The 125,273-nt window shown below is 42.6% G+C and overlaps 8 protein-coding genes across 8 annotated transcripts; 2 read left to right on the top strand and 6 right to left on the bottom strand.

Annotated features, from left to right (window-relative positions):
- Nucleotides 1-931: 931 nt before the first annotated feature.
- Nucleotides 932-1,790, bottom strand: LOC128302856 (uncharacterized). The gene is made up of 2 exons (XM_053039703.1): nt 1,626-1,790; nt 932-1,549 (listed from the first exon to the last, which is right to left on the bottom strand). The coding sequence occupies exons 1-2, from the start codon at nt 1,788-1,790 to the stop codon at nt 932-934; spliced, it is 783 nt and encodes a 260-aa protein (XP_052895663.1).
- Nucleotides 1,791-11,119: 9,329 nt separating this feature from the next.
- Nucleotides 11,120-30,069, bottom strand: LOC128302192 (neurotrophin 1). Its single transcript, XM_053038951.1, has 5 exons — nt 29,539-30,069; nt 16,843-17,741; nt 13,102-13,242; nt 12,710-12,865; nt 11,120-12,633 (listed from the first exon to the last, which is right to left on the bottom strand). Exons 1-5 carry the CDS (start codon nt 30,067-30,069, stop codon nt 11,487-11,489), a joined length of 2,874 nt encoding a protein of 957 aa, XP_052894911.1. The 3' UTR covers nt 11,120-11,486.
- On the top strand, nt 20,435-21,362 carry LOC128302195 (anionic trypsin-2-like). Its single transcript, XM_053038954.1, has 2 exons — nt 20,435-20,471; nt 20,548-21,362. Exons 1-2 carry the CDS (start codon nt 20,435-20,437, stop codon nt 21,360-21,362), a joined length of 852 nt encoding a protein of 283 aa, XP_052894914.1.
- On the bottom strand, nt 22,109-23,044 carry LOC128302194 (trypsin-like). Its single transcript, XM_053038953.1, has 2 exons — nt 23,011-23,044; nt 22,109-22,935 (listed from the first exon to the last, which is right to left on the bottom strand). Exons 1-2 carry the CDS (start codon nt 23,042-23,044, stop codon nt 22,109-22,111), a joined length of 861 nt encoding a protein of 286 aa, XP_052894913.1.
- LOC128302193 (serine protease 1-like) lies at nt 23,374-24,216 on the top strand. Its single transcript, XM_053038952.1, has one exon. It carries the CDS (start codon nt 23,374-23,376, stop codon nt 24,214-24,216), a length of 843 nt encoding a protein of 280 aa, XP_052894912.1.
- LOC128302198 (coagulation factor X-like) lies at nt 25,705-26,555 on the bottom strand. Its single transcript, XM_053038956.1, has 2 exons — nt 26,187-26,555; nt 25,705-26,124 (listed from the first exon to the last, which is right to left on the bottom strand). Exons 1-2 carry the CDS (start codon nt 26,553-26,555, stop codon nt 25,705-25,707), a joined length of 789 nt encoding a protein of 262 aa, XP_052894916.1.
- LOC128302196 (coagulation factor X-like) lies at nt 27,052-27,963 on the bottom strand. Its single transcript, XM_053038955.1, has 2 exons — nt 27,595-27,963; nt 27,052-27,510 (listed from the first exon to the last, which is right to left on the bottom strand). The coding sequence occupies exons 1-2, from the start codon at nt 27,961-27,963 to the stop codon at nt 27,052-27,054; spliced, it is 828 nt and encodes a 275-aa protein (XP_052894915.1).
- A 13,068-nt stretch (nt 30,070-43,137) lies between the features above and the next one.
- Nucleotides 43,138-105,970, bottom strand: LOC128302597 (mucin-5AC). Its single transcript, XM_053039451.1, has 5 exons — nt 105,691-105,970; nt 45,070-47,826; nt 44,800-44,996; nt 44,296-44,713; nt 43,138-44,216 (listed from the first exon to the last, which is right to left on the bottom strand). Exons 1-5 carry the CDS (start codon nt 105,968-105,970, stop codon nt 43,897-43,899), a joined length of 3,972 nt encoding a protein of 1,323 aa, XP_052895411.1. The 3' UTR covers nt 43,138-43,896.
- Nucleotides 105,971-125,273: the final 19,303 nt, after the last annotated feature.

Genomic DNA, 125,273 nt, shown 5'->3' with positions numbered 1-125,273 from the left:
GGTACGTATGTGTGAGTGTTTTCTTCGTCGTTGGATTCGCTTTCTTTGAAATTTCCTTTAATTTACGTTCGATTATTGTTGTTGGTTATTGGGTATTGGAATTTTTCCCGCATGGATCGGTTTTCATTTAGACCGACAATTTTCACTGCTGCTGCTGCTGCTGCTGCTTCGGGCAGTAGGCCATGCACTGGTTGGCATTTTCTTCCGTTTTGGGGCGATTTTCCTCTCGATCTCGATCGCGCTTCGGCTGGCGTAGGGGTGATGAGTTTTAGCCACCAGTCACTATTTTACTGTTTCGGGCTTAATTTGTTCACACATCTCCCCGGCCAATCGGAAGTGGGGTGTGCATCGAAATGAATGTGTGGTGCGAGGCCTTTTTATTTAAAGCTTTCGTCGTTTCGGGTGGACTCGTCGTTGCGATGGCGAACTGCTGCCCCCTTGTTTGAGACGTGTGCTCTCGTACGAAGAGATTTGCGCGAACGGACAAGCAGCGAACCCGTCGAAGGCGTGTGCGGGAAGCTGTTAACCGACCGTTTGCCGATTATGAGCCATTTCACACGCTTTCAAATGCGGTAATAAATGGCGGTGGGTTGTTTTAGCTGATGAGGACCACTGTTTAGGGTAAGCGGGGCAAAAAAGCGATTGTTTTTTTTTTGTTTTCAATTGCATTAATAAGTATTAATTAGGGATATATTTTTTCTATATTTTTCCATTCAATTCACTTCGTCAGTAAGAAGAGTAATCTTACCTCAGAATGAGAGATTGTGAAAGTAATCTTCATGTATAAAGAGAATAACGTTCATTGTCTTCTAATGTTTACGAGAGTTTTTTGGATAAATGATTTTGAACTATTTATTTTTTGTGTATTTTCTACCATTGTCAGAAAAGAAAATAATGAAATAGGTGATATGAAGTTTTTTTACGCTTAATTTTACCTTCCACACACTTGAGTTCTATCAAAATAAATTGGTTCCTTACAGCGACCAAACTTTGAGCCATACGAACTGATCAGATCGAGTTTTTCCATCGAACTGTCGGCAATGCGCCCCAACAACTGCCCATCCCCAATCGTCCCGATCGTTCGAAGCGTGATGAGAAAGTATTCTCTTCCATCCATCACCTGCTTCACAAACGAACCCCTTTCCACGTGGCGCACCGTGTCGTATCGGTCACGCAAATCCACATCGGAATGTACGTAGCCGGCCCGTATCACCACCAGCGTTCCGTCGTAAATTCGAAACAGCTTCCCGCGGCCGAGCGAATTTATCTCCCCGAAGGATACCCCGGGGCAGAGTGCGATCGTCAGCTGACATAATCGCCGATCCGTACGTTCCCAAAACTCGAACGCCATCCGGGGCTGGTGGTGGTCCGCCCGCCAACAGCGGATTTTCCGCTCGCGCGGAAGGTTGCTGTCCACCGTTGCTTTCCGGCACAGAAGTCGACCGAGCATGGCTTGATTTTGACGTTCGATGGCACGTGCCTTCCGGCCACGGGCCTCCGAATTTAGGCTCTGGTGCACGCGATAGCTGTAGTTGACGTTTAGGTAACCCTGTAGAGGAAGGAACATAAAATTGGATTCGGATAAAGAGGTGAAAAACGAAGGTTGATTCCAACACTAAACTCACCTTTCTACGGAGGATTTGATTGATGCGTTTTAGTAGCTCCTTGTTTTCCCGAACGATCGTCCACTGACGCTCCACGTCCCGTACAATCTTGGCCGTTTTGAGCACATTTTCCACGTACATCAGCGGGGCGCGGTTGTCGATTCGGGGGCCCACCTTCGGGGCCATCGTACTGGCAGATTTTGGACAATTTAGAACGGTTTGAATTACTAGCCGTCAAAGGAAAGTATGCACATACGGTTTGCAAAGCTTACTGTGATGTACTTTTTATTTGTAGCTCCATACTAACAGTGAGCGTTGGTGAGAAGATAGGGTGTTCACAGTGAGATAGGGATACTTACAGTGAGCATTGGTGAGAAGATAGGGTGTTCACTATGGCTTTACATCTTTTCATTTATTTATTTAACGGAAGATATCTTATAGACTATACTTAGACGCTAATAGTTGAACAAATGTTATGCTATGTGGTAGGGAGACATTTCCTTCTCCCACCATTAGGATGCACCTTATCCCGGGTGAACTCGGAAGGAATAGCTGCATCATCCCTCTTGTCTCTTGGGTTTTATTTTCAGACCATTCCGACATTCAGATAGGCCGTCTGCGGCGTCCTTTGGTCGGAGGTGAGTTTTAGTGGTCTTATGAGCGGCGTCGTGACCAGCTTGCCAGTCCTTTGGCTTGGGGACCTTTAATTTGTTGACGTCCGTGTGGACTGATGTCTCGGACATGCGGATGGTAGCGTTTGTCCCAACCTATATAGGTGCGACTGTCCAAGCCTCCCCAATGAATCCTCGACAACAGCAATAGAACATATAACAGTAAGGACAACAGAAACGAGGGATAAACATCTGTAACAAGGACTAAACAAAAGGAAGAACAAATAAGAACAAACGATAGTGCGTCTACAGGATGGGGAAGGGGAGGGAATCATAGGGTGATTCCGATCTCTTTGGCGAAGTCGAACAAAATCCGTGCGTACTCGTAGTCCTTCTGACCCAGAATGTCGCGAATTGGCACAGCAGCGGATCTTCCTGATGCCCGAACGGCTGCTAGAAGACCGGGTCTTGCGGCATCGAATTCACCACATGACCAGAGGATGTGGTCGATGTCATGGAATCCAACACTACAGCTACAAACCTTGGAGTCGGACATACCTATACGTTGAAGGTGCGCATTCATTGCATAATGGTTAGACATAAGTCTAGACATCATACGAATGAACGCACGACCTACCGGGAGCCTGTGAAACCAAGGACGCAGGGATACCTGAGGTGAGATTGAATACAAGAACCTCCCGAGCTCATCGTCATCCCACATGCTCTGCCAGCGAGCCATGCAAAGCTGTTGTGGGGTGCGAAGAAACTCGTGAGGGGGAATCGACCTCTCAAAAAAGATGCCCTCAGAGGCACCTCGTTTGGCCAAAAGATCTGCCTTTTCATTTCCGGGGATACCGCAGTGAGCAGGTAACCAGATAAGCGATATTCGAAACGCTTTGTTGTACAGAGAGCTTAGTATATCCAAGATTTTTCGGATAAAGTAATCAGAGCTCTTTATAGCCTCAACTGATTTCAGTGCTTCGACAGCGCTGAGGCTGTCAGCGAATATAAAATACTGATCCGGAGGACTCGCACTTATTAGTAACAAGGCGTAAAAAATAGCTGCCAGCTCAGCTACATAGATTGAGCATGGCTGTCTAAGTTTGTGGAAGATTTCGGTGCATGTGTCCGAAACACCAAAACCCGTGCCCACCTCCGAAGAGGATCCATCCGTAAAATACTGGTTCTTATAGGGTTGGCCATACTTATCCACAAAAATGCTGGGAATTGCCCTCCAGCGAAGTTCATTTGGAATGTTCTTCATTTCCTTCCTCATCGAGGTATCGATTACTAGGAGGGAATTGTAGGACTCCGGTAAACTGGCGCAGTTAATTGCTCTTGTGGCGCTAGGGTTTGCCTGTAAAGATACTAAATCACGATATACATCCATGATTTTGCATTTAGAGCCTGTCTCTTGTAGCGATTTGAAATTATCAATCACTAGTGGATTAGATACTGTGGAACGTAGTAAAAGGCGAAGCGATAGCTATGGCTTTATATCTATTCTAGCTAGATTTAAGGGAAATGAGTGAACTTAATCGTTCCGCGAACGTTAGAAGTGGTGTTAATTGGCGCTATTTTGTGTTCGTTGTAGATTCTCTTCGCAAAAAAGCAAAACAATTTCAAAACATGTTTATACGTAGGCGATTATATTTAAAATTATTTTCCATCTACTGTTATCGTTTTGTATGACTTGTTGTTGTCATTTTATTATTATCTCCTATTATTTTTCCTTAATGAATTGTATGTCGCTATTGGGAGCGCAAAATGAAATCAGGGAACTATAATTCAATCTCTTGTTAGTACGTGATGAGCTCTAGTCTTGTCCCATCAATTTGTCCACTTGAGAGGCTGTTTCATGGTCTACAAATGATATATTCCACAATTTTTGCTTATTTGACTGAAACCATTGCCGTAATTTTCTTATTGCAACTGTCGCGTAAGTTTGACTAAAATTATGCATTAAGGGCTCTGAATTTTTTTTACCAAATCTTTTTGCACCCAGGCAAGAGACCTTAAGACATTCTGTAATTATACTTCATGGTCGAATGTATTATCCTTTGTCTTGGCGCACACATCCATTGCAGTTCTTTTCATTGGGGATCTTTTTTGTTGCGTTTATTGATATTTATTTTTAGGTATTGCATAAGGCAAATCCAAACCCAAAAAAAAATGTAATAATTGCAGCTTACGTCACATCAGTGGGCAGTGTAATAGTTATCAAAAATACGATGGTCGGAAACGCCTGGTCCCCCCCCCCCCCACACTTGTCGGTCCACGGTACGTGTCATACCGGAAGATGAAAACAATGTTTACAATCTCGCAAAAATCGATTAACGACAGCTCAATTTCTGCACCCTGCCACGAAAGAAAGTGATGAGTGATGAAAACGAACCGAAAGTCGACGACACAAGCCACCGGGAATTCATCCGGTGGCGCAGACGATCCCGCGAGAAAAGTTCATCAAACAGTTGATCACCAACAACAATTGGGTGTAATTAGTGAATTGCCGGTGCCGGTGTACTGTGCAAGCGGCGTGGAGCATGGGTGAAACAAAGAAAACGAAATGTGTCAAAACAAGCAGCAAAGTAAAGCGGAAAGTGTGATTTCGGATGCGTTTAACTTCTTCAAACATCCATAACCATAAAGGTTCCCCTTTTCGACACTGCGATGGCCAGATTGCTCGCTCCAGCTCCAGCAAAAGCGAAATTCAAATACCACTTCGGGTGCGTTATCATGAAACCTCCAAGCCTCCCCAATGAATCCTCGACAACAGCAATAGAACATATAACAGTAAGGACAACAGAAACGAGGGATAAACATCTGTAACAAGGACTAAACAAAAGGAAGAACAAATAAGAACAAACGATAGTGCGTCTACAGGATGGGGAAGGGGAGGGAATCATAGGGTGATTCCGATCTCTTTGGCGAAGTCGAACAAAATCCGTGCGTACTCGTAGTCCTTCTGACCCAGAATGTCGCGAATTGGCACAGCAGCGGATCTTCCTGATGCCCGAACGGCTGCTAGAAGACCGGGTCTTGCGGCATCGAATTCACCACATGACCAGAGGATGTGGTCGATGTCATGGAATCCAACACTACAGCTACAAACCTTGGAGTCGGACATACCTATACGTTGAAGGTGCGCATTCATTGCATAATGGTTAGACATAAGTCTAGACATCATACGAATGAACGCACGACCTACCGGGAGCCTGTGAAACCAAGGACGCAGGGATACCTGAGGTGAGATTGAATACAAGAACCTCCCGAGCTCATCGTCATCCCACATGCTCTGCCAGCGAGCCATGCAAAGCTGTTGTGGGGTGCGAAGAAACTCGTGAGGGGGAATCGACCTCTCAAAAAAGATGCCCTCAGAGGCACCTCGTTTGGCCAAAAGATCTGCCTTTTCATTTCCGGGGATACCGCAGTGAGCAGGTAACCAGATAAGCGATATTCGAAACGCTTTGTTGTACAGAGAGCTTAGTATATCCAAGATTTTTCGGATAAAGTAATCAGAGCTCTTTATAGCCTCAACTGATTTCAGTGCTTCGACAGCGCTGAGGCTGTCAGCGAATATAAAATACTGATCCGGAGGACTCGCACTTATTAGTAACAAGGCGTAAAAAATAGCTGCCAGCTCAGCTACATAGATTGAGCATGGCTGTCTAAGTTTGTGGAAGATTTCGGTGCATGTGTCCGAAACACCAAAACCCGTGCCCACCTCCGAAGAGGATCCATCCGTAAAATACTGGTTCTTATAGGGTTGGCCATACTTATCCACAAAAATGCTGGGAATTGCCCTCCAGCGAAGTTCATTTGGAATGTTCTTCATTTCCTTCCTCATCGAGGTATCGATTACTAGGAGGGAATTGTAGGACTCCGGTAAACTGGCGCAGTTAATTGCTCTTGTGGCGCTAGGGTTTGCCTGTAAAGATACTAAATCACGATATACATCCATGATTTTGCATTTAGAGCCTGTCTCTTGTAGCGATTTGAAATTATCAATCACTAGTGGATTAGATACTGTGGAACGTAGTAAAAGGCGAAGCGATAGCTATGGCTTTATATCTATTCTAGCTAGATTTAAGGGAAATGAGTGAACTTAATCGTTCCGCGAACGTTAGAAGTGGTGTTAATTGGCGCTATTTTGTGTTCGTTGTAGATTCTCTTCGCAAAAAAGCAAAACAATTTCAAAACATGTTTATACGTAGGCGATTATATTTAAAATTATTTTCCATCTACTGTTATCGTTTTGTATGACTTGTTGTTGTCATTTTATTATTATCTCCTATTATTTTTCCTTAATGAATTGTATGTCGCTATTGGGAGCGCAAAATGAAATCAGGGAACTATAATTCAATCTCTTGTTAGTACGTGATGAGCTCTAGTCTTGTCCCATCAATTTGTCCACTTGAGAGGCTGTTTCATGGTCTACAAATGATATATTCCACAATTTTTGCTTATTTGACTGAAACCATTGCCGTAATTTTCTTATTGCAACTGTCGCGTAAGTTTGACTAAAATTATGCATTAAGGGCTCTGAATTTTTTTTACCAAATCTTTTTGCACCCAGGCAAGAGACCTTAAGACATTCTGTAATTATACTTCATGGTCGAATGTATTATCCTTTGTCTTGGCGCACACATCCATTGCAGTTCTTTTCATTGGGGATCTTTTTTGTTGCGTTTATTGATATTTATTTTTAGGTATTGCATAAGGCAAATCCAAACCCAAAAAAAAATGTAATAATTGCAGCTTACGTCACATCAGTGGGCAGTGTAATAGTTATCAAAAATACGATGGTCGGAAACGCCTGGTCCCCCCCCCCCCCACACTTGTCGGTCCACGGTACGTGTCATACCGGAAGATGAAAACAATGTTTACAATCTCGCAAAAATCGATTAACGACAGCTCAATTTCTGCACCCTGCCACGAAAGAAAGTGATGAGTGATGAAAACGAACCGAAAGTCGACGACACAAGCCACCGGGAATTCATCCGGTGGCGCAGACGATCCCGCGAGAAAAGTTCATCAAACAGTTGATCACCAACAACAATTGGGTGTAATTAGTGAATTGCCGGTGCCGGTGTACTGTGCAAGCGGCGTGGAGCATGGGTGAAACAAAGAAAACGAAATGTGTCAAAACAAGCAGCAAAGTAAAGCGGAAAGTGTGATTTCGGATGCGTTTAACTTCTTCAAACATCCATAACCATAAAGGTTCCCCTTTTCGACACTGCGATGGCCAGATTGCTCGCTCCAGCTCCAGCAAAAGCGAAATTCAAATACCACTTCGGGTGCGTTATCATGAAACCAAGGGCCTCAAAAAAAAGGCCTTCCGCCTCCTAAACCTACAAACCGATAAATGACAAAATAATAGTACGCATGCAGCAGTTACGTGCAGCGCGACATGCAAATTGCATCGATTTTACGTCAAACATTTTCCTCCATTTTCATTCCCGTGTTCCGCGCGGGCGAGACGAATCGTGGAACCATGAGTTGACAATTTGCTGGGGTTCTGTTAGATAATGTAATGCATTCTGTAAATAAATCGTAGCCTGGCGTTGTTACGCCCAATGGCGGCGTAGTGCGCGGAGGTGTTACGCAAGTGTACTTTTGGTTTTTCGCGATGCGCTTGATCGAGCACCAAACGGCTTTGAAGGTGTTCTGTATCAGCTGCGAGCTGCGCTTAAATAATTCAAATCGAATAAATGTTATGGAAATTGGTGACAAATCGAACCTCGGTTAATAATTGGGACAGTTTGCGGCGGGTCTGATATAATCCCTGCTAAGGACGGGGGTCGCAATTGTTATTGGTTCCGTATCTAATAATGATATAATTTATGCTCCAGTTTAAAGAACAACTTATATCTCAGTAGTTTCATGCATTTTTCAGAAGATAGTGTGAATAACTTTTCTTAAATTTTTATTTAAATATTTTTACTTATGTTACATTACGTACATTCAATTTGTTCGATCAATTGCTCTCTTTTGGAATGCATCTTCATAAAGCTTTAAATTTCCGGAATATCTGGTAAAACAACCAATCCAATTTTGTTGCCAATAACGAAATTATAACCCACAGAATCAACTCAGCGCCAAGCGAAAACATTTATAAGCTTGGTTTAAAATATTCATCAATTTTTTTTTATTTTGTAGTAATTGGCACAATTTGTTCTATTTTTCAATTTTACAGATGGAGTGATGACCTTCATTCAAGAAAATTTGTGATGTGATTTGTGAAAGTTCTGTGATATGTGATTTGTGAAAATCGGATTAGAGGACTTCTGCTGCAGGCCAAAACTACGAAGCGACTGTTATCCCGTAAGTAACTGAGTTTTGTTTATCAAAATTTAGTTTTCATTTAGTTTTTAGTTTGATACCCAAGACACAGATGAATTTTCAGTAGAAATTCTGTATTTTAACATCAAATGATCGTCCTCAAAGGCATGGATTGAAGTTTTGTAAATCGGGTTAGACATGTTTGTTAAAAAATATTTTACATTTCCTAATTTTTACATAACTTTTCGTTCTCACATTCCAGAATATCTATAATGTTGGTGAAAACACTCCAAACTGCAAGGTGAGTTTCAGTAGGTTCTTTTACAAAAATGACTTTCCCTTCGAGCTTAAAAGGCATATTGCGCCTTAAATAACATTTGCCTAACATAATGAATAGTTATACTATTTTAAACTTTAAGTTAAGCTTTTTGAGTTGTTGTATTAAAATTTGCCTCAAAGAGTCATTGAAAGAATCAATTTATAATTAAAATGGTTCACTGACATCACACGCAGCAACGTTTAGATGTATATAATTTAAGGATTTTTAAACTGTTCTGTTTAATTTTAAATTGTAATTAATAATGTATGTAACGAAGTTTCCTGCAAACGCTATATGCACATTTACTTTGCTGTACCTTGAGTTCCTAGAGATCGTGTTTAAAGAAGTATATAAAGACATAGCAGCACTACCGATATAATAGATGGGATCAGTTTCGATCGATCATGTGTGATTATAATTTATTAGCAGTACTCATGCTCGTCACTGCTGAAATGCTTCAATAAATCATTCGATCGAGAATTGAGTGACCTGTTATTACCATCATGCCCAAAGGCATTTCAAGCGCTCTCAGTGCGCATGGTGGGAAATGGTAGACCCAATCCATCCACTAAACCAAACTGAATGAATGCCGGTATCGATTGAAGCGCTTCATTGAGGCGCGTTTAATTTATTTCACTCACGATTCCCACCCTATCAGACGCAACTGCAGATGCACATCAAGCCGTTGAAACAAAGTACGGCCCCGTCTAAGGGTGATGCTCCAGTAAGCAACACCCAGGCGGTATGTGAGGGTGGTCGAAGAAGAAAAGTCGAACGTGATGTACTGTACCGTAGCGGTGATCATTCCACCGCGCCAGGCTCGCGCCATGTTCGGGGAAGGTGCGTTTGGCAAACTATTTTGCGTCAGGGTTTTGACCTTGCCCATGGATGACACTAATCGTGCCCGGGAACGGGGTTGTTGGTGAATGAATTGTCTCCCTTAGCGGCTCGGTCCGAAAGGTGTGTGAGCCAGTGACATTGGTTTTGGGAACCTATTCTGGGAGAGTCCGTTCGATGGGGCGCAATCAATTGACACCGGTGCGTTGTATGGACGAGCTTTTTGTTTGGCAGCCCAATGTCTTTTCCGCTATTGCTGGGTACAAGGTGAAGGTTTCTTTTGTTAACTAAAACGAGTGACAAATATGGCAGCAGTTCAGAGTTGTGGAAAATCTTACAAAACTTTTTAATTTTCGCCAAATTGTTGGCTAGATTGTATATTCATGTTTCAGAGCGTGATATGAGAAATAGATTATTTAATCTCCAGCCATGTAGTAGATTATGTTGCCATAATAAGACTGTGGTAGTGAAGAGGTTAAATTTAATTATTCCGTTTAATGCTTCAGCCCCCTAATGTCAGGAGTCAAAGCGAATTTAATTTTTCTCCACACTACAGCTTATTCGTAGAAAATCTATAAAAAAACTGTTCCTACATCATCGGTTCTAGACGAATTTACTAAAAAATCTTTAAAAAAGAAAATAGTTTGAGGAAATGTAATTTTTATGGATTACGTGATACATAATCCTCGCCATGTAGTAGAAGATTATACTACACAACAATATTGTGTAGAGAACTGGTTTAGTCCCAAATCAATACTGAAAGTTATTATTTAAGTTAAATAAATGAGCTGCAGTGAACTGAACAAATTTAGCATGAAAATACGTATTAAACATAACATATTTTGCATACAACTCACATTATGTGGGGATCGACTACTAAGTCAATTACAAAATATAACGGCAAAATTCAAAATTCAAGAAAACATCGCAAGCATACGCTACAACCCTGAAACATCGCCCGCCCAATGCGCTTGACACATCAAACGTCAAAATGTTCAAAATGAAAATTTCAAAACGAGCGTTGCTCAAACTGCCGTTATCGTGAGCCACAGACATTTGAAAGGAATTTTAATGCAACTTAGGTTGTTATTCAGTTGTTAAATCTCAATTGTTTCATACAGAACAAAGGGTCAATCAACTAATCTCTAAATTACTGGACAATTTTATTAAATATGTCCTTCGACCTCTAGTATGAGTCATTTTTCAGTTTGGTAGAGGATGATTATTTAGAATAACATTCAAATGGAGCATTCCTTGCGGCATTCAATAAAATAAACAAGATGGCACGGTTCGGTGATTTTCGTATGTCAGGACCGAAGCCATATCCCATTCGGACTAAACCCCCGTAGCAAGGACTGACTATCATGCGTGGTAAAAATAAGGCAATACGGCCTGCATGTCCTAACGAAACAATAAATAAATAAATAAACAAGAGATTCAGTTATTAATCACAGCGATACTTTTATTTCTGTCAGTTAGCTCAAAGTAACGCTACGCCCTCTTTCGCCAAGGTACTACTACACAAAAAAAAGCTGCAGTTCTTCATCGTACCATAGTTACACGTGTGATAACACTATTTCTGTTTCGTTTCCACCGCAAACGCTTGGCAAGTCATCATTGTTCCGTTCTAGTCACCGGAAGTCAGCGAATTGACGGTGTCGCAGTTGTCTGGAACTCTACTTGGTGGAGGATTTGCTTAAAGAATACGCTGCCTAACACTTAACACTTAGCCGGTAGGTTTTCGTTATAAATTAGCTAGATCTCTAGGGTTCGTGCGTGAAATCGAGTGAGTATCCTCTTGTTCGTTCGAAACGCGAGTGTGGATGGTGTGGTTCAATGAAACCGTGGCCTGCCGGTAATAACCGGCTTCCAGCTATTGAGCGACGTGTGACTGTTCAGCCCGATCCGGTCGATCTGTTCCTGCGTAACGTCCGGCACTTCCTCCTCCTCGAAGAAATCGATGATCGGATGGTAGTTGTAGTTGATACGCTGATGGCCGTTCGTCGACGTGACCGTGGTCGCGCTGGTACTGACCGTGCTCGGCACTGGTTGTGTCTGTGGCATGGTGGACAGTGGTACCGTTGGGTTGACCGCGATCGCAGGTGTTGCCGGGTGTGCCGATATGCGGAAGATGACGGGTGTCTGCTGCTGCTGTTGGAGCGTCGTGAGCGGTGGCTGCGGTGTGGTATGCTGCCGACGGCGATGCTTCTCGATGATGTTTTGAGCCTGCGTTTGGGGCAGCTGATCCAGCTTGGTCGGTGGCAGCACGGCCACCTGGTTGAGTCGGGAGTCAGTTTCGGCGATACTTTGATCGCCATGCTGCACATTGGACATCGTCTTGCGTAGGGGTCTTCGGTTCGGGCCACCAACGTTTCCGGCCCGCTTCAAAGCATTCTCCGTCGTGTAGTGAGGACCTCGTTTGAAGGGTATGCCGTAGGCGAGATCGTTCGGCGGTGGGCTCAGATACGTGTCGAGCGTTGGTGGTGCGATAAAGTGCGGATGCTTCGGCTTGGAGATGGCCGGATGCTTCGGTGGACGATCGAACCGGGTCTTGCCCGTTCCTGGCGGCGGGGGTGGAGGTGGTGGTACCGCCGGTAGGTGCAACGGTCCACCATCGTACTTTGGTGGTTTCACTCGCTGGAACCCGTTCGAGAACTGGTACGCGATGTTATCGTCCGACTCGTCCTCATCGACCTGATCGAACTGGAGCGTCGAGTAGTGGTGCGTGTTGCGGATCAGTGTCGACGCCGATTCACTCGGGTCCTCGTGGATCTTCGACTTGAAATCGTTGTAGCTCGTTAGCGGTGGAAACGTTTCCCGATAGCCGTCGATGTGACAGGAGCAACAGGTCGGCACCTTGAAGATGTCCACATGGAGCCCGCGGGCAGCGTCCCAGCTCAGCAGCCGATGGTAATTGTAGATCTGCACGCAACGCGACCGGAAGTTGTCCGTCAGATAAGTGCACGAGTCTTGCGGTGTACTACAGGGAGGGTTAGAGAAAGCGAGAGTGAATGTAAATGTCGGTACACGTAGTTCGTGATGCCATCGTCACTAACCTGCACTTTTCCAATCGAAGCGTCTGCGTGTGTTCGCCCGTATTGACGATGTACTTCCACTCACCGGTCGCCGAGCGGGCCTTCTGCGGTCGGGCGTACCGGATGATGCTGGGGCACATGCTGCCACCGGATTTGGACGGGTCATCCTCTCGCTTTCTGCACCCGGGCATTCATTGTCATGTGGCATGTCAATAACAGAAATGAAATTAAAATTACCAGCGCAAAGGTATATTTTGCATATGGCACCACGGCACATCATCTGCATTCTCTCCCCCTCGGATCGAAACTGCAGCACTTTCTACCGCGCAGTGCAGTACGGTAGAAAGCCACCGGAAAGGGGGGGTGGAGGGGAGCCTTGACTGGGTGTCGAAAGTTGGCACCTTTCCGCTTACCTGAGCTTGGTGTTGATTCCCTGGGCAATCTCGTCCGGCTCGTAGACGGTTCGGTCCTGGGCGTTCGCCTTGTCAATGTACTCGGCCAGCAGGGCACCGATGGCATGCCGGTGGCGTGTAATACTGTACAAGATCTCGGAACTGCACATGGCGAGGGGTGGAAATAGGAAGTGGAAGATGGCATTAGTGAGTGGGCAACGAATCTAGCACGAAAAACAACAACATCCAGCAAACATAAATGACCATCCGGTGAAAGTTTTGTTGGAAAGCATTTGTTCAACATTTCTGCCCAAATTTTACATTTCTTCTCTAACGAAAACAACGGATATTTGTTTTACATCGCTGCATTGTTGAAGATCTTGATCGATCGAAGATACATCGCCCATTACGGAAAGGGTATCAATAGTTACTTAATTAGTGACAGCTGTCACCCGCCAAAAAAAAAAACACTTCATCAATTGTCAATTCAAATGTGCCGTTAGTTACAGCAGCGGGAAGTGAGAGTTATTTTTCTGGCGGCGAGTCCCAACCAACGGCTAAAGACATTATAATTGCACCCCGGCAAACGATGCAGTAAAACAAATGGAAAGCATCCCACTCGGACAACATTTCGCGGAAAGCTTTGCAACGGGGTTTGGTTGCGCATGCAGAGCAACCGCGTGGTACAAATTATTCTGTACTGTGTGTGTGTGTGTGTGTGTGTGTGCATCCAATGGCGCACCATTCGACCGTACCTTATCGAGGTGTTTAGGTTTGTGATCTATTTGTTTTAAAATATTTCTGTTCCGCCAGCTAGATGTTAAACATTATTGCTTGCATTATTAACACCTCCCGCTGGAATTATGTTGTAGAAAAATATGCTACTGAAGCCGCCGACCGCGGCGGCCATTTTCTAATGTTTAATTTACAACAGTCCGGGCAATCCGTTTTCCATTCGGATACGCACTTAATTCCGCATCGTTCACGTGATTGCCGCACACGCGCACAGTCGATTGATCGGCCACATTACTATGCGTGGCTGATCGTGCATCCACGTTGTTGCGTCTTTGTTCGTTCGTGCAGCGTGAAAGTGGACGGAAGTAGGGATTTATTTTTTCGCGCACCGGCTAGGGGTAACTGGTAGCTTGTGGATGGTGGTTTATCGCAGTGTCACGTATAGCGGGGTTTAAGGAAGCGTTAGCTCACAGTTGGACTTTTTTTCTTCTTTTCGTCGTGCCCCGTTACGCCGTTCGTTACGCGCTGCAGTCTAACGTGTCTGTGATGGTGTTTTATCAGAATTTAAGACTCTCGCGATTATGATAACAAACAGTAACACCCTATTGCGAAATGTCTCGCCAATCATAAATTGTTGTGATGGACCTTTCGACTCCTTACCAACAGTGCGCATGCGTAATTGTTTCTTTACGGAAGAATCGAACACCGATTGGTTTGTGATTCTAATCATCCAACATTGTTATTGTTTATCAATGAAATCAATTATCAAAATCCCGCAATGGAATTAAGGAAACTTAAGTAATAGAATACTGCAACCGAGAGAAATAAGTCTCCAACAATAAAGGGTGCCCCACATCAAATTGTACCACATAAAAACAAAAACGTTGCCAAAAATTAATAGGAAGTAAAGAATCAGAAATTGTCAAAGTTTGCTAAGTAAAATACGATTTTAAAAATATATTACCGTTCGTTGCTACCGACACTGTAAACGGAGAGATCTACTTAAAAGAAGTTTCCTCTGGTGAAGCAATACGAGAGTCCCACAAACTTTTGGTCGGATCCAGCTTCTTACCATTTTCGAAATTTTGTTCCGAAGTGATACGAAGACGAGAAGATCACTTTCGTAGCGAAATCCACGAACCTCTGTAAAGCACTGGAGTTAAATCCTATCGAAAAATACTGAGTTATTATGAAGCAGGCGCTACAGCACCATCCCAAGGAGGTTAAATCTTAGGCAGACATGAAGGAAAAGTGAGTTCCCGGACAGAAGAAGTTGTCTCGGATACTTTTTAAAGTAGCTCAATCCTGCCAAAAAATACTATGTTTCTCCGAGCCATTTCTGTGCTGATTTTAGCTTTAAAAACATTTATGTGTTTACAAGCCGGTTTGAGGGTTTTTTTTTTTAATTTTAAATCAGAGTGAAAAAAATGACTTGTGTGTATGGATACAACTTGTGTTTATGAACAAACGACGTCAGAACGACAGACAAAATTGAGCTACTTCATACACGCAATGAAAAACGTGACGCCGTTTTATATATTTAGACTTTTCATCACATTTAATCGAAATCTCGAAAGGAAAAAAGGCTCCGAGAAGAAGTCTCCGAAAGTAGAATTGTCACCGTTTAATTGCACGGTAAGATGCGTAAGAAAATTGAATGAAATAAATATGACACAGGCTTACTAATTGGTTGTATTACATTGGTTGAAAGATGGAAAAAGATCGGTCAACTGGTTAGCTTTTTACAGTATTTTCGCTAGTGATGCAATTTGATGAGGGAAACCCTTTATTTGCACTCCAGTAACGAAACAATTCTAACTCACTCGCTTTTCAGATAATTTACTCGATGGAAAAAATGACTTCCATTCAGTTTCCATTCATCACTTTGGGTGGCGTGATTAGTGCGTTGATTCATTCACGTACGATTTAATCAGTTCGAGGAAAAACACGCACAAAACCCCGAATGACGTTCGCGCATTGAAATGTGTAAAATTCCAGCGTTGGCCGCCCCCCCTACGCACATCACGCAGCGCATCTTATGCAATAAAATGCAGTGCGATCATGCCGCTACTACCCCCTACAGCGATGTTACTCATCTATCAAACTAATTGATCTTCCTGATTCACTGTTATAATTCAACCGATGCGGTGTTGTTGTGAAGCCGGTCGAACTAATTTGCGTGTTTTTCCGACTATTTCGAAACGGAAGCTGATTTACCGGACCCAACGGCGCCATCATTCGTGCGTGCTGCGGTAGAAGTTAACTTCCTGTCCAACTTCCAGCTCGGGAATAGATGGTGAAAGTTAACAAGCGTACACTAGCGTACAACCTGAACATTCCTGTTTGGACGGGCCAGAAATGAGCTGTCATCAATAAAAAAGGATGACTCGGTGCGGAAAAATTATCTTCTACCCACTGACGAGTCACTGCGCACGATTGAGATAAGAGGCGTTTTTGTGTTTGTTTTGCACAATGAATCTTCGCACTTCGATTGTGTAGCTAAATGAAACACAACACGGTGCAAACACACCGATATCGATCTTTAAGCGATCCGGATCGATCGTGGTTTCGGTTCGGTTACGCATGGCCACCGCAATGCCTCGCTGGGAGCTTCACGTTTCCGGTCGATCAAACCGTTAATATGCGAACGCTCGTCACGCTCGTCCATCTCAGAACATCGGGTTCACATTAACCGCCTGTGCCTGCCGCACCAGGTCTGGCCCAGTGTGGAACCATCGACGCCAGCGAACAAGCGGATTCGTTTGTACGTTGCTGGGTGGTGAAGATGATGCCCAACCTCGCCTATTAAGACTTTCTCCCATTATTAGATTGTTTTACAACTTCTTCACCCGCGCAAACCAACCCAAGAGGTGGTAAAGATCTCGAGATCGTGTGTGATCGAGTTTCTTTCCGTCGTCACAGCGACATGAAGAAAAATGGAAAGCCACGGGCGTGGCAAAGTACTAAAACGGCTCAGTAACATTGTGAAGCTCACGCACACATACACACGCACACATACACACTTACGTGGGATAGTTGTCGACCCGGATACAAACACCGCCCGAGAAGTGTTCGCACTTTTCGCTCGGTTGTAGCGTGTGGAGTCCCTGGGGCCGCTGACGGCCACCGATGAGCTTCTCCGCTACGGGGCTCCCGCTGGTGGACGTTCCGTTGCCGGTCGTGGTCGCACCGGACGCCGTACCGTACGCATCCAACTCCGTTCCATTGAGCCCAGCGAAGGCAAGATCTTCGATCTCTTCCAGGGTTAGTCTGTGCTCGGTGACGGCGGCGATGACTTCTGGAGTGCGAGTAGTGGCAATCGGTGGGCTAGTAATCGCATTTATCCCGGCCGACTGTTTGGGTGACACTTTGGGCAGCGTGACTGGGATTGGGCCATCGGACGCCATCGCTAGCTGATCGCGCTGGGCACCGGTGGCGTTGAACGCGGTCATGTTAAGCTTTCGCTCGTGGTACGTCATCCGATCGTCCGGTTTGTCGTGTGTTTGCTGTACGTTGAAGCGTGGCAACGCTTGTACGAGCTTCTCGAAGAACGGCACCGGTTCGTTCCGGACGGATCGTCCGGCCTCTTCGCCGGCGGCACTGTCCGTCGTAACAGTGCGAACGTTAGCTGCGTCCTGTACGTCCACCATCAGTCGGCCGTCCTTCAGGTCGGAAGAAATCGCCGGAACATCTTTCATGCGAAACCCGTGCGGTTCGGAGCGAATGCTGAAGCTCCTCCGCAGCAAATGGTTGGACAGAATGCCTTGATCCTCGACCAGTGCCTTATCGACCTCCTCTAGCCGCTCGCGCTGCTGTTGCTGATCGTGCAGCAAACTCTCCTTTTTCGCCACGGTACGGATCATGTTCGCAATGTCGTAGACGAGCGGTAGAATCAGCTCCGGCCGGTTACCGAACATCGATTTGACCTGCAAAGAGAGAGAGAGAAGATCGAATGATAAAACCGAAATTCGGTAAATTGTTTCGACCCAATTTACAGCAGCACACTCCCGTAACCAGACGGTCGCTGTTGCTGTTCTAATGCCGTAAGAATGTAGGCCCCATCGCATCTGTGCAATTGTTTCCAGCGAACGGAATTTACCGAATGCGTGCACTGGGCCAAACGTACCCAGCATTAATGCGGAGGGAAGATTGCGCGCATCTCCGGTTCTTCTGTGTGGTGGCGGCAGATGGAATTCCACACATTCACAGCGAAAAAAACCCCCGTACGTGCCGCGTTTACCGTTGGCAGGTGGAGTTCTGCTTTTATTTTTTGTTGTGTCTTGGTTCCATTAATTCGCAAACCGCGATGCCGAGCTACTTCCTCTTCACCGATTCGTTTATCGCATTATTGGCTTCATCAAATCGGACGTTTTTATTTTGCTGGAGCGATGAATATTCAGCCTACTACGGTACGGGGATAGAGAATCATGCTCGAGCGAAACGTTCGCTTAGCTTTGGGCGCAACATTAATGATGCCCGATTGTGTTCCGTTTTTGTTAGCCCTCTTCGGTTCGGTTTCGTGGTGGTTTATGGGTAGAATTGCAAATTAGTGTTTAAAGAATTTACGGGACGGCCGATGAATGGCTAATTTTTGGGCAATACTTCGAATGGATGGTTGGGCGAATGGGCGAAACACATTCTAACGTTGAGAACTGTACGACCGAGCATTATTAGTATGTCGTTGCATACTAACAGTGTTTGTAGTAAACAATGTCATTTTGACAGTTGAGTTAGTTGACAGTAGTTGAGAATTACTTCCGTTGAATGCCAACAGTCCAGTGAATGGAATTTGTTAAGGTTTTTTTTGTTGCCTACATAATTTGGGGCTTTGTGCGGTCTATGTTTATGATGTCTAGGTCCAAGTTTTTAGAAGGAAAAAAAGCCCGTAGAATTTTCCAACCACCTTCCACTACCATGTGCATCATATTCATTTTTAAAAAACACGTTAAAACTTCAAATTTCTTAGGCAATTTAACTTTTTCTTCTGGAAAAGTTACTTAATCAGTTTAATTGATTCACTATAACCTGAAACAACAGGAAAGAATTAAACAAAAAAAAAACACATCATTATCATTATCGGTTCGCGTGCAGACGAAAGGAGATAAAATGTAATCCACTTCCTTCTCTACAAATGTCCATTATCAACGAACTTTGTGTTTATCATTGGTGGGATGAAATGATAAGGCGGTTCATTTACAAGTCTCATTCCCTATCCGCACGCCTGATATCGATTCAAGCTTCTGCAAGGTGCAAGCAAAAATGTCGAAATCATCTGTTTCAAATTTGGACAGTTTCAGTGGTATGAACTGTGTAATGTTTCACATTCCGATTCATGAATCAGAATGAATCTTGAAATGAATGAATGAATCTGAATGTCTATTTCGAAGATTCATGAATCCTCGAGAGTTATGAAGCCTCAGATATTAATGAATTCTTATAATTTCGGCACGTTTTTTTATGGTTGTCGCGTCTAAAATAAGAAGTTTTATATACATGAAGTTATTATTAGCACTGCTAGCATTCTTAAAGCTAGCTTGCTTAAACCCAATCGGGTTGAATTTTATTCTAGTGATCGCAAATTTTGTCATTTCAGAAAATAAAGACTAATCTCAAGGTTCTTTATTAGAAACTATAAATGATTGGATAGTTCAAAGAATGAACATAATTGTGTGCAAATTAATTAAATCTTTTGAACTCATATACCCAGTGATATTAACACAAACAATTTCAGAGCTATATTTTTTCCCAATTGTTCAGTTTAATAAAATCTCTAAGGATTTCTGAAGATTCAAGAATCTTTTGAGAATCGGCTCATGATTTAAATGATTCCTCGTTAAGGATTCATATGAATGACTCTTCACAAAAGATTCATTAAGCACAACGCTAGTAATGCATGGACAATGTTCGAGTGAACGTCCCACGGTCAATTTATAAGTCAAAAAATAAGCTTTATAATTCAGATATAATAATGTCGTTGTTCTCAAAGCTATTCAGCTATTTTATTGAAGTATGCAAACAGCAAATTAATGAACTTTAATATATATTGTATTTTGGAAATGAATTGGTATTGGATGGCGCTTTTTGGGGTTAAGCTATCAATCACATAAAACCACCAATACATCAAATGTTGCCCTGTTAATAATCAATTAAATAAATCAATAATCGATCATACGGTCTATTCCTTTCTGATTTCGGCTGACAAGTAATTTCCTGTCCCGTTAGTAATCCATCATGCTAAGCTTTCCTCACGAGATTAACGTTGCGTAAGAAAGGAAGCTGCATTCCCATGCTCCTTATCCTTATCAAATCGTTCCAATAAACGATGGCTTGCATTGCAATCGATCGAATGGAGAGAGGTGTTGCAAGCTTCATAAAAATCTGTGCAGTTTTGTTTTGTGCAATTACGAGCAACAGAACAGGGATTTCGTAACCAATGGTTGTCTTATCAAAATCGCAGACGGAAGGAGATTTGCGATAAAATGTTATCCGTCTCCTTCTGTTGCTGCTGTGCCCATTATCAACGAGGCGTTTATGATAAGGCGGCTCATTTACAAGCGTCGTGATTGTACCGCCTTGATTTTAGTGTACGCGCTTAGTATCGATCTAGCGTGCGGCAGCAATGCAGTGGACAATTTTTCTACTTTGCTTGGCAATCGGTAAGTTCCGTTCGTGTGCCAACACGGCTTGTTCAGTTCGGGTTCGGGAATAAGAGGTTTTCCTGTGTCTACTCAGCCATTCCCTACATTCGGGCGGATAGCGTCGAACCGGCGGAGGGCGATCGTGCACCGCGACTGATCGGCGGCACCAATGCACCGTGGGGTCAATTCCCGTCCGCCGTCTCGATCAACACGACGTACAATCTGCACTGCGGCGGATCGGTTGTCGATCGGCAACACGTGCTGACGGCGGCCCAGTGCGTGTTCAATGCGAACCAGCGGCTGATCGATCCGTACTGGATCACGGTGCAGGCGGGTGACATAGCGCTCGCACCGGTCGGTGCACGGCGACAGACGCGCAAGGTATCGCACATCTTCGTCCATCCGCAGTTCAACATTCGCACGCTGGAGAACGATGTGGCCGTGTTGCGCTTGGATCGCCCGTACGAGCTGCCCTCGAACACGATCAATCTGGCAAACCGGACGCGTCGCATCGTGCCGAACGGTGCCAACTGTCAGTTTGCCGGCTGGGGTGCGTCAACGAATGCGCTCACCGCACCGGTCAACGTGCTGCAGCGGTTCCTGCCGATGACGGTGAACGATCGGGACACGTGCAACCAGGCCACCATGCATGCCGGCCGCGTGCTGGAAAGCCACATGTGCGCGGGCAACACGGCTGCATCGAACAATGCGGCACCGTGCTATGGAAATGCCGGCACGGGACTTTACTGCGACCGGGCCCTGGTCGGTACGCTGTCGTTCGGCATCAACTGTGGCCTGGCGAACAATCCGCCGATCTTTACGCAGGTGCGATTGTTCAATGATTGGATCGAGCGGCAGTTCAACCAGACGCAGGGGTTGGCCCCTGGATGGACACCGGCAGTGCTGTGAGGTGTTGACGGACAAGAGGTTGGGTGAATAAATCAAAGATATTACATTGGATATGCGTCTTGCTGAGTTTTGTGTGAATTGAGTGACGTAAGAGTTTCTTCTGCTTCTCCTTCTAATAAGACCGATACCTGACCACTGCTTCGCGGCATGTTTTGTGTGGTGCAGGAGTTCTCTAAACATCTCACGGTGTGCCGTCGTTTCTGGAAGATGCATCAACTCCATCTTGATTTGAGACTGCGACTCCTCTCTGTACCTGTCGAGTCTAATCCAGCTCGTAGATCTCGTCTATGTTAATTGTCCTCCCACATTCCTACGGGACCAAAAATCCTCCGGGACATCTTCCTCTCGAACTCCCCTAAGTGGGTTTCGTCAGTTTTGGACAAAGTCCTTGTCTCAGAAGCGTATGTAAGTACTGGAATGATATAAGTTTCATACAGTTCCAGCTTCGTTTGTCACGACAGGTGTTTTCCTCAGACAAGCATCCAGCACGCTACCGCCTATCTCAACATCAATGAACCTGCTGGAACCTAAGTTTTTGATTCCGAATATTTGGAGGGCTCGCATGACCCCATCCCAGAGGATTCCAAACATCATAGAATTTGTGTCCAAAAGATGTCAAATTGATGTTGTAGGACTTAACGTCTAGTGTCTTCGCTCGTCATCGAGTATTGCTCAGGTAAAGGTTCAGGTGTGTTCTTAGTTTCTGCTGTTTCCTTTATTGTACACGCGCTCTAAAGCCCCTCTCTTCACATCACCGGAATCGGCGAGGTACCGCCGAGCGGAATGTCTTGCCGCGAGAACTGCTCCCGTATCCAGGGCAGATAGAACCGAATCTGTGCATACACGCCGGGATTATTCGCCTGCCCGCAGCCCAGCCCCGTCGATAGGACACCGGCGAGCCGTCCATCGCAGAACAATCCCGTTCCGAGATTGCTGGCACAAACGCCCGGACCGGCGTTGGTTCCCCCAGCGCACACCATCGACTCCCGAATGTTGCCCAAATGGACCGCCAGCCCGTTGCAGGTGTCACGGTTCAGGATGGGTGCATTGATGAACTGCTGCACTGGAGTGGCCGTCCCATTGTTCCAGCCCACCACCTGACAGGCCTGCCCATCGAACGGGATCTCCTCGTAGAAGAGCGCAAAGTCCAGGTTCGGTACGGGCACCACCGGCGGGAAGAAGCTCGAGCTCGTACGCAGCACCGCGATGTTGTGCTCGTACGTGAACGGGTTGTACTGCGGATGGACGTAGACGGCGCTAATGCCGATGCGCGGTGCACCGAAGTTAAGCTGCAACATGCCGGACAGGATGTTGAGCTGGTTCGTTTGGAGCAGCGTGTGCTGGGGCGTTAGGACGCAGCGTGCCGACGTGAGGACATGGTTTTCGTTCAGTATGACGCCACCGCAGAACGCATTGTTGGGTGGTGCTGGTAAACCGACGGCCACAATCGATGGGAACTGCCCGTTCACGGCATTCGTACCGCCGGCAATGAAGGGCAGGAACGGTTCGTAACCTTCCTCTTCCTCGGCGATCGCGTAGTGTTGGGCGGCACTGGCAGCAGCGACGATGAGGGCTTGGAAGAGAAAAGCTTGTGGGCATTAAATTTGCTTTGGCCACTGGTTAGGTAAAACACCGTCGAAAAGCCTACCGAAAGCCAAAACTGTTAGCACGACACTTCTCATGGTGCGATGTGTTGCGAACGGACACTTGCAGTACACTGGCGAGGAGAGCACATTCGGCTGTCACTGTACACCGCCTTGAGCGCCCCGAGTTATCAGGGGATTCCGCGGGGGACCGGTGCCAGATTCTATGGTGTGACTAACGCTAAGACCCGAGACGAATCGATAAGATAAAAGTGGTAGAAGCTTACGACTCACTCCCCGACACAATCGGAGATCGATAAATCTGTCAACGCTAGGTCGGTACGCTGCTTAAACGTTGGCGGTCCCACCAGGCAGTCAGTAGTCGTTCAGCGTTGACAGGCCGCGAACCGAGAGTGAGAGTGAACGAAATGCAGAAGTTTGTAGCAGTTGTCGCCTTGCTAGCGCTGTTGAGCGTCGGCACCGAATCGCTTCCCGATGCGGGTGCCCGAATCACCGGAGGCACCCAGACGCTGTTGGGCCAGTACCCGTCGGCGGTGATCATCGAGACGCCGTACATCGTCCAGAACTGTATGGGTACGGTGGTGAACCGGCAGCACGTGCTTACCGCGGCCAGCTGCGTCATGAACCCGACCACGTTCGTGATGATCAACCCGTTCTGGTTGCGCGTCATTGCCGGCGATATTAACATCGTGCCGGTATCGCCGAGGCGCGAAGTCCGCAACGTCATCCGGAGCTACGTGCATCCGAACTACAACCGGTTGACGGACGGGAACAATCTGGCGGTGCTGCGCGTGGAAACACCGTATCCCGAGTTCCACAACACGATCGAGCCGGCACTGTTCAACACGCGCATCCTAGCGGACAACACCCAGTGCCAGTTTGCGGGCTGGGGTGCCGCCCAGAACCAGGATACGGCCGTCGTGCGCACGAACCAGTTTGTCATCACGCAGCCGATTCTGACGACGGCCGCTTGCAATGCGGCCAACGTACACAACAACCGGGTGCAGCCGTCGATGATCTGTGCAGGGCTGGTGGCAGCGGGCCCGAACTCCGTCTGTCGCGGCAATATGGGCGGTGGATTGTACTGCAATGGGCGGCTGACCGGTGTGCTGGCGTTCGGTTTGGGCTGCGGTGTTGCCAACCAGCCGGCCGTGTACATGGATGTGCGGCAGTACACTCAGTGGATCGAAACACAGTTTACGCGCACGGACAACCCGGCACCCGGCTGGACACCGCCCCAACCATTGTAAGAACGGTGTTATTGACTGCGAACGTAAGCTAATAAAATGTTCCCTCTAGTACAACGCATGGAGTGTTATTCCTTTTACTCAGTTTACGAGTTTTGTGTCAAAAAGCAGCGAAAGGTTCACAAAAATACGGTGATAATTATTATGATACCTTTTTTAAGAAAAAAAAATTCTTGAAGGAAGTGTGCTGTGCTTTCCTTCCATTTTATTGTTAGGGTTCTGTTCAATTATTACGTAACGCAAAAATTGGCAATTTTAATTACGTAACCTTTTGTTGACCCCCGTCCCCCTCGTTTAAAAAAAACTATAAAATTTTCTTAAGTTATCTAAGTAATTCTAACGTATTTCGACAAATGCAAAACGAAATGAACAAACTGTCTAATAAACTTACTGCTCACGCCAGGTTGACTTGCTTGCTAATAATTTGATGTTGTTTTAGAACATTTTTCAATCTATATAGCTACGATTTTGCGTACGATATTTCTTTAACCATGTTTGCTTTCTTTCGTCAATATAATTTTGTATCATTGACATGTACCAAGTTAACTCAACCAAGGTTGGTTAGGTTCTGGATAAAGATATCAATTTCCGATTCAAGTCCTCAAACACCTCAGATCCCAAACGTAGGACCATTATTCATTCGCTAATCGTCCACTGAAAAAAGCTCAAGAAGCTCGTTTGGGAGTTTACCTTACATATTAACTTGGTGATAATATATAACTTATACCCAACGGAACATCAGAAATTTAAAATGTCAATAATTGTTATTTAGTTAGGCAATAGGTTATGTTGGTTGACATTTGGTTAGGAAAAAAACGGTTAAATTGAATCGATAAGCTTCGTAAAATTCAGCACCATTAAAATCAACTATTTTAGCTGGTATGTTGACTTCTCAAACACGGCAACCACACCGACCATGATGCCACACGTTCGAATTGTGTTGATCGTTCTAGTGTTGAAAGTTGATCATGAGCGTACAAGTACTAAGTGGTATGGAACTGAAGTATGATTAATGAGTGATGAAGTTCCTGAAGATAGTGAATAACTTGGATGCTTCATTCTGAGACTGTTTAGAGCTCTTCAAGCTAAATGTAAGTTTTAAGAGTCGACGATGCTTGTCATGTGACAATGGATGCAAACTCTATCCACTACTACACATTCAATGAGTGGGTATCAGAAGATACCAAGAGACCTTTAAAAATCCCTTAAATAAGTAAATTTTTCATACATAGACTATGAAGCGGGAAGCTAAGTATACTCTTATTGTATGTTACGTAACAAAAAGTTAAATCATCCCCCCCACCCCTTATTAGCGTTACGTAATAATTGAATGAGCCCTTAGTTCAAACACTGCTGAAACACTGCTCGTTTCGTTCTAGATTCTATAACTGAAAGAGTAGTTAATTCGTTGTAATGTTATTTTTTATTCAACCGTTATTGATATGTTCGCATACATTCACACGAAAATATCTAAACCATCGCAGAACTTATTCAGAATTCGTTTGGATTCCATCCTACCGGCATTGGGTTTTCGCGATTCAGCTGTTCGTTTATCCAGTGTGTTAAGTATCTAACCTGCGTGAAATGAAAAAATCGTGTTGTTGTTCCAGTAACTGTGAAAGCTCCTAGAGCTGTCAACTCGCCGTCACAAAACATTGCATCACCCTGCAAGAGGTTGAGGCTTTCGTTTGTTATGTTTTCGGTGCATAAGGATGCGTCCTGTGTGAAAAGCTGAAGACAACAACTGTCACAAAGATTTCTATTGCTAATGGTCACACCATACGCTTGTAACAATCTGTTCCCTGCTGCTTCTACCCTAACAACGTCACATTGATGAGCTTGTGGTACGATACGCATTCGGATTTGGGCCTCCTCGATGGCATTGCTCGGCAGATGGAAGGGTTCAGCAAGCTGGAAAATACAATCCCATCCATCAGCTCGAGATTTCGTGCGACTTTTTCGACGTTACTTACGCGAATAATGGCAGCGTTGTTGTCATTTTGACGCACACGAAAATGTTCATGTACGAAGATGTGCTGGGCCGTTCGGGTCTGTCGATTGTTGGTTGGGCTGGTTGCTTCTAGATCGCCTCCAAACACTTGCACTAATCGGGCCGGATAAATGCTGGCCGCCTGGTTCGTCATAACGCAGGTAGCGGATGTCAGGACGTGGTGCGCATTGATCACAACTCCAATGCACTGCTGATCTCGGGGGGTGCTTACATATACGATCGACGGATATTCACCCCGTACGAGTGGCCGTTCAATGTTATCCGTTTGGGCCCAACACCCAATTACGGTGCCACAAAGCAGCAGCACAAAGTTGCGCACAATTTTCGCCATGGCGTTAGCGCGGACTGACGGTTAATGGTCTACTGAAGCGAATGGAGCAAACCACGCACTGGGAACTTTTATCGTGTCAGCCCGCTCCAAGGCAAAGGGAAACCTAATATTTCGTTCGTTCATTCGCTTTACAGTGACTGATAACAGGATAGCAAAACGATAGTAAATTCCACGAAAAGCGGCAACTTCGTTAAGGGATGGTGACGCAAACGCAGTAGGTTTCGGATAATAAATTTTGCTTCAGCGATTCGATAATTTGGTCACATATTAGAAGTCGCTTCGTAAATCATTACATGGCTCCAGATAAGCTCTATCTGGAAAATGTAGCTTATAAGATAGAGTTGCAGTGTCACACTAGATCGGCGCACATTTAGCAGATTTTAATAGGCTGGTACAACGATGTGTTTCCTGTGTGTTGTTCTGCATGATGCCAACATTTTCGTTTTATTATTTACAATCTTACTGTGAATCGTAGTTCTTGCAGGCCATGCCTCCATTAAAACTCCACCGGATTCCATCCTTCCGGCATCGGTTGCGTGCGGGTTAGCTGAGTGTTTATCCAATGAATGTAGAACCGAACCTGGGTGGAGACCAGGTTTGGCTGGGCCTGTGGCTGCTGCCCCGGTGGCAAAAAGGTGAACGACTGAATCGACGTTAGCTCACCATCGCAGAACATTGGATCGCCCTGTACGACATTCATCGGGATCGTCGTGTACGTACAGAGCGCACTTTCCTGTACGGAATCCTCGGTACGCCGCTCGGCTGCGCACGCATCCCTGTTGCGTATGTTCACATTGAACGCTTGCTGCCGTGGGATTTCCTGACCGGGATTCACATCCACACCGGCCGGTCTGTACCACGTGACCACATCGCACAGCTGCGTGTCCGGCACGATGCGCATTCGGATGGGCGCCGGCTCAATCGCATTGCTCGGCAGATGGAACGGTTCGGCAAGCTGCAGAATTATTGCACAACAAACAACAAAGGTTAGCCACTAGCCGGCGCACTGCTTGGGCACTCGCCGTGTCCCACTACTTACACGAATAACAGCAATATTGTTTTCGAACGTATGGGGCCGATAGTTTTCGTGCACGAAAATGTGCTGCGCCGTGCGGGTCTGTCGGGTGTACGCAACGGGTGTCACATTTATATCACCACCGACCACGCGCACCAGGCGGGCCGGGAATACGCGCATACGGTCGTACCGCAGCACACAAAAGGCGGACGTCAGAACGTGATTTTGGTTCAGGACCGTCCCGAGACAGAACTGATTTTCGCGCGGAGTTTTCACCTGCACTACCGAGGGAAACTCGCCCCAGATCGCGTCCCGCAACAGTGTTGGAGTTTGCGCCCTGCTACCAACCAACGCCCCAATCACGAGCAGCAAGAGAAATGTACACTTTGCCATAATAATTGCCATAATTGCAATGCGCTGCCAGCCGGAACTGTACTGGTTTGCTGGACGTCCGCGAACTTACTGAACCACCAACGAAAATGCCCACAGCAGTTGGGAGTGCCAGCAGGAAAATGGGATTGAGAAAGTACCTGCGGTGCATCAAACAGGCAGGACGGGAGTTTGTCAGCTACCAAGCCGTTAATGCTCCCTTTCCGGTACACGGCTAATCCCGATAATGAATGAATAATGTCGGCTGCACCGGGAATGCTGATTGCATGTGATATTGCGTATCAGCATATTTGCAAGCCTATAATTCTACATAAGATTTTGCTATCGACGTGCAAAACCGTTGCGACAAGCCGGCTTTTACGTACAGGCAGTCCCCGAGATAGGCGGTTCCTCTTATACGCGGATTCGGAGGAGATACGCGGTTTTTGGAAATTTGACAGATGAGCAGCTAGTTTATAGCACAAAATCAAAGCAAAAAGATGAAAATTGGTCGAAAATGCCTCTTTTTTGTCACATAAAACATTTCTTTGTAACTTATTTTAATGTATTCTTTCTTGAAATCGCCTAATTCGGTGAAAAAATTAAGAAGAAAGTCGACTCTGTGACTTTGAAGTATAAACAAAATTGCACCAGGATTCGACTTACGCGGAAATTCGAGTTACGCGGATTTTTCTCGGATTTTAGCGGTCCGCTATATTAGCGTATCTCGGGGACTGCCTGTACATACATTCCTACATACCAGCACAACTTTTTTACCCTTCGAGTACACCGTGTGTGTATGAGAGAAGTTAATTTTTCATATGACTAACAACACATTCACATTTGGCACAATGGTAATGATAATCGCAAAAAGGGTGATGTGACGTTAGTCATCCAAGGAGGTCGCTTATGACGGCTAGACGTCTATTTCATCTATGCTAATCGTAAATTATTTAGGAAGTTACTCGCTAGACGGATCCGAGCAACCCGAGAAGATATCGGTCATGGCAACAGTGGATGGAAAACTTTCGGGTAGGATTGAGTTTGAGAGGAAGTTACGCTTCGGCATTAGACAACGTGTTGCGAAGATCGAATCTTCAGTAAAGTAACTAACAAAAATGTGAGAAATCACTTGCATGTTGTGTTTTAACCTTCAAAGGGTCTGGGTCAGAATAATTGCTCTGTTGCCATAGGGCGATAAGATGCATTGGAAGAATAGCATACATTTCCAGGAGGACGCCTAAGATCGAAACGAGAACAAGGTCTGCCGAGACTAGACAACGAAAGCGATCTAAGTACTTACGAGTGATCGTGTGATCGAGTAGATGTCAACTCGAAAGTCAACTCGTTTCACTGAACATGTGAGCTTGTTTAGGTGACGAATGTCACTTTGAGTCATTCTTGACAGAAGGCTAAAGCGATCGGCTTTCATTGTTAGTCGTCGCTTGAGGACACTACTTTAAACGTTCGCAGGATGTCTTGTGACGGATCCGAAAGGATGTGGAGTAAGATACGTCTTGTTGCTAGAATGGGCGTATAGAAGTTTTGAAGATCACCGCAAAACTTCAATCAGAGCGAATCATTATTATCGGTACTAACCTGCTCTAGCGACAGTGTGTGTCCTTCCCGTGAATTCACCTGCGCCGTGATCAGTGCTGCCAGTGTAGACTTTTGCGTTTTCGACATCACCTTCAGCAATGGCAACACCTCACCAAACTTTCGCTGGAACTCCCGGTTGGCGAACGCTTTCAGCATGATCCGCTTCATGCGCTCCGCCTTTCGCTGGAAGTCCATCGTGCCCTGCTCGACAAAGTCCACATCGTCCATCACCTCGAAGCTGGTATCGTCGTCCTCCATCAGAAATGGTTCGGATGCGTCGCCCTGCACGGGAACGGTGCTGTCACCCATTGCCGGAAGTTTGGCGTAGCTGATAATTTTGTGCGAAGGTTGCATCTGCTGATCGCTACCATCGTTCACGTAGTAGTACTCGTCGTCCGCATCATCCTTACCCTCGTCCAGCTCGAAATCGGGCAAACCGGAGTCGGTCGAGGCGTGTGCACAGGAGTGAAGTAGTAGCACGTTTGTCCAGAGGACAACTACCACTAGCGTAAGCTTTACGCGAGATTGCATTTTTGTTTGCGAAGCTACTGTCACTGACACTATATTATTAAAAATAGTTTCTTTTTGTTTATTCACTAGCTAATGTCGATGGGAAACTGAAGTAAACGAATTATTGTTCACTTGTTTCATGCTCGAAAGTGTTTCACAATATATAAATGTTCGCGTTTCGAATGGTAGCTGTTAGAAGAAATTTGGTTGTTTAGTACAGTATGAATTATAAAAATAATTAATATTTTTGAATTTAAAAAGTCTTACGGTAGAGATACTAGTACATCTTTTTTGTTTTAATAAACTAGCATTTTTAGTAAGGAAACATATTGCCATCAGAATCTAAAAAATCCCATTTTGGATATTATTGGACATTAAGAAAATGGTAAAAATGGGATATTATTGGGAAAGCTTGTAACACAGTTCTTATTCATTATAAACAACAACAACTATTTCATGGATTTATGCAAATTATGGATTCTAGACCAAAATAAATTATCATCTTTAGAGAAAATTGGTGATCCACTGGACTGAAAAGAAACGTTTTCCGATAAGAGCGTTCAACATCGCTCGAAACAAGTGGAAACCGTGTGGTGTTTATAACTAAAAGGCTACCAAAATGGAATTTGTAATCCGCTATTCCCCATATCGCTATTACCGACTCGTTCTTCATATTTTAGTTTCATAGTTTTTATAATCTTGTCGCTTTTCTTTTAACATATTCGGCACCCTGCAATGTTTCTATAAAATATGGGGCCCAAACTGTCACTATCATTAGTTAAAAAAAAATACTAATATATTGAAATCTTTTAGAGTTGTCCAAACCCACGGCAGATGAGGACAGAATGTTTTAACACCGAGCTACGAAATTCATCACTTATGCACAGAAGTTTAATACTTTTGTTTACACAAAGTAACTTGTTCTATTGATTCCGTTTCAAAAATGTAAACAAACATTTTAGGCGAAGCGCACATGGGTGTCACCCATTTTTTGGGTGACACGGGTCACTGGAAAGTTTCGCGTCACCCATTTCGCGTTGGCTGTCGTAGCATGGAACGAGTTGATGCTCGCTTCAAATAACATAACTGTAGTCAATACCAGTTCCCAATGCTGATTTGACGACTCGAAAGCAGCTCACAGTATTTAACGTTCTTCTGATTCCGTCACATGTAGACCATGGATTTCACTGAGTGAATATTCCTGTTTTGGTGCCGATTGAGCTTATTCGGGATTATCCTACCATCGTCAACATTAGAGTGTGTGTGTCAACCGGGATGAAGTAGTGTAAACTAAGCTACATCGCCATTCACAGGTGACAGGCACTACCACCTGTTGATGTGAGCGTTCGGTTGAGACACTCGCGATTGGGACTCGGACTTTTAGGACCACATTGAATGAGCGGACGTTGAGCGGGTCTTATTAATTTATTTTAATTCGTGTTGTATCTGGTATTGTTTTTGTTTCCATTACTAATAAATTGTATGGTGTAAAAAATACAACACCTACATGTTGCTCTTTGCTACATGCCAGCGCTTTTAGCTGCATGAAAACTTGTCAAACACTCAAATAAAATTGACAGGATATTATGATGAAATATTATTAACTAGCTTGATCTACTGAGCTTCAGGTATTGAGTAGCTTAATCACACATACTAGCCATCATACTCAGTCAGGGTTTATCATTATTTTGTTGATTCAAAAGAGCCCCTCGCTCTCGTCCACTTTCATATAGCAAGACCCAGTTCCGTTAAGTGGTGGGTTTGCTTAATGAATCCTTGCCTAATTAGCAAACCGATCGATAAATCGATCCACTACAGGGACACTCGCGTGGCACGCTTTCTCGGCGCGGGATCTGGAGGAGAGCATGGAACCAAACGGAAGCAGTCACACTTTCGATTCCAGCCCGGGCCGTGATTTGTCACACGCATCCGAATACCGCCACAAGCTTCGGGTTGCGAGCCGTCCCCCCGGGGTCCAAAGGGAAGTAGATGGGGTACCTTCGTGGGTTGGCGTTTTAAATGAGTACAAGCTTCAATTTCCCGCAAGAAAAGTAGCGTAAAAACTAACCTATCGCAACACCGGCACAAAACCACCGGCACTCTTTCCTCCGCCCGTTTTCGTGCCCTTCTGGTGGCGTGTGTGTTGACATTTGCCTGGGCTTTCTAAATGACGCACAGCCCGGGAGCGGAGTGCAGCGAGCGTTGTGTGTTTTGCGGTTCCAGCTGGATGATTTATTTTACAGGAAATGAATTAAAAAAGCGGGAATGGTGCAAATAACACACACACACCAAAACAAAAAAAACTGGACCGATTGGAAAGTGAACCTGTGTGTGCGTGTGAAATTTGAACGGGCGGTTTTGTACTTTTACGATCGTGCAGTGGAAATTGCTCGCCTCGCCACAATCTACGCCTCGTATGCGGCGCAAACGGACGACAATTTCAGCTGGCCGCCCGATCACGCCTGAACACTCACGGGAACGCTTATCACGGGCACGGCGTACCACCCAGCAGCCGCACACGTTACACAAAACGTACAGCTTTTGTGCTTCCGCACTGTTCGCGCCGTAAGGAAGTTGGAGCTGCCGAATTGAAGCGACCGAATGGAATTGAAAATTATGCATCAACTGATGCCGCACGGGTTTGCCGTACTTGTGTCGCACCAACGCCGGGCGCGAACGCCATGGTTGCGCATGTTTACGACTGCGAGGTGCGCCATCGTGAGCCGTTCAACTTCCTGCTGCGCGGACCCGAGGTACGCCCGGGGCGCCATTCGGATTGGGTAATTTTCGTTGGCTCAATTCTGATTCGGAGCTATGATCGGTGCTCGAGATAGGGGTGTGTGTGTGTGTATATGTACTTGATATGCAGAAGTGCGCTGTTTCGCTTCCTTTACGTGAGCACGTTACGTGTCAGTGCGATAAAGTCGCGGGTTTTGAAACCCGTGCAAGCAAAGGCAAGCAAAAAACAAAGTGGCAAGTTGCGCCTCCGTCGCAAGGGATCTTCCTGGCATCCTCTAGAGCGGGTCGGTTACGCGCTGGTTGCTTTGGTCTCGATTTGCCCGGTGGAAACGTATCGCATGTCGATGCAGGTCAGGGTGCATCATCAACAGGGGATGTAAAGGGTGAACCGATTCAAATGTACGAACAGGAGGAGCAAAAGAAATTGCAGTTTTTGAAGCATGAATTTTTGAATTCAATTGAAGATGAAGCGCGATCTTCATGCAGTCTTATCGTCTAATCATTTAGCTCAATAATCGTTGGCTGTGTTTGATCTGGTATGCTTTTCTTTAGCTCTTTTTTGGAAGAATTTAACTACAGATGAGGACATATTTGAATTTACTTCACATATAAACGAAAAGTTGATATGCCTCTGTTATCTTATCTGGCCGCATTATGTAACGACATTTTCAAATTGCAGCTATTGAAGTTTAGAGAACTAATTATTAAAGAATACCATCGTTGTGTTCATAAGTCCTGTATGATTTGCGGAATTTGTTTATTTGCTTGTTTAGCATGTGGGTTTAGCAAAAAAAAAAATCAAAATTATGACAAATGATTAGTTTTAATTGTCTTAAACCAATTCAGACTTAAGTATTTAACAAACAAAAGTGTTGGTGAATTATCAGACTGCTATATTCTAACTCAATATACCAGCGATATACAATCAGAAGGTAAAAAAAGTACAATTTTAAAAAGACAATTCAATCAATTATTAAATGAAGCATACACAAAAAAAAATAACTTCACTGACATTTGAAAGAAGTTGAACAGAACATAACAGAAATTGAGGTAGTTGAGCAACTGAATTACATAGAGGGTTTCTGAGGATTACCTTTTAAAAGAAGTAAAAGAAGGATCCTTTTTTATAACTAGAGAATACTACGAGTTTAATGATATTCGGGATCTTTTTCATTAAAACACTCATGGTAAATCAATAACATAGACATACTAGTTGATCCCGGTAAATCTAGCTTTACCCGAGGAACAAAATCCTCCGTGCTCTAGAAGTGTTTTTGTTTATCAATAACATATTTTTCATTATCAATGCATTTGGGTGAATAAATGCAATAAATAATAGAAACAGAAAAGAATGCTGCTGATTTTGCTTTATACAATTTTATTTAAAAAGAAAAAAGAAACGAATATTTAGATACTATCTTACAATTGAAAACAAGGAGAACAAAAAAGAAAAAAAAATCGGAGAAAACAAGAAACTAGGTTACAATGAACATGTAAGGACTTCTATATCAATCACAGAGCATTGTTGTTTCCAATAATGTGGATGATATAGTTAGCAAACAAACGTAGAATTAGGATCCGCTTACTTTTACTAATATTCTTAAGTACAGGTAAGCGGAGGGATTGGAAAGAAGGGTTCAGGGAGGGGTCGATGTTGTGGATGGCTTGCAGCAGAATACTTCAGGCCGACGACACTCAACACAAGCACACACAAAGCAAATTGCTTCCACACAAAGCAAATTTGTGTTCCAGTATATCCACACCAGAGCATTCTCTGCCCGCTGATGATCCTCTATTCATCTTTAAAAATAACTCTCCATGAGCTATTTAAAGCTGATCGTCAAAAACCAAACATAACATTAAACTGAGTTCTGTTAAACCTTTTTTGTAAGTGCTGCTTCTATTTGAGTGAATAACAATATGGGTGTTCTGTGTCCATTGCATCAATCAACACCTTTTGATGGACCGAAAAATCAATTACATACTACCCAAATGGAAAATTCCCACATGCTCTGCTCATTTAACGTAAAAACCCGTCAAAGTGCGAAAGCATTTTGCTTTTTGCCTTTGGGTTGTCCATTAGAGTTTCGCAATTGGCATGAATATCTGGCTCAAATTTACTGGTTTAGGCGAAAGAATTATTACCGTTGTTTGTCGAATCCTCTATTTATGTTAGCAATCTACCGATGAAGTTGTCTCCGTTGCAATTGTTCGAAATTGTGATGCACGCAGTTGTGACATGATAAGAAGCAAGTATGAGTTACTCTGCTCTACTTAGGCAGCTCGACTGCGCTGACTGTTTATACCCCCCTTGAGCATCACTAGCCTTGAAATATCCAAATCGTTCAATTGTCTCATCCAATGAGTAACAATGCTTTCCAAACCAAAACCAACATTTGTAGGATAATCTTATAAAAAAAAATTAAAATATTATTATCATTGCAATTCAAAGTACTTGTTGCATAAATGAGCAATCTCAAGCCCTTCCTGTTTTAGAGTGCAAAAACAAATCATTCACTAGCCGGACCAGTGCTTCATCGATCGTTCGATGCAGAATATTAGCCCTCCCAAATGGGGCTTTTTATTTAATCTCCTGTGCGAGTAAACGAACTGGTAAAACATGGCGCATTTCACATGCTGCAATTTGTCGTGAGAATTACTTAAAGCATCATGCTTGTAGTAATAGGCATGCAGAGGGCGAGCGGAAGATAAACCACCCTTGATTACTCTCCCGAAACGATGATTAGCTCGTGTGATGTTGCTGCGTTACGGAAGATTGTTGTTATCCTCTCTGCGGCAACATGGAAGCAGCAAAACACACACGCGCAGCAATCAACAGCGAGGCGAAACAACTGAACGAAACAAAAAAATAAAAGCACCCTTCTCCAACCCGATGGCAATAAACGCGCAAGTGCAATGAACTTGAAAAATGCTAACCACCGGTTCAGTAGCGCTAGCGCACCCTTTTCCCAGCGAGTGCAAGGTGAATATCGTGCTGACAGTACACGGCACTCCCACCCCGAACGCACGCGAGGAAATGGTGAAAGAAAATACGGCCACACTTCAAACACTACTGCTGCGCAGGGAGCGCTCGGAACGCAAGATTTGAACGGGAAATTAAGACACGAACCCGACATCGGGGCATCGGTTATAGGCAGCGGCTAGGTAGTTACGATGCCGGCGATGGCTGTTTGGCCAGCGGGGTTTTGTACCTTACGATGTTCTTTTTCTTCGCGTACGAACCAGTGTGTGTGTGTGTGTGTGGGTATTTTTTGTTGCTTTTTACAAGCAATCATATTAAATGATATTTACGTTTGTTGGCCACACTAATGTGGCTCGGTTGAAGAAGATAATGAACGGGTTTTGACTAATCAGCCAATGCTTTCTCCGTGTTAAATCCCGGCAAACGCTTGTTACCGCTGCCGTTTGGAAGCGTAATGTTATTAGTTAACGATCTATGGTATGAAATTTGATTAACAAACAAATAACGACGAAAGGGACGGTATGAACTGAATGCACGTGAGACATAGAGAGCGAACGGATAAATTAATTCACAGTCCGAAATGTCAGTTGAAAACATGCAATTAAAATGCAGTTTAACATCTAGTAATGTTTTCAGCGTGCAAGAATGAGGATTTTCTTAACAATTATAGTGATTTTTGTATTTAGCATTTCATTTTTTAAAAATATTAAATTTCAGTTTAACTAAATAGTTGCTTGCATACTAACTACCTCAACAGAGCTTTTTCAAGATCCTATTTTTTCGTTACTTGAGCCTTTCAGCGAACCTTCCTTTATCGTGTAGCAAAGCAGCGAACCCGACACTGCAATTGACACATTTTGATTCCCAACGTCTCTCATCCATCATCCGGTCCGTTTCGCTTGATCCGGGTTAATCAAAAGGCAAAGCTACAAGCACGCGTCTTAATAATAAATTTTCTTCTGTTTCCATCCAGTAGGTTACACCTTCACTTTGCCATCCGGAAAACGGGATGGATAGAAAGACGAAACGAAAAAAAGAAAAAGAACAGTTCAAACTTCAATTTGGCACAGTTTTGCTTTGATTAACCTCATTCCATTGCTACACTTTTTTGGTGACCGATGGGAAGAAGCGAAGGAGAGGGTGCGAACAGTATTTGCGATTGAAAATGGTGTTGTTTTTGCTGTTCCACACAACCGCACGATCATACGATCACTGTCATAGCGTAATGGCGATGCACTATTTCTACGCAACCGTGATCGTAGCACTGTTAGAAACACTTTGGTACGATTCTGGACCGACACATGGTCGAGGCTAACTGATCGACTTGATCGTACATCGAACTTCGTTGCACGCTCACACGCAAAAACAAACACTCACACACGAAATGTAATTTGCAACACAGGGAAGAAGCATAAACAACTCGTTGCACATCCGAATGCACCACCAATTATGCTGCCCCAACCGTTCGGGTGTGAAGATTTGATGAGTGGTTCTTTTCTTTTGGGGGAGTGGAGTACGCACATACACAAGAAGCACTCAATTTAAGTGCACTAAGCAAGAACAGTTCATTGCACGGAGTATTACGTTTTTTTTATTGTTGCTTTAGAAATCAGAAGAAATGAACGATTATGAACCTTTTTTTTTGTTTTCGGGACACAATAACTACCACACCAACAGCAATAGCATCAAAGTGCGTTGAAAGTCGCACTCGACAGCCCGCACGCGCAACACGACCGAACGGTTCGAAGTCTCGCACTAGATTAAAACACCCTGTTGGCAGTGATCCTTCACCGTGTGGCACCTTGGAAAAGCGGTTTGGGGAGGGTCGATCGCGATCGCGATCGCGAGAGTTTTGGTGCGTAGCATTTCTCCAGATGCTTCTCTCACACGCATTAGCATTGCCCTGGGTGTGTGAAATCTCTCTCTCACTCTCTCTATTTCTCTCCCTTTCGTGGGGCCAACATGGGAAAGTGCAACTTACCACCGTTGCGCTCTTTTTTTTTTTATTTCTCCAGTTCCCCTTTGGAATGTGCGTGGCGGCCAACCACTTCCAGGCACCGTATGATCCGTGACGTCCGTGACCTAGAGAAAATACATCTCCTACAACAACAACAACTCCTACTGCTGCTACGAAAGCAAACGAGATCGTATCGGATTGCTTCCCTTCTTTCGCCAAACGGACACAGAATTGTTGCTCTGGGTTGGTTGAGAAGGGTGAAGATGGACCCATCGGGTGTGTCCATATTGAGCTTTTGTGGGTAGGTTTTCAAGTGCAAAACAATGTACTTATACTTGGAATAGGTTGTTCAAATAGTTTGCCTTTATTTAATGCGTTTTAAGTTTAGGTTGGTGTATTTAAAATAATTACTATACACGATTTTCGATTAATGTGTCTGTACTTCTGATAGTTTGGTTCACTGACACCTCTTATAAATAGTTTTAAAAAGTCATAAGAGTGATATCTCTTACTGATAATACAGAGTGATTTCTTCTTGTTTGTCGGTACAATAATCTCAAGAGGTCTAGGACTGTAATTTCTGGCTTGCTGAGATTTTAATTCCCAGTAGCTGGATAGTCAGTCCTTGCTACGGGGGATTGGTCCGGATGGGATTTTGGTCCGGTTCGTTCGTGTGAAGACCGGTACCGGTACCATCTTGCCACCGGTCCGACCCAATGGGGAGAGAGGTTTAGGACGCTACATATTTTAGGCATCCAGTAAAACCCAAGCAAGATATATACTGTCATACAGCTACATAATTACATAAAATGAGTTTTTGTGTTGTCTCAAACAGATCAAAAGTATACCCTTAACTAAGTGATTAATATTAGAGAATAATTCACATTACATTAGTTTTTGGTTATGTGATGAATTGGGTGGAGTAAGTTGATTCACCTCACCTAGGTTTAATTTTAATGACAATTTATAATAGAATTCTTCTAAAGTTATTGGGACAGTTGTGGTACAAAATGATGGGATTTTCTATAAATTATTAAGTTAATTTTATCTAAAGCGTTGGGTATTAGTTATACATTTTGAACGTCTAGTTTTATATCAATTTAAGTATATCATTACTTCTGAAATGACAAGAACCACCTATCATGACTGTACGTACTGAGGAAAGGACTTACGAGATATTCTAGGGCGATCATACTATGGTCACACAATTTCTGTTACTAGCGTGATGTATTGATAACATTTTTCATAAAACAATTTGATTGGATATTTTATGAATCTAGCAACCTTTAATAAACACGAACATATTTTTTTTTCATTCCTACTTCCAACCACTTTTTGCACAACCCAATGCCCCGTGTGAGTCATTTTTTGTTTACTGTTACAATGCAAAATGAATGTTTCAAGTATGCTTGTTTGTGACATTTTTTTCCTACTTCTTTACCTTCGCTACATCAGCAAGAATACTTCCAAAATGTACCGGTTTGTATGAAACAATACTTATACAACGCCTCCCCACAGTTCGGTGTCGCATTGTGTGACATTTGTAGGTCACCCAGTCACCCGAAGTCGCACCAGAAATTTGGGAGATTTGGACAACTATTTGCAATAGCAGATATTTGAAAAGCCATTCACAGCCGGGTCTATTGCAACTGAATGGTTTTCGAGCAGTTCTCATCACGCTTCGGTATGATGAATTAATTGTAAACTATTTCAGATTGTTTGGGGTTAAGCAGAGACCCCAATCCGTAGGGTCACTACACGATAGGCTAACGGGGTGAGAGATTTATTTGAGTGCAATTTTGGGTGGGAGGATTTGGGTGTGCGTTAATGGAACCTGGCTGTGGAATTTTTTGGGAAGTTAGATTTCTTTGATAGAAATCAAAGAGGTTAGAGATATGTAACGAAAATCGGGAAATTATCGCATGGCATTAAGCTTTATTGCTAGGTTGGCCGATTAAGATTGACATTAATTATTGCAATTAACATTTTCGAATGTAAAACAGGAAGCTTTTCTCCATTTCCCATGCTTTGAAGATCACATCGTCGAGCAGGATAAATATAATGTAGATGACCCTTTATCAACTGTTGTGATTTATGCTTTGGAAAGTATCATAAAACTCCATCCATCAATCCTCTCTCAGATGCTGATTTGCTAAAAAATGAAGTAATTAACATCACAGCTTTATTACCACAACGCATCAGTGGTTTCGGATACAGTTGAAATCGAAAATATCTTAAAAATTACAGCACACAGTGAAAAGTACTGTAACAAAATAATTGTGCAATCGACGGTGTGCGAAAAATTATTTTCCATTTTCACACCAACATGCACATAATGTCGTAAGGTGGAATCGTATTGCGAAGAATTTTGGGTTTTTGCACGTGTAACTTGGCGCTGCTTCAACATCGCCGATCTTCATGTTTTAAACATAGACCCAGACAAGCCCCAAAACACGGGTGGACTTCCACCAGCATTAAGGCAACGGTTTCGAAATTGTTTAAATGAATGGGAGAGACACGCGCGGGGCGAAACAACAAAATACAACCAAAAACTCACCACACTCACATACTCACATAGGTTGGCCACATTCACCTACCCCCAAAGCCAAGGAAGCATTTTTCGTCGATTTGGAAACGGTTTTCGTACCGTTTGACGGTCGCACTAACGAACTGCTGCCGCGTTGATTTTGGGTGATCATTACTGCGCACCGGTCGGGCGCAGTGCCGGGTGAAAGAGAGCATACGAGATTAAATGCACGCCTGGTTGGTGCGAGAGAAAGATAATTTAAATATCAGTCAAGGTTATTCGATGGTAAAGGAGTGTCGAAACTTTGTGCTTAAGGAAATTTCGAAATATCATCAAATCAAATTGGTCGATAAACTGTTTGGTGGGATAGGAAAGCAAAATACGATAAACGATAAGACCCTCCATTCGGCAACGGAATCGAACGGTTCAACGAACCAGCAACGAAACGAGGTCTTGCGTTTTGTTCTGTGCGTTGTTAAAAGCCCTTCAGGATGAGCCCACGCTGCATCCAACCAAATCCGACCGGGAAGATGTTCTCCCAAAAAACGAACGAACAAAACCGGCTCCCGGGCCGAAGGATTAACATACGAAGCAGGGCACGTCGTTCCCGCGTACTGATGCTGCCCACATATCGCCCTTTGCACGGTCTTCATCGTTTTTAAAATAAGGAAAAGTGACAGACCGACTCACCTACATACGGAACAGGGGGAACTGGTATCTTTTCCTTTTCACTCGGTCATTGACACAGTTTCGCTATGGCCGACGACGACGACCCGGTCCGGTCTTCTGCCGTTCCCTTCCTGTTATGTTCGAGCCGGTGGGTTGATTCGTGTGGTTATCGTCCACGACCGCAACAACAACAACCACAGGACAGGTCGAGCAGATTAGGGGAGAGTTTGCCCACGGAAGACGATGGGAAGGGAGTGGAAATTAAAAATTGATGCGTGGATAATTAGGTTTCAGATGGATGTTGGTAGAAATGTAAAATGTTGCTCAAGGACTAAAATGAGGTCAAGGACTTGGGTGTCTTAAAGTATTAAATATGTTTTTCGCAATGTTTCATCGCGTAGCAAAAAGTAATATTTTTGTTTTTAATTCCAAACAGACGATCAGACCGTTTTGCTAGAGTAGTAATATACATTATTGCTAGAATTACAGAGGAATTAGAAATAGTCCTTTTTGGATAAATATATTTTAATGTAATATAATGTCGTAGAAATATTGTTATTTTAATATCGTCAAAAATCGCTTGTTATATTAAATTTTATAAACTATTTCTCTAGCGAAAACAAGTTAGTTTACTTTCTTCATTCACTGTAAATGAAGCATAAGTCAAAGCCCTCACTCAATCTTGCAACAGATGGCGCTAACAGTGAGACGATCGTGAGCTTTTAAGCTTCTTGGAATCGATCGTCGATCAGTAACATGTGCGAGGTAATCTCAATTTAATGATAATTAATTTGAATTTAACTTATCCACTATAAACCGCTCACGGTCAAGCATCGACGTCTGTCAACCCATTAACCCAGCCTTTCCGGAGGACACAAACGTCCATCTTAATTTTGGCGTGCCATGTCTGTTCATGTGGACGACTTAAAAGAACTTTACGAGCTGGGTCGTCCGGTATCATTCTAATCACATGAGCAGTGCTGCAGAGCCTGGCGAATCTATTTCACTGTACAGCTCACAGGGTTCGTCGTTATAGTGACTTCCACACTTACGAAGCTAAAAATGCTTCCTCACGCATCTTTCTTCTAGAGAGAGTTTTGGACCAAGTTCATGTTTCAGAGGCGTATGTGGGTACTATAACTATACTATAGGGACTATAGGAAAGTTCTATACAGTCACAGCTTCTGGTGTTTTGAGGATGGCAACAAAATTCCAGCAAGTAGTTCAACATCAATGCTGTTTTCGGTACTGACTTTGTTGACCCAGTTGAAAGTGAGGTTGAATTCAATCATAATTCAATGCAACACAAATAACCTACAGTGCATTACAGCCATGGCTGTAGAAGCTGATTCTGGAAGAAGTAGATCTCCAAATAAGAAAAAAAATCTCCACATCTCATCTCCATTTAATTGCGAAATATGAACTTATGAATAATACAGAATTATGGAAAGTTGATATCATATTCATCAGCCTTATTGTGTTAAATTCGTAATTTTCAACGTTACTTTAATCGACGTCCAATTTCCAGTATTGACTATATTGTCATATGCGGGTTTAAAATGAAATGTTACTTGGATTGTGTTGCGTTTTGGAATTTGAAAAATCGAAGTAACCATACGACAATGATAAATTGTAGAACGCAGTAGAAAAACATTGAAAGAAGCTCTGACATTTTTTAAAATGGCTATATCAGCGGGAGCAATTGAAGAGTAGAGAAGTTTTGGTGAATTTGTTGAATTAGAAACATCTGGTTTCTTTTAAACAGAGCTCTGGTCTTCGGCACCTTGAGCCCTTCTGTCTGAATAGGTTCCCCAAGCATTGGATAAGGAGCAACTAGCGGGAAGGTCTAGTAAGCGGGACGAATCACCGCTGTTTCACTGAGAAAACTCCGTAACCGTCGCACTAAGACTTCAGCAAAAGGACCAGTCCTTCGAATGGCCTACCGAAGAAGCTCGGCGTGTCACAGATTGTGTGGACTAAATGTTTGAAGTCTTTGTAAATGGCCCATATTTTACATAGACTCTCGTCTTGCTGACTTCATGAGTATATATTTGAGGTGCTTTTTCATCCACATTAACTTCTCTCCAGTGTAATGACACTTACGAACTGTGTTTTCAAGGTTTAACATAACTAAATTGAAGAACAATACATTGTTTTCGGAAAAGCATCAAACAAAAAAGAACTCGCTCACCAGGTTTATTCACAAAACATCAAAACTTTTTATTCAATTTTCTTTACGTTTTCTTTTCACTTCTCCTTTTCTATCTGTTTTTTACCTCGCTCTTACTCTCCTGCCATGCAGTCACCCGGCAAAAAATGGTGGTGCAGCCTCAAACGTATAAAATATTACAAATAAAATAATCATATCAACTAGTGGGGAAAAATGGGAGCGCACTAGCGGGGTATTTGGGAGTGGAGTAAAGAGCAAACCTTATCATCTAAGTAGAATCACCTGCACTTGTTCTACAGCTACGACATTTCTCAAATGTACACCAAAGCCTTGGAATGGAGCCATGCGTATATAAACAACTACTAAATCGGTGCACTAAATTGCTTTGCTATCACTTTCACAGGCTCTTCTTCCGGCCACGTCTGCGGCCAATTTGCGTGCCTTCAGCTGCTGCTGGTTTTAGTGTAATTGTTATGAGCTGTACCACTTGTCTAATATCAGTGCAATTGTTGGCTACGTATGTCGTATTAAAAGCTATCTCAAAGTAGTGGAGCGGTTACACACTAGCGCAACTACGAATGAAGATAATTTAATCGAAATGTCTAATGTGCTAACATCGCACACACGGTGAATGATGACGGCATATGGATGACAATGAGTTGGGTGCAAAGAGCGATAGTTAGAGTAAAAAACACAAAACAGAGAGCCTAGTATGTACAAAATTCAAATAGTAACCGACCGAAAGGGTTACAACCTCGGGCCATGAACCTCGGCGTATCTTACAGCTGGCTTTCACGCGGGTATTAGATTTCACACTCAAACTCCGATATTCGTCGGTTGAAGTAAACCATGCCCTGTTCTAGATCTTCACTGAACCCGCTCACGTCTAGGTACTCGGACGTGTTTGAGGTATCGTTGTCCTCCAGCTGCCATTGGCAGAGCGTCCGCGCGAGACAGGTGCGTGCCTCGGTAAAGGTGGGCCTTTGCCGAGGGTCCTTTCGCCAGGTGCGCTGCATCAGGTCGTACAGCTCCGGTCGACAATCGGCCGGTACCTCCGGGCGTGCACCGTTCGGGACACTTCGGACAACTTCTCGTCCCGAAAGATTCGGATAAGGAGTACAACCTGGAGGGAGTAGAGCCGAATAAGAACATCGTTAGAAATTGACTCGTTTGAGATGCTGGTCATAGCCAGTGACACGTACCTAATGTGGCAATCTCCCACAGTACAATGCCGAACGCCCAGACGTCGGTTTCGCGGGAAAATATGTGATACTGTAACGCTTCCGGTGCCATCCAGCGTATCGGCAGTGCCGGACGACTTTTCGTATCATGCCCGTGACTATTGCTGTGACCACCGCCACTACCACCACCTCCACCGTGCCGGCCATGAGTGCCACTGTGGTCGTGCCCGTGGTTGTGGTGCCTACCGATGCCGAACGATCGGGCACTCAAGTCGAACTTAAACCTCGACTCGCTGTGGTGATGGTTCCGTGGCATTCGGATCTGCGCGTGCGACGATTTCACCTTCTCCAGATCGACCGACATACCGAAGTCGCAGATCTTGCAGATACCGTTGTGGTCTAGTAGCACGTTGCGCGCGGCAAGATCACGATGTACGATCTACAACGAGCCGTTAAAGGTTGGAAATGGTTAAAGAAACTGAATGATCGCCATAGACATTTGGGACTTTGGGAGAGTAGCTTTACCTTTTTCTCCGAAATGTACTCCATGCCGCGGGCAATATCATGGGCGAATCCGGTCAGTCGCCGTGGGGACAGTGGCATGATCGGTGGTCGATTGTTGTGCACGGACGGTGCTAATCCGTTGACGGCTCCACGAGCCGCTCGTAAGAGTGATAATAATCGTCCTCGCATCGCGTACTCCATGATCAGCAGTTGAGGATCTGCAAGCCAAAAAGAAGCCCAACAGTGGGGTTAGAAGCAACATACTCAATGGTGACGCTTTCGTATACAAACCTTGCTCCAGACAAGCGCCCAGCAAAGTCACCACATTCGGGTGTGATCCAAGCTTGCGCATAATCTCGGCCTCCGCCTTCAGGTCACCGTGTCCATTATCGCTCCGTTCCGTCTTTACCGCCACGATGCGAGTTGTGCCGAGATGTCCCGCCAGATCATCCGCTTCCGCTTTCCAAACCTGCCCGAAGTTTCCTTCCCCGAGCAAGCTTTTGAAGCGTAGATTACCTCGATTAAAGTCATGCTCGGTCATGATGGACTCATCCGTCGCGCTGGAAGTGTCCGATTGCTCCAGCCTTACCACCGGACTGATCGGTGGCTGACCGTCCGGGATGTAGCGCTCCAGATCGTGCGATACCTTATTCTCCCGATTGAAAACCGTTGCCTTGATCACGTACAGCACGATGATGACGATCGGCAGCATGCCAAGCCCGGCCAGCACAAAGGTGGCCGTGTTCATCTTCCGCATCTCGATCACGACGTCACTGTTGTGATGGAGCAGCACACCATCGAATGAGACGGCCGGTTTCTTCGTGCCGGAACTATGGTCGACCGGTGGCGGTGAGGTGAATGTGAGCGAAAAGTCGAGATTTGTTGGAGGGCGAGTGGATAGTATGGGGCCAGCCAACTTGGGGAAGATGTGCGAGAGGATTGGATTGAATCCGGGTTCCACCTCGTCGGTACCGTTGATCGGCGTTGGCTCTGGTGGGTTCGGTCGAAGTCCGGTGAAGATTGCGACCGTTCTGTGTTCGGGTGGGTTGGTGGTAGGTCTGGTCGGTTTCGGTGGGGAAGTAACTGTAGGAGGAGCCGATGGTCTGAAGTGTCTGGAGGTGGTTGTTCTTGCTGGGACAGAAGGAGTTGCTGATGGTACAATGGAAGTTGCTGGCGCTTCTGTGGAGGTACTTCTCGTAAAGGACGTCGAAGGGATCACGCTTTCCGTTGTCGTAGGGTTCGAAGTAAGAATCAACACCGTCGTGGGCGGGTCGGTCTCTTCTTCCACCGGTTGCACTGTGGTAGTTGTGGAGGTAGTCGTCGTAGTAGTAGTAGTAGATGTAGTTGTTGTTGTTCGTGGCGTTGTGCTCGTCCGTATCGTTGTTGATCGACTTACAGGAACATAAACACGTGTATTGAGACGTGATCTTGCTGGAGCCGCCACCGTCGTACTAGTGGCCGATGTTTGCGCCGTGCTGGTGGTCGTCATCTCCGTTGTGGTGGGTGTGGAAAGGTTGCGGAATATCTGATTAATATCCGGCAGGGACACAAGATTCCTCGGTGTGTCGTAGTCCTCATCGATGGTAGGGATGGAAGTCGTTGGTACGGGATCTTCGGTCGCCTCCTGAAGGTTAACAATTTGGGCGTGCGTTTCGAAGGTGTTCAGCGGTCGATAAAAGTCTTCCGGAGTTGCATCATCCGGATAGTTGATGATGAGCTTCGAAATACCGGAACTTAACCCCGAACCGTACAATCCACCCGGACCGGCATACTCGTCCACTAAGGACCTGTTCGGAAGTTCGGTGGCAGTGCTCGGAGACGGCACTCCATTATCCAACGGCTCGGTTTTGGGGTTGGTCGTCGGCAGTAAGTAAGATTTTGGCTCTATTTCTTCAGACCGCGATGCAGTATCAGTTTGATTAGGGGTGGTAAAGTTTGCGCTTCGAGAAAATATCTGCTTCTCGTCCTCTTCGTTTCCCTCGGAAAGATTACTGAAGGCAATCATGGAGTTGGTTAGCGCGTCCGAGTGTACCGGTGCAGCTTCTTGTGGGCTATAAGACGTAGTCGAGGGGCTCGCGGTAGTTGTCGTGGTTGTGGTCGTAGTCGTGATCGGTATCGAACCACCTCGTCGCAGATAGTTATTGAGCGCGACAACGTTCCGTGATTGATAGCGGTTTGACCAGAACTTGCTCTTCTCGGTCGATGATTTGGGAAGGCCAGCATCGTTCATCTCACTCAGTGTTTCGGGGTCTTTCAGCTTGTTCAGGTGTGTCCGTCGACTGTTGATGACTTGATTTCGCGCATCCAATCCTTTGTGGTGGGCGGGTAGCAGCTTCTGCCCGAAGTATTGATACGGGATGAGATCACTTTCTTCCACCGATCGTTCGGTCGATAGTTGCGGGAAGGTCTTACGGTCGCGCAACCGTTTGCCGCGCGTCTCCAGATATAGACTTCGACCGGAGTGCAGTGTCGTCGGGATTGTGGACGTTATCGGTGCGATAGTGATGGTGGCCCCTTTCGTTGAGATGAGTTTGGTAATTTCGAGCGATTTATTACCGGACGCTGGGGCGGCCCCGACGAAGTTGTTCGTTTCTTTGGCTAGTTTAATGCTCGAACCCGTCTGCTGCAGTGCGATCTTGCCCGTGCGCGGATTCACCACGTACATGCCGTGGATGGATTCATCAGTGTCGAGAAACTCATCAACGGCCGCAATTCGTACGGATGAGGACGCGGAGCTGACCGGTACGACAAGGTTCGATTCCGGCGTGCTGCTATCTTCGACCAGGTTACCAGCGACGCCCGCCTGCTGTTGGGCCTTCAGCGACGAAGAGGACGGTGGATGGTGGATGTACTCCTTGCGCCACCGGTCCCGGGACAGTGCAGTACGACGGGCTTGCAAAACCGACATCAGTTTATTGTCGCGATTAGTCATCCTTCGCTTGGTTATTGTTGTGGACGGCACCGCCGTGGTGGTCGTCGTCGTCGTCGGAGTCGTTGTTGTGGTCGAGGTCCTCTCAGTGGAGGCCACAGATGTTGTGACAGTCGTACCTGCAAATATACAACACAAAAAAAGCAACGCGTCAGAGGAAAAGTAAGACATTAAACGAGCCCTCTTTCTCTCGCCGGGAGTTTAATTTGAGACTGCAATTTAAGAAACGACTGGAACCACTCACAAACCTCAATCAGCGCCGACGCGCCATCCGACCACGTTCGACAGTTCGCTCATTTTGCATACGCCTCCCGCTGCGCGAGGTTCATTTTCTATCTGTCTAATCTGCCGATCAAGTAGTATGATGGATTGATCGATTGGGGCTCACCGTGGTCGATTAAAGCGAAACGAATCGATCCGCGGGATACCGCTGTGTGACGGCATGCGCACCGGGGGTATTAGGTAACTTCCTCAAGTCATCAGTCATTGCGCGAGGGCAAAATTGTCACACAAAACCCCAGTGTGCGCATTCGCGTGTGCTCGTGCTCGTGATTTGCAAGACCCGGTCAACAGTGGTAAAAAGATTTGCAAACCAACCGATCGAACCGATGGCCACTGTTGCAGACGCATACGTCAACAACATCATCGGCAGGTGCTAATCTAGCGACATGATGATGTAGCAGTGCGCGAACTCAATTGCTACATGAAGGCCACACTAAAGAGGGCTTCATCGTGCACGTGGAATGCTTTGGTCATTGGTATTGCGGAAGACTGGTCAATTAAATGTCCCTCTCCCTTGTGGAAATTCTACACGCGCAGGCTGATTTATTGACCAGCCGGCCGGTGACCATTTGATCGGCGATCAGCCGCATAGAACTTCGGTTCTCATCTCTCCGGCGGGGTTATGAAGATGAGGCAAGAACTTCCCCCCACTGTGCGCATTCTATTGTTTCCCAAGAATAAATTACACAGCAGCAAGATAATGGATGCGTTTGCAACGAGGCTTTTGCCATTCCGAAATTGCAGGTTAGAAGTTGGAGCGCTCTTAACATGTGAATTAAATTAAAATTGCCAAAGAAGAAAGATTCATCTTCATCACTATCATTGAAGCGATTATCGTTGGTATGGGGATAGCTTTCGGCAAAAAAAAAACATCGAATAACTACACCAACCGGCAGAAACCATGTCAGGGGTTAAGGTTTTGCCTGCAGCTTCAAAACCCTGACCCCTGACCGGAATAGGTACGCTTCTCGTGTTGGGGAAACGTCAACATTAACATGCACGGCTGATAATTGCTTGTTCCGTGTCTTCTCACGCTAGTTTGATGCCCCGCAGTTTCTCGAGGCGCTTGTCAGGCGTTTATGCAGCGATGAGTGGTATGTGATGGGTCAATGGTACTGCCATCCGTGGTGATGTGCGGTTCGAAGCGGGTCAATGGTCAATATCGATCGTGTAGGAAGGCTTTTCCGATGTTGGGCTTCAAAAAGCGTTCTTCGCCAATGGGCTGAAGCTTAGAATATCGTCACGATTGGAGATTGTTTAGAGTGATCGTAGTCTTCATTTTGGACGAGTGATAATCCTCGCAGAGAGTTCATTAAGATGATACATCTTCTATACACCAGGGCTATTTTACCAGGGTTTTGGTGGTGCGTTATGTTTCAGCGGTTTTTGTAGATATTGCTGCTTGTCAGCACAAGAAATATTTCAGGAACACATTGCTTATTATTATTTTTTATTGACAAAAAAATTATTTCCCGTTCGCCACGCAGTCTCCACGAGAGCACCAAGTTATAATTAAAGTTATTCCAGCAGACGTATTGTGAAACTTAAACATCAGTAATGCAATTCCTATATATTCTGACACTCAGATTCAAATCAAAGTGGCTCTAGCACTTGTTGAATCGATGCGTCATTATGCTCCTGGTTTCATGCAACATGCAGTGCTGTCGAATTCTCATGCGAGGGATTGAGTACAGGCAGTCCCCGAGATACGCGGTTCCTCTTATTCGGATTCCTCGGTATTCGGATATACGCGGCTTTTGGAAATTTGGTAGATGAGCTAGTTTATAGCAAAAAATTTAAGCAAAATGGTGAAAAATTGATCGAAAATACCTTTTATGTCACATAAAACATTTGTTTTTAACTTATTTTAATGTAATATTTCTAAAAATCGCCTGATTCGGTGAAAAAATTAAGTCCAGAGAAGAAAGTCGACTCGGTGACTTTGAAGTCTAAACGAAATTGCAGCAGGATTCGACTTAGGCGGATATTCGAGTTACGCGGATTTTTCCCGGGTTACAGCGGTCCGCTATAATAGCGTATCTCGGGGACTGCCTGTACTTAAGTTTGTCAAGTACCGATAGCACATCAATTATTCCTAGAATTCCATAAATATGGTCCCTCGGTCCTAGAATTCCATAAATGTGGGCCTTCTATAAATGTGGCCTGATCCATTTTTCGTCGTTTTTCCAGTGATCGGAGTCGTAAGAGTTAGACACTGGATTAGATCGTCATGAGGCACCAAGCAGATTACGTGTTCTTATAAAAAAAAACCCACAGTATTGACTATACGCAATGTGGTTGATAAAAATGTCAATAAACGGGAACCTTCAATAGTTGTAATTCGTGGAAGTACCGAAAGGGTACCGATGCCAAAGTAAAGGGTCTTTTAAAATTGATCTTATCCATTACATCGGCAAGTTGTACTGGACTTAAAATAAACAACACACCATAAGTAACAGATATTACGCTTACCACGTTGCAATTGAAATCGATCCCTTGCGGAATAAATAGATCCACACTATCATCGATCCTATGCCAACGAGCGAGGAGAAAGCCACCAACCGCCGTTCATGCTAAACCCCATTACTCAACGCCATATTGTCTGTCGTCTTAATGTCCATAGAAAAAGTGCACTCAATTTGCTGCACTAAAAATTAATCGACATGTCTGTCTCGGCCGCACAACCGCGGACGACAAAGTGGTCTTGGCTTTGTCGTACCCTTCTAAGCTTCCAGCGCGGGGAGCTGATGACAAGATGCAGTTTGCGCTGGGGTATGGCTAACAGGAAGTGTGTTGAGAGCCCGTCAACAGTCACCCAAGCTTTCCTAATCTCTACCCATACCATCAGAAGCGCGTGTTTCTTACGCAAGTCATTCGCACGCACCCTGCCCTGCAAGATGTCGCTGCCAGACGTTTCTGCTGTGAGTGTTTTTTTTCCCACAAAAATAAAAAAAACGGCGTACCGGCGTAAGGTTTTCCCATACGCGTGCTCCGCTTTACGTAATGGCTGCGGTGGTAGGGTGGCTGGCACACACGCTGGCTGGCAATGTCACGAATTGTGTGCGCACGGGATGATGCTGCACGGGGCCGCATCTGTCATCGGTTCCCATCGGCACCGTTGACGTGCAAATAAAAATGTTGAAACACCCGGGATAGCGTGCGAGGTCCACGCAGTGGTCAGCGAAATGGTTCGCATCGTACAGCGAACGCGGGCCATCATCTTCCCCGTGGTACGGAGAAACGTTTGTCCCGAGATCGGTAGTCGGACGGCGACTGCAAACATGGAATCTTTCACACAAGGTACGGTAGCACTTTGGACAAGGAAATGGAGGTACTCGCTCGTACGTACTTCCTTACGTAGCGACGGCTGTGCGGACCGGCACAGGACAGGCAAACGCATTCCTTCTGGCGATGCAAAGGGAGATTCAATGGCGTTGTAATGGAACGCTGTGGTGTGTAGCGATTGGGCTTCGCGAATGGGTTTCAATTAATTTGTTTTATTACGTGGAAATATGCATGGACCACGATTGCAGTTGATGAAGCAGAAGAAAGCTTTTTGCGATCATAAGCATTTAATTAAAGATGTAATCAGTACGTTGTAAGAGATATATTATGTTTTTATGATGTGTACTTTAGTACGGTCATTCAATGGGGCTTTTTTAATGAAAGGAACACTTTAAATCCTAAGTGTTTTCCTTTAAATGATTAAGAAATGAATTTAAGAAAAATAAACAACTAAAATGGGCTACTCGATGCGTTTGATCTCCATCAATTAATTAACTAAATAATCAAGAGCTTCTGAAATATTCGACTTAAAGACTTATTTTAATAATCTGTTCTACTACTAGAATATCTTAATGATTAAACATTTTCTATTTGGTTCACAATATGTTTAAAAATTTTACGTGCTATAACTTTGGAGAATTGATTTTTTAGTTGTTAAGTTAGTTAAAGTATATCTTTATTGTTTACAATTTCTAGATGTGACGTCACAATGGTAATTTAGAGTAGTGGGTTCAATTAATAATCTTTCCGCAATGATACATGCTTTTCTATAGCATGTAACCGGTGTTGAATTTTTGTTACTGGTCGCGTTGGAGTTAATGATGTGAGAAAAATTATTTCCAAAAAAAACTCACTTGTAGCAAAAAAAAAAATACTAACTATCTTAAATCTAGAGAAACACCTAATCTATCTAAATAAAATTATCTACTAAATTACCTAGATTATCCAGCTAGTTGCTGTACAAATGAATTTGCACTCATTTGGCATTTGTTGTAATATTTTCGCGCAATCAGATCGATATAATTTGTAATGCGATGGGAGTTTGTTCTTTTGTGCAGATCAATAGTGCGGTACCATGGTGGAACATTTAAGATGATTTTTAGTAATTTGTTTTGACAAATTCGCAATTTCTTTAAGTTAGTTTTGGCGCAACTCTTCCATACAGGAGCAGCGTACATTAATAGAGGTCTGAAGCAAGCGTTGTAAACATGCAATTTTGTTTTGCAGATTCAGTTTAGATTTCCTATTTACTAGAGAATAGACATTTCAAGGTTTTTCAGTTTTGCTTACTTTTCTAAATGTGATTTAAATATAATGCATTGATCCAAGGTAATTCCTAATTATTTTACATGATTTTTCCATGGAATGTCTGTGTTATTTATTTTTAAACAACGTTGGAGTAGGTTTCGTTTACTGGTGTATTTAGTAAAGAAAATAGTTTCTGATTTATTTCCGAATTACTTTCAGTTTCAATTTGTTGCTAAATTTACTATACTTTTTTAACGCGTTGTTTAGCGATTTTATTATTGCTTTTGGTTGTTTTGATGACGATGTGATGACAAAGTTGTCAGCGTATAGGTATTGTTTAATTGACGTTTCTTGAAGTTATTATTTGAATTATATAAATTACACAAAAAAGTATTTGTACTTATTTTATACAATCTTATTCATATTTTTAACCTTCAAACTTTTAAACAATTCAAACATTTTTTAAACTTTCTTCAAGTACATTAAATGGAAACCTGGTTATCAAAACTATCAACATAAGCAGAGCCTTTAAGTGCGGAACCACTTTTCGCATAACGCATGCTCAATTCCCAGTGTTTGTGGAGGGTGTTACGAGCCACGCATGGGGAAGGGAAGGACTGCAGCTTTAAGCGCTATGCATTGACTCTTTCGCAAGTAGTATGGTAGATAGATGTGGCGTATGTAACCGAAGGACGAGTGGCCAGGTAATTCTCATCTCAATGCTTCTCATGGAGGCAAGGGAGCGACAATCGAATGTGCATTCTCTCATATTTCACTCCCGTAACGGCAACGGGGCGAAACACAATGCACCCACCCCCCTTACGGCACCCATCCCTCCACCCTTCTTTTGTGCACGCGTACTAGATGCACCGTTGCATCGTTGCATAGTGTTTGTTTCTTGTTTCTCCTTCTGTTTCGTGTGCGGTGCGATGGGTGCGTACTTTTGGTGTTTGCGCTTGCGCCTGTCTGGTTGCAACGCTCGACTCTGTTTTCTTTCCGCGCCTTCACCTCGCAGCATCGATCACTTCCAGTATTGTGCGCACACAATCAATCTGTTTTTTTGTGGGGGTTTCGAGCCGGCGGTTCGCCGGCGGTTCCAACATCATAATTAGACAGGAAGCACGGTCCGTCGCAACGCCGCTCGATCGATGTGCAGTAGTACAGAGTGAAGTGCAGCGTAGTACACCGAGGGAGACACTTATTTCACACAAGAGGAAAATTCTTCAATAGGTTAGTAACACACAGCGATCGCCAGCCGAAAGGGATTTCCTCAATTTATGTGTCACTTTCAATTCACGCTATTCACCACCCGGTGCACGACGGAAGCTTGGCTCTTCCGTGCAGACGCGGTATCGGGATGGAGCGCATAATATCAGTTATTATCGGGAGAAACACATGTTACGACATCGTCACCGTCATCTGGTTTTCTGCTGGTCCAACCAGCGCGTCCTGTTCTGCGTCAATAGGACTTTAGAAAATAGATAAAACACAACGTCGATCGAAAGTCATCGTTTATCGAAAACTAGTGCAACCGGGCTGGCTGTTCGGAAGGAAATAGAAAGCTGACCGTACCGGTTGTTGTTCCTTTTTCGGTCGTTCCTGTTTTAACGATTTGTTACGCAAACGATCGATCGAAACGATTGTTTGTACTAATCCATTTAGCCTGTTTAGGTGTGACAGGTTTAAGCATAAAACATTTCAATGCTGTATTGATTTTTGTTTGTAAATATTTCAGTTCATAAGGCTGCATGAACATAATGCTTGTAAATGAAAATGTTTTTGTCTTTTTGTTTTTCTAAAAAAATGATTAAAGCTAATGGTTTCGTGAAATTAATGAACACAACATGCATTACTGATATATGAATTATAATATTTTTAAAGTGTTTTATGATTAAAAAGAGTAACAAAAAAAATGTGTAATAAATAAACAACTTTTTTAGTCAAACAATTCAAACTGTACGCTTAAGAGCAGTATTAAAGCTTTGCCTAGTCATTATCTTTATTAGTCATTTCTTTTAATTTAATATTAATAAAAAAACAACATTGTAATATTACTTCTGATTTTTGTTTTGCTTCAAAATTCAAACGTTACCTTAGTTAGTTCTAAAAAAGTTTATAAATCATGTAGACTTAGGAAAAAAATTTTTATTTTATTTATTTAAATTCCATTATGACGGCAATGCCGTATTTTCAACACCGCTTGTGTTGAGTGAAAATAACAATTTTTTGTCACAAGGCATTTCCTCCTTGCGATTTACCTTATCCCGGGCATGCTCGGTTGTGTTGGTAGTTGGTGTATTTCGATGTTGTTTGTCGTTTGTCTATCGTTGTTGTATGTGATACGTCTGTTGTCCTATTGTTTTGTGTGATGGTATAGATCCGGGGCTATTGTTTTGGTTGTTGTGATGTATAGTGGTTTCTGTGTTGAAAGGTTCTGTGTTCGTGGTGTGGTTGATGGGTGATTGCGCCACTCTTCACTGGAACAACCTACTACGTTCGACTTTGGCCGACCCTTAACGGAACTAGAACAAAACAAGACAGCAGATGGGTTAGAGACGGACTACAAGTATACACCAATAAGTCTGCCTCCCTTCCAGTGGTTTTGGCGTTGTCCTTGGAGGTGACTGCTTCCTCATCGGCTTAAAGTGGCACAAACAATTATCCACAAGACAACAAAAAACAAAAGATGGACTACGAAGGGATATGGGAACAATGGAAATTAAGGATAGGAATCAAAGGATAAGTCCGTTATCTCGCGCAAAGCAGTAAATGAGCCTCATAAACTTGAGGTCCCTACACCCCAAAATGTCGCGTATTGGAGTACCCGGGAGCCTTCCGATTATACCGGCCGCATCCAACAAGGAAGGTCTGGCGGTTTCAAACTCCACGCAGGACCACAGAAGATGGTCCACATCGTGAAATCCTACACCGCAGCCACATACCTTTGACGTTGCCAGATTAATACGCTGTAGATGTCCATCCAAAGCGAAATGGTTCGACATGAGTCGGGACATCATTCGAATGAAAGCACGATCTACAGGGAGCCCACCAAACCAAGGCCGCAGGGACACTTGCGGAGAGATCGAGAAAAGGAAACGCCCTAATTCGTCCGCTTCCCACATGCTCTGCCATCTTGACAGGAAAAGTTGCTGTGGCGAACGGAGGAATTCTTGGGTTGAGATAGGCCTGTCGTAAAAAACGCCTTCTGAGGCGCCTGTTTTGGCCAGTGAGTCAGCTTTCTCGTTACCAGGTATTTCCGAATGAGAAGGGACCCAAATTAGCGATATTCTAAACGCCTTGTTAAACATTGAGCCGAGCAAGTCAACAATTTTAACTACGAAATAGTCTTGGCTCTTAACAGCCCTTGGAGTTTTCAGTGCTTCAATAGCACTGAGGCTATCTGTAAATATGAAGTACTGATCCGGGGGACTCGCTGCTATTAACAATAGTGCGTAAAAAATTGCGGCAAGCTCAGCCGTGAACACGGAACATGGCTGCCTCAATTTGAAGAATGCTTCGGTGGTCTCGCTAAAAACACCGAAGCCAGTGCCCTCCTCAGAGGATGACCCATCAGTGTAATACTGGTTCATTTTGTCAATATGGCCGTACTTGTTCACAAAAATGCCCGGCACAACCCTCGGGCGAAGATCATGAGGAATGATCTTGATCTCCTCACGCAACGAGGAGTCCGTACTAACAATGGAACTGTAGCACTCAGGAAGGGCAGCACGGTTTACTGCTTGTGGGGCGCTAGGATTGACTTGTAGAGTAACAAAATCATTATAGATATTAATGATTTTGCTCTTAGAAAGAAAAAAATAATCTCGGAAGAAAAACTTCTGTTTCCGTGATATTACTTGCGAATTTTTGTTTGACGTGTACAGTTTGTTGTTTATTTTTTTATGAAAAGACATAATTAGGTAAAACGTCATAAAATGTTAGGCTTTGTTTGAATTACGTTAAGGACAAAAAGTTTAATATTTTGTGCGTTTCTTGCTTTTGTGTTAACATTGCTAATGAAACAAAGTTTGATTTATGTTGTTCTTTTTTGAAAATTTTAAGCTAATGATATTTTATGTTAGCCTCGTCTCACATTGCGTGTTGAAGCTGAAGGTTGTCGCCGTTCGTGGAAAAACCACAGTGACGAGAGTAAGCTCAATAAATTTCCGCCACTGACACTGTTGAAGGATAGTGTTCTCGATGGCTAACAATCCGAAACCTCGAACCCCGAATAACATCGCATTAACAAAACACAACGAGACCAACAAAAAAACACGTCCATCGATGGCATATTCAGCACGCAACATCAAAACCATGCCATCGAGACATGCGTGCGCCGCCGGACAGCATAAATCAATTAAATCGAAGCGACGCTTAGTTTATGACAAATCGTGCACTTTTAGTCGTTTTTTATGTTCCTAAGCCCTGGCGGGCGGGTGATGAAAATGCTCCAAAACTGGCGATCGGTTAGCGTGGATCCGGGCTATGATTTCGGCTTTCAGAAAGGTCAACCTCCACATGCGGCTTCAGATACACGGATCCAAATGAGCAGAAAGAAAGGAAGAAGAAAAGCTCCCAATGTTTTCGATTGGCATGTGAGATTGATCTGGGTTTTTGTTTTGTTCATTCGGTTTGACGCTGTGCATTCGAAAGTCGTTCGATTCAATCTCGCACATTTTCGTGAAGGGGGTGCCTTCTCAAATGCCTTCCGAAAAAAAATGGAGGTAAATTTTTCCTCCTCTTGTGTTTGATGGTTTCTTTTTCTGTGTCACCTCTATCAAAGATGCCGCGTTCGAATTGGGATCACTTTTTAGGATCACCTTGTTTGGATGAGGCTGGCGAACTGTAAAGATTGAATTTTGAGACAGAAAATCGTTTCACTTCAGTTTCATTGATTTACCATAAAACTAAAAACACTATCCAAATGGTGGATGGATTTCGTGTTGTTACTCATTTCGTGATTTCGAATATCGTCCGTGACGCATGATACAATAATGCATAGATTCGGTTTTGATTAAATGATTAGTAGCTTCCATTTTTCCTTGGAATCATGATGAACGCAGATAAGTATTGCGCTTTGACTTCTTATCGCGAAGAGCAAATAAAAAAAGAAAATACAACGGAAAAACCTGATAGGGTATAACGAGGTCGGAAGATTATCGGTCTGTTGCTGTACTACCGCAGATAAGTGAGGCAGATAAGCACACGCAGAGTATCACTCATACCAAAATATCTGCTTTTAAGTGGACATTGTGTTAGTGGACTTGTTTTTGAACACTTCGACTTTTGGATCTTATTTGTATTTATCTACATTTGAAAAATCACTTTGACGTCGCAGTCACAAAAAAATAAAAGTGAAATAAAGAGGATAGTCAGAAGTGATTTGTTTAAGTAAATGTGATGTAACACTGTTATAAAAATTGCAATGAAATCTGTACATTCAGTCGGACATCAGTCGGATAGGAAGTAGTTCGATTTGTAAATAAATAATTTGCTAATCTATGTAAAATTATTGTTTAGATATAATTATTTAGTTAAAGGTGATAACTAGTCGTATTGCGAGTTGATTGATTCATTAAATAATTCATTATAATTATGACTTATTTCACCACCTTTTAAAATATGCTTCATTTGTTTCAAATGTTTAGGTTAATTTTGATTGAACTTCGTAAGCAAAATTTATTCATTTGTGTTGGCAGAAATTGGTCAAATTTCCAGACCAAAGGTCAAGACACTACCATTTAATCGACAAAGTAGTAACATTTTCAATTTCAAACGAATTGTTTACAACGGAAATTTGTCAAACAGATTGAAAATTTCGTATCATTCTGCATTGTATGAATAATTTTTGGGTACTACGAAGTGTCAGAGGTTGAAGAGGTGAAATGAAAATTGAAGGAAATTGAAGGTGAAATTCCTGTTTTAAGGAAAAAAAACAAAAGTATTGCAAATTTGCTCCGTAGTACAAACAACAATGATGAGCGCTGTATTAAGTCGTATTTGCGACCTAACTGTCAAATCCCTTGATTTAATTTTTTTTATTGTCTGAAAAGCAGCAAACAATGATAAGTATGGGATTTGAATGGACGAACGGGTATTTTTTTTTGGACAAACGCGATTAAAGGGATTGTCTTATCTACTGATTCGATAAATGCTACCAGAACGCCCTTGTGGAAAACTGGCATTTACACGACGGGAATCAGGGAAGCCGCATCATGCTGGTCTGATTACGTAGCTAGGTCAGGCTTTTACGATATTTTGTTATCAAGAATGATTCATGCCGTGGAGATGAGCTACTGGGACTGAGAAGGTGGTCCAAAAAAGAGACTAGAGGAAGCGAATAACAAACATCTCGAAAAGAATACTTGGTTGAACAATCGAAGAGTAGTTATTATTACAAATACGTCGAACTAAAATTGACAAAGATATCGCTTCAGCTTGTAAAGTACCTGTAGATGATTAAAAAACGGCCAGATTGGATGTGAGAATCATAAATTTGAATGCCTTTATTTGGATGGACTAAAGTCCAGTATGTATACATTATGAAAAAGCTGACCGTATGGAAATTGCTGAAACCGACATTAGTGACAGATGAGTATGTATGAGTATGTGTGAAAAAGGAATACCTATTTTGTTGCTTATAATAACGCACATTTTATTTTATTTTTAATTTCTAAAGGATCTAAAGGAGAGTGTATAACGATCCCCCAGATGAGTTATCCAAGATTTTTGGAAAAAAAGATTTTTGTCTTATCTTTTTTAAACAATTGGAATAATTTTATTGTTACAATTAATTTTGAACATTACAACTCATAATACTCTTTCAAATCTTCGTCACTGATGTTTTCTTACACATTTTCATTGTTATCATCCTCGTCATCACTATCTTCATAAATTGTATCCTCAGTTCCATCAAGATTGCTATTTTTCCGCATTATTTTTAGATTGCTATTTTTTTTGGATTCCGCTTTTTTTTAAAAGGATTTAATGACAATCGCTTCGCTGACACGTCTCCATGCAGTAAGAACCCATTGACATGACATGAGGAATGACTTCCAGAAACGTTTTGTTTTGAGGAACAATTTGTTTAACTTCTGCTGGTAGATGACCTCTACATGCATGCAGTACTAGCATTGCTGGTTTTTCATAAGAGCTCCAGGTCTCTTGTTCTAAGGATTTTGAAACCACGGATTCATCCCTGTCTTATCAATCCATTCTTTTTCTTCGACAAAACGCCCTTCATCCTTAAAGCTAGAACGGAAAAGTTACTACCCATGTATAACGATCCCCTGAATTGGACTTTGATTATTTTTGACCTAAAAAGGGGTCGCTAAAGTACGGTACTACGAAATCATATGACTTCATTCAGATATATATTCAGAAGTATATTATAGACCTTAAAAAAGAAACTAAACGACCTACAAATAAAAGCAAATAAAGTTTCCAAAAAAATCTAATGAATATGTTAAAAGCTTAATACATATGCTCGAACTAGCAATGCTGTAAGTTTCAATATTCCATTGCATTGTTTCTATAGAAGCTATAGAAACCCATCTAACAGACGCTTCCTCTTCTTCCTTTACCTTCAAATTTTGAAGAAAATACCCACCTCAGCAATAGGTTTCACACATCTGAGGAGTGCTTCAAAACTGTACAAGATCAATATTTTATGCCACATCAAGGTTTACTCTCCATTTTCCGACCCCATCCTTCATCCATTTCAAATCACACACATGCACACACACTTACATGGGCTCACGGTTTAATACCCAAATGTGAAGCGATGCTCCTCCGTGTTGGGTGGTTCGAGGGCGTCATTAGCATCAATTGTTGATTATATACTGCTGCCCGGTGGAAGTCACGCGCTCGATTATAATTTAAGCTTTCCACACACACTCAAATTTTCCTTCCAACATCATGGCTGGTCTGCTGGCGAAGACATCGGCGGGAAATGGTGGTGGTGGAATGTTTAAACAAATTTAGCAACAATTTATGACGTGTGGAAGAAACTCGATTGTTGGCAGGGTGCGGAACCAACCGCACTTGTGCATGAAGGGAACAGAGACGGAAAGGAAAATCCCCCCCCCCCCCATCCCCCCGAAAGCGAACCCAAACGGTGTTCCCCACGGTGTAAGAGATCAGTTCGAAACAGATAAATTGTTGGCGAGTCTCTCTCTCTCGCACGCTCTCGGTGCCTCCGCATGCTGCAACGGATGGAAGGAAATTGCATTTGCGTGGTAATGATTTCACACCTATCATTGTGAAGTTTGCACCGTTGCATTAATGCATGAGCCCGTTGGATGGCCGCGTTCGACTGCGCGGCTTGCCGGCTGAACGTTGATCCGATAATGCCGCACGTAAAACAAAACGGGAAATGACGACAGCGACGCGGTGTTGTTGGTTGTTTTGCGAAATTACCGCTTTTCAAGTCGCTACGTCCGGTGCGCGAGTGTGCATACGTCTGTTGCTAAAAGCCGGCTGTGCAAATACGATCGCGATCACGCCAATGTGAACGCCTTCCAAAGGTGTGGTTTGTGGAAAATTAAGATAATGTCTTCATCACTAAACTGTCATTAGAGAGGGTGCCTTTGGAGGACTTTTTTTTGCTGTTTTGGTGAGCTTTAAAATCTTCTTTGTTGAAGTGGAAAACACCACCATCAACCTACACTGACAAACTGAAAACATTTATATTCCTTTCGCACATCCGGAACGGAAAAGGAAAGTTCAATTAATTGCATCCGTGTGCCGTACGCCCCGGACCGTTCAAACCGGTTCAAGGGACGAAAACAGAATGCAAAGCACGCAATCGGCTGGAAACGAGGTAAAACATCGGCATAAACAACGCCAAACCTCACCGACCCAGAACGATCAGGATCAGTGGGTCAGTAGTGGGTTGGATGACTCTCTTCAGCTTCAGGGGATGGATATTGTTTTTTTTCCTTTTTTTGTGGATGGGTTTTATGGATTTTGTTTTGTCATGGAGTAGAGCTTCGCACTACCTTCACGCTAAATCCCTCTCGCGGTTTCCGTAGTCACTAAATTGGGTCAGCTGAAGAAAGTGATTGATCGTGGCATTGTACGCTTAAATGCGGGAGAAAATATGCGTTTTTCATTGCTGCTCGTGATCAATGTCACCAAGTAGAGAAGAAAAGTAAAAGTACAATTTATTATAACAATAACTCCCTGGTACATGTATGAGAAAAGTTTGAATATAATTACCATAACATAGGTGAAGTTAAAATTGTAAACAAGAAAATGATAATTGTCTTACTGTAACTGGGCACTTATGAAATGAAAGTTAAATTTTTATTTACTTCACCATTAACTTTTGCATTAAGAATTATCTTTCATTAAGAAACCATATAGTACAGACATATAGAAAAGAAATTGAAAAATATGAAATAAAATTGGAATCATTTCCTGCAAATTGAAAAGTGGAAGTGGATTACAAAGAGGATAATATGGAAACTTTGCTTTTACAAACTTATTCAATCGGCACATTTGCAAAGAGAATGCTTTGCAAAAAATTGGTTTATTGTTAGTTTTTTTAGGATAATCGGCCACCGAGAGTAATTCCTTAAATTTTGCTCCCAGAACCAAAAAACGGGTATTATTTCTTATTAGAACTCGAGATCTTGGTCTCGTTGGTTATTGAAAAATATTGGAAAAATATCTGAAAAACAGTAAAAAATAAATTACGTGTATTTAAAAGCTCAAATTACAAACTAAGTAGACAGTTTTAAGGCTCCTGAAGAAATTAAATCACTTAGAACTAAGGTTTGTTACAATAAAAAACAGACACTTGTATTTAAATAAAGATTAAATCCAACCCCATCTTCCCCTTTGACATAAATCACACACTACCCACCAAGCCTGATGTGCCCGGTGTTGCGTAATTATGCAACAAATTCGATGCACCGCTGGAGACACTCTGGGGTGCATCAAATTGCACCAACCATATAACTGAGTCCCTTGCCTTCCCTCATTTTTCGTGATCAACGTGAACCCTTTGACCCACACACAAAAAAAACAAAACGGGCAGAATCAAAACGTCACCCTGTGCCGTGAGTGTGATCGCTAATTTCCCGTCGATCGCATGCGAAACCAACGGACGACCTGCTGCTGCTGCATCACACAGCATAATGCATTGCCCAAGCAACGTCCTCCCTCAGACACTTGCCTTCCTTCACACGGAACACACCACACAACCATGGGGCACATTACGTAAGCTCATCTTCCGCACTCGGAGCATCAATCTCGGGGCCGAGAAAGACAGAGCAGCAGTGCGCTGTAGTATGTGCCGTATATTAATGCACCATAGGGCCCATCTATTGCCGCCTGCCCGAGTGCACCGTTGGACGTCCGAGTGTGGTGGACGTCGCACGCCGTTGGCAAAAAACCGCGACCCCATCTCGTTAGATCGGTTGGCTTTTTTTGGGGAGATGGAGGAGCGGGTGGTCACAGCAAACGAAGCCACAAACATCATGCGCTGGTAGTCGAACGAAAGTGGGCCCTACGGTGCGCAATGCACCATAAAGTATGGTCGCATATTGTGGGAAATGTGGGGTGGGGACGATACATTAGGGGTGGTAAATTAAATTTTCCCATACACTAACCGCTGCACCGTTTTTCCGTGCACTCGATCGCACCCGATTGTTTTGGATCCCAAACAGGCAACGGTGGCAGACCCTCATCTCCGGGTCCACCGCAGCTCCACCGCAGGAGGAAGGTGAAGGTATAACAGATGTTAATGCGCTCTTCGGTGCACCTTCTTCGGATGGCCGATGGACGTTACTCGGGTTTTTCCGACACACGACCCGAGACGCGTTCGACACTGCGGCGCTATTACATATTGCTTCGCAAGAGAATTGACCCGCGCGCCGTCGACGTTCTGGTTGAGCTCATTTCTAGCGCAAGGAGGGTAGTATATCTGTCAAGTGTTCCCACGAGTTCCTTTTTCTCGATGTTTACTGTCGTTATGGTTGCGTTTTGATGCCCCACGAGAGGGAAATGTAGGTACGACCGATGGAGGGTTACGTGTGACTATTTATGTTATGCGAAATTATGTTTGGTGAAACTGTTTGTTGGTCATAAATTACATATTTCTAGGAGTCTTTCTTCTTTCGGAATGTTTCTATTTTATGAATAAATGGAATATGACTGAAAGACACTTATTCCATGAAGTCTGTTTAATGAAATCTATTGCACTTTTTTGTAAGATCTGAAAGGTAACCAATATAAAAGGTGTACAATAAAAAGGCTTAAAAAGGGCAGTAACAATCTTAAATTTATTCGCATTTCATTAAAAAACAGAATGCAAATGAATGCATGTGTCAAAGTGTTTGACACAACCTGCCCACTTAGAGGATTGGAGCTTTGAACGAATGACGGGAGAGGGCGCCACCATCAATGCAAATCAATAGGGCTGCATTTCGAGGATCGAGCCCTATTCCTGTTGCAAACGAGTAAAGACCGAATAAGAGTAATAAATTTTGAACGTCTCTCATATAAACGAGGCTGTTAAAGATTTACTTACGAAAGCCGAAACTTTGCAACAGCATGAATAAAATAAATTAATGCAGATCAGATAATTTCAATTGTATTTCATCATTTCACAGAATAAGATTAAATTTTTTACTGACTACGCATGTTACTTTTTGCACATCTTTCCTTTGTGAGACTAGTAACCACTCACTTGTTCATTGCAAATTTAAAAAATGGATTATTAATGTCTCATTTGTGGGTATAGCGCAGTTAGGTATTATATTTTTTCTTAGCCAATTGTTAGAATAATTGTAATCTTGAACCGTGCTAATGACGCCTTACCGTAAGGTTAATCAATGAAAATGATACCGTTTAATGAAACTATTAAGCGCAAGCGTGTAATCTAGCGCGTTTTGGTGAGCAAACTAGAATAACTAACGTTTGCGTACTTCGTTTCCGTTGCGTAGATACGTTACCCTGCGTACGAAAGACTGCAACGCGCGGTAAGGCGACGAACCGGTGAAATATTATTTTTCAACCGCTCTCGTGATGGATAATTATGATCATCGTGGAATTTTCTTCTCCAATCAAGCAAACCTTCTATTGGCCGCAAAGCCATAGCGCACATAATTGCCAAATCGGTGCCGCATACACACTGCACTGCAGCAGCAGCAGTGAGCCGTTGGTTCAATTACTCATCGGGAAAAATTATACTAATTTCATTTATCCACCTTGAGAGGAGGTTTGTGGCCTTACGGACGATTAATCAAGCCCGAAAATCTGGAACTAGCCGAAGAGCCGAACGGAACGCGACGCGCCAAAGGTTCGGGTAGGCGCAAAACATTTCCACATAAAGCCGGCCTAGAGACGATGGCAGACCGGTGCGATAATAACCATCATTAATGAAATTTTATCGAAATTACACATCTTCCATGCAATGTTTGGCATTGCGGCGCAGCTAGCAGCTTTAGCTGGCTTACCACACTCTGCCTTCGATCTCGTGCTGCTCGCTGCGCCGTTTCAAACACACAACGGAAGCTCATCGATGCCCAGTAGGCACTGCGTGCAGTCTCGCGCAGCTGCATCGGGAAGTTACGAAGGGCCCGATGGGTTGTGGTTGTGTTCCACAACAATCAATCTTGACGCGAATTATGTGGTGTTGCGCCAGCTTCTGGCGAATAATCGGGTTTATAAGCTGAATTGCCTTTAGAGCAGGAAAGCAAAAAATCGCTCAAAAATCAATTGACGCAAAAAAAAACAACCATCTCATTGATGCAAAAATTGGCAAACAAATCGACACCGAGTCGGCGAGTGGTTTCCTTGCGCAGGTAAAAAGGAAAGAGTAACGCCATCGCAAGCATTTCCCATCGTTAGCCAGTGTAAACAGATCAGGTTTTGGCGGTTGCGCTCGATCACTTTTTGCGCACGAATTCGATACGGCATTTGGATGTGCGAGCCAGATTTCACCGTTTTTTTTCCATTGGCCGTGCCTTGTGCTGCTTTGTTGTGACCGTGTGCTTTCACACACATAACAAGCGTAGCTTCACCAATGTCCGGTAGCTGCTGCTGCTGCTGCCGCCAGCTGGGAACTTTCTCCCACGGTATGGCGAAACAAGGAAAACGAAGAAAAAATGGCCTCACGAGAAACAAAACAGGGGCAGAAAAAAAAGGCAAACGGTGAAATAGCTGAACAAAGCAGCTGAAATGGTAACAGCCGGTGACTTCCGGTCGAGTTCGCAAATGGTGCAGATTCGAGAGCGCACCAATTGTGACGGTTAGGGCCCCATGGGCAGGTGGACCAGATCACCAGAAGCAGATGAGCGCACGAACCGAGGTCGATATCGTGAAATCGTCAAATCGTCAATCGGCATCACTTCACAACCAGTCATTTGTGTCCAAGCCCCCGGGGGATGCATGATGATGATGGGCCCGGAATGGTTGCGAAAAACGGCTCACTTTCCCAGTGCTTGCCCGCGCAGGTTCGATGTGCAGTTCCGTTTTCCGATTTCGTAAGAAACGCGATGAGACCGAGCGGGAAATTATGGAGTCGGTTTAATCAAGCGGACAGTAGTTACTGTGTGTTTTTTTTTTGTTCGTGCATTGCCATGATGACAGTTGATGGAAAAGAGGCGATCGAAATCGGCTCACAAATGAGTTCCACCGGTACTGTTTCCGGTTGGCTGTGAAAAAGGTAACGACGGAAAAGTCTAAACCGCCTGAGTTGTTGCATAGTGGCATAATGAAATCTCTACCTTCTTCTGCAAAGTAAGGAGTTTCGGTTGGAAAATTCAAAATTAGGAATGTAAATAAAAGGAGTTGCAATATTTAAAGAATTGCTGAAGTCTTTTAAAACATTATGAATTTTTTAACCTTCGAAAGAGGCGTCCAGCGATAAATAGGATTAATTTTGAAAATTTTGAATATAATTCGAATATAATTGGTAGTTGGTAAAGAAAGATCCTTAAATAAGATTATTTCTAACACACTTGAAGTTTGTCTGAATTCTCAAACATCAATGAACTCTTAATGAGAAATATTTTCATATGATATTTCAGAGGGTGAACCTGTAAAAAGAGAATCGTAAAATCGTTTTTTCTTACCTAATCATGAATCTTCGAAAATTGAATAAACATTCATAGATGTGGAAGAATTTATGATTCTTCAGAGATTCGTCAGAAATCAGATATTCATTCGGTTCATTCATTCATTCAGAATGAATCATGAATGGTTCAGAGTCATTTATTCGGATTCTTTCAAATCCATGACTCTGAATCAGATTATCCCAACACTAAGTGAAATGTTTTTGTTTGTTTCAATACATACATAAATTCCATACAGGCAGTCCCCGAGATACGCGGTTCCTCTTATACGCGGATTCGGAGATACGCGGTTTTTGGAAATTTGACAGCTGAGCTAGTTTATAGCACAAAATTTAAGCAAAATGGTGAAAAATTGGTCGAATATTCCTTTTATGTCACATAAAACATTTGTTTTTAACTTATTTTAATGTAATTTTTCTAAAACTCGCCTGATTCGCTGCCTTAATTATATGCAGAGGAGGAAGTCGACTCTGTGACTTTGAGGTATAAACGAAATTGCACCAGGATTCGACTTACGCGGAAATTCGAGATACGCAGATTTTTCCTGGGCTATTATAGCTATAATAATAGCGTATTTCGGGGACTGCCTGTACTCGGTAATCACAATTGCAGTAACTAGTTTGCCATAATGCAGTAAACTCTATAATATAATATAGCCTATATTCGTTTTTGTCCCAGTTCGTTTAACTCATCTTTCCAATGTTTAATCCCATTTGCAAGTTGCTATACCATTGCACATTGTTCACAGTGTTGCGGCACGGTTGGCGGCAACAAGTAAGTTAGCGGACGATTGAACTTATTCGATTCCCACGCACCAGCACCCGTCGGCGGTGCAAATGTCAAGAAGCATCTCGCGCTCACGCCACTGCTGCCCTTTTTATCTCCCGCGAGTAATCAATTTCACTTAAAACGTACGCCAACGACACACGCCAACCTTTTTGCCAACCGTTCGCCATCGGATCGAAAAAATGCCCCCCAAAAGGCGCCAAATCGGATTGGGAAACAATATCCTCGCGCGTTGCATAATGTATCGAAAAGAAGCGCCAACCACCGCACGGATGGACAAAATCTCGTGTAACAAAGATGAACGAATCAAGCAGAAAAAAGAAACACTCACCACAAACGAAAGTAAAAACAGCGTGCAAAGTGCTTCACTTCGATGGGACGAGGGGACCGTGTCGTGAGTGTGGTTTTGTCGTGAACGAAAACGACGGCGCGGAGGGAAGGATGGATGGACGAGCCGAAGTAGACAAATGGCGTGCAGAAGGAATTAAGTGGCAGCATTTGCTCGGCGTGTGTGTGTGTCCATGTCTTCACGATGGAAATGGAAAACTGAACAGTTTGCGCCGAGCTGAACCACGCTAAGGCTAAAGGTTACTTTCTCCCAAAGGGTAACTTTACATGTGCTGTGGACTCTTCATGGCCAGCGCTAGCAGCGGCATTGGTTTCGAGACACATTGGCTGCATCTGCAGTCGATGGTGCAGGGTGTGGAGTGATCGCTGCCTGGTGGCTGGTGAGACACGGCGAAGGATCCGGTTTTGTGGTTCGGTGATTGGATACGAGCATCACTTTTGCGAGCCGGATTAAGCTGAAGCGGTTTAAGAGATTTCGAACAATGACATAAAACCAGTTATCTTTATGGTGCTGTGAAATAAAGTGTCTGCAAAGAACGTTAAAAACACACGGCACTAAGTGGGGGAGAAAGTGAAGCGTTGCGTTCAAGTTTCATGGGCGAAGAATAGTGGAAATGAATTAAAAAGGAAATATGAAGCTAACGAAAACATTCTCATGGTTCTTATCATATCTCTGTGCACATTAAGCAGTACATAAAAAATGAGAAGGCACAAAATTTGACATTTTTATTGGGCTTTCTTCGGAGCATCGGAGCGGAAATGCCCATGTGTGCGGTACTCACTGGAGTTTCGTCAAACAAAATCTCTTAATTCAAAAAAAATATTTTTGGAACACATTTTTAAAATTATATTTTGTGCAAAAAAGTACTTAAATTCTTGAGCAACGGTTTGAGAATTTCAATGTCTGACAAAATGTCGGACGTTTATGTTAGAAATATTGGTGATGCGCGAATATCATTAAAATACAATCACATAGACATTGACAGTAATAAAGAATAGCTGGTGCGAAACCGTCAACCAAGTAGGTTCTGTTTTCTTTCTTCTCCGCTATCTAAAAGATACCTCCACTCGATCTAGCCAGCAGTGTATAGATACATGCTTATTTGCTGATGATTGCGTTGCTTTGCCTTTAAGCAAAAAACATCCATTTTAAAATGAAAGTCGCTAGAAACCATTTTGTAAAGAATGCCTGATGAAAATTTTTGGACTAATTTTTTAAGACATTTGATAAATATTATTTATTTATTATTTTTTGGTGCATTGATTCGAATTTATTGTCAGATATTTTTGAAATCTTGTTTGTTGTCTCTCTCTGTCTCTCTCTGTGAGAAAAATTCTTCATTTTTTGAAAGATATTCCGTATCCATCTCCCTTTGAATAAAAACAAATACATGCCACTAAACCACTCTCATGTAGTCAATGAGCACATTTCAAGAAATATATGCATAAAGCTTTCATTTGCATACAACAAGCAAAGTACGAAAGCATCCATGTGAAGATGCATTTGTGTGGGAGAGCAGCCTTAGGGACCCCTTCTTCTTGCAGTGGCCTTAATTTCCACCCGGTGGAAAAGCATACGATTTAATGTTAAATGTTAACAGCCGTGTTACAGTGTTTGCTGGAGGATAGGAAGTTTTTTTTATTCCTTCGTGTTACTACTACGTTCGTAAAACGGCCTTTTTGTTGTAACCGCCCCATGGGCACGTTCCATTTCCGCCGACCATCGTCGTTAGCCCCGTTTTAAACGATTCATTTTGTTGCCTGAACGGAACGATTATTTAACACGCGCTTTTTGTTCGTCTGCCGGTGTGGTTTGAGACCATGTGCGTGAGGTGATGCATTCTATCATAAGGAATTGGCTGTCGTTAGGAAATTGAATGTGTGTGATTTATCTGCAACTATCTCTAAAATCTAGCCAACAACAAAGCGGATTAGTCGCAACGTGAATGAAAAGAGCGTTACACAAAGCGTTACACATTTGAACGTTTCTATCGAAAGCGTTACATTTGCGTACGATACTTCATCACTGAGCTTGTTTGAGTTTGTCTAAAGTTAAACCAAATTTGTACGCGTTATGAATATTGTAGCTTTAAATCAGGCTTGTCAACCAACAAAAAAAAAAAACGGAACTGAATCGAACCGCTCAGATTAGCGAGTGAAACGCGAAATGATTTGTAGCGGCGACGCGTACCTGGAGTTTGAACGTGTGTGGAGAGTTTCGGTTCGGAGAGGCAATGGGATGAAAATGGGAATTGATTTCCATATTCGTGTCGAAAATGGTTTCCATTTCGCCTAACGCAAAGCGGTGGTTACTTTACTGCCGTAAAGCCGAATTGAATGGAATGAAGTCGTGAGCCCACTGGTGCATTGTTTGCGAGCATGAATGTTAGAGAAGTTCTGCTGTAGTACAGAGCACACCCACCCAGCAGTATGACAGTACAATCGTCAAATTAAAAGCACACATTCCATTCCAGCCGGTTTATCCTCATGAACATGAAGCCGTATGAAAGCAGTAATAATGCGATGTGTCCTCATAGTTGGACGACGAACCAATACTGTTTAGTATTCACGAAAATAACTGACTGTCATATCTGTCAGTCTCTAGTAGTATAACTATTACCACAGTCTATACCACAGCTAGCCACAGTCTGTTTAGCTGATGGTTCGAGCTTCTTTTCAAGCTGTCTAAAGCCGCATCCTCCTCTTTTGCGTTAATAATAATTATTAAACATGAGTTATAATGGTGCCCTACATGCCCATCAAACTAAACCGACCCACCCCGAAGCAACACGGTAGCATCAATCATATTTCATGCCTCGGATCAAACCGATCACAACTCCTGCCGCCACCTGGAGTTGGACTCCACCATTCGCTTCGGTCTCGTTGCGTTTGAACTCGCATTCGGCAGGATGACGAACTCGTCTCACTTTCTTAACCTTTTGCTTCTTTGGGAAAGAGCCGCACAGATGAGCGCACAGGTCGACGTAATTAGGTGATCCATTGTTGGAACACCGACGTTACGTTACTCCGTGCAACCCTCCTTCGAATTCATCACTCATCTGGGTTTGCAAAAAAAGAAGAAAACTTCAAACAAAACCCTACCTACCCACCGAAAACTGCTCTGTTGTGACTTTCACTATCCGCTGTGTGTTTGGTAAATTTGATCCTTTCCTCCAAGTCAAAGTTTCGAATCGCAGCGACGAGCCGTACCCAGGACAAAGCAGTTTTGGCGTTTGCAAAGTTGGCAGATGACTAAACACAAAAGAGCCAACAAAAGGGAAAAACAACAGAGACGCACCTTCCAAATCGGTAAGTATAACGCAGTGTGATTAACAAACGATAATCGATGTGTGTGTGCGGGATTGTTTGTGCTTGTGTTTTTTTTCTCTTAATTTATGGAAGCCAGTTGCGTAGTGGGCTAACTTTTTGACCGTGTTGATGCTTGCGTAACGACACACTGTGTCCTCTTTATCGAACCGATCAACCGTGGCGATATTGTTTGACACATGGATTACAACATAAGCACGTAGTAGCACCAGCAGAATAGGTAATTGGAATCAGAAATAGGAGTATCTGTGTTTGAGGTTGGGGTGCTGTTTTGTTAAAATCACTAAAAGATGCACACAAAATATGCACCTTAACGGTGCGCTTTACAAACTCCATAAGTGATTGCCATTTCTCATTTGTAAGTCTTTTTGTTACTATAGCAGAAGAGCCTTAATTTCTGCTGGTTTACATTGAATCGTCTTTCAAAGGAAACAGTGACCTCATTGCGCCGAGATATTGATAACGTCTCTAATAAGGTACGGTGCATTCACGACCTGCATGGACAAGGCAATGCGACAGGCGTGCAATCCTTCTGTGTTCTAGCTGTATCTATCCATGCCATCACCTTCAGGTTTCGTGACCATCAATATTCAATAGACGATCCATACCTTTGGCCCCCGGGGAACCGCATCGACGAATGTTCGAAGTCGGACGCATCACCGCGCACCAACACGCTCTTTGACCGATTTATTTCGGATGTTAGGACAGACCGTTTTGCTGAGCTACATTCAGCACTGCACACAAGTCTTCCTGTCACAAAAAAGACCCACGATACAAGTGTGATTGTTTGGACCATTTTTTGTTCTGCTTTTGCTTCCTCTGCCATTGATATCCCGCCATCCAAGCCGCGCTGTGCGCAACCATAAAAGGAATGTTGTCTCCAGCTCGCTTAACGCGGCACAATTCGCATCGGTAATACATATTCATAACAGCTTTATCCTTCACCGTACCGAGCCTTCATAAATCATGTACTCGAATTTCTTCGACCCGCAGAGACCACAGTGTTGATGAAGTTGGCGACAACGATCGGTGAAGATGTTCCATAGTCATCCCTTAGGAGTAAGCAACGATCCGCCTTTTTCATCGCACAAACCCGCTGGTTAGAGGATGTGAAAATTATCTCGTCAACCAACCTCCGGGGCAAGTAGTGTCCTACACAGGAGGTCGCAATTCAATGATAATTGTCGGTCGCGTCCGGTCGATCGGTAGGTTCTTTGCAGGCGTTCTTGTACCGTCGCCACTGGGAAAGATTCGACGATTGATTGTGCCATTACCGGGGTTGCGATGAAGAAGGCGTACCCCGGCCGGAGAACGATGAAGATGCGCGAGAAGATGGCCCTGACAGTTGACGACATCGGAAGGGTTTTTGCGCGTCTGTGGCGACTACCGGGGCGTATGATAATGGCGCTGTGTCTGTGGCGTTGTGACCGTGAGGGTAGATGACAGAACGGGCGTAAGTAATCGTAAACGAAGGTGTGTTAAAGGTTAAGTAGAAGCTAAATGTAGCAATATGAGTTTGATCATGAATGAAGTTCGTTGATGTTGATTCCATCTTAAGTAGTGAGGGGGGAAAGTTGTAAGTAAGTAAGTAAGTAAGTAAGTAAGTAAGTAAGTAAGTAAGAAAGTAAGTAAGTAAGTAAGTAAGTAAGTAAGTAAGTAAGTAAGTAAGTAAGTAAGTAAGTAAGTAAGTAAGTAAGTAAGTAAGTAAGTAAGTAAGTAAGTAAGTAAGTAAGTAAGTAAGTAAGTAAGTAAGTAAGTAAGTAAGTAAGTAAGTAAGTAAGTAAGTAAGTAAGTAAGTAAGTAAGTAAGTAAGTAAGTAAGTAAGTAAGTAAGTAAGTAAGTAAGTAAGTAAGTAAGTAAGTAAGTAAGTAAGTAAGTAAGTAAGTAAGTAAGTAAGTAAGTAAGTAAGTAAGTAAGTAAGTAAGTAAGTAAGTAAGTAAGTAAGTAAGTAAGTAAGTAAGTAAGTAAGTAAGTAAGTAAGTAAGTAAGTAAGTAAGTAAGTAAGTAAGTAAGTAAGTAAGTAAGTAAGTAAGTAAGTAAGTAAGTAAGTAAGTAAGTAAGTAAGTAAGTAAGTAAGTAAGTAAGTAAGTAAGTAAGTAAGTAAGTAAGTAAGTAAGTAAGTAAGTAAGTAAGTAAGTAAGTAAGTAAGTAAGTAAGTAAGTAAGTAAGTAAGTAAGTAAGTAAGTAAGTAAGTAAGTAAGTAAGTAAGTAAGTAAGTAAGTAAGTAAGTAAGTAAGTAAGTAAGTAAGTAAGTAAGTAAGTAAGTAAGTAAGTAAGTAAGTAAGTAAGTAAGTAAGTAAGTAAGTAAGTAAGTAAGTAAGTAAGTAAGTAAGTAAGTAAGTAAGTAAGTAAGTAAGTAAGTAAGTAAGTAAGTAAGTAAGTAAGTAAGTAAGTAAGTAAGTAAGTAAGTAAGTAAGTAAGTAAGTAAGTAAGTAAGTAAGTAAGTAAGTAAGTAAGTAAGTAAGTAAGTAAGTAAGTAAGTAAGTAAGTAAGTAAGTAAGTAAGTAAGTAAGTAAGTAAGTAAGTAAGTAAGTAAGTAAGTAAGTAAGTAAGTAAGTAAGTAAGTAAGTAAGTAAGTAAGTAAGTAAGTAAGTAAGTAAGTAAGTAAGTAAGTAAGTAAGTAAGTAAGTAAGTAAGTAAGTAAGTAAGTAAGTAAGTAAGTAAGTAAGTAAGTAAGTAAGTAAGTAAGTAAGTAAGTAAGTAAGTAAGTAAGTAAGTAAGTAAGTAAGTAAGTAAGTAAGTAAGTAAGTAAGTAAGTAAGTAAGTAAGTAAGTAAGTAAGTAAGTAAGTAAGTAAGTAAGTAAGTAAGTAAGTAAGTAAGTAAGTAAGTAAGTAAGTAAGTAAGTAAGTAAGTAAGTAAGTAAGTAAGTAAGTAAGTAAGTAAGTAAGTAAGTAAGTAAGTAAGTAAGTAAGTAAGTAAGTAAGTAAGTAAGTAAGTAAGTAAGTAAGTAAGTAAGTAAGTAAGTAAGTAAGTAAGTAAGTAAGTAAGTAAGTAAGTAAGTAAGTAAGTAAGTAAGTAAGTAAGTAAGTAAGTAAGTAAGTAAGTAAGTAAGTAAGTAAGTAAGTAAGTAAGTAAGTAAGTAAGTAAGTAAGTAAGTAAGTAAGTAAGTAAGTAAGTAAGTAAGTAAGTAAGTAAGTAAGTAAGTAAGTAAGTAAGTAAGTAAGTAAGTAAGTAAGTAAGTAAGTAAGTAAGTAAGTAAGTAAGTAAGTAAGTAAGTAAGTAAGTAAGTAAGTAAGTAAGTAAGTAAGTAAGTAAGTAAGTAAGTAAGTAAGTAAGTAAGTAAGTAAGTAAGTAAGTAAGTAAGTAAGTAAGTAAGTAAGTAAGTAAGTAAGTAAGTAAGTAAGTAAGTAAGTAAGTAAGTAAGTAAGTAAGTAAGTAAGTAAGTAAGTAAGTAAGTAAGTAAGTAAGTAAGTAAGTAAGTAAGTAAGTAAGTAAGTAAGTAAGTAAGTAAGTAAGTAAGTAAGTAAGTAAGTAAGTAAGTAAGTAAGTAAGTAAGTAAGTAAGTAAGTAAGTAAGTAAGTAAGTAAGTAAGTAAGTAAGTAAGTAAGTAAGTAAGTAAGTAAGTAAGTAAGTAAGTAAGTAAGTAAGTAAGTAAGTAAGTAAGTAAGTAAGTAAGTAAGTAAGTAAGTAAGTAAGTAAGTAAGTAAGTAAGTAAGTAAGTAAGTAAGTAAGTAAGTAAGTAAGTAAGTAAGTAAGTAAGTAAGTAAGTAAGTAAGTAAGTAAGTAAGTAAGTAAGTAAGTAAGTAAGTAAGTAAGTAAGTAAGTAAGTAAACAAAAAAAAAAGGAGAAGCGATAATCTAATAAAAAGCGATCTTCACGAAAAACAAATGCACCAGCATAACATCATGTATAACACCATTACTCGGGCTGTCATAACGTATGAGTCTATAGCATTTTACCACCAGAACGATGCATTTAACCCATATTGCACGATTTCCCTCTCTTGTGTTGACCCCAAATTAGCGAATTGTTTAATGAATGTCCCTTTAAAGTGTTTCCAAATATCGTTCAGGGGTTAAAGAGTTCGCAAAAGGGTTCCTATGTTGATGCAAACAATCGTTTCAATCAACATCTCCGAATCATCCAGATTGAAATCTTACGCACGATCGACGTTTTAATCTGTTCCACTTTGGATCAAAGGTAATGCGTGTGGAAAATGGTACGCGCTACGGGGCCCATCATGAATCTGTGATTTACCGCATTTTCCACGTGCCATTATTGTGCTAAATGATTGGAGAACCCTATTCGGGTGTTGCTTGCACTAGCATCCCATTTTTGTGTTTGGTTGTTGTGCTTCTTTGTGGCAAACGTTGAAAGCCACGACATAATTACGCGTTTAAAGTGATGCCTAGATGATGGCGAATTATGCAAGACCGCCACAAAATAGTCGCCGACGATTGCCCAGTAAAACAGAAGAAGACATAGAAAAAAGGGAAAGATGAATGTTTCAATAATATTCATCCTTTCATAATCTAACCATCACCAGCTTCACCAGCTGCCGGTGTTAGTGGCTGTTGGTAGCCTCGGGGGAGATTTTTTTTTTTGGGGAAACGTCCCACAGAAGGCCGCCAAGCGTCCGCGTACGTTACAAACAAATCTAAAGCAGATTATATCGCCGTCCATCAGCCGGCGGTTTTGGGCTGGTTTTGGGTACGGTAGACTAAATTGTAGTGCCTGCGGTGGTTTTGCAGTACCATTAAGCGGTTGATTTATCGCGATTGTGTTGAAGGAAAAACGAGTGGTTTGTTTCGTTTTTCCTTTCTATCTGGGAAACGGTGAGATCAGTTTTTTTGTGTTGCTTTTTTTTCGGACCAGTGGTAGTTATCGCAAGACCTCTGACCCATCAGTCCCGACCCGAACAACTTTAATTGTTGCTTAGGCATGGAACTTGGATTGATGATGATGATGATGATGATGATGGTGGTGGAACGAATTGTCCGACCGGGAGAGGTACTCCAGCAAGTACACTTGAACGCATAAGACAATAAGCCTTGCAAGTACCAGAAACAACCGCCAACCCAAAACTAAAGGGAACGTTAGACGTCAAGCTACCGAAGGACTTGCTTGTTCAAGCAGAAGAAGTGGACGAAGAAAAACAAATGCGCTGATATAACACCATCACCATTGCAACTCGATAACAACACCCAAAAACCACCCCTAACCACCCTGCGACCCGTTTGGGGCGCGTGAAAGTGAAAGGAAGCGGAAAATAGTGTCTGGACAGAGAAGAAAAACACGTCCGCAAGCGTGATGATACAAAATAACACACCGCAGGCGCGTCTCGAATCACCCGTGCTTGCTCGCTCCGTTCGTAGTCAGCGCAACGCCGGACGATTATGATAATAACGCCGATTTTTCGGCGCACAAGCCTGGTCACCGCGCAGTCAGTAAACGCAACCATCAACAGCGCCATGGTGTGTGCGCTTTAAGGAGCTACCTAAGTGGCAATCATGCGAGGAAATGGAAAACTGTTACCCCATACACCATACTCCAGCTGAAGTGGGTTGCCTTGTACAAACGAACGGCGAGCTGTTGTTCCGCAAGTTTTGTTTAACCATCAGCTTACCTGAAATTGGAAAAGAAATGCATAAAAATTGTTATTAGAATTTGTACACGTGTGTTTTCTGTTGTTGAGGTGGATATGATGAAGAAAATTGCTTTACTAGGTGGCCATTTTATAGATAACTTTGTGGTTTTTACATTTTCTTATGCTTTACAATGGTTGATGCGGAAAGGGGAAGCAATTTGAGAGTGATCGATCGTGACATGGATCTGATCTGTTATGCAAAAGAAACACCTTTTTCGACTGTTCCATCAAACACCGTCCACAATGGGTAACGGATGGTCATGAGCTGATAATATTCTTATCGAGATCGAAGATAATGGTTGTTTCAATATAATTTTTAATTAAAGATGGGGTTATAGTAAATTTTTTTTGCACAAAATTGAAAGAAATTATCAAAATTGCGAAAAAAATAGTGTAAAATTGAACTTTTATTCTTCAGATATCTTAATTTCTGACTTCTGAAAGTGTCTAAATTAAAAGTAGTGTGCCAGGCCTCTGTTTTGGGATATTCCTGAAAGGAATGATATTCCAAAGTTTAATGTCAATTCAATTAAGATTTCATACTTCTGGGCTATAATGGATAAAAGAAATCCGGCTTGGATGGCATTTTGTCCCAAATATTCCACACTGTGGCACAAAGTTCTTCCAACGTAAAGAAACGTACCTCATCAAACAGACAACTCCTAGGAACTCCTCTTAATTCGATACTTAGTTGCGAATGATACATTGCCGGCACAATTTAAAAACCCCTCCCGTTTGTTAGGGCGTTGGTTACAGCAAAGACAACACGATTATGAGCGTCGTTATTGCAGCGGGCAAACAACGCCGGCGCGTAGGTGGTTGGGAGTGAGCGCGTGATCGAATTGTAGAGCTCGCAATTAACAAGATTAATCATCGGCGAGTGAAGTTGTCAGCGGAGACGTTGGCCAACCCTGAACACCGGGTTGCGTTGCGTCAGCATTATTTCTTTTCGCATCACTTCTAATGAAGCGGAAGCAAAGGACTGCACCTGAGCGTAGGTCAGCCTGCAGCCATCGTTGCACCCGACGCGGGCCCGCTCGATACTTTTGTTAAGCGTGTGCGCGCATTGGCAATCGCGCAAAAGGGCAATTCGTGAGAACCTAGGTGTGATCGTGTTGATCACAATTAACAGACCATACGATTATCACGATTCTGTGGAGATGCCGTTTGGTCGTGTGAGTAGCGCCACGTTTCGCACACGATCTTCGCAGCCGTTAATGCGACGTCGGTGAATCGGGGTGCGATCAGCAACAATTGATCTTTGAGTGACATTTTATCTAGTCCGGGGCGCTGCAGCAACAGTCATATTGTGGCACAGTGGCATTCTGCTGTTTATGAGCTAATTAAACGAAAACCTGAAGACTGGCCTGACCAGTCCTACGTGCTTTACGCGGTAGGGTAAAACCGTTAGAAGGTACCATGTCTGATCATGGCTTTTGAGTGTATCGGCAAGTCGCTATGCTTCGGTGTTGCGCGTTGAGGAGGCGTTAAAATTTATTGCTTTAATAGGACGTCCTTGGCCGGCTCGAGGCATTCCTCAGGTGCTCAGCTAACGCAGCCTAAGGCCGCAACACGCTTTCGAATGCGCACTCACTCACTGCGCATGATGAATATTTTACTGATGTCAATTTACATCTTGACTGCAGCTAGAGTCCGTTATTAAAGCGTGCGTGGATGTTATCGGTCCGTGTGGAGCACTTAGCTTCGCGTGGAGACGGCTTTCCTTTCGAAGAATGCCCGCCATACGCAAAGCCCCAAAGAGACTTAAGAGACGTACACGCCATGGGACGTAGTAGCTATAGTGGTTTGGAATCTCCATTCACGAGTTAGCAGCAGCTGTTTGCAGCTGGGCCAAAGCAGAAGTAATTCATTATTGTCCTATCGCAACTACTGCGAGTTCCCAAGCAGAGATTTGAAGTATGTGAGGTATGGGCAATAGTTGGGTAACTATGAAAAATAATCTGGAATAGTTCAATCCATTCGGAATGCACTCAGACCAGACGTCAGTCAGATCGCTTTTTTGTGTGCGTGTTTACCTCACAAACCTTCTCCTTGAATTCACTGCTAATATCAACTAATTTTTGTAGCTACCTAATGTCTCATTTAAACTTTTGTCTAAAAACTTCTTCAATTCATTATCCACTTGGCCAGACCGCCTCGAGTACATGCAGTACATGGTCCCCCCTCCCCCCGTGATGCTTGCATAATTGATTTTATAAAACGGCACGTCTCCTTGGTTGTATGTGGTGGCCGGCATCGAACTAGCAGCCAGAGGCCACTAAACAATTCGTCACCTGGAGGCCACTCGAAGGACCCGACCCGACAACCATTTTGGACATCGCGGTCGCATTTTCGGCTCCGTCTGTTGTCGCCGTCAGCGATTTGTACGGTACGGTGATCAACAACCAAATCGGCACTAATGCCGTACGGCGGACCATTGCTACAATGGCCCGGAGGTCTGTCCAGTGGATGAACAATGCACCAAACAACCGAACCTAAAACCGAAAACGATCGGTTAGCGAGCAAATCGATTGATCGGAAGAAACTGGACAGCGAACGCTAAAACACTGCACTGCACGTTCGGTACGTAGCCGCGAAGTGACCGATTCAACGCAGTTCTAGCCAAGCGATCTTCAATCGTAATAAACACCGACCAACCATCCAAAGTTCTAAAGTTGTCCGGAATCGGGCAAACGGGCGAACCGTATCGGCGATAATTGCCGCCGGTTACTGTGGCTCTATTATTTGGTTTGCTTCGCTTAAAAGCGTTTACACTGCCTGCTTAAGGGTTCCGATTGACGGGTAAATTGTCTGGCAGTAGCTGGTACGGTGCGATGTCCGTGTATGCCAATGGCAGTAGCCGGGAGCCACAGGTCGGATTTAAGCAAACAGATAAACGGTCTCCAATATGGTCCCCCGAGTACGAGAGGCCGACGAGCTACCACGCGGTCTATGTTTGCAGCAAAAAAAAAGGTCACCAGTGGATCAACTATTTAAGCAGCCTAATTGAATTGGGCCCGGGACCTTCCCGGTCTGTTAGGGGTTGGATCTTATTAAATCTAATTCCAATAATTAGCCGGCTCTTTACCGTTGCGAACCATACGGCGTGTTCCAGTGATCATTCCGGGTGGAAATGCGCATGCATCTTGATTGGACGACGGCCTCATTTGGGTAAATTGCAACCGTTTTGTTCTCGTGCTGCTACCCATTGCTAACGCTCCTCGGATGGAATTAAAGCCACAAAAAAAACGGTACTTTTTAAAAGGAGTTGGCAAACAGATTCGTAGTGGAACATCAAAGAGAAATGGAAGCCTCCAATAGGACACCGCGAATGACGGGCGCGGTGGTTTGTTGCATTCGGGCGGCAGATCACCAATTCTCTCGTGTCCGTAAACGGTTGATCAAACGTTTTGGACACGGAGAAAGAGGAAAAGCGACTCCAATGGGTACAGCTAGTTAGCTTAACCGCAGTGCACGGTGGATAATTAGATGTAAATGAGGTAAAATTAAACGCAAACGAAGGGAACAGGGAATGTGCGGGGCTGTAATTAAATTTAAAAACTCGACCCCGGAGGAAAGTTTCTCATGGTTGAAGAAAATTTGTTAATTTTGTTAACTAGCACCAAACCAATTTGGGTTGCGTTGCAGGGTGTGTTTGCGAACGAGACGGATTTGGGTGAAAAATTAATCTTTTGAGGACAGATGCTTAATATTATTCGAGCATTTAGGCTTTGGTTTGCTTTTTGTTTTGTACCTTTTATTTTTCACTAAAAAAATTTAAATAATAATCTCACGAAGTTCATTTATTTTACAACATCTCGGGATGAATGAGCAACTCATGTCATAAATGGTGTGTTTGTATTTGTTTTTCTATATTTCTTTTAATATAAGTATTTTTTTGCATTTCTATTATGACGGCCAAGGGCAATTTTTTGATGATGATAAGTCCCACCTCATATCCCAACACAGGTTTGAGAGAGACGAACTTATCTTTAAGATATTTAAACACCAACAACCAGGTATATAAATGCTCAGTCGGTAAGTGGTGGCATCAAGGAACTTTCCCAGGCACGCGTCGAATTCCATACACAATTCCCCAGTGTCCGTTAAAGAGGTCTGCCAAGTACCATTGATTGGGTAATGGTCTACCAGCTTTCGGGACTGTTCTATGCACAAGCCTGGTCCACAGACACCAATAGCGTGTTAAAGACCTACTTTCCGGAAAAGAGGAGAACGTTCTTAAAGTCGACCTTGCCAAACTACACAAAAAAAAAATTAAGGGACCCTTGAATGTCTTGAATGTCCACTTTAACGCGCGCGTGTCTCAAACTGTGTTGTCTCATACATTTTTTTTTCAAAAAATTTAGAATCATATCATCATCATCTAACGTCAAATGCCCTTTACTATTCTATTTCCCAGATACCCGGGCAATAGGCCGTTTAGAAGTTGAAATATAAAATTCATTATCTGGTACATAATCCTTTGCACTACTGCCAATATTTTAAAAATGTCTGAGGCGAGTTTTCCCAGGATAAAAAAAGACCGCCATAGCTAAAATGTTAACTATGTAGAGCTATAGAACTGTTATATTTGTAATACTAATTCAAAACAGCTCTTAAATGATATTACTAAAACTTCAAAATATTTTAGAAGGTAAAATTACATTGAAAAGAATTACAAATTATGGCATAATGCATGATGTCGCATTGTTATTGAGCTAGTGCTATTAACTTTGAAAAATTAATCAGAGTTGTGATAACAATTAATTTAGACTCAGCAGTAATTGTTATTGCTGAAAGAGTGTACTTAGAAGAATTGGAATAAACCATGCGGTACAAGCATCGAATTGCATCGCATTCTATAAGAACCCATTACATCAAACGATACGTAACTTTATTACCAATCTCCAGCACACCGACTCGCTCGCTTTCCCCATGTATTGCAATCCCGATTGATTTACCGGAATGATGTCTTAATCTCAATCTTCCATCCATCGCTCAATCTCGACGTGCATTATACGCTGTGCGGCACAGTATTCGCAAAACAGCAAACATTAGTTCGCTACCCAAAAACCCCAAAAACCACACCCACGATCGGTTAGGTGGATACCTTGCCCCCAGCGATCATCATGTACATCCGATGCTTATCGACTTAATCCCAAATCCCCCCCCAATGGGCCAGTTATGCAACTCCAAACTCCATCTCTCGCTTGCAACCTGCCCATAGACATAAATTAAGAAGGCACGGGGGTAACAAAACACCGAATTAAAATCTATTGTCCACGATCGGTGCAGACGACAGGCAGGCCTGTGTTTGGACGCAAATATACCTTGCCAACTCGATCGAAGGTATGTCTCGGCTGTGTGTTCGGAAGGGCTCGAAGATTCGCTGCACTCGAAGCTGTCTGGATGTAGAAACCTGCCCGATTCCGTGCGATGTCGTTGCTTGGTTGCATTTGGTAGTACGAGTTGCACCATTCTAGGCACCTCTCTAGACTCGATCGATCTTCTATCTTGAGGTCTCACGTGCGCAACAGCTCGAGACAGTTGTTGTTTGGCGGGTTGGGGCACTACAGAGTTTGCCGTGCTAGCGACGAGATTGTTTGTTTTTTTTTGCGAAACATTAATTGAATCGCTCTGGTCCCTCTTCCACCAAATACCTCATCATCCGTTCATAACAATAATTTCACCCAACCTGTGTGAAGCTCAAGCGGTTGATTTGCGGTGGTGGTGCAGTACCGGGCGCTAGTACCGTCACACCGTTGCCGACTTCATTATGTCTTTGCGATTTCGATGCAACAAACTGCCGTGAAGATGCCGGCCACAGTCCGCCCCTACAAGAAGGTGTAGTGGCCTTCAGCGTGCTCCATCGTTAGAGCATTGTTTTCGGTGGACGATGATTATTTCGTTTTAATTGCACTGACCCCAATAGATGGTGGAACGGACAGGGGAGAGAACGTTATCTTCGCGTGCCAGAGGAAAACCCCATCGGAATGGAGAATGTTCTTTTGTTTCTGTTTCTGTAGCCAATGTGATCGACATGAAGCACCATTCCGATGGCCTACAGAAATGGTCGAATTTGCGTAAAAATCCATTTGCTTGAGAGCCGGTACCGGAGTAACCTCGGTTAGGAGTGTGAAGGAAAAAGGGTTCATCTCCACATTTTATTCTGGCATAAAAAAAACTACCCCGGGTCGAGTATTGGTTGAACTACCTACTAAACCTCCACAAGTCATCCATGAGTTATGTAATGGATATTATAATGGATCATATAGTTTATGCCTGTGGCGGACACTCGGACGTGTGATGTGTGAAGCGTGATGCACCGTACGATCGCTAATGCGTCCCTCGCGCACCGCGACGACTTCCGCGACGTGTGCCACAGAAGGCCATCTTTGGCAAAATGGCCGTCAGCGCTCCCGGATGGTTCGGTGACGAAACTGAAGGAATACCCGTTATGCAACGATTACCCGGTTTTGGCTGCCGGATGCCTTTTTTGCATTCGATTTGTGGACGGCGCGTGAGCGCGTGGCAGGGAAAACCTTTTTCGGGCATACGATAAGGTCTCTGGCGTGTTGGACGGAGAATGGTGTATCGCTGTTAGACGGCTCATAATGTTTTATTGTGGCGTGATGGATGTTCGTGGTTTGAGCTGAGGGAATTATCGTGCCATATTCGTTAGTGGCTTATATTATTTTGTTATATGCTTACTGGCCGAAACAATTATTATATCTATGAAATAAAAGAATTCTTTTATTGCTACTCAAACAGCACAAAAGTTGAGTGGTTTGATTCATTCATAAGGTAACCCAAATACTGTTTTAAACGTTGTGTTCTGCTTAATATTTAACAGGTGAGCTGATAACTGTTTGGCCTAACACGTATATCGCGCTAAAAGATTTATATCCTTATCATACTTCGTTTGTACCAACCTTTAAACGAATTCTGTTCAAATTTGATAGCACTCGGGCCATAACCTAATGAGGTAGAGCATTTTGTGTGACGCAACTTTTGTGTTTTGAGTAATCATGGAAAAGAAGGAATTTCGCGTGATGATAAAATATTAGTTTTTGAAGGGGAAAAATACAGTCGAAGCCAAAAAATTGGCTTCATGAAAAGTTACTAAACTCTGCTCCACCAAAATCAACCATCAAATATTGTTATGCTAAATTTAAAAGTGGTGAAATTAGCACTGAGGACGGTGAACACAGTGGACGCCCAAAAGAGGTGGTTACAGACAAAAACATTTAAAAAACCCACAAATTTATAAAAAGCAACCGTAATGTGAAGTTGATCGAGATAGCTGACAGCCTAAAGATGTCTAAGGAACGTGTTGGACATATCGTTCACGAGTATTTGGATATGCGATAGCTCTGTGCAACATGGCTACCGTCACGAGCTCACATTTGACCAAAACCAACAACGATTTGATGATTCGGAGCAGAGTTTGGAGCTGTTTAAGCAAAATAATTTCGAGTTTTTATGTCAATACGTTTCCATGGATGAGTCTTGGCATCTCCACTTCACTCTAAAGTCCCATAGACAGTTATCCGAGTGGACTGGACGCGATGAACTTGCTCCAATGCGGGGGAAAACGCCAGAATCAGCCAGCTGGTTATGGCGTTAGTTTTTTGGGATTCGCAAGGAATAATCTTCATCGACTATCTCGTGAAAGTAAAGACCATTAATTGCGTCTACTCCTAAGTTATTGAAGCGTTTGAAGGACGAAATCGAAGAAAAAAAAGTTTTGTTTCATCAAGACAACGCACCGTGCCACTAATCAGTGAAAAAAATGGCAACAATTCATGAATTAGACCACAAAATGCTTCACCATCTACAGTATTTCAAAGAGCTGGCTCCCAGTGACTAACCTCATTTCTCAGATCCCAAAAGGATGTCCTCTGAGAAGAAATTTTCGTCGGATGAAGAGGTGTTCGCCGAACCAAAGGCTTTTTTTGAGGCAAAGGACAAATACTACTACAAAAATGGTATCGAAAAATTTAAAGACCGCTAAAATCGGTGAATCGCCCTTAAAGGGATGTATGTTGAATGCAAAAAAATAATTTGGCTAAAAAAAAGTGTTTAACTGTCATAGGCCAAACAATTATCAGCCCACCTGTTGTTAGTTCACTAGTTCGGATGACTAAGCTACTGAATGCTACTATCAGCCTGAGGAATGTCCAGAATTGTTGCGTGTTCCTATTCGAACTCCCCCGATGCAATAGACTCACTAGATACGTTTGAAATAAATTATCCCAAACCAATACCAAACAACAAACAACTCATATCCGGTCAGGCAATCGGTACAGGCCGTGGGAAAAAACCCGTACACCGTTCCTCGCCTAGAATGCACCGATAAACTCGTTTTCTCGTCCGTCGTACACCAATCTCACGAAAAAGTCACCTTTAGAGCCATGGGTTGCGGACCGAGATGCAAACAGGGTGAGGTCGGATTAATTGAATCAGCAAGCAAGCGCTTAATCCCCGTTCGTTTGCGCCCCCTCGAAGGCAGAATGTTAGAGTTCCATTCGATTTGCGCGCTCACGCTGACCGACGGTTCGGACAGCACTCCTCTGCGCGTGTCCCTGCGATGATGGAAACAACATTCACTTGTTCTGAAACCGTTTGAAAACTAACCACACACCGATCGGTGGCCACGGCTCTGCAGCCAGCCAGCCGTTGTATGCAGGTTCACTTTCATCTTCTCTTTGTGCATCGGCGATTGCGATCTGTGCGACGATCGGTGGGTCGAAGATTTATTGATCCTCCGAGTGCACCGATATTCAATTATGAATAGCAGCGTAATAACGGTTGAATAGAAGGTGGTACTGGCAATTCACCGTCGCATTGCAGCGGTCGCGGATCCATCTGTCTGCGGATCTTGCAAAAAAAAAATACTAGAAAGCAACAGGTATGGAAAAATGATCCACACTTAAACGAGAACTATACTGGCGGGCACAAACAGGATGTCACTTAGTGTTGGGGCAATTAGAATTTATCGCTCTAACGACTACCTGCACCATAAACAAGGCTTTAGATGATGCGTTGCAGTTGCCTTTCACACACACAGCAATTAATGGGTATGGTTGGACATTCGCTAAGCCAAATTTAAAGCGCTGGTCTTCTTAAATGGACAGACATACGAAAGGTTGTACATGTTTTATGGTGTACCAGTGTGTTGAGAATAAAGTTTTCATCACTCTGTACTGTTATGATGTGCATTTTCCTATAATTGATAAATAAAGGAAAAGAAGCTGATGCAGAGAGACTTAAACTAACATATAGATATGAAATGTTGAATCACTCATCATTACAGGTTCATTAGTTTCATGCAGGACAAAAGGAAGCCGGAACATAATGCGCGGTGTGTACAATCAATCTTCCTGACGGATGGACAACTCTGTTATACATCGCAAAAAACATATGTTGACAAGAGCATCGTTTAAAGTCGCCATCAGTGCCGTGAAGGGTGTATCAGGAAGCTACACGATAACTCCTTTCACGGTGAACTCCCCGTGTAGTAGTGTAACTCCTTTCACGGGTGAAGATTCCTTCACGGATGGTTTCTGTTTTGCTTCGGTTGTTCCATGTTTCATTACCATTACCTGCCCACTTGCTTCGGCGTGTCCGTTATCGATTGATTGAGTTGCAGAGGTTTTGTTGATGTAGTAACTTGATGTCTCTATAGTGCCGTAACTAAGGTTTTGCATATCGTTTGTTTTATTTAGCTTTTGACAAAAAAAGCTTGATTTGAAAGCAAAGTCTTTCCCAACTTTAACTGGTTTTCGGTATTAATAATTCGGGGGTAAGTAAGGAGATTTGATCATTCTTGAGGAGGAGAGATCATTCTTGAGGATGTCTTTGGTTAATGTCTAAGATTTACTTTTTGATAGAATCTTGATAAAAACATTCATAGGCCTATTGACAGGCCTGGAATTAGGACTTGTAAGAATAAGAATGGGAGTTGTTAGTGTCAACATGAATGATAACATTTTAAAAATGCCCTATACTTTGTGGCTCGTTAGTGAGAGGGGAGATCTTTTGCTTGAAGTTTTGATGACAAAGTGGGTTAATTAAATTGGCATTCCAGGTACAACTTAAGTAGGTCTAAGAAAGATCTTAAGATCGCCATTTGGGAGTCTCTGATGCTTTTTACAGATAATTTTATCAAATTTTGTGATATTTGAATTTGTGGTAAAACAATCCATATTTATAGGATTTCGCTCTTTTAATAGACATTGAACCCCAATTTACCTCAATTAAAATTACTCTCTTCCGTAAAATTGTATGCAAACCCACAATTGACCCAGTGATCTAACAGAAAACACACACCCATGGCAGCTTTTTGTTTTTTTTGTGTTGCTCTCCATCGATAAGAAGCGCAACGTGTCGAGTCACGCTGATGGTGGACACTTTGCTGCAGTCCACATTCCAGTCGCTGGATCGACTTGATGCTGCAACACTCGAACGCCCATTAGTCGGTGTCAGCACCGACTTGCAGGAGTCTGAACTGAAGGCAGCTGGGAAGCTGGGTGAGTGGACCATGCCTAGAGATCCCCGATGGTCATAACGACACGTTAATTGCACGGAATTACTTTACAATTCTCCACCGAGCGAGCCATTGCCAGCGAGTCAAACGAACGAGCCGCGTGGCTGGCAAAAAGGGGATTTATTTAATTTTTTGACTCAACCCATATTATTACCTTTCCACCACGCGTATATCGGCGAGTCCCTTAATCTATCCACGCCATCGTTTGACCACCTTTCGCTGAAAGGGCCCGCGTTGTGCCCAACCCGCTCCGATGCTTATTAAATGTTGCCTGGAACTGTAAATCAGCATCATTTCATCGGCTCGAGTGGATAAAGAGAGCGAAAAAAGAGATGCCACAAACAGCGCAAAAGACATTGGCATTTAAATTGTGTCGTTAAATGAACTCGCTGCGGCGCTGTGCTTCTCCGCGGCCTGTTTGGTCGGCAAAGAAGCGCGGTTTTGTTTGTTGAGAATGAAGGGGGGAGAAAAAAATTGTCCATCGGCAGTTACGCGAATCATTACGCCATTCGCTATCCACACGGCAAATCGGGATTAGGCAGCGCGTTATGCAATGTTTGGCAACTTAGTGCCGAATTCCAAACAAAAAAACCCTGATTCTTTCTTCCTGATCGCACAGAAAAAGGTAAAACATAATGGGCAAGCCGATCCTCTTAGAACCAATGGAGCCGATCGGTAGGAGGATCGGTTCGTTCGTGCAAGTGCAACTGCGGTTCATCCTACCATTATTTCACCGTAAGCCAAACGGTCTTGTTTGGATAATCTCGACTCTCTGCCCCCCGGGAGGGATGAAAACCCCATCATGCTTAGTGAAAGTAAAGCAACCGTCCATGCGTTACCCCTGGGACTGCACTTGCGAATAAAAAATAAAAATTGTGTGCAGTTTTTTTGCAGTCTGCTGAAGTCATCCAGCGGACAAAAACTACCTCCCCAAAAACCATCGGCAACTTGCGCAGTTTGATTGCGACGTGGTGGTAGTACTGTTTTTTTATGACTTTTCTTTCGTCGCGTTGGGGTTGGCTGGGGGTTGGGGTGAAAAAATCATCCTTCTCGCTTCTTTTTTTTTTTGGTCGATCGTTTGGGTGGATGCACTCACCCACCACCACCCCACGGTCCACAGCTTGGGGGCATTGTTCCGAGCGGGTTTGTGTTACGTACGTTGGAATGGGTTGGTGCAGCAGTCAGTAGATTGTGTTTGAATTTTGATTAGCGATCGTCGATCGTCGTCGAGTAGGTTTGATTTGCGTCCGGAACAGGAGTTCTTGCTGTGGCACGCGTCACAAAGGATGGGATGGTGGTGAGGTGGGTTGAGACCGAAGCAAACCCGAGGTTGGAAGGGATGGACTGTCCATTGTTCGGTATCGGTCTGGTCATATCTTTTATACGAGCTCATGTATGTACACACATGTGCATGATATATGCCAAACGGTTCGATTGTTGCGCTACGGTGACAAAAGCATCGCCGGTAGGGTGAACGGCTTGTTGTGATTTCATCGTTCAGTGTTAAAAATGATTCAATGTGAGGGAATGTAGAAGAAATGAAAAATCAGTCATGTCAAAAGATCCAAAAAGATAAATGATTTGTTAACATTAAAACCTGATTAATTAAAATGGAAAAAGCATGATTTCCAAGCTCACATCCATCAGTGGTCAGTGGTAATAATTTGGTAGTTAACTGCTAAATCAGCGTTAACAGATCGTACTACTAATTAAGATTTATTACTCTCTTTTTGTAAGTTGTGTGCCTGTTTTAAATAATCCACCTTAAAAGTTCTGACATTAAGCAAAATATGGTTTTATTCTGCCTGTCAACACTAGACCGTCATAAACCCGGTGGGTCTCGTGTTGAAGCGATTCAAAAACAATACCCTTCAACATCTATTCTTATTTATTCGTTTGCCTAATGATAAAATAAACACTTCAAAAACATCAGCTCATTGTGTTTGCGTTCCTCACCGAACAGCCCTACAACCTCCCGGTTTATGATCGCAACGTTTAACAAAACAGGCGGAAATGCACTTGTGGGAAGATCGAACAAACGCAAGATAGATCGAGCTTAGGGACACACTATAATTTTGACCTCGTTGATATGTCACCCAGTCACGGCGGATGTTCCGCATGTTTTGCCACTGCTGTGCTGTCAAGTGCTGTTAAACGTCGCCGCTACCTTATGATCCCACGATCGCCCGGCTGGAAATAATTACACCCGACACCCGACGTCTCACAACGCGGCAAACGGATTGTTGTGGCAGTGGACGGGAAAGATTCTGACAGCGAAACAGGCGGCATTTTGTCACCGGAAAAAAGATTTATTGCGCAGGTTGGAACCCCCCTGGGTTCAAGCTGGTCCGGGCGGGGGTGGTATGCTGTACGGTCGTGTTAGCTACGGCACTTGGCAAGAGGCGTACCGTGGGCCCAATAGATGGGCGATAGAAATGGCGAAGGTCATGTGAATCGGAACGTCAGGGTTTTCCATCTTGGCGGATCATCATCGAATGGGTTGATTTGGGGTGCAAGATTCTGAGTGGGCGGAGAGCATCTTCGTTCTTGGTTACATTTGATGGTAATTTTCTCATTCTGCTACATCGATGTAGAAGCTAGTAGCGAAGGTATCGTGTAATCGTGTGTATGGGGTAATGGGAACTTCTCGATGTGGCAATATGAAGAGTGTTTTACTTAGAGTGGATCAATTCTAATATGCTCTCATTTTTATGCTCTAAACATATTCCAGTTAAATCAGCGTTATAGTGACGTTATAGTTCATTGTGGTAAATACTTTCAAACTTGCTTTGTCATGAAAAAACCAAAAAGAGAGAAAATGAAACAGAACTCACCTTAACCTTTCGTATGACGTTGAACCATAACGTTGGCTTAACATAAATAGTGGTTCATCGCTTATTTTAACCAAGTTACTGAGGTTACACCTAAATTACCAAGGACTTTTGCAATCCAAGATTAAGCAAACAATGAATAAGCAATTGCTAAATGGTAACGTTTAGTACTTTATCATAAAAAGAATAAATAATAAGATTTTTTTCCTAAAATGTCAGGTTCGTTGCTTATTTTTCTCAAGTCTTTTGTTATCAAGGGAATTTATGATCAACGAAAACGAAACGAAAAAGTAGGGTTAAACTGATATTATGGTTAATTTTTATTTAAAGCTCGATGATTGATAATTTTTTTAATCATTTGGAGACTATGAAGCAGTCATATAATACTGTTTATGGCTTCGACGTGTTTCAGAATCATAAATCTCCTTTTTACATGAAACGCCACACATAAATCGAAAAATATGAACTCCACGAAATTATTTTAAAAACAAATTGTTGTCATTTCATGCAGATACTTGAAAATGCTGCATTTTGTAAAATTATAAACATTTTTAGCCGAACTATTTAAAACAAAATAAACCTTGAATAACAATGTAGACGATATACTGGTATGGGTGATTAATATGAATTATGTCTCATAACTAAACAGACAGACTAAAAATATGTCAGACAAAATAATTAATAGATTGCATTAGATTAACTTCAGGTTTAGTAATCATGATGATCATGATTAGCTAATAGCACTCGCTGTCATAAACAAGCTCATGCTCATAAACAACTGATCAAAACCTATTTTTATATTTATCGTCCTTAAACACTCCCTAAACATCACTAATCCCTAAACGGTTGATAGACATTTTCTCACGCTCCTTCAGCGCTGCTTCACCCCCGCTTTCTTTCACTTTCAATCTTTACTTCGAACACCATTTAGCACACGAGCACCGTGTGCCAGCACCGGTCAGCATAACTAACTTTTCCGAGGTCGACGCGAACAGAACGGAGCGAAAGATTAATGATCGAGTTAGATGCGACGCGGTTGGTAGTGGGTGGTTGAATGCATAAATCATGCACCCTCAGCTGTGTGATCGATTACTGGATCAATCATAGCGCCACCAGTAAGCGGCACCAGTGAGGCCGTCGCAGTAAATCACTCTACCAAATAGACTGATTTAGGCGGATGTTTTGATGGATAGAAAGGAATATTTCCAAAAAGGAAGATGAAAAGACACAACATGAAAACAACGACATGAATCACAGGTCCTACTGTGCGGGTTGCACTGTATCAACTTTAGTAGATCACCGGATCAGTAATGTTTCATTGCTCACACGGTATATGAGATCATCGAATTCCGTTTGCCCGTTTTGCTAGCATTCTAATTTCTACTCACATGCATACCCTCCCATTTAACAATGGAATCACGACAAATGCAATCATCGCAGGAAGCAAAACCCGTACGGCGCTCGTGCGATCTACAGTGCAACTGCAGCCCCCCCACTGTGGGAGGGTGAGCGCGAGGAACCGTGAGGAGCGGAAAGTTCAATGTCATAGATCTATCTTCACCGTTCTACCTTCATCCGTTTCAAACCGCCTCACAAGGGAAGATTTATTCCGCACGATAACAAAATGCGGACCCAACAAACCGTCGTCGTCGTCGTCGTGATTAAGGATTTCTATATTAATAACCTCGATGACGATATCAACGTGGCGGTTGTTAGCCCGTGCTCGAGCGCAGGTCTCACGATCACAGGACCGAACGAGTGATTAGACCGTTCTGAGACGGGGAACGCCTGGGGAACGTTTATCAACGCTTACGGATTAGTCATCAAGTTAGTATCAAGCTTACGGAACGCTTTACGGATTAGTCACGAGCGCAAACCATAGGCGAAAACATCAGCGCGATATCGTCGGCTAAGCTTATAATGAGAAGAACGTGTAAATTATAGTGTAAAGATGGTTTGCGCACAAGGTGCATGATGCGCGCATACGGAGATGCACTCGCCAGGTCACAAGGGTTAATGGCGGCACGTTTCACTACTCGCCCTCCTTCTTATCCTCAAATGGAGAAGAAAAAAATAACACACAGACACACACAAATTCGCCTTAAAGCTTAATGGTAGAATTACATCCAATTACGCGAGACGTGGTGTAGCATCTTCGTAGCCACATCACTTCGACATTACTTAATTGTTTTTCTTATTAGCATTATTTTTTTCTCTCTTTTAAGAAATCATTTGGTGTAGTGGGCTCATTAAGCCGCCACGTTCATTTGCTTTGCGATATGAGTGTTGAGCGTAGAGTCGGTTTTGTGCATGTGCAAGAACACAAGAACGCGTGCGTGGCCAGAAAGCAAAGCACATTAGTGGCCTTGATTAATTTTGACTCGTTACCGATAAACAGCTTTTCGCAGCTAAGGTCTGAAGATGGAGATCGTAAAAGAACATTTTATTCTTTTTTTAAAAAATACATCGGAATGTTCTTGTGTGAGATTTAAAAACAAATAAATTACACTCATTAGCATTTAGCGATCGTAAGATTATTTTAAGTTGAAATGTTACATTCACTGCATTCTTTGTAATCAGCATCCCATCTTGAGTTTAAGCTTCTTCGTCTAATCTCCTTAAGCGAAACCCGAAAAAACAGTGCCATAATAAGTTTGCGCGAATTTGCATCCCATTCGTTGCTCATGTCCTTGGCCCACCCACCATCCAAGATTGCGAAGAAGTCAGATTAAAATGTCACGCTAGCTTTGAGCGTTTGCTAATTAAGAGGATGCACGGTACGCGGTGTACAGGTGTATGAAGCGATTATATTTAGTTCCGGTTATACAGTTTTGAAGCATCAAGATCTTCCGCCACGCTGTCAATCATTTGCGTTTTTATGCAAATATGTGCCGGTCGCCAGTAAACTTTATGAGCCAAAGGTAATAACTTAATTTACTTTAATTAAAGCAACGGTTTAGTTTGACCTTCTACAGCTTAGAAGGAATAAATTAATTCAATGCTTAAACAAGTCGCTTTGCCCTGTGAAATTGCTCAACATGATGTATTATGTGGTAAAACATGGCATTAATATGAACAATAAGAAAAAATTAATAAATTATTTAGAGACTACAACTAAATAATTTTTAAACCTCTTATTAGATATCTCTTATTACTTCAAGGATTTATGGAATGGAATGTCGCATATCGTAATGTCAATCTAATTTGACAAATAAATGAAGAAATAATCATTACTGTATTCGTTCAATGTTCAATGTCTAATTATATAACGTAAAACATATGAAATATTTGCGTATTATTTGGAACTCATTTAATTCTAATTCAAATCAACAAATTCTACTTATGAAGAGGGCATATGGTCTACTCTAGATTTGTTCCCAGACTCGATGAGTTATCGGATTAGTACATTACTGACTTCTAAAAAGAACAAATCAATAAAGTTTATTAGTAAATTTATTTATAGAATAATAAATGGTATTTAAAAAAGGCAGGAAGCAGTATCACAAGTATAATGTTATCAGAAGCGGTTAATTTTTCACAACATTCTATTCATGTCCATTACGTGAACGTCGTAAAACATACATAAAACAATGACAAAAAAGTCCACCAAACGCGAGTACGATTGCACCACATTGTTTAAGTATTGTAAAGAAATTGATTTTCCACCATTTCCATGCGGAAACCAACGCACGAAGATATCAGTAACGTTTTGAACTGATCGCATCTTCCTATTTTTGATATCAAAAAATAACAAAACCCAATGCCCATAAGGCGGCATAACTACCCACTCGCCACTGATGGGTGTTTAATGGCTGCGGTAATGAGCACCGACGTACGCAGACCCAGCTCATTACCAGTGTGGGGCTGCACACTTTTGGCATGTTTCTGTTTTTACGGTCAGCCATCGGTCTGGTGGTGTATACCGTTGACGAGAGATCGATCGATTCGGCTTTTTTGGGATCGGTTTGGTAGATGCACCGCGCAAGAGAAAGCGTACAAACAATTAATTTCAGCCTCCGGTGATGACGTCCGCGTGGTTTCATGATCTGGAAATGTGTTTTCTCCCCCAAATGCTCTGGCGGGCTAATTTAAATTTTCATTTGCACAGCCATAGTGTGCAACGAGCGAAACGGTGAGGAAGTGGAAGCGAATGAGTGTAATTACTCACAAAATCCTAGATTTAGGCAAATGCTCCATGCATCGATGCTAGCGATGAAACTAAGCCCCCGTATAATGGCTAAACCATTCCCGTTACGGAGGTTTTTTTTTGTTAAATTGGATTGTAAAGTGATACCAATCTGGGCGGGAGAAACTACAATGATTAAGTGCGGGAAGCACATCGAACCATTTGCGCTGCTTAGAAAGATCACGAATAAGAACTAACAGTACGGGAAACTAAAATCTAACTGCTACTGAAGAAGATTGATGTAAAATTAAGAACGAAGGTAGTGAGAGAAGTAGTTGTAATAATAATTACTTTAACTGTACACACGAGAAAGTAAGTACACACGCAATTATTTCCGTAAATGCGTAAATACCGTTACAGATCAAATATTGCGTTCTTGTACCAAACAGTGGATCCTTTAAGTTTGGAATATAAACCGGAATTTTTTGACACATTGCTTGCCCTTTGTCGCAGTACATTACCACATTACTCCCCCAAAGATTAGTGCCAATGGAATAGTGAAAGAGAAGCGTAGGTGTCAAATGATCACAACTTTCTGACTTCTTTTTCTGATTGACTTCTTTTTCTAAGATTGATTTCTATTCAATGCTTGGATGAAGTACTAAAATGCTCTGAAAAAAAAAGTTTCTAGGATAGATACTAGAAATTAGTATCAAACCAATGGTATGGTGTAATAGGCAATAGTAAGTAACATTTGATGCAAGCACATTTTAATATTAACTAAATTTACCAAAAAAATACCAAAATAGAAGTTAAAAGCAAGAAGTGCTTAAGATAAAGGAAGTGGTAAAAATAATTATCAAAAAAAATGGAGTCTACTTATATAAGTTTTGTATGCTTTTTAAACTATTGTTTATGATTATGAGCTAAGATATTTTTGATCAATTTTATTATATATCCATGCATTTATCAATATCATTGTGCAAAATTCAATGTGAATAGATTTTTTATATATTGTTAATAAAAAATATTGGTATTAAATTTTAGTGACATATTGCGATATAAATAATGTATCAACGTTTGTGCTGGTCTCGAAATAGTAAATGTAACAATTATATGCCTTGATGAGTTCGACAACCTGTATTTTTTCTCCTAAATTTTCCGCAAGTTCTCATTTTCTCCCAATACCTTCTTCAACATAGAGCTATGAAATGGACAGTAGAGTAAGGCAATACAAAACCCAAATTCAATAATATTGATTAATTTACGTATAAACCCTTGAAGTTGTTTGTTACCTTGCATATCAAAGCTTTTTTGCTCTCCGGCATCATGACATTGTGCTCAAAGACAAAGCGTATTATTTACAGCTTTGCAGATTTTGCACTTATCGTACTAGCCAGTTGTAAAAAAAATCATTTGAAAAAAATCCATTTCCCGTATTCAGTTCCATCAGCAATCTAAAATGACGCTACTCGGCAATTTGCAAATCCCTATCATTCCACCCTGCTTGGACAAACCCCCTTCACCCTCCATCCCGGTTAGAATCTATCGAAGAATATTTGGGAATTTCCTATCGCTCTAGCAACATCTTTACGTTCACTATTCAACTGTCAGTCATGTTCTCGGACCGGGATGAGCACGCAGATCATGGATGATGAAGCTTTTGAACGGTTTTTTTCCTTCCCTTACGCCGCGAGTAAAGAGGAAAATAAATATACACCATCGCAGCACTACTTCCCGGTTCGTGTACCCATCGTCGTATCATTTTTTTGTATTTCCACAATAGTCATCGCTTTTAATGCGTCTCGAATGATATCGGTTGCCCACGTGCGTCACACCGAATCACAGGTGTACCGGGTGGACATCACCTGTAACATCGGGGGTCACATTGAGCGTTCCGTTCTCACGAAAAATCCGTTCGTGAACCTTACCGGTATCATCAGCTCGTCTGGTTGCGGCAGGGCGCAAATTGAATACGCAACACAAAAACCGTGCATACAATAAACGGCTACATGAGTTGAGTGATTTTTTCAATGCTAGTTTGCTGTTGGCTTTACTCTGTCTTCGCTTCAAACCTGCACTCGAGAATCCATCGAGTGTGTGGGGAGTGTTTGAGAAAAATACAAACAAACAAACTTATAAACATAGTTGGCATTGACTTGCGAATCCGTCTGCTTATACAACTACACACACGCATGGTGCACGCAATGAAATAAGCATACTTCGATCACTTTTTGGAAGAAAAAAAAATCCGTTCGATCGAACGATCGTTTCGACGTGAGGTTCTTTTTTGTTGGTTAGTTTCATTCACCATCCCATCAAAGCACGCAGCGGTACATATAGATTAATGTTGTGCCGTGCCGAGGTCACATTCACGGTTCAATATCTTCTCTTCCGTTACGGCGGTGCAGGATGCTCCGCAGATACTGCCCGGTGTCTGCTCGGTGTTGAGTAACGTCGACCCGAAACTAATCAACGTGCCAAACTTGTTTCGCGTCTAGTCGTGGTGTGTGAGTGTGATGGCTGTGTGATGCACGGTTGGGTGGGGAGTGAAGGATGTTCGGGGGGGAGCGTTTTAGGATGCGGATCCGGTCGTAACGGCTACCAGTCGCACCGCAAACCGCACGGAATCACGGTGATCGATTTTCGAAAACAAACCCCTCAGTAACGAGGAAGTCAATTTGCCGAAGCATCTTGATTAATGTGTGTGAACAAGTTTATAACTTCATTTCAGGTGTGCACCCACAGCCACACAAAGGGGGATGAGCCGCGAGTGTGCGCGGTTCGCGTTAGTACACACTCGGCCCACCAATTAAGTCCGGCAGCTACAGAACATTAAAGTTAATTGTAGAGAAGGACGAGAAATATTATTCAAATTGAATTTTGAATCATTGTCTCGGAAATGGTCATTGGTGAGGCTGGCTTTAGCTAATTGAATACGGTTCGTTGGGAAGCCTTTATGGAGTTCGAATATAGAAAATATGATATTACTAATGACTAAATTTGAATGGCGTTTCCAAGAAAAAAAAATCTATGACTGCAATGTTTCACCTTTTTCCCACATTTAGTAGCCAATAATTGTAAGAATATATTCAGATTGAATCAAACATTTGCATTTGTGTTCTCAACTTATGATCCCATAAAAATAATATTTTTGCTAACTTTTAATTTCCTTCTAAAATTGCATGGTTTAACTGGCAATTAAAACTCAATGTTAATATTTAATATTAAATTCAATCTAAATTAAAATTAACATTAAACTAAAAATTGGCAATAATAATCTTAAACTCTTCTGCGTACTTTGTTCCAAATGAAATTTAGTTTAAAACGCAAAAATAAATTGCTTTGCCACTACCCGTTTTTTGTTATTAGTACCTCAATGTTTTTCTTCCATACCTGCCGGTACTACATTGCTCCACTTTAAAGCATCTCTGACCAAGCTTGTGCAACTGCTGCAATTGTTTGCACAGTGCAGCTCAATCTCGTCTGCCAGGTTCACGTTTTGTAACTGTCTCCGGTCGGATCGAGAACGACCGAAACAAACACACACACAAATAACGTTCCCAGTTGTGGTGCGATCGCTACGTTCATCGCTTAATTGGCCGTGTTGCCAATTGTTGTTCATGTCCCATTGCAGTCCCATTGGCCGGCTGGTTGACTGGACGATTAGATGCAAAAAGTGCAGCAAAAGGAATGAAATAAAATCCAAACCAATCCCACAAATAAAGAGCAAAGCAGGGAATTACATCTTACACCATTCATACCGTTTGACGACCGATTGTTTGATTTTTTTTCGCTCTCAGTGCCATTATACTTGTTGCATCAAAATGAAAGTATAGCAGAAAAAGAATATTTCAAATGAGGCGGAACAAAATCCAGAAAGGCAACAGGGTCCAAGATGGTAACAGAATCGCCAGCAACTAGGTGAGAACAGTATGTGAAACGAACTTTGAAGCGCACTAAAAAAAACGGGAACTTAAACCGAGACTGGACGAGCGAACAAGGATGCAATCTAATTGTGCATTTGTTGGGGAGAGCATACCTTTGTGGCACAGATACGGTTTTGGGAATTGGTCCGAGAAGCGCAAGGGAAACCACGATCTATCATCAGCAACAATCAACGTCACATCGAACGCTAACGACGCGTAGACATTGAAGCGGAATTATTTGGAGAGACAGAAAAAAAACCAGGACGGATTCGCAATGACCACCCACAGCATCACCGGATTGCGATCATTACATACAATCTCAGTCTGTTGCGAAGAGTTCGCTGATCTTTTCCATCCACCACCGACTTGCAAGCGATGATCGTGTAGTACAACAGTAGTAACAAAAATGGAACTGATACAAAGCTAAAAGGGAAAACCACTATTAGACAAGATTGCTGTTTTTCCTTCGCAGGCCGTAGCATTCGCTTTGGGGAGGGCTATCTTTATTAGAGGGTAGGTCAATGGGAACCCAATTCTCGATTCTCGGCATCCCGCACCGTAGCGATTGCGAAAAGGGTGCTCATTAAGGGGTGACTAGTGACCGATTGCAGCATCATGGTGGCTAATCACGGCGGAAAACAGAATGCTTCACGTGGTGGTTAAGTTGCTTTCGGGACTGAAGAACTATCTTTATAATTAGCCGGCTTGGTGAACTCTGGCTGTATTTTGATGTCTAAATTTCGTTTGTATTCTGCAATTGATGCAGCAGGAGTTCCTCGGGGCAGTAATTCGCGATTTTTCGTGAGTATTATAAAGCTATTACAAATGTGATTTTGAACACACGCTGTAGGGTCATGAAAGAAGATTCGATTCTGTGTTTGGACCCGCCTATTCTTCAGACGAATGGGTTATTTTCTAATAGGATAAGACCTAAGTTCATCATGCCAATCAAAGGCATGGTTAGAGTCAAAAGAAATCACCGTTCATGAATGAGCAGCTTGCAGTTTGGGTTGTCACCCAATCGAAATCTTTGAAGAATATTGTCATCGAAGGTTTATGCAAAGAGACGTCAGACAACACCCTATAGGACCTCGCAAACAATCAAAAACCAAAAACAATTTCAATGTTAAAACAAATCTTTAAAGTCATAAAAACCAAAAAAGAATATACCATAACTAAACAATTTAAAGGTTCAAGGCGGTTTTACCATTTTTTTACTTTTTTGACTGTGTGACTAAAGGAATACAACAACCTTTTTTGTGTTTTCTTTTAAATGTTTTGAGCTTGCTAAAGCGAACTATTTTATTACATTGATAACGGCTCTTTGCCGTATTATCAGCCATATATTAACTGAGGAGAGGTCATATTGCTCATGGCATTTCCTCCTTTATTGCCTAATCCCGGGTTTGCTTGGTTACTACTAAGGGAAACTATTGTTCAAATAAGTTTTATAATATTTGTTGTTTGAATACGCCATTAATGGATCTGCCCTTGTGCGCCAAAGCTGTGTCAGGGACCTTGGAGTGCTCCTTGATGCTAAGTTGAGCTTCCAGCTCGACCAGCTTGAGCATGTTGCCACTAAGGGCAACGAGCAAATTGGCCTGCTGAAGAAGTTAGCGCGCGACATCACTGATCCGGTCTGTACTCTGGCCCGTCTTGAGTCCATCCAGCGCAAGTATACGCGGGTTTGCTCTGCGTTCCTGGAGCGTCCAAGTTGACTACAAAGGGCCTGGAGTTGCTGAAACAGCGAAACTGTAACGCGCAGAGATTATTTGTCGCAAGGGCTACTTAACCATCGGATCGACTCGCCGGCACTACTATCCAGGTTCAACATCTACGTTCCGGCCAGGTCGCTCCGTGCCAGACTTGCCATTACTTGACGTGGAGGAACGTCATAGTCTTTTTGGTTCCTCTGATTCGCTATTGTCCATGTGTCGAGAGTTTAACGCTGTTTGTGATCATTTTGAACCTGACATGTCGCGTTTATTATTCTTAAATTGTATTCGTTCTGTGTGACCAACTACGTGTTAAATGTACTTTTAAACCCAAGCTTCAAAGGGGCCATATGAGGCTCATTGAATAAATAAATTAACAAATTAATAAATTAACAAATTAAGGATTTGCTTAGTTCAAGAAAATTATTAATTTTTATTGGTTAGAATGGCCTGGTCCTATCGACTTATTTCGACCACGCAGCCTAATAGTCAGTCCTTGTTACGGGGTCCGGCCCGATCGGCTCCGCTACCATCATGCCGCCGGTCGCCCCAATTAAAGAAAGTTATAGATAAATTATTCGATTCATTCCAGCCAATTTTAAAATGTTGTTGATCTGGACATGAGGAGGACATTTTATTGCCTATCGTCTAACTTATAATGATTGTAGGATGAATTCATCACTACTTAAGCAATGTGTCTTCATCCAATTAAAGAATCGAAAATATCACCCGAGCAACATCCGTCCAATAAATATCTTCATTAACAAGCAACGTATGGAAACCCCACTATCATTCATTCGTCATCGGCTCGTTCTGTCCAAGAAAGGAACCACAGTAATGATGTTGTGTGCAATAACAATATCATAACCAACCTGACGTACCAACTAGTGTGCCAGCAACCAGACGCATATACACAGACCTTACCGTCTACACACCTTAGCCTGCGGGTCGGGGGGCAGCCTTAACCGCAACGGAACTGGAACGCACGGTCCTTGACAAGTTTCGTATCGATTCTAACCCCCGCGAGCATTAGACGTTCGCTCAAATGCTTCGAAACGCGACTCACACATGCGGTACGGTGCTGTAGCAAGGTGTATTTGTGCGTGGTGCGCCATTGGAACAGGTTATAATGTATTCAAACGCTCGCACCCCGGTATGGCAAAAACGGGTGACAACTGTCGCGCGCACTGGTGGAATATTTTCGTGTCGTGTTTTGGCAGCGTTTTACGGATGCTTTCGCGATTTCGCACATAAAACACACCGAAATAGGGGGGTTTGTTCAACCGGTCGCACATCACTTGCTTAATTATGTTTTTCCTATTTTCCGTAAAATTTTCGAGTTGGTTAATTAAATTTCCTTCCGTCTGTTTCCGGCAAGCAACAGCAATCCCAACCCACCCCGAAAAAAAAACACACGCAATCAAACTTAATCGATTATTGATTGTGCGAATGTGTGTGGTTTTTTTCTGTGCCGAAAAAAATGTGTGTTCATCACACGAACACAGCCGGACGGCCACCCACAAAACCGGCATTAAAAGTGAGCCCTTCCTCATTCCAGTCGAGCTACGTGCTACGCTAATTAAACGCAACCGAATCAACCCCCGCGCGCAGTGAAAGTTTCGGCGGCCGTTTTTCGAACGGATCGAACGGAAACAGAAAACTTGCACGAAAGTGAAAGCGACGAACGTTCCTGCGGGGCTCTAGCGAAATGCGTAGGACACCGGTTTTCGGGCATGGATCCGGTCGAAGCAACCGCGTTCTAACCGGTTGTTGTGAGAAAAGGGACGACAAAGAAGAAGCCAACCTCGTGCTGAGATGGACTGCGTGGTTTTGCCTTTAATTACCCTTAAAAGCGGGTAGACTTAGACGACAAAACAATTCCGAAGGACAACCAGTTCGGCCCGGGACTAACGGTGCTACGCAAATATTCCGCCAGCCTGCGATGAATGTTTATGATTGTTTGTGTTTGCGCGACAGGCGCGAGAATGTGAACGAATGCGCATGCAAACAACTCCCCGCCGGAGCAGGATGGAATGATGTGGTGGGTGTTTTTGTTCGTCGCTCGGTGCCGCTCGGTTCGATGTTGATCTGTAGCGCCTGCTCCGTTAGGTTCGGTGTCTAAGGTAGGAGCGCGAAGGTCAACCGTTCAGGTGGGTAACGTCGCCGCGAAGCTTCATTGGATTATTTGAATCGATTTGCTTCAACAATTGAACCACTCGTATGGTTTGGGGGGTAGGTATTGAATGCAAAATGGTACAACCAATCAAACTAATCCGTCAAGTGCATTGGATTGAAAATAATAGCTCTGGTCAAGATCAACATTGCGAAATTCGAAATTGGGATTTTTTTGTGTTGAATAATTTTCGTTTCTTGCAGATTTTCTTCTGTCAGAACAAATTATTTAACGATAACTAGTTGGAGAACCAAGAAGTTCATAATGCATTGAAATCCAAAATTTATGTAACAAGTCGGCTGATAATTGTTTGGCCTAACACATATATCGCGTTAGAAGATTTAAATCCATATCATTTTTAATTTGTACCAACCTTCAAACGAGTTCTGTCAAAATTTGACAGCACTCGGACAATAATCTAGTAGGCTAGAGCAATTTGTGTGATGCAACTTTTGTGTTTTTAATAATCATAAAAAAGAAGGAATTTCGCGTGATGATAAAGTATTGCATTTTAAAGGGGAAAAATACAGTTAAAGCCAAAAATTGGCTTGATGAAGAGTCTTTGGACACTGCTCTACCAAAATCTACCATAAAATATTGGTATGCTCAATTTAAAAGTGGTGAAATTAGCTCTGAGGACGGTGAACACAGTGGACGCCCAAAAGAGGTGGTTACAGAAGAAAACATTAAAAAAAACACAAAATTATTAAGAACACCCATAATGTGAAGCTGATCGAGATAGCTGACACCCTAAAGATGCCTAAGGAACGTGTTGGACATATCGTTCACGAGTATTTGTGGATATGAGATAGCTATGTGCAAAATGGCTGTCGGATGAAGAGATGATCGCCGAAACAAAGCCCTTTTTTGTGGCAAATGACAAGTACTACTACAAAAATAGTAACCAAAAATTGAAAGACCGCTAAAATCGGTGTATCGCCTTGAAGGGACGTATGTTGAATACAAAAAAATAATTTGGCCAAAAAAAAGTGTTTTACTGTCTTAGGCCAAACAATTATCAGCCCACCTGTTACATTACTTATTAAAAAAAGCACAAAAATATCAGCTCGTAATAAAAGCAGAATTAAAAACAAATGATTTTTGCAAAATAAGCGACGAACCCTATCGCATATGCACACAGAATAAGGCAAATTTTGGTCGGATTTATCATTAAAAGTACAACAGATAAACGACTTTTACATCAATTTAAGCAACGAAATTGATTATCCTTCGATGTTTCAAAATTAATCCTTAAATAATGTTGGCATGAGAGGCCGTTAAGCCAGGTGTGGTTGCCTACCATTTCACGTCGCTTTAGCTCAAACCGCTCAAAAACGTTTTAAAAGGAAAAATCATTCATCGGTTCAGTTTCGGTCAAGTCGCTAGAGCGTTAAATCGTAATTTCCTATCGGAACCAAATCGCAATCGGTAAGCGCAACCCTGCACTTAAAATACCATAATTCATTGCATCCGCGTGCAGTGCAGGAATCTATTTCTTTTCTGTTTTTTGTTTGCGATCACGCCACGGAAAAGGTGAATGCACTCCGAGGAAGCAAAGTGCACCGGATATTCGATACCGCAAAACGTGATATGGCTTATATTGCGCGGCATTTCTTCAGCCCCCCGTGGCAGCCGTCTTGCACGAGTGCCTCTGGCCACGCCGCAAAGCCGCTTACTCGCTTACGGTATGTGCATCGTGTGGCATGCTATCGGTTGACAAAACGGATCCATTGCATGATTTCGTTAACCACCCGGTGCGAGATGGGGGAGAAAGACCGGTGAGGAAAGCTGTGCGGTGCCTTAGAAGGAAACCAAGTTCTCACGTCGTACATCGCACCGTCAGCCATCTGTCAGCCATCCGATTGGAAACCGATGACAAGAACCAGTTCGTTCAACCGCGTCTCCACTCCGAGATCGCACTCAAGAAGCGCATGGGAGGCAACGAAAACGGCAAGAAAATGCGCAAAAACCCTTCTTACTTGGCACCGGTCGGGTTGGTCTACCGAAGGGATCGAGGGAGAGCAATTTAGTAAAATGTGTTCCCCATGGTTGGTTCTGCGTGCCGCCAGATCGCGGGAGAAGAACCGTTCGAAGTGAACGGTACCCGGACGGGGGCGCATTGACTTATTGCCGATCCTATCGTGAACGATGCGACGATCCGATGACGACGATGGGACGAGAGAACAGCAAATGACTTACGGCCGAACGGGGGTGGGGAGTGTACACTGGTTAATAGTACGTGTGAAATGGTTATGCCCTATGGCACGGAGAGGATGCCATACTGTCCGGTCTGGGAGAAGTTCTAGCCCCGGGGACCGGGGTCCATTCCTGTTTTGCGATGGGAATGGACGATCTATCCCGTTATCTTTCGGTCGAATGAATTGGATCCGGTGCCTCCTCGGGCTGTTGTGTCATTTCCAACTCTCGTCTCCGATCGTTGATCTGGTTTTAATGTCTGGTCGGTCCAGAGGGTGATTTTCTTGCGTTGAAAGATGGGTTTCTTAACAGAGGGGAATGCTCTCTGTTATAGAAAAGATAAACGAGAAGCACGGTTTCATTGTTTCTTATCTCATGAGGGGTAAATTTGATGCGCATAGAACTTAATTTGATGATCAAATTATGAAGAGCAGCAAAGTCATTATGTTGAAAGGTTAATGCACTTTGCACGATCACTATTTCCAAAGATTTTTACCAAATATTTGCGGTTTGTTTATATTTTACAATAAGTTTAGATACTTGTTCTTAAATTTAACGTTCTTGAATATAATAAAACTCCTTTATTTGGGAGGTTGTTTACGAAATTAAAAAAAAAATAAATGCTTAAGTGAAACGTTTAAGTTCTTCACAAGAAAAAGTGTTAGATAGAAATCTGTTAGTTATATCTCTTAAATTTATTTGGCTCTTTTTTAAAGTTTTTCCCTCGTTAGAACTGCCTGCTCGTATCGACTTATTTTACCACGTAGCCGGATAGTCAGTCCTTGCAACGGGGGATTGGTCCGGATGGGATTTTGGTCCGGTCCGTTCTTGTGAAGATCAGCTCCGCTACCATCATGCCACCGGGTCGTCCCTTTAAAAGTTTAAGCCCCCTTTTTTAAGTTTTAAAACCATTAAATTTAGCATCACACTATCTAAATGTGGAACTTCCTTAATGAAAGCTTTGTTGAAACAGACGGAGGAGCATTCAGCATTCTCGAATTTCTGGATTATCTCCACAAAGCGACCCAAAACCATAAGTGCGATTGTTCGTTCCCAGCGCGTATTACAACTGAAATTGGATGTTTTTTTGTGTGTGTGCACCAAAAGCACCAGCATCAGACCAGCAAAGCAGGTCACATTCAAATTTTACGACACACTTAACCAAACGAACGCTGGCCCACAGTTGGAACGGGCTCAGTGTTTTTAGACCCTGTCGGCAAGCGTTCCGTAGCATCAAAAAGCATCGTTCCATAGCGAGCATACGATGGTTGACGATGAAAATCCAAGCAAAAAAATGGCTGTCCTCTCCATCTTAACAAATAGAGTAGTGCACTTTTTGTCGTTCCTTCTCCAAAGAAAAACCAATTCCCTGCGGTACGACACCTCCACCTCCGTCATGGTCTCACCAGATGCGAAACGAACTTATGCTTGCAAAATGTGCCCACGCCGAAGAATGCGACCACCGGAGCACGTTTTAATTAATACGGCAATGCTAATAGTGTAACTCGTCACTCACCATTCAAATGAGCTCCGCTGCTGCGCTGTACCGCATCGAGCTGCGTGGAAAGCTCCGGCTCCGGAATTGCCGTCGGTGTCGGTTTGGTGGCTTTAACACTGCCGTAGCTTTTCACCGTCAGCTCCTGCGCAGTAGCTTGCACCGTGGCAGGGACGGTCGGGGACGTAACGTGCGGCTCACCGGTGGTTGTGGCAGCGACGGAACCACCCATGCTGCCACCAACAACAAGCACCAGCAGCAGGACGAGCGGTCGCGCGGTCCTCCCGCGGGAGTCACCCATCGCGCTGTACCAACGTTGCCGTTGCACCAGGGTTGTCCGGATGGTTCGATGCCTGCACTCGCATCTATCACCGGTGGGTGGCAGTATGATGATGATTTTCGGGACGGTACGCACGTGCGTACGCACACTTTCTCACAGTCGGATCACTTTCACTTACAGCTGAATCGACACAAATAGGTACATTAGATTAACGCACTTACTCAAGGCATTCTTTAAGCAACCGGCACACTGCACACTGAAATAATGATGTTGTTTATAAAACACTGTTAGATTTTTTGATGGAGAAGTTAGTTGAACACAGAGTCATCTGAAACGAAAAATAAAATAAGCGAATAAATATTGGGAACTATAACCATTCTACCAAAACTTGTGGATCAAAGCAGGCCACACTGATTTAGATAGAATTATTGGCAAATAAGGGTTGTTAGTATTCATATGTATCAGGGTTATTAGTAATCATAGTAGTGAAAATACGGCAATGCCGTCATAATAGAAATTAAAATAGTAATCATAGTGATAGTTATTAGTATATTAAAAGAAACGTATTTCGAAAATTCAAAACCTCATGACGAAGTATGTATTTATCTCTTGAAATTCAGCAACTCCCAAAAATAAACACAAAGAATGTTTTTTTCTGTTAGAATTCTTTCAATGAATTGAGATCTTTGGTTGGAAAAATTCTCGAAAAAAGCTTAATTTCTTAAAAATACAAATGGGAAAATTTTGGCCAAAATATTAATTTATCCTTAAGATTTCGACCAAGGTCTGTGTAGGATAGAGGTCGAGTAATAGCCAAGATAGAGGTTCGCCTTTTTGGATTTCATTTGACGTTTGGTCGCCAGTGTAAGCTTCCTTGCGTCTAGCCTACTTGTTTACTATTTCGCGAAGTTTCACAATTAGCTTGGTCGTTAAAGTTTTCCTTCGTTTTGAATGCCTTTAGTTAACACAGCGAACTGTTGATGGTTTTATAAAGTGGAGTGTGGTCATCACCTATTAGTGTTCTGAAACTAAGGATTGATCATACGGTACCAGACTTTCACACCGTACTATGAACCGGGAGATATGATGAGCCTCATCCTCTTACTCATATGTGAAGAGTCTCACCTACTCGTTGCCAAATGATCGCTTTACAAAATCCGATTCTCAGCCTTTTCACCTGCCTTGAACACCAATCATACCTAACACCAATGGCCAATAAGATCTGCAGATCTTATTCCGGACTAAAATCGAAAAACAGCGTCCCGTTTAATCAACACAACTACAAACAAAATATTTGAATTGGAAAGGGCGTCCAAACGTCAAATCACGTGCAACGAACTTTTGGCTACTTGTCAAATTGCTCTATATTACTCGACCTCTATCCTACACAGACTTTGGGTTATTAGTATTCATAGTGATAATTATTATTATGTTAAACAGAAACGTATTTCGTAATTTCAACAACTTTATGACGAAGTATGTATCTCTTGAAATTCAGCTACTCCCAAAAATAAATACAAAAAGTATACATCTATATGATGTAAGCATTATTGTGTTTTTTAGTTACAATTCTCTCAATGAATTGAGATCTTTGGTTGGAAAACTTCTCGAAGCAAAAAGCCTAATTTCTTAAAAATACGAATAGGACAATTTTGGCCAAAACACTAATTGATCCTTAGATTTCAACAATGTGTGACGAAACTTCCGAGTCCATTTTACATTACATGCCCGTAATTCAGCAGCAGAGACGAACAACAACTAGGAGATGACAAGCTTTCATTGTTTTTTGGGAAAACTTCAATAACCAGACTACAATATATTCGATTAATCGGATGAATCAGCAATCAGGTTCAAATGGAGCTGTTTAACCCTCTATTGAAATATTTCATTAGCGATTATCTCCTAATGTTCGCCTAATAAACGATCTCCGACGGCAATCATCTCTCATCACTGAACGGAATAGTAGGCTTAGCCTCGAACCTCTTTCACCCTTTCCGGCCACGACAACTGCGAAAGCCAATACACATCGATACCATACCAATACCGGCTAAGGGCGCAACGCAGGCACGCGAGCAACACGAGTGCGCAAAACAATTCCTTCCACGGCAAAGAAGGTCGGCTGGTTGGTGCGTGTGCTATGCCGCGCGAAACCTTAAAAAGGGCCACACGGAGGTGATGTAAAGTGCGCCTTAGCCTAAAACAAACAGGCATATCGGTCATCAGTCATTGCGTTAGACACGGTCTCAGGTGGTGAGTTACCATTTTTTGTTTCTGATGGTGTTGGGGGCTGCTGCCGCCAGTGTGTGTTATTACCCAGTCGAAACGCATAAATATTAGCCAGCCTTGGCGCGGAACGAGTGCGGCCCTATTGGAGATGGTGGCGATCAGTGATACGCACCTGTTCCATACGCACGCTCAACACACACACACCAACATACGCATTGGGTCAACGCTAACCGAAAAGAGGTTGTGGAAAAATACAAGTGGCGCAGGGTTGAGGGTTGCAGGCAGAGTAAAATATGCCACGGCTAGTTCTGCACTGCAACACAGCTCCGTTATGCAAGCGAATGCACACCGGGCTGCATACCCTGCATTGTATTGCATTGCATCGGAGATCGCTTTGAAGTAGTAGCATGATAGTGTTAAACAAACAAAAAAACAGCCGCAACGATTAGTTTCGCGCTACTTGGGCGGGAAACTAGCCGAGGAATTCGGCCATCGGTAAGGCGTTTGGGTGTGCGCGGTAGCGAATGGTGCGACTTGGTTGGCCGTTTCACCGCACACCAAAACGGTGCGACTTGCTGCTTTGGACCGTGTATCGAATCATATTGCAAACACGATAACAAAGTTGTTCTGTTGTTGTTGATGCACAGCGAATGCGTCACCATTTCATTATTCTAGTAAACTTCCAGAACAAGCACATCCAAATGCAAACATCTCGCACCGATCGAGAAAGGTTGGACAGGTTGATAAATGTGCTGAAAGAATGCGGTTCTGTGTGTGTTTGTGACGATCAACCACACCCAAAGCAGCACAGTGAATGATTGGTTCTGTCCTCTAGAGTCTCCACACCTCCAGAACACATGGTGAGAGGTGTATCGATTAATGGAACCAATTTATTCCTTCACCGGACTGTGTTAGAGACATGCGGGTCGAAAAGATTGAAAAAAAGCCCCAAAACAAGTCACATTAAACGCACAGCGCGTGTCGTAACAACTTTCACAAAAACGGCACCCATCCACACAAAATATTGTACCGAAACAGCAGCCACAAAAAAAAATAACACCAACGTGTCTCGATTGTCTACATATTTATGATCGACTTCTAATGAGCTCCAGTTATGGCAACCGTAACGCACCTCTTTGCCGTTCCGCATACACAGCCTTGTGTTGGAATATTGTTTGCTGAAGGGGTTTTTGGTTTAATATTTATGTGCCTTTTTCATCGTGCTCTAGGACGGGTCGTCCGAAGACGACCCACGACGATACGTTACGTCACGCGGCTTGGCGTTGTTGAGTTGATGTTTGATGAGCGGTTGCACGAAAAGACGAAAAACAAACAACTCGTAGCCGAACTTCCGTCAGCAATTTCCGGTCAATTTTGAACGACATTAGGAAGGGGGCGGTTGTTACATTGGAACTAACATCAAATGGGTCATAGTCTGTGTTACGTCCAAAGCAAAGATGCCCTTTTTGTCAAGAAAGAAAACTAGCAGTTTCTTTAATATCTAAATTTAGTTTTAAAATTAAAAAATTCAATCTGCTTTCTGACGATAAAAAGAGGCCCGGCGCCTCTTTGCACGCACTTTTATCCAGTTTCTCTCGTCACGATAGCGGTCGTTACTCCTTTTTGGATTCATCCGAATCGCATGAGAATCGAGCGGTTCGGATGAATGTCCCTAAGTCTGACCGACTTACCGTTTCGCCCTATCGCCCTGAGAGCTTTTTTCGCCCCGCTGTCTGCTGTCAAAACGAGGACTGCTCTTTATAAACAACAGTATGTACAGAATGTTGAGGAAATTTTCACAAAGTAGAAGTAAAAAACTGGAGATACAATAAGGAAACTAACAAATTTCATAACAGAAAAAAATATAGAAATATAGGAATAGACAAAAAGAAAATATTAGTAGAAGACCATAACCTCTTTCACCTTTTTCACACGGGGAGAAGCATGATAAGAAGATCGCCGAAATGCCAGAAAAAAAATAAAACAAAGAGAAAAAAAAGAAATAGAAATGCAGAAAAAAATAGGCAGAGACCATCACTACATGTATTTTGCACAGCAAAATACATGGTAGTTAAAAAAAAGTCAAAGCATAGAGAGAAACAAGAAGGAAAAGAAAATAACAATTGACTAGAAGACCCACAGAACAAACAAAATGAAGACCCACAGAACAAACAAATGAACATGAAACAAAAATAGATAAATAGGAAAAAAAAGGAAAAGAAACTAAACTACCAACGGCAATTCAAAACACAAAAAAAGAGTAATAGACTGAATAATCTACAGAGACAGTAAAACTCTGATTATGAGCCAACCTGGCATCATAGGAGGTAAACACTGTCGACAGAAGAAGAAGAAGAAGAAGAAGAAAAGAAGAGAAAATTTTCTAATACAGCGCCGTATTGTCTAGGTAGAAATGGTTTAAATTATACTAAAAAGACATAAAATAAGTATTAAGACGATTAAGACGTTATAGGTTTCGACCACCAGCCTTCGTTATTAACAAATACACCCACAAAAGCTTACTACTTACATTTTATCTTTATTTTATTACACTTGCTTAGATATGTGACAAATTACCACACACTCACACACATAATCGACCATCACATTGCAATCACAAACAGCGAACCTCAACGCCTACTCTTGCCAAAACACCATTTAATCAGAAGCAGGACATTTGTTGCTTTATGATCGAACAGATGAGTCAATGCGTGCGTGGCATCGTTACGCAACGAGCCAAACCTCTCAATGCATCCCTAACACTGTCGTTCAGTTTTCATTTTATGCCAAAATACTAACAAAAAAAACACACAGCACGTTACGCGATTTGGTCAGGTTCGTCGCTTTTGTAACGCATGCAGTCTTTTGTAGCGGCAAGCCGCTTGAACGGTTGATAATTTCCGCTTTTCTACAATCTGTTGCGGGCGGTACGGTGTAGTCGGCGTTGTCAACACACAGCACAGCTTTCAATTGCCTTTGTGGAAGCACAGCGATGAATCTGCAAGCGGGTGATGTGCTTTTCCACGGGCGTTTTTCTTTACGGTGCCGAGGTTAGGGTTGCACTTTCTCCTGTGTGCCGTGTTTGTTCAAGGAGAAATTGGTGGCGAGCTGTAGCCGTGCTCCGTACCGTTTGGTTTGGAGCGGTGGTACTTCTCCCTTTTTCGGCTCTATTTCCCATTCCCGGAGAGGGAGGTTGGGGCAGTGGAGTTGGCTGCGAAACAGGTGCAGCCAGTGAGGCGTGCACCTACCGAGTCATCGCTGTATCGTGATGGTACATTAACCGTCCCAACGTTTTTGATCTACATCGGTGATGATTAAATTTTAATGCTTCGAACGATGGAACGATCGGTATCCAGATGGAGCCATTGTGGTGTTTGTTCCGTTCGCTTAATTTCTGTCAGTGGAAGACTGCTTTGGATAAGATTTAAAAAGCAGCCGTACATGTTTTATTCTGCAAAAGAGTATCGCCGTCTAAGGCGAAAGGCATCTGATGCCGTTGAAAGCTTATACCCTATCGCATGTCACAATCCGCACTAATAATCTCCCCAGAGAATGGTTTCTGTTTGCTCTTACTTTGAACAATCAATTACTCGCATACCTACGACGTGTGGACAGGATTGTCCTTCGGCGGTGTAGCAATATTACCTTCAGCAAGCCAATGGCGTCCTCCGATTCCACCGAAAGTGGACGATATTGCGTACATCGATCGGCGTTCTGTAAGATCATCCGACTCGGAGGATCGGTGATCTTGTTTGGCTGAGCGCAACTGTTTTCCCTCCAGCGGCTGAGATTCCGTTTAATCGATCGGTCCTTCACCGGACCAACGCTGGCCCTTACGTACACTCCACGCGCAAGCTCAATGAAAGCGAACGAGTGAACAAAAATTGAGCAAAACAAAAAAAAACGATGGAAAATACGTACGCACTCACGCTGCGCACCACTTGAAGCGTATAATTCACTTTAATGGTTCTTCGGACGTTCTCGGTTGATCGTGAATAACGCTCAACGCAGCTCCCCGGTTTTCGGTGCCGCGGTTAGGTGGCAAAGACGAGACCTTCTCGAAATAAGAGCAATAATTTGCAGCCAGCCAGTCATTGCGAATGAAGCAAGCCTGGCCCGGGTGCTCGGAAAACCGGTGACCCTCTGCCGCGCGTGGTCAGCGCACCGGGTTGGAGATGTTTTGCGCAATCGGCGCTCACTCGCACATACCCCGACACCTCATCGCTTCATGCCTAGGTGCTGATCGTTTGGAACACGGGTGCAGATGCATCGAAAGTGATTAATTTATGTTGGTGTGCTAGGCGAATGTGCCTCCGCAGGGTGGGAAAGTGGGAAAGATTTATAGCTAGAATAGACATTTTAATCAATTAGCAGTCAGGACGAGCAGCAGAGGTTCATGGTGTGCAGATCCGTATCAGAGAATGGTGTTGATTAAATATGTTGAAACTAAATCCTGGTTCGTGTGGCGAACGTTTGTTTTTCATTAGTAAAGTATATCATTAATAGAAATGAACATTTTATAAAAATAGATCAACGAAAACATTCAATGATCAAATCATTTCCTTATATATAAAAAGATTAACAGACGACTTATAAGAACAAAATGTTATTGATCCTGAATTTGATCTGAACAATTTCATGTTTTCATTCGTTTTTTTGAAAATATTGATCCACGAATAAAATAAAAATAAAATTGGATTGATAAAATTGATCCACAATTCGCAAGACCTTGCCAAGATTTCGTTTAAAATAATAATCATTATTTGGATAATAATAGTAGCCAAATATTGTATTTAAGAGATACAAATGATCCTCTTAATACCATATAGTGGTATGAAGTAGAACTGATCATCGCCAAATCAATAAATAGTTATAGTTATAGTTATGTGTATAGTTTCTCTTGAAAATTGGATTTAAATTATTCTTTAAAATATCACAAAAATGAAGTCAGCGTTTAATTTATATTCCAACGTATCAAGCATCATCGTGTCGAATTTCAAATTGATCCTCATTACTGTAACAAGTGCCACGAGCTGTGCTTATGAAATGTCATTCAACTCACTGCATTGAATGTTTAAAATTATTGTTGAGGTTCCATTTATGTTCCACTTACTCAGCACCATGACTGTACCATTTTTGCCAGACACATGGGCGTCGGTTTGCGTGCTGCTGAGCGCATTGTTCATGCGTATCCATGTCCAGTGGCATCACCGTGGCATAGTTCGGTATATGCGTGAGTAAGGTTAATCCAGCCATTTGTACGGTGTGCGGTGACAAAAGCCGTAATTGTGGCGAATTAAAAATAAAATTATTAATTTAAAAAACCCAGTTTGGGAATGTATTTTTTTGGGTAATGTATGAAAAGGCGTAATAACATGAAGCTTTTATTGTTCAATAGTTGGTGTTTTGTAAAAAAAAGCTTTTCTTACTTCCAGTTGCAGTTTTGTGGTCAAATTTGATCAAGTTTTATAAAATTTTTGCATTTAAATTAAACCAATTTTATACGCCACTGTAAACGCACGATTGCATGTGTAGAAACTTAGTCCCAACACACCCAAGTCACGTAAAATGGACGCTTCCAACGCGTGGGAGCTGAAATGGCCATAATTCATACACACACCAGCAAGGCTCGTGCGCGAGGCAGGCACGCGTGAAAGCAAGTGCCATTCTTTTGCACCGCGCCAGTGGCCGGAACGTGGATATTATCCTTCATCGTCACGTACACGCAAAAGGTAAGCCACCACCAAGCCATTCGGACCGTTGGCCGTTGTTTTGCACCCCCGGCAATCGCACAATCGAACGCACACAGTGTGTGTTTCTTCCCTTCCTTAGCGACCGATAACATTGACTTCAAACGCGCAATCCCAATCCCTTTGCGCGTATTCTATTGCGTCCACCCACGGTTGGTGGGTGTTCCGGGTGCCGAAGGGGAAAGAAAACCCCGCAAAACGTACACACACACACACACCATGCTACTGCAAAAAGCCAGGCTGGTCCACAACGGTCCTGCCCCGGTGTTGATTGTCACGTTTAACGACGTAATTGCGGTGGGTGAGTTGACGACCTGATAACTTCACTGATTGCGGATGCCCCGTTGCCGTTTTGTGCTAGAACATTTTTATGTCCAGCTCCAATTCCTCCTTTTCGCAACCACCGTTCACCTCACCAAGGGACGTAACGTAACGTAACGTAAAGATTTATGGCTTAAGTGGTAGTTTTGTTGCCGTATATCGGCCACTTTGTTGCCGTATATCTCTTATCTGCCACTGTATTCCCTTTCTGTATGTTGCTGTGCATTTTCAAACGGTTTTGAATATTTCTATAAAATTGGACCCTTAATGATCATGCAATGGATGGATTTCTTGAAGTAAGGTTAATAATTGTTTTGCTACATTTGCAGGTAGTTTTGATTTGTGAAAATATATTTCTGGCTTTATTACGCCGTTACTTTAATGCAAATAGTTCTTATTAAAAGTTATTTCTTGTAATAATCTAGTTAAATAAATCAACAATAAAATAACTAAAATGGGATTAATTTTAATGTTTTTTTTTTCATTATCGGTAGAACGACCAGGCCGTATATCAACTAATTGTAATGTATAAAGTATTAAAATATGAGATTTATAATTCTAAAATTGGAACACACAAAATTGCATATCAAAAGCCATAAAACAGTTAGAGAATGATTCAGAAGCTTTACGACCAGGTAACGAAATAAGTAATGATTTGTATAAAAATGTGCAATATACATCGTAAAAGTATGTATTTTTTTTTTGGTTTTTAACTTCACAGAACATATCCGTTGTCGTACAATTAATAATTAATTACTACGCAGCAGATCATCATTTTTCAAACACTTTATCTTTTTTTTATAGAAAAATAGAAAAGAAAACAAATAGTCTTCTTGTATATTGTAAATATACTTTTTTACTGTTTATAAAATCTTTCTTCCGAGCTATTCTGTAATATTATATTCTTCTAAGTGCTATATACGACAATCCTCCTACACTTATCCGATGCTGAACAGGCATCTTTGCAAGCATTGCAATTATAAAGTTATAAAGTGCAATAATGCGATATAAAGCTTTCGTTTTCGCTGTATAGAACGTCCTAAGTAGGATCAATTCGCAGCAGAGTGCAAAACACGCTCGCTATACCATAAAACCGTAACCCTTGTCAGAATTTCCTTTAACATCGCCAAACAACGTGCCATGCAGTGAGGAAGTAAAACACGAGTGTCGTTTCATCACGGACAAACAGCTCGTATAATCACTCAACTCCTTCGCGTCCATCTACCAGCTAAAAGGTACGAAACGGTTTGCAAACAACCCCGCACAGGGGGGCTGCTTATGCTGATTCTTAACCCCGCAGACAAACTCACGAAACGCACGAGAAACGGTGGCCGACAAGTGCGAAATGCATTCCACGGTACGAACGGTTAACGTTTTCATTGTGTTGCAGCGTATGTGTAGCTCGTACTCGCCGCAGTCCGTCTCGGAAGCGAAGCTGAACTATTGACCTTCGCGCCAGCTAGGTCCCTGAGCGACGCTTTGTCGCAGAACGTACGCGTTCCGAGTCCGATTGTGTTCCTTTGACTTATTCTGTTATCTGTTTCTTACGCGGGCGTTTTAGAACGTTTTAGAGCGGCCTAGCAGATGGAAGAACAAAAGCCCCACGTGGGCACGATTTATGTGCACATTTTCGATGGAGCGGAATGAACGGGCCCCACTTCGGGGGGTTCACATTCTCTCACATCTGGGTACGAGGGTAGCTGTCGGATAAGATGCGTGCGTGTCGCACCAGCAGTGTGTCCATTCATTCCTCTTAACTCTCAACTGCACAAGCGAGGGAGTGGGAAGGCAACAGAAACACACACAAACCAATTGACCATTGTATTCCGAGTGGCTTACTGATGTAGAAATAGTTGCATGGAAGGACGCAACCCTTCAATACGGTATTGCAACCGTTGGGGGTTCGTCGTTTGAATGGCGTTGCAGTGACCGGTAGAAAACGAACGCCACTAGTCCATCCAAACGCCCTACCGAGTGGAGGAAATTGTGGTGGAAAATTCAACCCATCCCCCGCACTTCCGCACACTTTTCCACCCCCACCCCTTGTTGGGCACTGTCGAGTGGGTGGATGTCTTTTTTCCAAGAGTGTTGGGCGGTGCAATTGTATGCGCTTAGAATTCGAGGGCCAAACCGAGGGCTGATGTTTTAATCATGAGACTTGTGAGGCAGCATCAAGATCCCAAACTGGTGAAGATGGTTACCCCCCGGTACGGTACGATTGTGCTTAGTGATTTATGAATTCTGCTTTTTGTTTTGGTGGAGTTTTCCAGCAAGACGTCGTGGCCGGCGAACCAACGGACACGCAACACACGCGAGGAAGGTCACCGACGCAAGCAAAAGCATTAGGCTGCTTAGCGTTAATGGTGGCGCTTACTTAGAAGCTGCAGGTGGGGTGGTTTCATTTTTATGATTTCGAGGACACCGAAGAGGTTTCGTCCGGAATCACCGTGAAGGTGATAAAGATAAGTACGGGCGAGTGAATTAATCGCTCGTTTAGCGTTTCAAATGTACTACTTTTTTTCATGCGCCGGTTGATGCATTAATCTCTCGAAACAGAAGCGCTCAACGCGCCGACGATAAAGCGGGTTGTGGTCGGTTGAAGAACTATTGCCAACAAACGATAGTTTAATTCTATTCCACCCCTATTCACGGTACAAACTGGCCGTCGGATGCCTATAAAACCAAAAAAGGCAGCACAACGTAATCACAACACTTCCGTTAGGAAGCAGGGCCTACTACGATGGATGTAATGAGCTGGGATGGGCGAATGCGAATGTGAAGCACTGTTGCGACCCACAGTGATACCTAATCATCATTCGGATGTGAAGAAAACCGGGACCGGGAAACGTCAACGAGGTGATAAATTTTATACCCCGATTAAGTCGTGCCTAATTCCAACGGGATAGGTTATTTGGTCATTGCTGCGGTTTTTTCTGCGCAATTCCTACGGTACGCCGCCGCAGGTGTCCATGTGTGACGCGTGTTTGTGTTGACTGGTTTGTAAGTGATGATAAATATTAAACGAGCGTAAGAATGAAGGATTATCTGATGGTTGCACATTCTTAGCGTAAGTGGATCTAATTTTAAGTTATTCAGCTTACTTTTGCAGGAGTTTTGTACAGTATTTGCAATGCGATGACAGATTGTTAGCTGATGGTTTATCTCTATAAAGCTGTTAGGTAAGCTCAAATTCATTGACATTACCAAAACTTACAAACCAAACAAAATAAATCAATGAGTTTTGCGGCTCGGAAGTAAGGCATGTTTTTTTTAAATAAGCAACAGTTGCAAACAAATATTATAAGGTGTGTTTGACCTATGGTGGAAAAGTGGAGAAAAATCCATCTCACTTATGATAAATTACTCGGAAGAAAGCAATATCATTCGGAACCTCTCGTTTGAATGTATGTAGCGTTGAAGAAACACTTTTGGGATTGGTTGATAGTCGATCAGACACAAGGATTAGGCGGAATGATAACTCCAAATCCCATTTGAATGCAATGATTAGGGCAATTTAGCGAAACCCCGAGCAATTCTATCCGAGATGCGATTAAATGGATGCGAGAAGGACCACAATGTTTTATTCTTTGCTTTAAAAAGTGAAGAATTTTCCAGATATATTCTTCTACCAGTGGCGAAATTCCACGTGTACTGTGTTCTTTTCACCTGTTTTGCCAAAATTATCTATGCACGAAAGGACAGTTCAATACAGTGATATTAGGTCATTGTGAAGCAGAAAGTGAGAAAGGACTGACAATTAATAAAAAAGGTTTTGCTTAGATTTAAAATATTCTCTCTCACATGTGACTGAAGACACTGTACAGAACTTGAAGGATAGAATCAAACGTAGAATTGAATCAAGAGGATACTAGAAGCCTAAATAATAATTCGTTCGTTTAAATAGGGTATCAGTTAATGCATTGTCTCAATAATCTTCTTTAAATTAAATTCTGTGTAGTTTTGCATGGGCTAGATTTTGCTGTGCAAATACCATAAAATATTAATGAGTATGTTTTTTTTTATTTCTTCAGGAACGTCCAGGCCGTATTTCTAATTGGTATGTTTTAACCATTTAACAATTTTATTATGAGTAAATTTAAAATAAAATAAATAAATCCGTTTTTATTTGCCCAATACACCTTAGGTATACAAAATCCTAATACAAATGACAGGAAACTGTGAGGTCCTTTTAGAAATGGCCCAGAACGAAAAGCTAGGATTTTGTTTTCATTGCAGATATTTAAAAACAATATTTAATTTTTACACAAAAGAAAACCGCGATGTTTTGGTATTTTCATCCAATTTTTTAGTTTTATGGAAAGTTTTGTGAAATTTTGAAAGTTCACATTTTCGAGTCAATTTTTTTCTAACTATGCACACTTTAGAACACAACATAATCGACCAACATTAACCCACGATGCGTTTCTGGCACTAAAGACTCCCCTAAATTATTTTCTGTTACAATGAAGAAGAAGCTGGACACTTTAGTTTAATGAATACAGTTTTGTAAGAAAACTATTTTTATGTTTGAAATTTCATGCTCTCTGTTGTAATAATTGACGGAGAAAAGTCAATATAAGATTGGATCCACGACCTACAGTGTTCTTTGTTCGATTGCCGATATGACGAGACCTTGGGACCGTCATGCTGCGTACCATAAACAAATCGTGTGCCATAATAGTACCATCCAACAAAACTATGGCAAATAGAGCAAACGGTTGAGTGTTTATATTGATGCATATGGGCATACCATAGAAATGCCCTTAGCTTGCTGTAGGTAATCATTATCATGGCTTCCTATTATAAACAACATTCCAATCTATTCATTCATCTTCTAAATCTGGACTTGACACAAGTGGTTTCTTAGTCTCTGTTTTCTTCTGTTATACCGTTTCGAAAGAGAAATCCTGTGCGTTGCCTGAGGCGCACAACAAATGACTTGACTTTTCGTTAATTATTAATTCCAACTAAACTAATCACTTGCCACCATCATCAACACACTGCATTATTAAATAATTACACTCGAGATCTCATTTCGGACCCAATCAGGATCCTTTTCCAATTGCAACGCGACAGGTCCCTTCGATACCGAGCCCGAGGGCGGATTTGGTTCGTGTGTGACCTCGCTGGCCAGATTCGAACAAACATTCCATACGAGGTGAAACCACAACCACCGGTCCACACACCGTTCAATCTTGTGTGTAAGTACGTGAGGGTTTTGAACGGCGTAAAACACAAAATAAAACCAACCGAAATGTTGTGATCGTGATTGTTGGGCGTGTGCAGGGGTGGCGTTTGTCTAGTGTTGCCCCGCTTTTCTATCGCTTAAAACTGTTAACACACCGAAATTATCGCAACGAAATCAAACGCGATCTCACGTGCCTAGAATGTGGTGCGCGTTTCACGTGCACGGGAGGGCGTTGCATCCGGTGCAATCTGGGGATGGGTGGTGTAACAGCAAGCCACAATGATAAATGGCTTCTTTTGACGTTTCTAGAACACGGTTTGCGGTTTGCGGTTGCATTCGCGTGTAATTAATCTAGTTTAGGAGTGCAACTAGCGGGAAATGTTCATTAGGCGATAAAAAAACGGAATTTCCCGTCAGAATGCGCGATGGGAAATTCATGTATTACCGTTCATATAGCTTCACGGAAGGCTTGTTTAGATTGTAACACCTCATGAACTTTACGAAAGACTTTACACAGAAAGACTAGAATGCTGGAGGAGTTAATGGATGGCCAAATTGTACAACAACATTCTATTTTTGATGTGTTTGGTGAAATTATTTATCAATGGTAATTCAATGTACGTAACTTGAAGTCATTCTCAATCGATTTCATTTTTGTTCATTTGTTCATTCATTTGTTTGTTCGTGTTCATTTTGTTATACCATCTTTGCTGATTAAATTCGTGTTTTAACAACCAATTCCTATTAGTCTTTTACATTTGTAGTAAGCGATTATTATTATCATTGTATTGTAAAATATTACGTATAAAACGTTTCGATGCTATAAAATTAAACATATTGAATAATTTATTTTCAATTTGCTAAGGTGCTCTTTTACTGTTAAGAGAAGAAAATGTCCCCAAACTAATTTGAACTGGAAACTATCATTAAGCACCGTTATGACCGTTAATTTAAATTGAAAAAAGAGATTTACTTATGGCAACTTTTCTAATGAAATAATCCCTCATATAGAGTGAAAATTGCTGCTACTTACGTGCCACAAAACTGCCTAGATTTTCATGTAAAATAAAATCACAAGTGGCTTTTTTCCTTCCAAAGAACTCGATAAAACACTTTTCATTGAATTTGTTTGTAGTTTTCTTACCACGACGTTTGATGATGATGTTTAACAATGCTGTAGTGTGTGTTTTTCCCCCAAAGGAAATCTATCTCACTATCACTGCTTAATCTCGTCTACTATGGACATATTTAATGGTCCATATTACGGTATACATTCGTCTACTATGGATATTTATATTTGAACTTCGTTAAATATTTTGTTCACTTATTTTTGCAATTATTTCCAAATTACTTCTTTTTTATTTATTACAAATTAGCATACCACCACAATTTAACACTTTTCACGAACGATTACCTATTTCTATTTGCACTTTGTTATTTCGTCATTCTTCTGCAAAGTAAAGCACTAGAGTGAAAACAAAACTTATTATTTGAACAACATTTTCACACCAACATCGCACCATGCCCCACAGCCAAGATGCATAATTCACCACACAATTATCACAGTGCAGGCAGAGCTTTTACCAAGCTACCAATGAGGTGAGGAAATTTCACTCTGAATAATCATTCCTTTTCCCTTTCGCGCGAGGGCCGTGCACAGATTTGACTGCGCCAAAGGATTTGAGATGATTGGATGAAAACCACCAGATAAGGGTTGTTAATTTTCACTTTCACTCGGGGTTTTGGCCACCGACCGTCTGCCCATTTGTTGTCACTTTACATTGTGTTTTCGAGGAAATTGAAGTAACTACGTTCCGTACACGCAAACACAGACTTTATTTGTTTGAAGTATTATTTTTTTTTCCACTTCGCTCCTTGTATAGCACAAGATTTCACTACGCTTATCGGCGCAGCAGCTAAGCATCAGTGTTAGAGATTGAATTCTGCTGGGCAAGACAAACAATTTCTTTTACGCCGAAATTTATTCGCACACAAACAAGAAACTACTACGCAGCACCGAGCAGGACGATGGTTTCGATAATGCTCCAATGAAAACATCTTTAAAAATTCCTCAACAGGTTGTAGACATCAAGAAAGCCAAGAAAGAAAAACAACCCCAGACACTTGGCACGATCGCCGGCACAAAACATTGAAGAAGTCTCCCAGAAAACATCACAAAAAAAGACGAAGCAAACGAAATTTCTTAAGAAACACCATCTTCTCAACCGGAGCGTACGAAAACTACCGAAACCAGTTTGGGCGCGCGAGATCTGAAGAAACAGCACCGCAAAACGTAACGCTACCAAAAACAAACCCCCGTGTGCGGTTCGTTACGCGATCACCACCGGAAGAGACGACCTCAGGGCAGGTGAGTGTGACGGTGTGAGGCGTGTTGAGCGTCGGACGAAAGATGACCACGACACACGGACACGGTGATGATGAGCCTGCGGATGGTCACACGCGAAGAAACACACCCTTGTGCTGGTTACAATGCGTCCGACCATCGAACAACCGTACATGGCGTAATGTGTCATCTTTTGCTTTTTCGTGCAGAGATGCTCATGTCCCCTGTACTCTGTAATGTGGTGCGTTTGACAGATTACAGTGACACGAGCGCGCTATCGCGAAACACTACCAAAAAGCCGAACTCACCGGAACACACACACACACACGGCGGAAGGAAAATTCACGGTTTGTGGGTTAGTAAAATTTCTAAATTAATGATCCATGCAACGACTCTCGAACTACGATTTTTAAAACACTTTCAAATTTGTCAATCGTTAATCGGATACTGTTAGAAAACTTCACTAATCTGCTAGGTTTGTTTTGCACAAGTCAATCGCACATGTCAAAACGATTTCTTGCAATGTGATCTTTAGAAAAAACACGCACTAATAGAAAAAATTCTGAACACAACATACTGCTGGGTAATTCCAAAGGCTGCCCCGACCTTAACATACACACGAGGAGGCCACCGAGGATTGCCGTTTGTTTGTTTATTTACGCGTTTGGATGATTTTTTTTTCGCTCGTTACGTTCACAACTTAGCCACGCCGCCACATGATCGACCGTGCGCTAGCGTTGGCTTTCAAAACCCGAATGAAGCGCGATCGTGGATCGGCTGCTAGGCGACGAACCCCGCTTTAGGAGAAAACAGCAACGCTCAATTCCAGTTGGAATGGTTTTTGCCCGCGGTATCAACCGAGCTGTTAAGCGTGTAAATATGAAACTGAAGTTTAAGACGCATATGAGAAAATAGCTTAAATTTCGTACCAAAAATTATGTTTAATAAGGTTAGTGAACAGAGCAACAGTTGAACAGTTGATAAAGCACATCGGTTGGGGGAGGGTACTCAGTACAATGTTGAATATGTAGGAACAAAAATACTGTCCATACGACAGTTCTCTAGAGAATTATTATATATTACAATCTATTACATTTTGATCTGTTAACTGCTGAAAAAGTAATTCGAAATTCGCCCTCTTTACTGTGCAGCTTAAAAAGAAACGGAACGTTTAGAATTAACGTTTGTAGTTTAAATTGTAATGAATTCGTTACTTGTCGAATTGTTTCTTCGAACACATTTAAATATATAAGAATGAACTGATTTTGGGTTGTGCCAACAACCATGCTGCTAGGTATGTAAAGTTTTGTTAAATATAAAAAGGTTTTGATGAAACTTTTGAATTAAGTTGTTTGATTTTCAAACCCAAGCATGTATTTTCTAGATTGTGTATGATTTCACTTCACCGCGTTACATGCGTTACAGTTGTCAGTGGTGTCAAACTTTTTTCAATCGAGTTAATTTTCCAATGGCGCAGTAAGTCTCAAATTTAAGATAATTGAGCATTTTTATAGAATTCACGAATTTAGCATTTTATTGTACGTTTTTGTGTGTCCAGTTAGATTTATATTTTAAACGTGTATCCCCTGGATGAGAAAATCTGTAAGGAGAAAATGCCTTGTAACATTTGTACAAAACTCAACACATCAATCTTGATAACACGGCAAAAGCCGTCATTATGGATGAAATAAATAAATAGCTACGAGTTGATTTTTCCATTTTCCATGGATTACATTAAACATTCCAGTTATTTAAACAATTTCGCCTTCTTTACAGGCACAACAACCTCTAGAGGTCTAGGCCTGTCACTTCTGACTTTATGTTACTTTGTTTGCCACGTAGCCGAATAGTCAGTCCTTGCTACGGGGGATTGGTCCGGGTCTCTTTCAGCTGAGCAAACTCACCAGACACTTCAGCGCTCGATATTTTCCTTAGCTTCTATAAAGTCTGGAACGTTTGCAACAAAATTCCAGTTGCAAAATCACGTTCAACAATATGAAGTTCTGTCTAGTCTTCGTTTTGTTTACCTTGCTGACAGTGGCCGGATTCTCTCAAGCTGCTGAGACGACTGCTACCACCACTGGAACGCTTGAAGCGTCGGCTGCACCTGTCGGACGTTCTGTGCTATCCCAAATCATGTTGGCACTTTTAAAATATTACAATGAAACTTACTTCCGTCGGCCACCACCAATCATGGCACAATAAATATAAGTAACACTGTACCAAACTGGAGTTTTGTTTTCATTATATTATCTTATAGAGAAAATGTTCTAGAATGTAAGATATTAAATTTTTTGATCATGCCCCTTATTTAAGGCAAGCTAGAATTAATTTTATCTCGGTACCACAAGTTTGTACCCCTTGCTAACGGGGCACAGATCGATTGGGATTTTGTAGCGGTCTTGACGTGTGAGAGATCAGTGCTCCTACCACTCAAACCACTGGACTGCTTAGAATTCAGTGCATTTAGAACCGTTTTGTCGTGTTGGTTTAGAATGAATCGTGTGGTTTAGAAATAAACGTGAACCGTTTAGAATGATCAGGATTCTAAGATTAATCACACCTCTATGGGTTTTTCCTAATGTTTAAATAAATAATCATCATATATCATTGATCATCAATAAAAGAAAACCGAAGAAAGTGTAGTGGCTTAAGCGCGTTTCATACCTATTTCTTGCCTGCGGTTACGTACGCCTCACTTCCACGTTAGAAGCTGGAGTGCCGGGGTACCTTGATACACGGTAAAAGAATAGTTGTAAAAGTATTAGGGTGACTACCCAACCGTATAAAACTATTCATTTCTATCAAGACATTTTCCTCCAGCATCATAAAAATTTAGGGTATAGGGTTTTGTAAACTATTCTTTGCTTGGGAAACTCTTTTTAACAGCTCCGTAACCGTTCCAGTTTTGTTAGTACAACTTCCCAGGGTACTGAACTCTCATGGATGATTTCCTTATGCGTGACAGCTACTTGCAGAACAATTGAGTTTCCGATCCGGGGGTTTTACTTGACGTGCTGCTGACCTCTCACATGCCAAGACCGGTACAAAGTCCCATCCGTCCTATGCCCCGCTTGCAACAGATGACTATACTATAACGGAGAAAAGTTGAGTGTAGCATGCTAGAAATAGGCATGTAACCCAGAATCATGTTCTCAATAGTGTTACTATGTGAAATAATGCAATGAAACTTCAATACTTCAATACTCCAGAATGGTGAAGCGATGCTCGTATTTATTGTGCCATGATTGGTAGTGGCCGACCGAAATATTTTTCAAACAACGATTTGAACAGTTCTTTTATGCCACGTCCGACAGGTTCAGCCGACGCTTCAAGCGTTCCAGTGGTGGTAGCAGTCGTCTCAGCAGCTTGAGAGAATCCGGCCACTGCCAACAAGGCAAACAAGACGAAGACTAGGTAGAACTTCATATTGTTGAACGTGATTTTGCAACTGGAATTTTGTTGCAAACGTTCCAGACTTTATAGAAGCTAAGG

Source organism: Anopheles moucheti, chromosome 3, assembly GCF_943734755.1.
Source record: "Anopheles moucheti chromosome 3, idAnoMoucSN_F20_07, whole genome shotgun sequence".
Lineage (NCBI taxonomy): Eukaryota > Metazoa > Arthropoda > Insecta > Diptera > Culicidae > Anopheles > Anopheles moucheti.
Note: the sequence above shows the minus strand (reverse complement) of the source record. Positions and strands in the feature narration are given on the sequence as shown.

Excerpts from the sequence above, each read along its gene's own strand:
- LOC128302856 (XM_053039703.1), bottom strand. The coding sequence starts at position 1,790 with ATGGCCCCGAAGGTGGGCCCCCGAATCGACAACCGCGCCCCGCTGATG. Across the intron at positions 1,550-1,625 it reads ATCAAATCCTCCGTAGAAAG|GGTTACCTAAACGTCAACTA; the intron begins GTGAGTTTAGTG and ends CTTCCTCTACAG.
- LOC128302195 (XM_053038954.1), top strand. The coding sequence starts at position 20,435 with ATGCAGTGGACAATTTTTCTACTTTGCTTGGCAATCG. Across the intron at positions 20,472-20,547 it reads TCTACTTTGCTTGGCAATCG|CCATTCCCTACATTCGGGCG; the intron begins GTAAGTTCCGTT and ends GTGTCTACTCAG.
- LOC128302194 (XM_053038953.1), bottom strand. The coding sequence starts at position 23,044 with ATGAGAAGTGTCGTGCTAACAGTTTTGGCTTTCG. Across the intron at positions 22,936-23,010 it reads GCTAACAGTTTTGGCTTTCG|CCCTCATCGTCGCTGCTGCC; the intron begins GTAGGCTTTTCG and ends TTCTCTTCCAAG.
- LOC128302193 (XM_053038952.1), top strand. The coding sequence starts at position 23,374 with ATGCAGAAGTTTGTAGCAGTTGTCGCCTTGCTAGCGCTGTTGAGCGTC.
- LOC128302198 (XM_053038956.1), bottom strand. The coding sequence starts at position 26,555 with ATGGCGAAAATTGTGCGCAACTTTGTGCTGCTGCTTTGTGGCACCGTA. Across the intron at positions 26,125-26,186 it reads ACAACGCTGCCATTATTCGC|CTTGCTGAACCCTTCCATCT; the intron begins GTAAGTAACGTC and ends TGTATTTTCCAG.
- LOC128302196 (XM_053038955.1), bottom strand. The coding sequence starts at position 27,963 with ATGGCAAAGTGTACATTTCTCTTGCTGCTCGTGATTGGGGCGTTGGTT. Across the intron at positions 27,511-27,594 it reads ACAATATTGCTGTTATTCGT|CTTGCCGAACCGTTCCATCT; the intron begins GTAAGTAGTGGG and ends ATAATTCTGCAG.
- LOC128302192 (XM_053038951.1), bottom strand. The coding sequence starts at position 30,069 with ATGCAATCTCGCGTAAAGCTTACGCTAGTGGTAGTTGTCCTCTGGACA. Across the intron at positions 12,866-13,101 it reads GGAATCAACACCAAGCTCAG|AAAGCGAGAGGATGACCCGT; the intron begins GTAAGCGGAAAG and ends GCCCGGGTGCAG. Across the intron at positions 12,634-12,709 it reads CTTCGATTGGAAAAGTGCAG|TACACCGCAAGACTCGTGCA; the intron begins GTTAGTGACGAT and ends CCCTCCCTGTAG.
- LOC128302597 (XM_053039451.1), bottom strand. The coding sequence starts at position 105,970 with ATGGGTGACTCCCGCGGGAGGACCGCGCGACCGCTCGTCCTGCTGCTG. Across the intron at positions 47,827-105,690 it reads CAGCGGAGCTCATTTGAATG|GTACGACTGTCACAACATCT; the intron begins GTGAGTGACGAG and ends GTATATTTGCAG. Across the intron at positions 44,217-44,295 it reads GTGGGAGATTGCCACATTAG|GTTGTACTCCTTATCCGAAT; the intron begins GTACGTGTCACT and ends TACTCCCTCCAG.